General features: G+C 35.2%; 10 protein-coding genes and 1 pseudogene across 10 annotated transcripts; 10 read left to right on the top strand and 1 right to left on the bottom strand.

Moving 5' to 3' along the window:
• The first annotated feature begins 11,346 nt into the window (after positions 1-11,346).
• On the top strand, positions 11,347-12,285 carry LOC116900316 (olfactory receptor 1052-like). The gene has a single exon (XM_032902073.1). It carries the CDS (start codon positions 11,347-11,349, stop codon positions 12,283-12,285), a length of 939 nt encoding a protein of 312 aa, XP_032757964.1.
• Positions 12,286-17,584: 5,299 nt separating this feature from the next.
• Positions 17,585-18,404, top strand: LOC116900862 (annotated as a pseudogene).
• A 17,854-nt stretch (positions 18,405-36,258) lies between these two features.
• Positions 36,259-37,197, top strand: LOC116900603 (olfactory receptor 1052-like). The gene has a single exon (XM_032902319.1). The coding sequence runs from the start codon at positions 36,259-36,261 to the stop codon at positions 37,195-37,197; it is 939 nt and encodes a 312-aa protein (XP_032758210.1).
• Positions 37,198-46,660: 9,463 nt separating this feature from the next.
• On the top strand, positions 46,661-47,593 carry LOC116900315 (olfactory receptor 8I2). The gene has a single exon (XM_032902072.1). The coding sequence runs from the start codon at positions 46,661-46,663 to the stop codon at positions 47,591-47,593; it is 933 nt and encodes a 310-aa protein (XP_032757963.1).
• Positions 47,594-53,425: 5,832 nt separating this feature from the next.
• LOC116900314 (olfactory receptor 8H1-like) lies at positions 53,426-54,367 on the top strand. Its single transcript, XM_032902071.1, has one exon. The coding sequence runs from the start codon at positions 53,426-53,428 to the stop codon at positions 54,365-54,367; it is 942 nt and encodes a 313-aa protein (XP_032757962.1).
• Positions 54,368-57,960: 3,593 nt separating this feature from the next.
• Positions 57,961-58,951, bottom strand: LOC116900861 (olfactory receptor 1102-like). The gene is given in 2 exon segments (XM_032902548.1): positions 57,961-57,999; positions 58,001-58,951. Coding segments are annotated over 2 exon segments (990 nt in total).
• An 8,944-nt stretch (positions 58,952-67,895) lies between these two features.
• LOC116900313 (olfactory receptor 141-like) lies at positions 67,896-70,028 on the top strand. Its single transcript, XM_032902069.1, has 2 exons — positions 67,896-67,936; positions 69,077-70,028. Exon 2 carries the CDS (start codon positions 69,093-69,095, stop codon positions 70,026-70,028), a length of 936 nt encoding a protein of 311 aa, XP_032757960.1. The 5' UTR covers positions 67,896-67,936; positions 69,077-69,092.
• A 6,405-nt stretch (positions 70,029-76,433) lies between these two features.
• LOC116900312 (olfactory receptor 8H1-like) lies at positions 76,434-77,399 on the top strand. Its single transcript, XM_032902068.1, has one exon. It carries the CDS (start codon positions 76,434-76,436, stop codon positions 77,397-77,399), a length of 966 nt encoding a protein of 321 aa, XP_032757959.1.
• A 13,910-nt stretch (positions 77,400-91,309) lies between these two features.
• Positions 91,310-92,272, top strand: LOC116900311 (olfactory receptor 10AG1-like). The gene has a single exon (XM_032902067.1). The coding sequence runs from the start codon at positions 91,328-91,330 to the stop codon at positions 92,270-92,272; it is 945 nt and encodes a 314-aa protein (XP_032757958.1). The 5' UTR covers positions 91,310-91,327.
• A 16,645-nt stretch (positions 92,273-108,917) lies between these two features.
• LOC116900310 (olfactory receptor 8H1-like) lies at positions 108,918-109,862 on the top strand. Its single transcript, XM_032902066.1, has one exon. The coding sequence runs from the start codon at positions 108,918-108,920 to the stop codon at positions 109,860-109,862; it is 945 nt and encodes a 314-aa protein (XP_032757957.1).
• A 26,567-nt stretch (positions 109,863-136,429) lies between these two features.
• Positions 136,430-137,371, top strand: LOC116900309 (olfactory receptor 8H1-like). The gene has a single exon (XM_032902065.1). It carries the CDS (start codon positions 136,430-136,432, stop codon positions 137,369-137,371), a length of 942 nt encoding a protein of 313 aa, XP_032757956.1.
• The last annotated feature ends 6,808 nt before the right edge of the window (positions 137,372-144,179 follow it).

The following is a 144,179-nucleotide window of genomic DNA, read 5'->3' as shown; positions in this document are numbered from 1 at the left end:
TTTATATAAGTCCCTCCCTTTGAGTTCTGAGCATCTCTTACTTCTTAGGACTCTGGTACATTCTACAGTGTTACCTCACCTCCTACCTTCTGAGGTTGCCTGTTTCCTTCCTTTTTTGAGGGACTCTAAGTTCTTGTCATACAGATTTTTCATTTGTATCATTAGAATAACCCCAAGATATTTTATATTATTTGTGACTATTTTGAAGGGTGTTCTTTTCCTAATTTCTTGCTCGGACAGTTTATCATTCAAATAAAGAAAAGACACTGATATGTTTGACTTAATTTTATATCCAGCCACTTTGTTGAAGTTCTTTATCAGCTGTAGAAGTTCTCTGGTAGACTTTTTGAGCTTGCTTATATGCACTATCATATCATCTGCCAATAGCAGTACTCTGACATTTTCTTTGTCAATTTGTATCCCTTGATTTTATTTCTATTGTCTCATTCCTCTAGCTAGAACTTCTAGTACGATATTGAATAGATAAGGAGGGAGTGGGCATCCTTGTCTTGTCCCCAATTTTAATGGTATTGCTTCAAGTATCTGTGCATTTAATTTGATATCAGTGTATACTGCTTTTATTATGTTTAGATATGAGTATTGAATTCCTGATCTCTCTAACACTTTTATTTTATTTATTATTTTGATTTTACAAAATTTATTATGGTATAGTCAATAAATAGAACTACATTCTTAGGTAAGAAAGGCATTTGCTAAAACAACTTAATTTCCTTCTTTTCTTCCTTCCTTCCTTCTTCCCTGCCTTCTTTCCTTTCTTCCTGTTTCTTTTTTTCTAAATAATTCTATTTTTCTTGGAATATATATATATATATATATATATATATATATATATATTTCAAATGTTATCCCCTCTCCCTCCCCCTCCTTCTATGAGGATGCTCCCGTTCCCAACACCTCACTCCAAACTCAACACCCTGGGATTACCCTACATTGGAGAAACAAGCCTTCACATGACCAAGGGGTTTTTCTCCCATTGATGCTGGATATTGGATATTGTCATCCTCTGCCACATATGTGGCTGGAGTCATGGGTCCCTCCATGTGTACTCATTAATTGGTAATTAGTCCCAGGGAGTACTGATATGGTTTGGTTGGTTAATACTGTTTTTCATACTATGGTGTTTAAAACCCCATCTGCTCCTTCAGTCATCTCTTTATCTCCTCCATTGGAGTCCCCTTGTTCAGTGCAATGGATAGCAGCAAGCACCTTTGTCTGTGTCATTGCTTTTAATAGCTGAGTAGTACTCCATTGTGTGAATATAACAAAATTTCTGTATCCATTCCTCTTTTGAAGAACATCTGGGCTCTTTCCAGATTCTGGCTATTATAAATAAGGCTACTAGGAACGTAGTGGAATATATGTCCTTGTTATATGTTGGAGAACCTTTTGGTATATGCCCAGGAGTGGTGTAACTATATTCTACTCAGGTAATACTATGTTCAACTTTCTGAAGAAGTGGAAGATTGATTTCCAAAGTGGTTGTACCAGTTTGCAATCCCACCACAATGGAGCAGTGTTCCCCTTTTCTACTTCCTTGCCAGCATCTGCTGTAACATGAGTTTTTGATATTAGCCATTCTGACTTGTGTGAGGTGGAATCTCGGAGTTGTTTTGATTTACATTTCCTATATGTTGAACATTTCTTTAGGTGCTTCTCATCTATTCTCTATTCCTCAGCTCAGAATTCTTTGTTTAACTCTGTATCCCATATTTTAATAGGGTTATTTGAATTTCTAGAGTCTAACTTCTAGAGTTCTTTGTATATATTAGGTATTAGCCCTTTGTTGGATGTAGGGTTGCTAAAGATCTTTCCCAATCTGTTTGTCATCATTTTGTCTAGTTGACAGTATCCTTTGCCTTACAGAAACTTTGCAATTTTATGACGTTCTATTTGTTGATCCTTTATCTTAGAACATAAGCCATTGGTGTTCAGGAAAATTCCTCCTGTGCCTATGTGTTTGATGCTCTTCCTCAGTTTCTCTTCTATTAGTTTGAGTGTATCTGGTTTTATGTGGAAGTCTTCGAACCACTTGGACTTGAGCTTTCTACAATGAGGTGAGAATGGCTTAATTTGTAATCCTCTATATCCTGACCTCCAGTTGAACCAGCACCATTTGTTAAATACACTATCTTTTTTCAGTTGGATAGTTTTTGCTCCTTTTTCAAAGATCAAGTGACATAGGTGTGTGGGTTCATTTCTAGGTCTTCAATTCCTTTCTATTGATCTACCTGCCTGTCTCTGTACCAATACCATACAGTCATTATCATGACTTCTCTGTAATACAGTTTGAGGTCAGGGATGGTAATTCCCCTAGAAGTTCTTTAATTTTTGAGGATAGTTTTCACTATCCTGGGTTTTTTGCTTTTCAAAATGAATCTGCAAATTGGTCTTTATAATTCTATGAAGAATTGAGTTGGAATTTTGATTGGGGATTGCATTGATCTGTAGACTGCTTTTGGCAAGATGGTCATGTTTACTATATTAATCCTGCCAATCTCTGAGCATAGGAGTTCTTTCCACCTTCTGAGACCTTCAATTTCTTTCTTCAGAGACTTGAAGTTCTTGTCACACAGACCTTTTACTTGCTTGGTTAGTCACACACCCAAGGTATTTTATATTATTTCTGGCTATTTTGAAGGGTATCAGTTCCCTAATTTCTTTCCCAGTTTGTTTATCCTTTGAGTAGAAGATGGGTACTGATTTGTTTGAGTTAATTTTATATCCAAACACTTTGCTGAAGTTATTTATCAGCTGTAGGAATTCTCTGGTAGAAGTTTGGGGTTTCTTAAGTATACTATCATAGCTTCTCCAAATAGTGATATTTTGACTTCTTCCTTTTTGCTTTGTATCCCTTTGACCTCTTTTTTGTCTAATTGATCTGGATAGGACTTCCAGTACAATATTGAATAAATAGGGAGAGAATGGGCAGCCCTGTCTATTTCCTAAATTTAGTGGGATTGCTTCAAGTTTTTCTCCATTTAGCTTGATGTCGGCTACTGGCTTACTTTTACTATTTTTATGTTTGAATCCTTGTTCTTCCCAGGACTTTTATCATGCTGTATTTTGTCAAATGCTTTTTCAGGATCTAATGAGATGATCATATGACATTTTTCTTTGATTTTATTTAATAGCAGATTACATTAATGAATTTTCATATATTGGACCAACCTTGTTTCCCTGTGATGAATCCCATTATTTGTGGAGAATGACCGTTTTGATGTATTCTTGGATTTGGTTTGTGAATATTTTATTGAGTATTATAGCAGCAATATACATAAGGAAAATTGATCTGAAGTTCTCTTTGTTAAGTCTTTGAGTGACTTAGGTTTCAGAGAAATTGTGGCTTCATAGAATGCATCAGGTTGTATTCCTTCTGTTTCTATTTTATGGAATATTTTGAGTTTTGTTATTAGCTCTTCTTTGAAGCTCTGATAGCATTCTGTACTAAAACCATTTCCTCTGAACTCTTTTTTGGTTGGGAGGCTGTCATCCCTTCTATTTTCTTAGGGGATATGGGCCTGTTTATGTAGTTTACTTGGTCTTGATTTAAATTTGTTACAAGGTATCTGTCTAGAAAATTATTAATTTCATCTAGATTATCCATTTTTGTTGAGAATAGCCTTTTGTAGTAGGATCTAATTTTTTTTAATTTCCTCATTTTCTGTTGTTATGTCTCCCTTTCTTTCCTTTTTGATTTTGTTAATTTGAATACTGTGTCTTTGCCATTTCCCTAATTTGGCTAGGGGTTTATCTATCTTGTTGATTTTCTCAAAGAACCAGCTATTGGTTTTGTTGGATCTCTTTGTATCTTTTCTTTGTTTATATTTGGTTGATTTCAGTCCTGATTTTGACTATTTTCTGCTGTCTACTATTCATGTGTGCTTGCTTCATTTTGGTCTAGGCCTTTTCGTTGTGCTATTCAATGGCTAGTGTAGGATCTTTCCAATTTCTTTCACAGGTTACTTAGTGCAATTAATTTTTACCTTAACTCTTTGTTCATTGTATCCCATAAGTTCCAAATTAATAACTGTGTCATCATTTTCTTTGAATTTAAGGGAAGCTTCAATTTCACCCTCACCAGGCTATCCCATTGAATCAAGGGTTGTTCAGATTTCATAGGTATGGTTTTTCTGTTGTTTTGTTGTTATTGAAATCTAACCTTAGTCTGTGATCTGATAGGATTTTTTCACCCTTTTTATATCACTTGAGGTTTGTTTTCTAACTGATTATATGATCAGTTTTGAAGAAGGTACCATGAAATGATGAGAAGAAAGTTTATTCTTTCATTCTAGGGTGAAATATTCTATACATATCTGCTAATTCCATTTTGTTAATTACTTCTCTTCATTTCATTGTGTCTCTGTTTAGTTTCTGTTTCAATGACCAGCCCATTGGTGAAAGTGGGGTGTTAAAGTCTCCTACTATGATTATGTGACATTCAATGTGTGTTTTGAGCTTTAGTCAAGTCTCCTTTATGAATTCAGTTGCCCTTGCATTTGGGACACATATGTTCACAACAAAGACATTCTGACAGCAGACTTTTCTTTTGATGAATATGAACTTTTCTTCCCCATCTCAATTGATAACTTTTGGTTGAAAGTCTATTTTTATTGTATATTTGATATCATCTCCAGCTTGTATCTTAGGGACCATATGTGGAAGACCTTTTCTAGCCTTTACTCTGATAATTTGGTCTTTGTATTGAGTTATGTTTCATATGCCGGAAAATGCTGGATTTTTTTTTTGTGTATCCGATTGTGTTAAGCTTATGTGTTTTTATTTGAATTGACTCTGTTGATGCTGAGAGATCATGATGTGGGTAAGTATTAGTTCCTCTTAAGGAGGATTTTAGGTGGGTAATATTTGCATGTGATTCTCTCCTTTGGCCTTTGTTGTGATATAAAAGATTTTGTATTTTCTTTTGTACGAACACCTCCTTTTTGTTGGAGTTTTACTTTACAATCTTCTGTAGAACTTCAAGTTGGTAAATAGATAATTTTTTAAATTTGGTTTTGTTTCTATGTAATACCTTGTTTTTTCCATCCTGTGCTTTATTGAGGTTTGCTGATTCTAGTAGCCTAAAGCTGGTATTTTTGTTCTTTATGTCTGCATTATTCTGTCCAGGATTTTCTGGCTTTTTAGAGTGACTGTTGAAAAGTCTGGTGTAATTGTGATAGGTCTGCCTTGTTGCTGTTAATTGTACTTTTTCCTTTTAGCTTTTATATTCTTTTCTTTTATCTGTACATTTTGAGTTTTATTATTATGTGATGAGAGTGAATTTTTTTTCAGGTCCATTTTATTTGGCAAATCTAGGTATTCTTGTACCTTTAGGGTCAATCCTCTTTAGTTTGGGGAAGTTTTCTTCATGATTTAGTTGAGAGCTTTAGGTCCTTTACCTGAGACTCTTCCTTCTCATCAATTCCTAACATTCTTAGATTTTTCTTTTTTCCTTGTGTCATGTCTTTCCTGAATGTTTTTGGGCTAGGAGGTTTGTTTATTTTATTTTGTTTATGTGTTGACTGTTTGTTAATATCTTATAAAACTAAATTTACATATATTCTCTCTTCTATTTTTGTATTCTGTTTGTGTTTACATCTCTTATATCCTGAATTCCTTACTAAGTTTTCCCATCCAGGGTTGTCTCCATTTATGTTTTTCTTTTGTTTCTATTTTCACTTTAAGGTCTTGGACTACTTTGCTCAGTTCCTTTTTACTGTTTCTGTTTTCCAGTATTTAGGTATTTATTCTTTGCTTTTTAAGGTCTTCACATGTTTACCCCTGTGTTTTTCTGATATTTATTTAGTGAGTTATTTTATATCCTCCTTAAAGGGACTCACTTTCTTTTCTTCATGAGATAATATTTAGGTTAAACCTTGGATTTTCAGTATATTGGGTGTTCTCAGGCTTGCTGTGGTGAAAGTACTGGGTTATAATGGATGTCAAACGCTACATTGGCCTTGTTGCTTATATTCTTAGAAGTGCTTGTCATCACCATATCTCTGTTGTTAGCTGGCTCGGTTTTGTGTCTGGACCTTGCCTCCTGTGTGTCTGGGTTGTTGAAGATCTTCTGAGTCAGCCTTGTGGCTCTGGCTATAGCAGCCCTCCTGTGAGGCCTTCAGACCATAGGGTATTCAGAGAGGCAGCCAAGCTGTTGCTCTTAGTGCAGCAGAACTCCTGGGAGACCTTCAGACTCTTGAGCTTCTTGCCCTGTATGGGGCAAAACTCCTCAGACTGTTGGGTCCTCTGAGGAGCAGAGAAGCTGGAGATCTGCCCCAGAGGAAGACTCAGGCCAAAAGGAGAGTGGAGTTTGGTGTGGGGATATGGGCCTGAGGAGTGTGGGGTCTTAAGTTCACTGGGCTCCCAGGGGTTCCCAACTGCTACTTTGTTTGAGAAATGCTGGTGCCTGCATGCAGCAAAACTCCTGGGAGTCCTTCAGACTGTGGGAGTCTTTAGAGGAGACAAGCTGGTGATCCTCTCAGGTGGAAGGCCTAGTACACTAAATGAATTCTAAAACGCAACATTGTGAAGGATTTAGACTCAGGGTCTATAGAGGGCAGACAAGCTGGTAATCTGCCCTAGAGGAAGGTGCAAGGCTGGAAAGGGAGGAGGTCAGGTTGACTGGGGATGGCTGGGGAATGAAGGGTCACACGTGAGCTGGGCTCCTCAGGGCTGCAGTTATTTGGGAGGATCCCTTATCTTTTGCCCTGCATGCAGCAGAACCCCTGGAAGTCCTTCAGACTGGGGAATTTAGAGGACTAATCTTCCCAGGTAGAAGGCCTAAACACACTAAAATGAATTCTAAAACAGGGGCAAACATTCTGAAGGATTAGGGAAAGATTTGATAGAATGAGTCAGAGATAAGATATTACCAGTTTTTATTAGGAAAGGGAAGAGAGGTAACTTAGAAAGCAATGAGGGAGGGGAGTCAGTCAATTCAGTTCAGTTGAATCTTATTGACCTCAGAGCAGTTGAGATGAATTGAAATCAGTTCATTTAGGAGAGTTAAAGTAAGTTCAGTTTGGTTTGGAGAAATTCAATTAATGTAATTCAGAGCCAGTTTTTCCAAGCAGAGAGATTCAGTCAGAAGATGAGAGAAGCCAACTTGAATTAGTGAGCTTGGATAGCAATTTGGGCCAGAAAAGCTGAGTTGAAACAGCCAGCCAAAGTACAGAAAGAAGTAGAAAAGGTGAATTTATATAGCAGTAAGTCTCAGAAGCTGACATATTATATGTCTAGGTTAGTAGAAACCTCCAAGGACAAGCTTACAGACGATTACATTGTTTAGAGGCAAGAAGCTTCTAGGCCTTGGCCTAGGAATATTAAGTCTAAGTACTCTGGGTTCAGGCCAAGCCATGTATTCATAAAGCTTATGTAGAGCAATCTCTCATTCCTTCAACTGAGGAAATAAAAGTGACACTTGCAATTACAGAAGATAATTCTAAAGATTTTTTAATATACTTAATATATTACCTACTAAAAATATATAGCATTGCTCTGATAAACATTCATCAGATAAATTATTTACATAATTACTAAATTACATTTCATCAAACACAGAATGCCACATTTCCTAAAAGTGTTCTACATTTACTACGAGGGTTCTATAAGTAGATTAAGTAATCTGTTCTAACTCACAGTATTACCAAAGTCCATTGCCTAAAATTTGTCAGTGCTTTTTGTTGGTTTGTTTGTTTGTTTCTGGCTCAATTCATATAATAGATTTCTTAGATTACACAGTCATTTTCCTGTCTTGTATTTCCTATTGTCCATAGCTGGGGTTACATTATAAAATACTTCCCATTGTTAGCTTTTAATGTACGTAAGAGGACATTAATTCTTATTTGGTAAAAATGGCTATACATTTTTCATTCATACATATTCATTCAGATATATGAATATATATTATACATATATGAATAGAGAGAAAGAGAGAGAGAGTGAGAGAGAGAGAGGTACGTGAAGCACTATATTCAAATTCTGGATTAAGGTGATTGAAGATGAGAAATAAATACAAATTTGTGCATAGTAGGTACACGCTAGATAAGGAAACCATTAAGGCAACTAAATACCTGGCTATGCCTTTACTTGAAGTGATTTTTTTTTGTCATCCAATGAAGTCAAATATGAATGTACTTTATCCTGTCCTTCTATGCTGATGATAGCTCAGGGTTTTTTGGTATTTCTATTTGTATCTTAGGTTTATGATTACTTGTTTTGTTCAGAAACTATGTGTGCTTTTTTAAACTATATTATTGTTCATTACAAAACCTGGGAAAAGTAATATCTTGAGGGATCCATTAATTGCTAGAGATTTTCTTAAATCCCTAGAGAAATGCAAAGAAACTTAATAATGAGCATATTACAATTTGAGTCAGAAATTTACTCTAGGGATGAATCATTTTTAATCAAGGTTAATATATAACAGAATGTGTTATTTCAATCTGTCTTCTGACATGAATTTAATGTTTTATCTCATATTGACATTGCAAGGGCTTTATGCATTTTATTCTTTTATATGTACTGATAAGTTTCAATATCATCCCTTCTACATATCACTACTGTCATTTGCTGAATTTTTGCATCATTTTAAAAGTAAGAGACATTAGTATTTGCTTTTATTTATAGAATGTTATATACTGAATTATAGTAAAATCAAACAACAGGAGGTTGTAATGTTCCTAAATGTGTTGATGCATAATTATTATTTTATTAATAAGGAAAATTTTCTTATTTGGTAATTAAATACATAATTTTATGATTAAATTACTGATTTAGTGATTAAGAAAATATGTTCAAATTTTAAACTGATAAACTTTGCAACAAAAATAAAGAAATTAAGTTGTAAGTTACTCATATAACTTCTTGTACAGAGATTTTCCTTTTACTACCTAAATATTATTTTTGCCTTGCAACCTCCAGTGATAAGATAAAGGACAAATGCAATCTACAGTATTTTTTAATCTAAAACTACCATTTGAATATCACTATAATCTAGTCTTGGTATAATTATCTTGTGTGTCTTTTTCAAAAAAATTTACTGTGCTCACAGACAGTACATTTTCTGAGTATTATATATACTCTAAATTACAGTACTACACAATGAACAAATGATGAAGCCAGAGGTAGTAAGAGGCAGTTAAGTTCAATTGGTTCCTTCATTCTGGAAAAATTGATGAGAACTTTCTGGGTTGGTCTATATGACATAGTTTCAAAATATGGTGTGATTACTGTGCTTAAGTGACAACACTCTGTCATGACACTGTTTCTAAATAAGGAAGATAGAGATAATAACAAAGTGCCACAATATTTGAGTTCATTTTAAGGTAGTGCAAGGAAGTCACCCTACATATATTTCTGTGGATAAATGTGCAGAATATGATTTAGTGTCACATGGAATGCTCATTTCTTTCTCATATTGTACATGACAGTTAAAATAAGAATCTCAACTATGTCAGCTAACAAAATGAAATTTATTTCTTATAACACATGTCTAATATGCACTTCATAGTCTATAGATTTGCAATGTAAGTGTAAAATAAACTTAAATGTTTCACAGAAAGTACTGTATTTTTATGTAATAAAATTCTCCTTACTCTAGAAACTGGGTTGGTTTTCATAGCAAAGTCAATTTACTAATAATTATTGTAAGTGTTTAAATTCAAGAGTTAAAACACACGATATCAAGTACACTAAAAATATATCTATTGAAAGTAATCAGCAATTTGAGTGGTTTCAAAATACTTTATATTTCACATCATATACACCCTTTAAAAGCACTCCCTGAAATACCTTTCAAACTGTCTAAGCATTATTATAGCAATCTTTTGTTTCTAGGTACTTCAGTTTATAACAAGTAAACTCACATTCATGCATGCATGTCACTTGTATATACACTTAAATAAATCATTTAGATGGCTCAATAGTACAAGGCTTAAATATAATGAACAAAAACCATTATTCAATAGCCATAAAAACAAACAGACAAACAAACAAAACCACATGAACAGACATTTGCTTATACAGGTAGAATAGGTAATGATTTTGCTTATTCAAAAGACGAGAGAGAGAGAGAGAGAGAGAGAGAGAGAGAGAGAGAGAGAGCAAGCAAGAAATCTTAAACAGAAACTGAGAGAGACAATCAAGAGCTAGAGAGCGAGGAGAGCGAGAGCGAGAGAGAGAGAGAGAGTTGTACAAGGTCTTGGGCTTTTTTTAAAGTGCATCTCTGTGACCCTAACACTTCATGAGGGCACTCTATTTTGTAAAAGTAATTTTATTTCCCAGAAATGATTGTTTCCTAGGAGGCTTGTTACTGAATAAACTCATTCTTTCCACCATTTTCTGAACTTTGGATGGGTGGATCAACTTACCTGTTCTGGCCCAAACTCCTCTCTGAGCTGACCGATTCAAACTGGCTCTTTTAGGCCTCTGACTAAATTGCTATTTTTAGCATCAAACTAACTCTGGCTATCTGTTTTAATCTTCTGGCTTCTTATTTTCTACTTTGTTCTGTCTTCACCTGTGTCTATGTGTTCTCTTTCCAAACGGTCTCTATAAAAGTTTCTCAGTAAACTCTCTCTCTCTCTCTCTCTCTCTCTCTCTCTCTCTCTCTCTCTCTCTCTCTCTCTCTCTCTTTCTCTCTCTCTCCCTCTCTCAGTTCTGTTTTCAAGGGAATTGGAAAGATACCATCTCTGACTCATTCTGTCAAATTATTCTCTGATTTATCCCTTTCTCTGGTGCTCAACTAGATTTCACATTCAAACATGGCTGATTCTTTCCACAAACTAACTTCACCTTCATTGTTTATGATTAAAGGTGTATACTAAGGGAGTGTTCGTATTCCAGCTAGAGGGATTGAAGGTATCTTAATACAGCCTGGTCACACAGGCTTAGAAGTCTTTGCATGTGTTATCTTGCCGGGGTATAATATTGCTAGACTAAAATTCCTCAACAATATTTTATAAATTGTGGGTCTTTATATATTTCAAACCAGCTGCTTTAACATGATCAAAAAGTATTAAAAATACATCAATGTAAACATAGATTATATTTCCACCATCAGTTCTTATGATCTTATAAACTAGAATTATAAATATTATACTTAAACATAGCATTCTGCTAATAATTTAGCAGTTTTTTACTAATGGAACTTAATATTAAAAATCAAATGAACAGTGGTTTTAAAAAATCTGGACTTTTAATCTGTATGCTTATAAGCAGGACAATCAGGATAGAGAGTTTTATAGTTCACTAGTTGCTGATATTCTAATATTGCTACAGATTTATCTGAATCTCCTATCATTAGCAGGTACCAAGGCATACAATTACATGGCAAATGTCAACTTCACATTTGTTACTGAGTTTATCCTTTTGGGACTGACTGATCGTGGTGAAATCAAGGTGTTTCTCTTTATATTGTTCCTTTTGATCTATGTCATTTCCTTGGTGGGGAATCTGGGACTGTTTATGCTGATCCACATAACTCCCAAACTCCATACACCTATGTACCACTTCCTTCGCTCTCTGTCATTTGTTGATGCCTGTTATTCATCAGTATTTGCACCCACATTACTACTGAACTTCTTTGTTGAAAGAGAGAGAATCTCATTCTCTGCTTGCATCCTGCAATATTTCTTGTTTGCATCACTGCTTACTACAGAGGGCTTTCTCCTGGCCGCAATGGCTTTTGACCGTTACATGGCCATTGCAAACCCTCTAACTTACACAGTGGCTATGACAAAATTGATATGTGTTCTACTAGTGCTGGGTTCATGCTTAGGAGGGACTATCACATCATTAACACATACAATTGGCTTAATGAAGCTGTCCTTTTGTGGCCCTAATGTCATCAGTCATTTCTTCTGTGACCTTCCTCCCCTGTTGAAGCTGTCCTGTTCTGACACCTCCATGAATGAACTGCTGCTTTTGGTATTCTCTGGAGTCATTGCCATGACTACACTTTTGACTGTGGTTCTCTCTTATATCTTCATTGTTGCTGCTATTCTGAGGATCCGTTCAGCAGCAGGCAGACACAAAGCCTTCTCTACTTGTGCATCCCATCTTACAGCTGTCACTTTATTTTATGGTTCTATCAGCTTCAGTTACATTCAACCAACTTCTCAGTACTCCTTAGAGCAAGAGAAGGTGGTATCCATATTTTATACCCTGGTGATTCCTATGTTGAATCCACTGATTTACAGTTTAAGGAACAAAGACGTAAAAGATGCTGTGAAAAGAGTTATAGAGATCAAACATTCCCTGCATTAAAATATCACAGTGTGTTCCTGAGAATAGGACATGGGAAACTGATCCATGTAAGAATCCTTTTGATGATCAAATAAAGTTTCAAACAGGAACTATGGGTTTTGTTCACTTTCAGTACTGTTTGGTAATGATAAAAATATATATCAAAGAGCAATGTTTCATGATTACCGATAATGTATTGTATTTTCAATAAACCATATACTAAGACCTAAGTAAATTACTGAAACATTGGTAATATTTTATTCCTTTATGTGAAGTGAAGTTGTATATGAACATAGAGAGACATCTATACATTTATAAATAACCAATAAAATCAGAATAATTAATTTGAGAAAATGAACATGACTCTCTGCTTGTTCTTTCTTTGATGAATATAAACAAAGTATTCCTCAAAACAAAATTATCTGGGACTCTCATATTCAGCAAATGGATAAGCATGAGTTTACTTATTGGGGTAAATACACCTAATAGTTTAGATCTACTTTAGGCCCATTTTAAGAAATTTTGGCACTGAATCATGTAAATCTTTTTCTTATTCAATTTCAGATATATTCCACTTAAATGATTTTAAACAGCTATATAATTTTGATATCGCTAATGTACAAATCATTATTTAAAAAAATTAATGAGTCTGTGATAGCTATTCCTCATTGTTAACTTGATTGCATGTAGAATGAACTAAAATCCACAAATGGAGGACACACCTGTGTTCTGATCTTGAGGCTGCAAGACCAGTTTATGACCTTGAGCTTGACCTGAAGTTCTTGAGTCATAGTGGCTGTGAAATGTTAGGCCCAGGCAAGGTAGTTGATGCCTTTAGTTGGAAGAGACTGAGACAAGCTGATCTCTGAGTTCAAGGTCAGCCTGGGACAGAGCAAGTTTTAGATCCAGGTATGGTGGTACATACTTTTCACCAGAGCCACAGCTTCTGCTGGAGGCCTATATAAAGATATTAGAAGAAGGCAGATTCGCTCTTCTTCAACTGCTTGCACTTATTGCCAAAACCTCTGTAGGAAGCCACTCCTCCAGAAGATCTGCTTATGCTACTAGCCTGGTGGGACTGAGCAGCTACTAGATTCTTGGACTTCCCATTCACACCTGCCCACTGTTGCATTAGTTGGGGTACAGACTCTAAGTCATTAACAATAAGTTCCCTTAACATATAGAGGCATTCTGTAACTTCTCTGACTCTAGAAAACCCTAATACAAAGTTACTTGTGGTAAATGCAGCTATGTATGCAGGTATATCAGCAAATGCCATTGGATACCTTAGAACTAGAATTACCTTATAAAGCTTATGAATAAATACTAGTAGGAGGAACATAGCCAAGCAGGCCCACCTGTTATGCTGGCATATGTGCCACTGATATTTCCTCCTTGAGCCAACCTAGAATCTGACAGCACATGTAGAGACCTCTGATGCTGGATTAAGTGATGGAGCAAACCACTGATTAAAAGACAACTTCATATCTGGCTACTTGAGAGGCAATGATATGCTGGGAGTGGAGTATTAATGCTTGCCCAGTTCCTGTAAAACAGTTTGCTTTTGCCACTTGCCCAACTCCTGGAGACTGTGTTGTTGAATATGTGCCTTCTTATCCCCTGTCCCCAATGGTCTTGGGTTCACAAGTAACGAATATTTGTTTAAAGTCTTAGCAGAAATAATGAGAAAAATATGAAAATATACTTGGAATTATAAGATATCTTGCAGCACATGCTAGAAATAGTATAATGAACTAGTTACTGTTTCTTTTTATGACAATACACAAAATCAAAAGTTTAACTATCACTTCTTTCTTAGAAAGGGGAACAACATATTCATAAGAGGAGACATGGAGACAAAGTTTGGACCAGAGACTGAAGGAAAGGCCATTCAGAGACTGCTAAACCTGGGGAATCTAGACCATACACATACAGCCACCAAACCCAAGAAGTACAAAGAAGTGCATGCTGACAGGAGCCTAATGCACCTGTCTTCTGAATGGATCTGCCAGAACATGTCAAATACAGAGGGGGAATCTGATAGCCAACCTTTAAACTGAGAATAGGGTCCCTATTGGAAGAGTTAGAGAAAGGATTGAAGGAGCTGAAGGGCTTTGCAACACCATAAAAACAACAATAGCAACCAAAGCTCACAGGTACTGAACCACCATCCAAAGAAGACAGACCCATGGCTCCAGCCGCATATGTAACAGAGGATGGCCTTGTAGGGCACCAATGGGAGGAGAAGCCCTTGGTCCTGCCAAAGCTCAACCACCCCAGTGTAGGGGAATGTCAGGGCAGGGAGGTTGGAAGGAGTGTATGAATGGGTGCAGGATTACCCTCATAGAAGAAGGGGAAAGAGGGATGGGATAGGAGGATTATGAATGGGAAACTGGGAAAGGTGATTTGAAATGTAAATAAAAATATCTAAAAAAAAAGAAATAGAATCAATGAAAATGAAAGTTTAGTGTCAATGAATTGCAAAATTTCATTCTTCATCTTGTTTACAAAAGAATTACAGAATTGATTCTATGTTATCATATGTTCCTATAATTATATCTATTTTACTCCTTTTCCTTGGTTGTATATACACTCTGCACAAAAGCTACACTTTCTAAGAGTAGATAGCAAAAAAAAAAAAAAAAAGCACAAAATAACTCACACCAGTATTTATAATGGATTATTCTCAGCTTCTTAATAGGTTGGAAGTTTCAATATTTAAAGAAGCAGACACAGTAGAGTTTTCCATATTTTTTGATTTGTACACCAGTGAATTTAGTCAAATTTATATTAAGACAGTCTAAAAATTAAACACTACACTAAACACCAGTTATGCACACAAACAATTCTTCCTGTCATAATTTCTTTAACACTACAACAACCTGCAGTAGTTAGGCATGGCCTCCAGTCGAGGGATGGAGCCACTCATCCATCTCAAAGTTTTTAAAACCAGAAATGTTCCTGCGATCGAAAGACAGGGACAATAAATGGAGCAGATACTGAAGGAACACCCATCCTGGGACTGTCCCACCCGGGGATCCATCCTGCCATTATGTTCTTGACAGTGCTTTAAGTCCCTGAAGAAACAAAGAGAAACTTTTAGTATCTAGTACATTATAGTCTTTGAATACAAAGTTTACTCCAGGAATGGTTCCATTTTCTCCAAGGCAAATATATAACAAAATAAAATTATCCAAATTTGTCTCATAACACTATATTAATGATCACACTCACATTTTCATTTCAAGGATTCTGTGACTGTGATTTTCTTATATGTAAGGATAGATTTCAGTTTCAACCCTGCTATTTGAAATCTTTGTCATTTACTGAACTCAGGCATCATTTTAAATATAAGAACTTCTAATGTTCTGTTTAATTTTTGTTTGAGATAGTGTTAGAGAAGCAATGGGATACATAGTCACTAGGTCCTTACATGGGTTGAGATGTTGAATTGTTTTTTCTTCTTTTACTTGTAAGCTAAATTTATGTATTTGATTATTACATATACAATTCTTTAATTTAGATATAATTTTAAGAATTAAGATTATATGTTGAGATTTTAATCTGCTTGACTTATCAAATGGCAGAGGGAAGATAAATTTTAAATTACCATCTACTTCTTTGCTTTAAGTACATTTTTTCTCTTTCTTTATATAAACATCAAATATGTTTTACAGTTACAAACACACACACATATGCATGGACTCACACACATGAACTGCACACACAACACACACACACACACACACAAAACCCCTGATGTGTTAAATTACATCTAATGTGCATTAAGGTCAATTCATATCATTAAGTAACAATTACTGTTTGAATAGAAATAGTTACTGTTTATAATTACATTATAGTTCATTGTAATATAGATATGATATAATCTATTTTAATTGTTTAATCCTCTTAAATTGTGGCACTTGTCTGAGTTTTAATCATAAGTGACAGGAACTGCAACATGATTACAGCAGTGTTCAAAATTAATTGCACTTTACACGATGTTATCTAGTTAACTACAAGAAGGACTACTAAGGTCCAATGAAATTTACTGTGTCACTTATGAAATACACCCTCTGCTCTGATAGAAATTGGTGAGAGCAGCAGGGTTCAACTCCAGCTGTGAATGGTATTTTTGCATAATTCCCTTTTTTTTCGTTTTGTGGTTTCTAAATAAGCAAGATAAAAAAGATATAAATAAGTTAAACCAAAATTATATTTTGGAATTACTGGGACCCACTGTACTCAAAACATCACTTGCATTATAAATCCTGCAGAATAATTAATGGGAGACACTTGAATCAATTTTAAGACGTGTAAGGGAGCAATCTATACATGCTACTAGGGGATCAAAAGGATGGAATGTCATTTAGAATAATTATAATGGCACGTTCATTTGAATCTTCAAATTATACATAATACTTAAGACAATAATCTGCATTGTGGATACAGAAGTGTAAACAATCCAAAACAATCATCCAATCAACCAACCAAATCAAACCCAAGAATATTAAAAAGTATTCTTGATAATAAACAGCTAATATATTATTTTATTTTATATATCTTTGTATTTGTGAGGTATACAGGAAGAAAAATTAAGTTTCATAGAAACACTGAACTAATTGTTCAAAATGTATTTGTAAAAATAATTGAGGCTTTTCCTATTCTAAAAATTTGGTTGCACGATAAATAAAGTTTGTCAAAATTGTGTTCATATTTTAAGTATTTGAGTTAGTTTTAAATATTTATTTTGATATGAAAAATGAAAGTTCCTCGACACCATAATCCTGAGTCTGCGTGTAAGAATGATTGCATACATGCTGAGTTCTAGATGTCTGCCTTTGACATGGTTAAAAGGGAAACAAACAAGTTCAAGGGACTTTGTAAAAGACTTAATTATCATTCACAAGGCACACAAACACACAGATACACATATAGGCGTGCATGTGTGCACACCTGCATGTGCATATACATATATATGCAAACACATGTTATTTCACTCAGCTTCTATCTGGCTAAAATCTCTCACTTTTTAACATATAGTATGCTTTTGTGTATATTTTTGTTTAATGCTATTAATGTCTATTAAAATGATAAGGTGGGAATACTAAAATGGAGACCAAGATCACTTATTTGTTTTTTACACAAGGCACTAACTCTCCTTAGTGAGAACTTTTCCTTAGTTTTTCTGTGACCAAAAATTGCATTTTAAGTATATTTAGCTAAAACACCTGCATTTACTTTATCTAATAATGGTTATTAATAACAGAAAGCAAACTTACAGTTTATTAAGCACTATAAACTTTTAAACTTTATTTACATGGCAGATGTCAACATCACATTTGTTACTGATTTTATCTTTTTGGGACTGACAGATCATGATGAACCCAAGATATTTCTATTTATATTGTTTCTTTTGACCCATATGATTTCATCATTGCATAATATATGAATGTTCTTTTTTATTCACACAACACACAAACTCCACATACTTATGTACCACTTTCTTAGCTGTTTGCCATTTGTGAATGCTTACTGTTTTTCAGTATTTGCTCCCAAATGCTACTGAACTTTTTTCGTAAAAGAATGATTACCGCATCTTCTGCATTCACTCTGTAATAATTTCTGTTTTTATCACTGCTTACAAAAGAGGGACTTTGCTTGTTGCAATGGCTTCTAACCAGTGTTTAGCCATCGTGAATCCATTTCTCTATAGAGTGGCTATGGCTAAAATAATTTGGGTTGGGCTGGTATTAGATTCGTGCAAAGAAGGTGTAATCAATTCAGTACACATACAACTGGCTTTAATGAAGCTATTCTTCTGTGGGCCAAATATCATCAGGAAGCTCTGCGACATTTCTCTACTGTTGAAGCTGTACTGTTCACACTTCCATTAATTGTCGCTTTTGGTCTTCATGACCATAATTGTTATCATTACATTCTTGGCTGTGATGATCTCTTGCATCTTCATTGTTGCTGTTGTCCTGTGAATCCACTCAGCACCAGGTAGAAGCAAAGACTTCTCTCCATGTGCCTCCCATCTTACAGCTGTGACTTTGCTCTATGGCTCTATCAGCTTCAGTTGCATTCAACTAAAATTTTGCTACTCCTTAGAACAAGAGATGGCGGTGTCACTCTAGCAATTCCCATGTTGAACCCACTGATTTATAGCTTTAGGATCAAGGAAGCAAATGCACTCTAAAAAGGCTTGTGTTGATTTATAACAATGAGATATAAAAAACTGATTTAAATAAGCCTGCCCCACATGTGGCCCATACTTATACAGCCACCAAACTAGATAAGATGGATGAAGCAAAGAAGTGCAGGCCGACAGGAACCGGATGTAGATCTCTCTTGAGAGACACAGCCAGAATACAGCAAACACATAGGCAAATGCCAGCAGCAAACCACTGACCTGAGAACGGGACCCCCATTGAAGGAATCAGAGAAAGATCTGGAAGAGCTTGAAGGGGCTCGAGACCCCATATGAATAACAATGCCAATCAACCACAGCTTCCAGGGACTAAGCCACTACCCAAAGACTATACATGGACTGACTCTGGGCTCCAACCAAATAGGTAGCAATGAATAGCCTAGTAAGAGCACCAGTGGAAGGGGAAGCCCTTGGTCCTACGAAGACTGAACCCCCAGTAATTGTTGCGGGGAGTGTGTTAATGATGGAAGAATGGAGAGGGGAAGCCCATATAGAAGGGGAGGGGAAGGGTTTAGGGGGATGTTGGCCCAGAAACCGGGAAGGGGAATAACAATCGAAATGTAAATAAGAAATACTCAAGTTAATAAAGATGGAAAAAAAATAATGTTTATAAAAATTAGTAAGGCTAAAAATAACTTATTGTAGTGTTTCTATAAGTGTAATTCTATGTGCAAAATATATATTCAATAATATTATAGCATAAATGTATGGGTGGTATTTTGTTGTCTAACACTAAACTCTGACCTAGGATACTTGTCTGAAATAATTGGTAACCGTTTCATTCTCTCACATGAATTGAAATTCATATAAGTATGTATATTTCTGATATAGATGTACATATACAATCATGTGAATATTCAGACATATCAGTAATGATAGTATATGTGTCGGGGCCTTATCTCAGCTGGTGTATGCTGCCTGGTTGGTGATCCAGTGTCTGAGAGATCTCAAGAGTCTAGTTTTATTGAAACTACTGGTCATCCTACAGTGTTGCCCTTCTCAGCTTCCTCCAACTTTTCCCTATTTCAACAGAGGGGTCAGCAGCTTCTGTTTATTCGTTGGGTGCATTTATCTGCATTTGACTCTTTCAGCTGCTTGGTGCGTCTTTTTGAGGGCAGTTATGCTAGGTCCCTTTTTGTGAGTACCATATAGTCTCAGTAGTTGTGTCAGGTCTTGGGGCCTCCAGCAGAAAGATAGGGCACTGAGTGAGGGATGGGGTTGTTCTCCCACAGTCAAAAGTCTGACTAATAATTCTCCCTGTCTGAAGAAAATTCAGGGATGGAAATGGAGAGGAGCCTGAGGAAAAGAAGGCCATGTGAGAGGCCCAAAGTGGGATCCAGATCAAGAAAAACACTTTTTCAGTAGCTCTATCACCCCTAAAGAAATAGAAGCAGTCATTAAAAGTCTTCTTTTTTTTTTTCTTTTTTTTTTTTTTTATTATTAACTTGAGTCTTCTATATACATTTCGATTTATTCCTTTCCCGCTTTTCAGGGCAAACATCCCCTCCCCCCCCTTCCTTATGGGTGTTCCTCCAACCCTCCCCCATTGCTGCCCTCTCCCCAACAGTTCTAAGAGTAAAGATTCCAGGACTAGATGGGTTTAGTGAAAAATACTACCAGACTATTAAAGAATAGCTAATATCAATATCCCTCAAATTATTACAGAAAATAAAAACAAAAGGAAAATTACCAAACTCATTTTATGAAGCCACAATCACCCTGATACTTAAACCACCAAAAAGGAACAAAGAAGCAGAATTTCTATTTTTCTTGTGAACAGTGATACAAAAAACTTAATAAAATACTTGCAAACTGAGTCCAAGAACATGTCAAAAACATAATACATCAAAATCAAGTAGACTTCCTGCCAGGAATGAAGAGATGGTACAATGGAAATCCATCAATATAATCCACTATATGAACAGAGTGAAGAAAAAAAAGTACATGATCACCTCATTAGTTGCTGAAAAAGCCTTTGACAAAGTCTAACATCACTTCATGTTAAAAGCAATAGAAAGATCAGGGTTACAAGGCACATATCTAAACATAATCAAAGCAATACATAGCAAGTCAATAGCCAACATCAAATTAAATGGAGAGGAGCTTATAGCAATTCCACTAAAATCAGGGATAAAATTACCCATATACTATCTATTCAGTATACCACTTGAATTTCGAGCCAGACCGATAGGAAAACTAAAGAAAATCAAGTGGATACAATTTGGAAAGGAAGAACTCAAAGTATTACTATTTGTAGACAATATGATAGTATACACAAGCTACCATCAAATATTTACCATTGCACTCCTCTAGTTGAAAAATATCTTCAGCATAGTGGCTGTATACAAAATTAACTCAAATAAATCAGTAGCCCTGACAAAGGGCTAAAAAAGAAATTAGGGGAAACAAACCCTTTACAATAGCCACAAATAATATAAAATATCTTGGTGTGATGCTAACCAAGCAAGTGAAAGAACTATATGATCAGAACTTCAAGTCTCTGAAGAAAGAAATTGAAGAAGACCTCAGAAAATGAAAAAAATTTCCATGCTCATGGATCAGCAAGATTAAGATAGTGAAAATGTCCAACTTACCAAAAGCGATCTACATATTCTATGCCATCCCCATCAAAATTCCAAGTAAATTTTTTATAGATCTTGAAATAGCATTTCTTAATGTCGTATGAAAAAACAAAACAAAACAAAACAAAACCGTATACTCAAGACAATCCTGTACAATAAAAGAAATTCATTAAGAATTACCATCCTGACCTTATTCAGTACTACAGAGCAATAGTGATAAAAACTGCATGGAAATGGTATAGAAACAGACATGTTGATCAATAAAACCAAAGACACAGAAATAAACCCACCAAACTATGAACACTGAGTTTTCAATAAAGAAGCCAAAACCATACAATGAAAAACAGAAATCATCTTCAAAAAGTGGTGCTGGTATAACTGGATATCTAAATGCAAATGGATTTCATATTTATATCCCTGCACAAAAGTCAAGTTTGAATGTGTCAACGACATAAACATAAAACCAGATACATTAAATCTCATACAAGACAAACTGGAAAATAGTCTTGAATGCATTGGTATAGTATATAATTTCCTGAGTAGAACAGCAGCGCCTCAGGCTCAAAGATCAACAATTGATGAAACAACCTCATGAAGCTGACAGGCTTCTGTAAGGCAACAGACACTCTCAATCAGACAAACTAGCAGGGTAAAAACTGGGAGAGAATCTTCACTAACGCTAGATCTGACAGAGGACTAATATCCAAAATTTATAAAGAAGTGAAGATGATAGACACTAACAACCCAAATAATTCAAATTAAAAAGGATGTACAGCTTCCAGTTTTCATTTGCACCTTAGAAATGAACCTGTGCCATAGCTATCCACAACCCTACTTCACCCAGAGAGAGCACGTCTCCCAGGATTGATGACAAACCAAGACCACAGGCACATAGGCCCTCAGAGGGAAAAGTTCCTGATAAAAGTACAAGCTAACAACAGATAACCAGATAGTGAGAGGCAAGCACAAGAAACTAAGGAACAGAAAACAAGGCAACATGGCAACATCAGAACCCAGTTCTTCCAACACAGTAAGCCCTGGATATCACAGCAGATCTGAAAAACAAGATTGTGATTTAAAATCATATCTCATGATGATAATAGAGGACTTTAGGAAGGACATAGATAACTCCCTTAAAGAAATACAGGAGAACACAGGTAAAAAGGTAGAAGCCCTCAAAGAAGAAACACATAAGCACCTTAAAGCAATACAGGAAAACATAACCAAACAGGTGAAGGAATTGAAGAGAACTGTTCATGATCTAGAAATGGAAATAGAAAAAGTAAAGAAATCAGAAAGGAAGATAACCCTAGATATAGAAAACCTAGAAAAGAAATCAGGAGTCATACATGCAAACAACACCAATAGAATACAAGAGATAAAAGAGAGAATCTCAGGCATAGAAGATACCATAAAAACATTGACACAACAATCAAAGAAATTGCAAAATGCAAAAAACTCATAACCTAAAACATTTAGACAATCCACAATGAAAAGACCAAACCTAAGAATAATAGGCAATGAGGAGAGCAAATATTCCCAAGTAACAGGACTAGTAAACATCTTCAACAAAATTTTAAAAAAAGTTCCCTAACCTAAAGAAAGAGATGCCCATAAACAAAGAAGAAGCTTACGGGACTCCAAATAAATTGGAGCAGGAAGGAAATTCCTTCCACACATAATAATCAAAACACCAAGTATACAAAACATGAAAGAATATTAAAAACAATATGTGAACAAAGGTTATGAAACATATAAAGTCAGACCTATGAGAATTACACCAGAGTTCTCAACAGACTCTAAAAGTCAGAAGATCCTAGGCCGATATCATATGGATGCTAAGAGAACACAAATGCTAGCCCAGGCTACTATGTGGAGCGGTACTCTCAATTACTATAGCACAACTAAAATCTTTACAACAAAAAGAAGCAAATACAAGATTAGACAGCAGGAAACAATCAAAACCAGGGATGAAATCAAACAAACAAAACCAAAAGAAACAAACAGAGCTATTCAAAGAATCAACAAAAGCAGGAGCTGGTTCTTTGAGAAAGTCAACAAAATAGACAAACCCTTAGTCAAATTAACCAGAGGGTACATAAATAGCATCCAAATTAATAAAAATCAGAAATGAAAAGTGAGACATGACAACTGATACCAAAGAAATTTATAAAAAAAATTGAGATCCTATTACAAAAGCCTATAGTCAACAAAACTGGAATCTGGATGAAATGAATAATTTTCTAGACAGATACCATGTACCAAAGTTAAATCAGGATCAGATAAATGATCTAAACAGTCCCATATCCCCTAATGAAATAGAAGCAGTCATTGAAAGTCTCCTATCTAAAAAAAATTCCAGGACCAGATGGTTTTAGTGCAGATTTCTATCAGACCTTCAAAGAAGCTTCAATACTAATACTCTTCAAAATATTCCACAAAAGAGAAACAGAAGGAACACTACCTAATTCTTTTTATGAAGCCACAATTTTGGTGATACCAAAATAACACAAAGACCCAAGAAAGAAAAAGAACTTCAGATGAATTTCCCTTATGAATATTGATGCAAAAATACTCAATAAAATTCCAGGAACTAAATCCAAGAACACATCAAAACCACCATTTACCATGATCAAGCAGGCTTTATTTAAGGGATACAGATATTGTCCAATATAGGGAAATCCATCAAAGTAATCCATTATAGAAACAAACTCAAAGAAAAAAAAAACAATTGTTTTATAAACGATTAAAAAGTATTTAACAAAATTCAATACTCCTTCATGGAAGAAGTCTTAGAAAGAACAGAAATTCAATTCCCATATCTAAACATAGTAAAAGTAATATTCAGCTAACCAGGAGTCAACATCAAACTAAATGGAAAGAAACTTGAAGTAATCCCACTAAAATCAGGGACTAGACAAGGCTACCTTCCACTCCCTACTTATTCAATGTGGTACTTTAAACCAGAGCAATTAGGCAACAAAAGGAGGCCAGTGGGATACAAATTGGAAATGAAGAAGTCAAAACATCACTATTTGCGGATGATATTATAGAATACTTTAGTGACCCCAAAAATTCTACTGGAGAACTACTTCAGTTGCAAAATTTCAGCAAATTGATTGGATATAAAATTAACTCTAACAAAACGGTAACCTTCCTCCACTCAAAGGATTAACAGGTTGACAAAATATTAAGAAAGCAACACTATTCACAATAGTCAAAAATAATATAAAATATCTTGTTGTGACTCTAAACAAGCAAGTTAAAGATCTGTATGACAAGAACTTCAAGTCTCTGAAGAAAGAAACTGAAGATCTCAGAAGATGGGAAGATCTACCATGCTCATAGATTGGTATAATAAACATAGTAAAAATGACCATCTTACCCAAAACAATCTATAGATTCAATGCAATCTGCATCAAAATTCCAATTAACATCTTCACAGAAATAGAAAGAGTAATTCTCAAATGTATTTGGAACAACATAAAATCCAGAAGAGCAAAAGCCATTCTCAAGAAAAAAGTAACCTCTAGGGGAATCATCATCCCTGAGCTCAAACTATACTACAGCGAAATAGTGATAAAAACAACAAAAAAAACCACGCGGTATTAGTAGAGAGACAGGCAGGTAGATCAATGGAATAGAATTGAAAACCCAGGAAGGAACCGAAGTATCTATGGTCACTAAATCTTTGACAAAGAAACTAAAACCATCCAGTGGAAAAGAGACAATATGTTCAACAAATGCTGGCTTAAGTGGTGGTCAGCATGTATAAGAATGCAAATCGAACAATTGCTATCTCCTTATATAAGGATCAGGTCCATGTGAATCAAAGATCTCCAAATAAAACCAGACACACTGAATCTATTAGAAGAGTAATTATGGGAGACCTCACCGCCTGGTCAGGTGGGCACTCCTGAGGCTGCAGAGCGGAAGAGACCACCAACACTGCCCACCCCTGCCCACATCCCTAGCCCAAGAGGAAACTGTATAAGGCCTCTGGGTGCCTGTGGGGGAGGGCCCAGGAGCGGTAGGACCCCTGCCTAAGACACCACCGGAACCTGAAGGAAACAGACCGGATAAACAGTTCTCTACACCCAAATCCCGTGGGAGGGAGAACTAAACCTTCGGAGAGGCAGACACGTCTGCGAAACCAGAAGAGACTGCTCTCTGCACACATTACTGATTCCAGAGGAAAACATCAAACTCCATCTGGAACCCTGGTGCACGGAGGCTCCCAGAAGGGGCGGCGCAGATCTTTCTGGTTGCTGCCGCCGCAGAGAGCCCGTGGGCAGCACCCCGCGAGCGAACTTGAGCCTCGGGACCACAAGTAAGACCAACTTTTCTGCTGCAAGTGACCTGCCTGGTGAACTCAAGACACAGGCCCACAGGAACAGCTGAAGACCTGTATTGGGGAAAAACTACACGCACGAAAGCAGAACACTCTGTCCCCATAACTGGATGAAAGAAAACAGTAAAACAGGTCTACAGCACTCCTGACACACAGGCTTATAGGACAGTCAAGCCACTGTCAGAAATAGCAGAACAAAGTAACACTAGAGATAATCTGATGGCGAGAGGCAAGCACAGGAACCCAAGCAACAGAAACCAAGACTACATGACATCATCGGAGCCCAATTCTCCCACCAAAACAAACATGGAATATCCAAACACACCAGAAAAGCAAGATCTAGTTTCAAAATCATATTTGATCATGATGCTGGAGGACTTCAAGAAAGACGTGAAGAACTCCCTTAGAGAACAAGTAGAAGCCTACAGAGAGGAGTCACAAAAATCCCTGAAAGAATTCCAGGAAAACACAATCAAACAGTTGAAGGAATTAAAAATAGAAATAGAAGCAATCAAGAAAGAACACATGGAAATAACCCTGGATATAGAAAACCAAAAGAAGAGACAAGGAGCTGTAGATACAAGCTTCACCAACAGAATACAAGAGATGGAAGAGAGAATCTCAGGAGCAGAAGATTCCATAGAAATCATTGACTCAACTGTCAAAGATAATGTAAAGCGGAAAAAGCTACTGGTCCAAAACATACAGGAAATCCAGGACTCAATGAGAAGATCAAACCTAAGGATAATAGGTATAGAAGAGAGTGAAGACTCCCAGCTCAAAGGACCAGTAAATATCTTCAACAAAATCATAGAAGAAAACTTCCCAACCTAAAAAAAAGATACCCATAGGCATACAAGAAGCCTACAGAACTCCAAATAGATTGGACCAGAAAAGAAACACCTCCGTCACATAATAGTCAAAACACCAAACGCAAAAAAAAAAGAATATTAAAAGCAGTAAGGGAAAAAGGTCAAGTAACATATAAAGGCAGACCTATCAGAATCACACCAGACTTTTCGCCAGAAACTATGAAGGCCAGAAGATCCTGGACTGATGTCATACAGACCCTAAGAGAACACAAATGCCAGCCCAGGCTACTGTATCCTGCAAAACTCTCAATCAACATAGATGGAGAAACCAAGATATTCCATGACAAAACCAAATTTACACAATATCTTTCTACAAATCCAACACTACAAAGGATAATAAATGGTAAAGCCCAACATAAGGAGGCAAGCTATACCCTAGAAGAAGCAAGAAACTAATCGTCTTCGCAACAAAACAAAGAGAAGAAAAGCACACAAACATAACACATCCAAATATGAATATAACAGGAAGCAGTAATCACTATTCCTTAATATCTCTCAACATCAATGGCCTCAACTCCCCAATAAAAAGACATAGATTAACAAACTGGATACGCAACAAGGACCCTGCATTCTGCTGCCTACAGGAAACACACCTCAGAGACAAGGACAGACACTACCTCAGAGTGAAAGGCTGGAAAACAACTTTCCAAGCAAATGGTCAGAAGAAGCAAGCTGGAGTAGCAATTCTAATATCAAATAAAATCAATTTTCAACTAAAAGTCATCAAAAAAGATAAGGAAGGACACTTTATATTCATCAAAGGAAAAATCCACCAACATGAACTCTCAATCCTAAATATCTATTCCCCAAATACAAGGGCACCTACATACGTAAAAAAAACCTTACTAAAGCTCAAAACACACATTGCACCTCACACAATAATAGTAGGAGATTTCAACACACCACTCTCATCAATGGACAGATCATGGAAACAGAAATTAAACAGAGATGTAGACAGACTAAGAAAAGTCATGAGCCAAATGGACTTAACAGATATATAGAACATTCTATCCTAAAGCAAAAGGATATACCTTCTTCTCAGCTCCTCATGGTACTTTCTCCAAAATTGACCATATAATTGGTCAAAAAACGGGCCTCAACAGGTACAGAAAGATAGAAATAATCCCATGTGTGCTATCGGACCACCACGGCCTAAAACTGGTCTTCAATAACAATAAAGGAAGAATGCCCACATATACTTGGACATTGAACAGTGCTCTACTCAATGATAACCTGGTCAAGGAAGAAATAAAGAAAGAAATTAAAAACTTTTTAGAATTTAATGAAAATGAAGGTACAACATACCCAAACTTATGGGACACAATGAAAGCTGTGCTAAGAGGAAAACTCCTAGCGCTGAGTGCCTGCAGAAAGAAACAGGAAAGAGCATATGTCAGCAGCTTGACAGCACACCTAAAAGCTCTAGAACAAAAAGAAGCAAATACACCCAGGAGGAGTAGAACGCAGGAAATAATAAAACTCAGAGCTGAAATCAACCAAGTAGAAACAAAAAGGATCATAGAAAGAATCAACAGAACCAAATGTTGGTTCTTTGAGAAAAATCAACAAGATAGATAAACCCTTAGCCAGACTAACGAGAGGACACAGAGAGTGTGTCCAAATTAACAAAATCAGAAATGAAAAGGGAGACATAACTACAGAGTCAGAGGAAATTCAAAAAATCATCAGATCTTACTATAAAAACCTATATTCAACAAAACTTGAAAATCTTCAGGAAATGGACAATTTCCTAGACAGATACCAGGTACCGAAGTTAAATCAGGAACAGATAAACGAGGTAAACAACCCCATAACTCCTAAGGAAATAGAAGCAGTCATTAAAGGTCTCCCAACCAAAAAGAGCCCAGGTCCAGACGGGTTTAGTGCAGAATTCTATCAGAACTTCATAGAAGACCTCGTACCAATATTATCCAAACTATTCCACAAAATTGAAACAGATGGATCACTACCGAATACCTTCTACGAAGCCACAATTACTCTTATACCTAAACCACACAAAGACCCAACAAAGAAAGAGAACTTCAGACCAATTTCCCTTATGAACATCGACGAAAAAATACTCAACAAAATTCTGGCAAACCGAATCCAAGAGCACATCAAAACAATCATCCACCATGATCAAGTAGGCTTCATTCCAGGTATGCAGGGATGGTTTAATATACGGAAAACCATCAACGTGATCCATTATATAAACAAACTGATAGAACAAAACCACATGATCATTTCATTAGATGCTGAGAAAGCATTTGACAAAATTCAACAACCCTTCATGATAAAAGTCCTGGAAAGAATAGGAATTCAAGGCCCATACCTAAACATAGTAAAAGCCTTATACAGCAAACCAGTTGCTAACATTAAACTAAATGGAGAGAAACTTGAAGCAATCCCACTAAAATCAGGGACTAGACAAGGCTGCCCACTCTCTCCCTACTTATTCAATATAGTTCTTAAAGTTCTAGCCAGAGCAATTAGACAACAAAAGGAGGTCAAGGGGATACAGATCGGAAAAGAAGAAGTCAAAATATCACTATTTGCAGATGATATGATAGTATATTTAAGTGATCCCAAAAGTTCCACCAGAGAACTACTAAAGCTGATAAACAACTTCAGCAAAGTGGCTGGGTATAAAATTAACTCAAATAAATCAGTTGCCTTCCTCTATACAAAAGAGAAACAAGCCGAGAAAGAAATTAGGGAAACGACACCCTTCATAATAGACCCAAATAATATAAAGTACCTCGGTGTGACTTTAACCAAGCAAGTAAAAGATTTGTACAATAAGAACTTCAAGACACTGAAGAAAGAAATTGAAGAAGACCTCAGAATATGGAAAGATCTCCCATGCTCATGGATTGGCAGGATTAATATAGTAAAAATGGCCATTTTACCAAAAGCGATCTACAGATTCAATGCAATCCCCATCAAAATACCAATCCAATTCTTCAAAGAGTTAGACAGAAAAATTTGCAAATTCATCTGGAATAACAAAAAACCCAGGATAGCTAAAACTATCCTCAACAATAAAAGGACTTCAGGCGGAATCACTATCCCTGAACTCAAGCAGTATTACAGAGCAATAGTGATAAAAACTGCATGGTATTGTTACAGAGACAGACATATAGACCAATGGAATAGAATTGAAGACCCAGAAATGAACCCACACACCTATGGTCACTTGATTTTTGACAAAGGAGCCAAAACCATCCAATGGAAAAAAGATAGTATTTTCAGCAAATGGTGCTGGTTCAACTGGAGGTCAACATGTAGAAGAATGCAGATCGATCCATGCTTATCACCCTGTACAAAGCTTAAGTCCAAGTGGATCAAGGACCTCCACATCAAACCAGACACACTCAAACTAATAGAAGAAAAATTAGGGAAAAATCTGGAACACATGGGCACTGGAAAAAATTTCCTGAACAAAACACCAATGGCTTACGCTCTAAGATCAAGAATCGACAAATGGGATCTCATAAAACTGCAAAGCTTCAGTAAGGCAAAGGACACTGTGGTTAGGACAAAACAGCAACCAACAGATTGGGAAAAGATCTTTACCAATCCTACAACAGATAGAGGCCTTATATCCAAAATATACAAAGAACTCAAGAAGTTAGACCTCAGGGAAACAAATAACCCTATTAAAAAATGGGGTTCAGATCTAACAAAGAATTCACAGCTGAGGAATGCAGAATGGCTGAGAAACACCTAAAGAAATGTTCAACATCTTTAGTCATAAGGGAAATGCAAATCAAAACAACCCTGAGATTTCACCTCACACCAGTGAGAATGGCTAAGATCAAAAACTCAGGTAACAGCAGATGCTGGCAAGGATGTGGAGAAAGAGAACACTCCTCCATTGTTGGTGGGATTGCAGACTGGTACAACCATTCTGGAAATCAGTCTGGAGGTTCCTCAGAAAATTGGACATTGAACTGCCTGAGGATCCAGCTATACCTCTCTTGGGCATATACCCAAAAGATGCCCCAACATATAAAAAAGACACGTGCTCCACTATGTTCATCGCAGCCTTATTTATAATAGCCAGAAGCTGGAAAGAAAACCAGATGCCCTTCAACAGAGGAATGGATACAGAAAATGTGGTACATCTACACAATGGAACATTACTCAGCTATCAAAAACAACGACTTTATGAAATTCGTAGGCAAATGGTTGGAACTGGAAAATATCATCCTGAGTGAGCTAACCCAATCACAGAAAGACATACATGGTATGCACTCATTGATAAGTGGCTATTAGCCCAAATGCTTGAGTTACCCTAGATCCCTAGAACAAATGAAACTCAAGACAGATGAGCAAAATGTGAATGCTTCACTCCTTCTTTAAAAGAGGAACAAGAATACCCTTGGCAGGGAAGAGAGAGGCAAAGATTAAAACAGAGACTGAAGGAACACCCATTCAGAGCCTGCCCCACATGTGGCCCATACATATACAGCCACCCAATTAGACAAGATGGATGAAGCAAAGAAGTGCAGACCGACAGGAGCCGGACGTAGATCGCTCCTGAGAGACACAGCCAGAATACAGCAAATACAGAGGCGAATGCCAGCAGCAAACCACGGAACTGAGAATAGGACCCCCGTTGACGGAATCAGAGAAAGAACTGGAAGAGCTTGAAGGCTGAGACCCCATATGTACAATAATGCCAAGCAACCAGAGCTTCCAGGGACTAAGCCACTACCTAAAAACTATACATGGACTGACCCTGGACTCTGACCTCATAGGTAGCAATGAATATCCTAGTAAGAGCACCAGTGGAAGGGGAAGCCCTGGGTCCTGCTAAGACTGAACCCCCAGTGAACTAGACTGTGGGTGGGGAGGGCGGCAATGGGGGGAGGTTTGGGAGGGGAACACCCATAAGGAAGGGGGAGGGGGAAGGAGGATGTTTGCCCGGAAACCGGGAAAGGGAATCACAGTCGAAATGTATATAAGAAATACTCAAGTTAATAAAAAAAAAAAAAAGAAGAAGAAGAGTAATTATGAAAGATTCTGGAACATATTGGCACAGGTGAAAACTTCCTCAACAGAACACCAATGGCTAAGACTCTAAGATAAACTACCTCCAAATAGGATCTCTTAAAATTGCCAAAGCTTCTGTAAGAAAAAGGACACTGTAAATATAACAAAATGGAAACCTACAGAATCAGAAAAGATCTTTACCAATTCTTCATCTGATTAAGGGCTAATATCCAATATATACAAAAAACTCAAGAAGTTAGACTCCAGAGAATCAAATAACCATATTAAAAATGGAGTACAGAGATAAACAAAGAATTCTCAACTGGGGAATACCAAATGTCTGAGAAGCACCAAAGAAATGTTCAACACTCTTAGTCATCAGGAAAATGCAAATCAAAACGACCCTGAGATTCCTCCTCACTCTAGTCAGAATGGCTAACATCAAGAACTCAGGTAATAGCAGATGTTTGTGAGGATGTGGAGAAAGAAAAAAACTCCTCCATTGCTGGTGGGATTGCAAACTGGTACACCCTCTCTGGAAATCAGTCTCATGGTTCCTCAGAAAACTGGGCATTGTACTTTTACTACCTGAAGACTCAGCTGTACCAATCCTAGGTGTATACCAAAAGATGTTCCAACATATAACAAGAACACATGATCCACTGTGTTTATAGCAGCCTTGTATTTTAAGACAGAAGCTGGAAAAAAACCCAGATGTCTTTCAATAAAGAAATGGATACAGAAAATATGGTACATTTACCCAATTTAGTACTACTCATCTATCAAAAACAATGACTCATGAAATTTATAGGCAAATGGATAGAATTAGAAAATGTCATCCTGAGTGAGGTAACACAGATACAAAAGAACACACATGGTATGTACTCACTGATAAATGGATATTAGCCCTAAAGCTCGGATTACCCAAGATTAAATCCACAGACCACATGAAGCTTCAAAAGAAGAAAGATCAAAGTTTGGATGCTTCAATCCTACTTATAAGGAGGAACAAAATAATCATGGGAGGTAGAGGGCATCAGGGACTTGTGAGGAAGAGAGGAGTAGGAGAGAAAAAAGGGGGGCAGGATCTAGTATGGGAACAGACAAGATTGTTATACAGAGCGTTAGGAAATTCAACAGGGGTGTTTAGCAGTGGGGCAGGGGGAACTGGGGGATAACTACCAGAAAGTTCCAGATGCCAGGAACCCAAGAGACTCCCAGCACCCAACGTGGATGACACTAACTGAAATCCCCAACAAAGGGGAGAAAGAACCTGTAGAGACCATACTCAGAGGTTTGGCACTGCTCCCATTTGAGGAATGGGCCCACCCACACTTCTTAAAATTTTAACCCAGAATTGATCCTGTCTAAAGGAAATACACGGACAAAGAGTGGATCAGAATCTGAAGAAAAGGCTGTCCAGAGACTGCCCGACCTTGAGGGAACCCCAGTGGAACAACTGGGACACAAACCCACCCACAGAAATTTTGAACCAAAATTAATGGTGTCTAAAAGAAAAACAGGATGGGTGGTGGAACAGAAAGTAAAAGAGCCCATCAGTAACTGGCCTGACTTGAGTCTATCCCATGGGCAATCACCAGTTCCTGACTCTATTAATGTTACTCTACTACACTTTCAGATAGAAGTTTAGGCTTTTCTGTGAGAGGCTCTATCCAGCAGCTGACTCAGATACTCGCAGACACCCACATATAAGCAGTGGAGGGATTTTGGAAGAATGGGGGAAGGATTTCAGACCCCAATGAGGATAGGAACCCCTCAGGAAGACCAACAGTATCAACTAAGCTAGACCTTTGGGGCTTTCAGAGACTGAACCACCAATTAAAGAACATCCACAGACTGGCCCTAGGTCTCTGAACATATGCAGCATATGTGCAGTTTGGCCTCCATGTGGATCCAGAACAACTGAAATGTGGGTTATCCCTAAAGCTGTTGCGTACATGTGGGATATGTTCTTCCAGGTGAGCTGCCTTGTCTGGCCTCATTGGGAGTGGATACATCTAGCCTCACAAAGACTTAAAGTACCAGGGTCGGCAGATGTATCTAGCCTTGCAGAAACATGAATTACCAAGGTAGGGGGAATACTCTGGAAGCCCCCACTTGCTCAGAGGAGAAGGGGAGGGAGGAGTGGGAAGAATGGTGAGAGAGGTTAACTGGGAGGGTGCAGTGAGTGGGATAGAAAGTGAAAAATTAAAAAAGAAAAATATATGCAAGTGACCCCATTAGCCATATTACCAATACCAGCCATTATCTAGTGTACGGCAATATGCAGAGGAAGATAACTACACATATAGACTTCGAATTAAATCATCTTCAAGTTTGTATTTCCACTATATATATATATATTTATTACAAATAACAATATAGTTATAGAATGAGTTTTCAGTAGGTGATATATACTAAAATCATGTATAACACATATAAAAGGAATAGAAAATAAATATTCTTGTTTAGATAGAAAATTCATTTTCTTTCCACTATAGTACTTCATTTTGGAAGCACACCAAGGTCCTTAATTTCCTCAGGGCTAACTGTAGCATTTTTAATGAATCCCAGTGTTTACAGTACCCTGGAGATTCTATTCCCCCAAAGGCGAAAAGCCAAATATAAACTCAACAGTAAGGAAATTTAGACACAGACCAACTCTGATTCTTCGCATCAGGTAGGCATCCTGCTTGTATATTGCAGCACAGCATTTATTAATATAATTGCCTTCCCAAGTTTTCAAATTGATCAATGTCCCTAAGCAGTGAAATAATGTGATGCAAAGTGTTGTCATTCTGACCGTGCAATTCAGGAAACAGATTCAGATAAATATCTCGGTCTGTGTTCACTTCGATGGCACACTGTGAGTTTATTCTACATTTCCTCAGACAGCGACTATGCTTAATGGTGTATATCTTTATTATTTGAAAGTTGAAAAAAGAATTTAGTGGAAGATATATTTTCTAATCAAGAAGGATTCCTATTAACTACTTTTTTCTGAATTTGAATAAAGAAACAATAAAATAAAATTTAGATTCATTAGATCAACTAAGTATTAGACTGGGGTTTTCATTTATTGAAATATAACTTACTCTAAGCAAAAGAAAAGAAAAACCATAGTGCAAACAAAATAGGAATTTTGTAAATTAAATTATCCATTATGAAATCACTGAAATTGAACAAAACCAGAAAATATCACAAATTCAGTTTCCTTAAGATAAATCTCAATAAGGACAAATGCTGAAAACCATTAAACCAAAATTTATTTTAAAATACATTAATCTAAAATGTGATTGTGAAGTTATTCATCACACATTTATTTTGGATTTATTTTCAATAATTTAGTCTTAGACCAGGAATGTAAATGTTAAGTGTGACAGGTTTCAGGATGCTTCCAGGTAAATCTACAACTTCCCTTTGTTTGAACAGAAAGCTGCTTAGTTGTAAAAGATGCAGAGAGCTTTGGTAGAAATAATCCATCATTTTAGACTTGTGTTTTCAATAAAGTATAGAAAGTGAATACTAATTTGCAATATTTTACTAGTTATTTAATAGCTACAGAGAAATTTGAGCCTCTATTTAATCATCCTTTACTATAAAGGTCAGGGAAATGTCTTTCTCAGGGTAATTCAGGTACATTGATTGTGAAATATTATATTTATTGTTGTTCAGCTAAAATGAAGTTTTCTGTCAAACTTACGTGAAATATTCTCTAAATTTATCTTACTAAAACCTCTGCTAGGCCAGCATATTATATATTCCTAGAATTATTTCATTTAGAATATTTTGTAAACATTAATTTCTCACGTACTTTTGAAATGTTACAAAAAACAAGTGACATTGCATATTTGAGGCTATATTTTAAAATCAAATTAGCTTAATATTCTGTCTTTTGTGAACTGAAAGATGGATCTGAAAGTCATCAAGTACATCAAAAAGATACACATTCTTGCTTAAATATATTTGTAGCAATTATTTCAGAGATCAAAGGACAAAAGATAAAATCAGCACATTATAAAAATATCTGGTGCAGGCTAACCCACACTTAAAGAGTAAACACGGTAGCAAATCAGAGCATTTATGGTAAGTTCTATTTATTGCATGAAAGGTTAATTTTGTCCAGCACTGGAGCAAGATAATTTAAAGAGATAAAATTCATGGAAATTCCTTTTTATTTCATAGTGCTGATTCCCTGAATGTCATTTTCTTTTATTATATACTATAAATTGAATCACATTTTCTATATGTCTGTATATTTATGAAAATATACTTATGCTTACAATCTACTTAATATATTTATATTATGTTTTACTCTTTAACTTTTCTAAATATGATACTGAACATTTTAGATGATTTTTATATTTAATATTTTAAATTTTATAAATTAAAAGAAAGAAGCACAATTCCAGTCAAAAATACTATCTTAGTTACTTTTCTATTGCTGTGAGGAGACACCTGTCCAAGAGAACATTTTTTAAATTTTTTTTCATATATTATATGCAGATCATGGCTCTCTTCCTTCCATTTCTCCAAATTGTTAATTGACAAGAGAACTTTTGTTTATTTGAATGTTTTATTCTTCACAGTAAATGTCCACTACTGAAACGTGAAGTTCTTCTGATTTATTCCTATAATTTAGAATATTCTCTTATCAAGACCCACTGGCTTAACTTTCTACCAGGAAACAAATTAGACTTGATTATTACTGTGTCTAACAAAGAGTGTTGCAGTTTCTGCAAGAATTTTCATTCATATAAGACACAATCCTAATTCCTTGATGTGAGCCAAGAAAAAAGTTTTTAAGAGCCAACTTTTCACACTTGGGTAATTTAAATATAATTTGGATTGTTTTATTTAATGATGAAAGCTTTGCAGATTTAAAAGATGCTAATTGAATGATTTCATGTCTATAAACTGTAATCTTTGGACATTTTTTCCCTCTTGTTACAGATCTCTTATAAAGGAGTCACATTAATGGCTGACAGAAATTTGACTGTGATAACTGAGTTTATCCTACTGGGTCTGACTGAAGACCCTCTACTGAATACTGTACTCTCTGTGCTGTTTCTCTTAATTTATGTCATTACTGTAGCAGGAAATTTGTGGATTATTGTGATAATTTTAGCTACTGCCCAGCTTCATTCCCCCAAATACTTTTTTCTTAGTCATTTGGCTTTCTTGGACTTCTCCTATTCATCAGTCTTTCTTCCCAAAATGCTGATAAACTACTTGGTAGGGCAAAACAGCATCTCGTACCAAGGCTGTCTTCTACAGTATTCCTGTGTCAACATGTTCCTGACTGCAGAATGCTTCCTCTTGGCTGCAATGGCCTATGATAGGTATCTTGCCATCTGCAGTCCACTTCACTACAGAGGCCTTATGACTCCCACATTTTGCATCTACCTTGTATCAGCCTCTTATCTGATAGGGTGTGCCAACTCGCTTACCCACTTGAGGAGCCTTCTCAGTTTGACATTTTGTGGGCCCAATGTCATTGACCATTATTTCTGTGACATTCCATTGCTCTTTCAGCTCTCCTGCTCTGATACCCATGCCAGTGAGGTTTTATTCATTGTTCTTTCTGGTGCTACATCCATAACTACTTTTCTGATAGTAGTTAGTTCCTATCTGGGAATTCTTATCACTGTCCTAAAAACAAATTCTGCCAGGGGAAGTTATAAGGCCTTATCCACATGTGCCTCCCACCTAACTGTAGTAACTCTCTTCTATGGAACAGTGATATCTACTTACCTGGGAACCAGCTCAAGCTTTCCACAAGATACAGAAAAAATCTTATCTGTGTTTTACACACTTTTGCTGCCAGTACTGAATCTTTTGATATACAGTGTGAGAAACAAAGAGGCCAAAGAAGCCATGAGAAGGATGATTAAGAGAAAAATACTGGCTCAGTAAAATAGAGCTTATATGTTTAAGTCACATTTATTAATTCTATAGACTATTTGTTTAAATGCTTACAGTGTTTCAAGTAGGGGCAATCAAGGTATTTTAAAAGGTCTTTATGGTTAAACACACATTCATGTTGGATTTTTAATTTTAATGTTATTTACAATATTAGGTATTCACTATAATATTCATTATCACATATATGCCACAATATATTATATATAATATTAATCTATTGTACATAATATATAATATTAAGTGATTGCGATTTCTTACTACAACAGGACCTGTCATTTTCCTAGCTAGATACCTCAGTTTGAAAGTTCTTTTGAGGGCAGATTCAAACCACAAAAATTGCATTAATGTTACTGATGGAACAAAGGTGAGGGCTTAAGTATGTCAAAAGAATAATGATGGAATAGAAAGCTAAGTTTGTTAATATTCATTGGGATCACATAAAGGATCCACTTTCTCAACAGTTACAGACACAATTACATATGTCTGTATATGTAGTTTAATAGTAGAAGCGAAGACAGGGTAAATTTGCACAAAAAACAAATGATGTTTACTGAAAACTAAAAGCAGATAGGAAACATGCAGACTGTTTGATTCATGTTACAGTGAGTGAGCTTTTCTGTCTCGTTCTCTAAAAAGAGTAAAACGCCACATAGGAAGAATCATGGTCCATTCTCTTCTTTCTAGTGTGAAGATATCAAAAAGAGTGTATTATTGCCATGTCTGTTTTCACAGACTTCTGTCTTAGGTACAGATAAGGGTACTCTGACAGAAGTTTTTTGTGTTTTGTTTTTACTTTTGATTGCTGTTTGCCTTTGAGAATCTCATAAGTCTTTTTTTTTTAACTAATTTCATGTTTCTGATATGTATATTTCATTTTTGTAATGCTCAAATTATGATTCTGAAAAATATAATGTCCTTTATAAAAGATTATTTCCTGGTTGATGATCAACCACGTAGCATATACCAGCTGTTGTGAGGCCCCCAACAAATACACAATAGAGGATTGCCAGGTCTGGGTTCAATCAGAGAAGATGCACCTAACCTACAAGAGACTGGAGGTCCCAAGGAGTTTAAAGGTCTGGTGGAGTGGAGTGGGGACATCCTTGTGGAGACAGAGGTGTGAACAGGGAGAAGGTATGGGATGTGGACCAAGAGGGGAATAAAATCTGGAGTGTTAAAAAAAAGAACCAGAAAAAAAATTGTTTCCATTTTCAGTCACTGGCTATTTTAAAAGAGGATTTTCATAGCTCTTCAAGAACAGAGGGGAAAAGGAAAAATTAAATCACATACAAATTCATAATTAAGGAGTAAAAGTAATTGCAGAAGAAATATTGTATCTACATTTGTTTTTCTTTACTGCTCCCCAAACAAATTTATGGATGATACAACTCAGGTCAAAGGACCTACGCATAAACCACAAGTCATACATGACCTAGTTCTTAGAGATAGATACCAAAAACATGCTGCTTTATGCTTATAGTTGAGGTTACACCCAGACCACAGACCACATTAATAAATGTCACTTATTTATTGTATTCCCTCTACCATCTTTCATATAGAACTAATTGAAATATTTAGTCAACAATTTTTGTATTTTTCTCTTTTTAAGTTTTACATCTTTCCGTTGAATAGAATTACTGCAACACCAACACAAATAATTGAATATCCCAGAGTATACGGAAACTCACCAAACATCAGAACCTAAGAACTTCCTCAAAATAATGTAGTCTTCTGAAGTGCCATTTTATTTAAAAATCAAAATGATACTCAGAACCATGTGTTGCTTATATTCATATGTGATTTTTCTTAGCCTGTTTCAGAGTGCATTAAAATATTTACTTCTCATTGCTGTTCTGTCTAGACAAGGAAGCAAACACTAAACATGCTATCAGACATATTTTAATATTAGTAATGTGATTGCAAAATAAAAGTTGTGTTCATGTGTCGAGAATAATAAATCTAATTTCAAGTATTAGTGTACACAGATAAATAAACATCAATTTCCAATTATGCCTATGAAATTTCATTTTTCATACAGCGAAAAGTATAGACTTTTATGTAATATAAGTTAAAATCATCTTTATTTTATTGTTTCTACATATACCACAGTTTATTTCAGAATAGTTACATAGAAAACATTTGCATCAGATCTCACCAAAATGCATGTTTGTAAGTTTACCCTGTAATAAAATTTCAAAAACAAATTAAAATAGTTCTCAGGTTACCCAAAGAGCCTTCTGAATAACAGCTCATCATTACACATCTTAAGTTGACTTATGTATACACTCCATTTTAAATATTGAGTAGATAAGACTTTTAACCTACAAAATGATAATCAAATGATAATGAAAGTTTGTACATGATGGTATATCTCTCCTGGTTATTTTCTGTTAATGTGACATAGCCAGAGTCATGAGAGAGTAGCCTTCATTGAGAAAATGCCTCTAAAAGATTGTGGTATAGGCAAGCTTTTGGGGTATTTTCTTAATTTGTGATTGATAGGAGATGCCCCAGCCCATTATGGGCTGGGTATTTCCTAGGCTGGTGGTCTTAGTTTCTATAGAAACAGGGTGAATATTCAACGGTGAGCAAGCCAGTGAGCAGCATCACTCATGGCCTCTGCAGCAGCTCCTGACTCCAGATTCCTTCCCCAATTGTGTGCTGGTCCCGACTTCCTTTGATGATAAGTAATGATATGGAAATGTAAGCCCAACTAGCCCATTCTTCCCAGTGTTGCATTGATAAATGTATTTTATGAACAGAATAGTAACTCAAACTAAGATAATATTCTAAATTTTACATATATTTTTCCTGTGGATTTAGTTACTCAAGAGGACATATAACAGAATAAAATATTTAGAGAATGAAATTACATTCTGTTTGAGAAGGAAAGTATATCAGCTGAATTTTATAACAGATATCCATGCAAGGAAAGGTCAATACAGCTGGTCCTTCATATAGCTATTCCATGCCAACCTTCCAGAGATTGAAATCAAGAAAAAACAAAGTAAAAATAATAATAAATATACAAGTAAATTACAGGATAGCAAAAATAAACATATAATTAGGTTTGCTAAATTGCATGAAATATTAAGAGCAACAGAAAGTTGGGGGGGCATATTCTACAAACGTTATATAGAAGTATGGTACCACTACGTGAAGTCTCAAACACCATACATTTTAGAATCTATGATGTATCTTAGGATCCATCCCCTGTGAATAACAAAAGTTTTAGAGAAAATACTTATATATTTTCATTAAGCTTCCTTACCCATTAGAAATTCCAAGTTCTAGACCATTTTTAAGTTTATGTTTTAAAGTGGTGAGAACTGAGAACAGGACCCCCTTGGGGGGAATTAGAGGAAGTATTGAAAGAGTTGAAAGAGCTTGCAACCCCATTAAAACAACAAGGTCAACCAACCAGAGCTTCCAGGGACTAAAACACTACCGAAAGACTATACATGGACTGGCCCAGGGCACCAACTGCATATGTAGCAGAGGATACCCTTGTTGGGGCACCAGTGGAAGGGGAAGCCCTTGGTCCTGCCAAAGTTGAACCCCCAGTGCAGGGAATTATGGGGGGCTAATAAGGGGAATGTATGGGGGGAATACCTGTATGGGGGATGGGGAGGGGAGGAGATGGGGGCTTATGGACAGGAAACCGGGGAGGGGAATAACATTTGAAATGTAAGTAAAGAAATATATCTAATAAAAATTAAAAAAAAAAAAAAGAAGATACCGTTGCCCTTCCTTTGGAAAAAAATAAACACGTGGCGAAGTAATATTTTGTTCCTCAGTATAACTAATACATCAAAAAAAAAATGCCTGAGTAGGGCCACATTCACATTTTCTTTTCTTTTTTTTTCGGAGCTGGGGACCGAACCCAGGGCCTTGCGCTTGCTAGGCAAGCGCTCTACCACTGAGCTAAATCCCCAACCCATATTCACATTTTCACTGGACCTTTGGCTCTGTTACCTTGTCTCTTTCCTCTACAATGACAAAGTAACTTTGCTCAATGCCTGTAGAAAGGGAAGCCCTTGGTCCTGCCAAGGTTGGACCCCCCACCCCAGTGCAGGGGAAGTCGGGGGTTGGTTAAGGGAGGTGGATGTGGAAAACACCATGGGGGGGCTTGGGGGCTGACAGGAAAATAGGAAAAGGGAATAACATTTGAAATGTAAGTAAAGAAATATATCTAATAAAACCTGAAAAAAAAAAAAAAAAAATCTCCAACACACTTTTAATCTCAGGACTAAGGAAGCAGAGGCAGGCAGATTTCTGTGAGTTGAAGGTCAGCCTGGTCTACAAAATGAGTTCCAGGACAGCGGGAGCTGTTAAACAGAGAAAACCAAAAACCACAATTAAAAACCAAAACCCCCAAACAAACAAAAAGTCCAAAAAAAATCAACCACTTTCACAGGTATTCCCCATTATTACGTTTATGCATTCTGAAATAGTTCCATAAAAATTGTGTCATGGACAAAGTCAGCCTAAGCACATCTCTGTCTCTGAACATTCATTGGTGAGTCTCTCTCCCAGTTGCTCCTCGCATGGGTTCCTTGTTCATTATTCATCTTTCTCCTTTCTTTTGAAAACCACCGGATCAGAAAGTCATTAATCACTAAAAGATTTCTACTTTTGTTCTTTCAGCTCTGCATGACCCTTATATTTTGCCTTTACAGTTTTACTTCAGAGTCAAATTTCTAGGATACATGCTGTACCTTGCCTCACCTTTAATAAAGATTTCTCTAATTACTTATTTTTTTTCTTAAAATATCTAGCTTTTGTTATATCCTGTTATTGTGGATTTCATTTTATTTGATCACTTGATGTTTTTTCTCTCCTTTATAGTCATTGTTCTTAATGACAAACTTCAAAGATTTTTATTTCTCTAATAATATTCTTGGTAATGTTCCTCAAAATATTGGATTGCTTATAGCATTTCTTCAATCATATAAGTTTCTATTTTTAACAGTTTCATGCAAGTATATAATTCATCATAGTATTATTCAATATTCCATTACCTTCTTTTATTCTTTTTTTACCATTACTTATTCATGGTTTGATACAGTAGGAAATCATAGCTTAGGGTCTTGAACATTGCTTTTGTGTATTTAGCTTAGAAACAATAATTTTAAATCTGTACAATGCTTCACCTTATAATTGACAAAAACTGTAATTTTTCCTTGAATAATATAAATATTTCACCAAGGAAAGACACATTGGCAAAAAACTAATATATACCAATAGACATTACCCCAAATTCATGTTTTATAAAAATTATATTAACCAAGACACACTATTTTTGCATTACTTCATATTATATTATGTAAAAACTTAAAATTAACAAAAATTATGAATTTGTAAATACAAATAAGATAATTAAAGATAAAATATAAAGTCAGTAATTGAAATATTACAGTGTTGCTCAATCCTGGCTTTTAAATGCAACAGACAGACCAGTAATGCCACAATTTCATGCAGTAATAATGTCTTCATTGGAGACATTTCCTTGCAATTTAGGTATAGACCTTAGAGTATAATTAAACACAAACCTCAAGAGATCAAATATGGCAGCTGGAAAACTCCTTTATTAGGTGATTTTAAGATTTTGGAGAGGTCTGTGTTTCAGTGTCTGCATACCACAGATTGTTGGAGACAATCCTTTGTTGTGCAGCCTCTATAAATATGCTGGCAAGGGATCATTTTGAACACGGATACAGGATTGAGGGAAAATAGGAGTTCTAATATGCACAAAATAATTGACTTAGTTAATTTACCTATTCTTTCTAATTCATCATGGAAAGGTAAATTAACAGCTCTCAATATCATGATATATACAATGGTACACAATAGAGGAAAATAACTGTGTTAAGTAACACCATCAACAGCAAGACTGATAATCATGGATCCAATTCACTGTGTCAGTGAATCATGGTACTTTGAGCTTCAAAGGAGGTAAAAGCTATTATTATAGAGGTAAATGTAAGGTTGCAGAAAGAGAAATAGACTTTCTATGTAACTCTTGTAAGCATCATAATCTTTTCATAACTCATGAGCAATTTTCTGTAGATATATCTATAAAAATTTTGTCTATGATTTTCACACTAGATGTCCTTTTCCTTTTACAAATATGCATGTTTCCTAAGAAATTTTGTTCGTCACTTTATAGAATTATTAATTGGCTATTATCTCTATAAAGCCAACTGTTAAGCACAGCACTTGGATATTCTGAATAACTTCTCAAAGCTGGGAGTTTAATTGTAGAGTATTTGTCAGGCTCCTTCAGTCAGGCAATGCGGGTAGTTATGCTGTGGACTCTGAAATTAATTTTTGCTAAGAAGAAGAAATGACAGTGTGAAGGTCATTTTAATGTACTGGCATACAGGTTGCAAAGCAGTTGGGAGGCAGGCTTATGTAGAGGTCTCCTGGTGACAACAACCTAAATGTCAGCTTTGGAGATATTGAGGACAGAATAATTTCTATTTGCCTCTCCCGTGATTGAGACTTTTAGAGTATGGATATAGACTCTGAGATTTTTCATTGGACAAGGAAATCTACCCCCTGTACTCTGAGACATGAGGATTAACCCATCTTTAGATTAGAAGACTATATTTTTTTTGGGGGGGCGAGCAGGCCAGAACCAGAACTGGTTGACTTATACTGAAAGATGTGATTAGGTCACACAGTCAGAGGTGATCAGGTCCATGCAGCTGGAGGCAGAAACAACAGATTTCTGGCAGGTTTTATTTCCCAAGCATCCTTGTCCTGCAACTTCTTTTGGTGAATCAGTCCTCCATTTAGGGGAATGACTTAAGTCTGAGTCTCCTGTTATGTAAGTGTGTTGTAAATTTAGCATATTCTAATCAACCTTTCAGAGTCATTTTTATATAACTGATTTGGATATTACTTTACAGTAAAAATCTCTTAAGTAAACTTTTGCTTTTCTTGCTTTAGGCTTAATTTTGACAACATATAACATACTGTATGATGTCAGATAAAATCGCTCAAAAATCAGCTTTTCCCTGAAAAGATTACATTTGTACTGACAATGACTGACCATTAACTTGTATATCTTAATTATTTTTAACATGTTACAACAATTTGATATCTTTTGTAAGATTAGAGTTTTGAAATTTTATCCTTGTTATGTTTGATCTTTATAGAAAGTACTTGAATTTTATTTTATAGATATTTTAAAATATAATTGATTTTATAGATATTTTAAACTATTTTAAAGATATTTTAGTATCAAAATAAACTTTATACCAGTACACTGAGGCTGGGTACCTCGTTTATCTCATTCCTTTATAATATGCTTTTATTAAATATCATTTTATATGTGAGTAAATTTTACTAAATAGCTAAGTAATATCCCAAGCCCTCGTAATCTTCAGGAGAAATGATTTAATTAAAGGAGCTTCTTTTTAACCTGGGATCACCTGTCATGTTTTGATAATATATTCTAATTTTGACCAGATAGTGAACTTCAGGGTCACCACATATGTGCTTACCTTGAAGTCTACACAGAGTACACAGATGTTGGAGGTGATACTTTGGTTGTTTTCTGAGAATGTCCAAAGCCAGTGTTTGTTTAAACTCACTTAATTTGGTTATCTTGCTTTACAAATTATTTCTGAACAATGTATCCATTTTTAAATAGAATGATATTAAATAATGTGTTCACAGCTGTTAGTATGTGGTGGCAGAGAGATCTTTCCATAGATGAAAGCACTGGAGTTAGTTTTACCCTTCTTTGCCAGTTCAGTCCATTATATAACAATTGATGAGTAAATCATTACACATCTAGCATGACTGATTTCTTTCACCTTTCATCTCTTGACTGAGGCTATGGAATGTGAATGTAGAGATTTTTAAAGGTGGGTTAATAGAGTAAATTTTAGAGAATGTTTTGGCTGTTCAATCTAAACTTTGTGAAATGAATGATCTATTCTTGTCATGGTAGTCCCTGGCTCAGGTAGTAACTTAGGGAGTCCAGAAAGGTTTTTGTTGAGAAAAAAGGAAGGCAGTCTCTGCCACTAAGAATATTTTAAATTATTGTAATATAGAACTAAATTTTCTCTTTATGTAGCCTAACGTAATGAAGTATAATTTTGTATATAATTTTGTATATAAAGATAAAAATTTGATGTTAACAAAATGTGTATTGTTAACATTGTTTCTAATAAAAAATATTCAGTGACAAACAAGTAAATATACTGTCGTTGATCAATTTCTCTACAATAAATAAATAGGAATATTTGGGGGCATGAGGCACATTAAATGATCATTTGATTAAACAAGATTCAAGTACCTTTGGTATGATGTGTTGTATATAAAAACAGATTTGCTTCATATGTATGGTAGTTTCACTTTTTCTTATGTGTTTGTCAATGCATTGAAGACGTAAGGTCTCCCATTTTCATGAGACCACTTTCTAACTCTTTGGTTTAAATGTTTGTTTTCAGCATTTTCCTCACAGTGTTGGGAACCAATTTTGAACAATGAACTTATTTTCTGATTTCATGTGTGCTGTAATTGGATATTTTCTTGACCTCTACCTTCATAGTTGAAAGTATTGGAATTATGTTTTGAATGAAAATCTGCAGCAGGACTTAAATCATCAATGGACAAAAAGTACAAGTGACAGAAAATAGAGAAACATGAAGAATTTTTTATGTGAATACAATTTGAGCTACATGTTTATAGTTTTCCAATATAAAAAGTAACAGACATGTACTGATTCTGAGACTATATTGGATGTTGTCATTTTGTCTACAACTTAATTTAAGATTGTTATATGACACTATAATTAAATGAATTAGTTATAGTTTCTTTCTTCAAGTTTCTTTTCAGAAGCTTTATATTTCCTAAGGCTACAATACAATTGATTCCAATAAATAAATTCATAGGAATAAAATTTTGTCTCAGTAAGAGAGTTGGATAGAATATAGTGAAACTTAGCAGAAGTATCTTGTAATTATTCTGGACACTTTGTCTCGATATTTTGAAGCATTAAAATATTCTACATGAGAATTCATTGCAATATCCAATAGAATCTGTCATCTTCTTTAAAATAAGTCAGAAGCTGGAGATGTGGCTTAGAGGTTAAGTGAACCTAATGCTTCTTCAGAAGACCAGAGTTGTGGAACACCACACATATCAGGCAGCTCCTCAAAATATGAAAATTCAGCATCCAAATTTCCAACAACCCCTTCTAATATTTTCAAGGATTTTCATTCAGGTAAAACACAGATATGCACACAAGTAAAAAATTGTTAAGTAATTAAAATTAATAAGAACTTCATAACATCATCTTTGAGCATTTACTACCTATCCATTTTGCTGTCAATGCTGGAGGACAAGTAGTCACTGATTGTTGGATCTTTTCTCTTTAGTGTGCCTTTAATTTTTCTCACTGTTTATTCAAGTTTAAGTCAGTGATTACATCATAAAAATGACAGAGAATAATTTCACAAAAGTGACAGTCTTCATGCTCAGTGGATTTTCAGATCATCCAGAATTACAAGTCAGTCTGTTCTTAATATTCCTTTTCATCTATTTATTCACCGTGTGGGGCAACATTGGGTTGATCATGTTAATTAGAATTGACTCCCAGCTTCATACTCCTATGTACTTTTTCCTTAGCAATTTAGCATTCATTGACATATTTTATTCCTCCACTGTGACACCCAAGGCACTAGTTGATTTCCAGTCCACACAGAAATCAATATCGTTTGTAGGCTGCTTTGTTCAGATGTACTTCTTTGTCGGTTTAGTGTGTAGTGAGTGTTTCCTTCTGGGATCCATGGCTTATGATCGCTATGTAGCAATCTGCAATCCCTTACTATATTCTGTGATTATGTCCCAGAAGGTGTGCAACTGGCTGGCAGTAATACCGTACATGATAGGCTTCACAAATTCTCTGATATCCATCTGCGTGATAAGCAGTTTGCCTCTCTGTGATCCCTATATTAATCATTTCTTTTGTGACACCACAGCTCTTTTAGCCCTGTCCTGTGTAGATGCCTTCAACACAGAATTGGTGATCTTTGTTCTAGCTGGTTTCACACTCCTCAGTTCTCTTCTCATCATCACTTTCACTTACCTGACCATCATCTCAGCCATCCTTAAGATTCAGTCATCAGCTGGCAGGTGGAAGGCTTTTTCTACATGTGCCTCTCACCTCACAGGTGTCACTGTCTTCTATGGCTCCTTGATTTTCACCTATTTGCAACCTGATAACACATCATCCCTCACCCAAGCTCAGGTGGCATCTGTATTCTACACCATTGTCATTCCCATGCTGAACCCACTGATCTACAGTCTGAGAAACAAAGATGTGAAAAATGCTCTTCTGAGAGTCATTGACAGAAAACGCTTTTTGTAACAAACCATGTCACTGCAAGTTAAAAGAACTTGATAATTTCAAATAGTTGATTTAATAGGAAATAGAGTAACTTCAAAAAATAATACAAACTTATTGATACTATAGTATCTTAGAATTTGAAATGTGAACCAATATTTGTTTATGGGTTATACTAAATTATTAAAAGGTCATTTCAGTTCATAAATTGCTCATCTAATAAAAATATATAAGGCAATTAAAAAAATCTGTGCACATTTCAATGAGCATATCATAACACAAAGTATAAATATTCTTCTGTACAGATTCTTTTCTATAAGAATGATTTAGATAATTGTATATATGTACAACATTCATGTGTGCCTGGTGCACATGGACACCAGAAAAAGACATTATGTCTTCTGGCACTTGAGTTATAAATGGTTGTTGGCTACCACTTGGGTGCTAGAGCCAACTTGGTTTTGCAGGAGCAGGCTATTGACCCACTTAACCATAAGCGGTCCAGTTTTATGCCACTTAAATGTAAAACATGCTTTGAGATGTAAATTTACCGACTCATGCTCAGCTGTCTTGTAAGATTTCCACTTTATTGAATCTAGTGTAAAATACAATCAGTGTAATTTAATCTATATTTATTTTATATTTATTTGGTGTTAAAAAAGTAATGATTATAAATTTCTACAACATTTTTAAGTGGGTTAAAAATTTGTTTCTTCTATTGTTTTTCCTTTGTGAATGTTTAGGGTGAGGAAATGAGTGTGAAAGATTTATAGACACTGTTTATGACATTACCTAATTATATTCACCCGGTTTGTTTTTACCATCTCTTTACATTTTAAATAAACATCTCATGAAGAGAACCAGTCTTCGTTCTTTTATGTTTTTTGTTGTTTTATTGGTTATTTGATTTATTTACATTTCAAATGTTATCTTTCTGGTTTCCCCTTGGCAAACATCCTATGACATCCTCCCTCCTCCTGCTTCTATGAGAGTGTTCCCCCACCCCACCAACCCACCCACTTCTGCCTCACTGCCCTAGCATTCCCCTACACTGGGGCATCAAGACTTCACAGGACCAAAGACCTTTGATGGCATATAAGGCCATCCTCTGCTACATATGTAGCTGGAGCCAAGGGTCCCTCCATCTGTATTCTTTGGTTGGTGGTTTAGTCCCTGGGAGCTCTGGGGAGCCTGGTTGGTTGTTCTACCTATGGGGTTGCAGACCCTTTCAGTACCTCAATCCTCCCCTAACTGTCCATTGTGGTTCACATGCCCAGTTCAATGGTTGGCTGCAAGCATCCGCATCTGTACTGGTCAGGCTCTGGCAAGAGACAGCTATACCAGGCTCCAGTCTGCAAGCTCTTCTTAGTATCAGCAATAATGTCTGGGTTTGGTGGCAGCAAATGGGATGGATCCCCAGGTGGGTCGGTCTCTGGATGGCCTTTCCTCCAGTCTCTGCTCCTCTTGTTGTCCTTGTATTTTCTTTAGACAGGAGCAATTCTAAAATTTTTGAGATGAGTGGGTGGCCCCTATCCCTCAACTGGGGGCAATTTCTAAACTTCTGCATACTGTCTCTAAAGGTTCTCTCTCTTCTTTGTTGGACATTTCCGCTCATGTTATCCCCACTGGTTCCTGGGAGCCTCTTGCTTTCTTAGCACCTGGGACTTTCTGGTGGCTACTCCCTGTTCCACATCCCCCACTACGACACACCTCCCTTCAATTTCCTGACCCTCTGTACATGTCCTTAGTTTTAGAGGTCTTGAGTTCAATGTCCAGCAAACACAGCCATCTATAATGGTATGTGATGCCCTCTTCTGGCATGCAGAGGTACACGCTGCAAAGATGCTATCTCAATCTTCATTCTAATGAAAGAAGATGCAGGCATTCATGTGTGAATTCTTGCCTTATTCCATAAATAATTTCAAATATTAATACTAATTTTTATCAATAAAATTTCACATCTGATTGTCCTGCTTATGATTATTTGCTTCTTGTGATTGATATATAACTTGTATGTACCTAGCTGTGAAAATAACAGTGCTTTTATTCCTTTTCATGAGAGTGACAGGTTCCATTTGCCAAATAATATATAAACATCTATACATGCTACTTTAAGATATTTTCCTTCTTTAACCACACACACATACACACACACACACACACACACACACACACACACACACACGTGTAGAGTGTCTGTTTCTATTCTTCCATCAATTCTTTTGCTTTGCTGCTCCAGATTTTATGTTCTTTCTCATACTAGATGATAAAGGACATAATCTTTATACTGTATGTTCCACCATTAGAATGTTAGATATCTTCCAGGTGTTGGAAGGTGAGAAAAGGCACTAGATTTAAATGCATTGCATCACTCTTTAAAACACTGTCACTTTTCCAGTCAGTGTGCTAGATGATGAGTAATATCTTTTCAGTTTTTTTGGAGTTTGCATTCTTTTTCACCATCTTTAAAGTATATTTTTATGTAAAATAAAAGTAATATTTTAAAAATTTTCTACAATTCAAGAAAATAATTCATGCATTGCAGAAGAAATGAATATCAACAAAATAAAAAGAAATTAAGAGAAGATTCTTCTGATCACATACATTATGATAAATCTATGTACTTTACATATCTATATAATAATGTAACATAATTGCAAAATGTTGACTGTAGCTTGAGAACAAATTGAAATGATAAAAATTTAAGACTATTATAGTGATCCTAATTTAATTACTTTCTAATATATTAATAAATTTATATTTGACATTAGATTTAATCCATATTCATAAATATTCGATGCTACACAAAGTCTCACTACATTTTCTAATTTTTTTGTAATATTAAATATAAATTAAGGATATAATGTTGATTATAGTAAACAAAATTAGAAAAATATATGTGCTCAAGTAATTGTTATGTACACACAAAGGGAAGAAATTTGAGGAAAAATAAAATATTGGTAGCAAAATATCAGGAATAAGTTTTAATTTATTTTATTTACTTTTTGAAATCTGTTACACTTTAACCTTTTCTTTGATTAGCATATCTTCTTCTTTGAGATAAAATCCTTTTAAATACTGACACTAATGGAATTATTTTTTATCTTAATGAAATGAGCATTAAAATACCTAAATATGTTTCTGAACATTACCTTTTAGCCTAGGAAGTGACCTGATGCATTTTAATATAATAATAGGTCATTTCAAATCAAATAGTTATTTTTAATATGAAGCGTAATTAAAAAAAGACCCAGTGCCTGGTAAAGAATTCTCAGAGAACATGTCATTGCTCATTTGCCCTTGAACATTTGACCTTGAATGTGTGCCAAGTGTACTCTCCTGGAATCAGGTCCCTAAAGACAGGATCATCAGTGGTTGTATGTGAAACACGTGCTTCATCAGGATAAGAGGCAATGCACTATACTACATTGACAAACCTTAAATATTTGACATAGTTTGGGGACTGGATTTCTTATTAAAATTTTCATGTAACCTAGAAACAAACAAAATTTTGTGGTAGATTGTTTTCATTGAGAATTAAAATAAAATGGATGTACAAAAATCTAAAACTAACCACTCCAAGGAAAATAATGTTATAGAAATGTACAAGTTATCTAAAAGCTTTCATACTTTATACACTCGTAAAATTTACTGTTAGAACAATAATAAACTATATTTCTGGAAGAAGTATCCTCATAATCCTTGCCTCACAGTAAGTATGCTAAACATTATTTGGATTGTTTTATATCATTTTTTGTGTGTCTTAACATGAACAATGTCAATATTTACAGAAATAGAAATGAAACATTGCAAAAGTCAAGATCTACATTCAATATAAGTATATTGAAGCACTTTTTAAATTAGGTTTAATTTGGTCAAGTATTAAAATCTGTAATTCTAATTTACTACAATACAGTGACTAAAGATTTAAATTATATTGAGATTTAAGAGGAACTAAATATTATGTTGTCTATATTTTCTAGTATTTTTGATTAATTATATAACCTGACTTGATTCGTTGAAAATGCTGTAAATTCTGGAATTGAGAGTATGGGAAGAATCATAGTGCTTTAATTCTTCTTTTAGACACGTTTCCTTAACTTTACTTAGTTTCTTTTATTTTTCATTAAATACATAGGTCACTGAAATGCCTGTAGTATTATGTACTCATAAATAGTAAAGGTGTTCAAGAAGCAAAGAACTGAACAAAAAGCTTTCTTAATCTAATATTTTGTGGCATCATATTTGCACTCAAAAATGCTTAATACAAACTCTTAGCTTTACCTCCATATAAATTCTTATTAAAAATTTAAATAAGATGGTAAAGAAATAGCTCAGAGGGTAGGAGCACCGACTATTCTTTGAGAGGATATGTGTTTAATTCAGAGCACACATCTGGCAGCTCACCAGTGACTATTACTAAAATCCCCAGAAATATGACTCCCACTTCTATCTTAGCTTAAATACACTCTTCAAGTACATGATGGACAGATATACATTCAGTAAAAATATTCATAAACATAAAGCAAAAACAAATATTTCAGTTAATTTACTACATTGACAAACAAATAGTATGGCCTATGTTAAATGTCTATAAACTGACATTGTCCTTTGTAATTGATTTTATTTTAAAATTCACATTTCTCAGCTTTATAATGTGAAAATTAAGGTTCCCCCCTGTTTGCATGAAAGAATAATAATAATAATAATAATAATGATAATAATAATAATAATATAAATAGAACACCATTTATAAGTTATAAATTCACTAGGTAGAAGTTATTTTTGTAATATTTTCAATTTAATCCTAACTTTAAATCTACTTTTAATTCAAAGCAAGCAGAACAAGGATGATGAAGTGAAACGTCATATTTTATGATACCATGCCTTAAATGAATATTAAATATTCATTCTGAAACATTATAAAATAAAATTAGTGTTGATTACAAGAAATGCAAATCTTGTTTTTACTGTCCTCACATTGTAATGTGTATGACTATAAAACTAATGTTCTATTGTCTCATCTCAACACACATTGTAAAAATTTTGTGTACACAAAAGTCCTGATGCTTTTTAGGAATTTTAAGTAGCTGTGCACTCTTTGCCTTCCTTCATTTCCTTGGCAGGGATCATTTTAAGCTCACCAGTATTGAAAGACTGTAAGATTAAATCTTTGCCAATAGGAAAAAGATCAGAAACCCCTTGCCTTAGTGCACTTTCTGCTTTGAGGTGGTTTGTTCCTCCAAGCACAGTCTCTTGAATAGGAGAATAGTCCTGGCATGTTCAGAAAATTCATTTGGAGTAAAGTTACTTTCTTTGTGACCCTGAATGATTTTTTTAGCATTTGAAAATACTAATTCATATATGCAACAATACCTGATAAAGTATCTTTTATTTTCTATAAATTGTGCATTCCTTGGGAATAAAAGTCTAACTTCATGCTCCTTTGAGAAAACTATACAGGAAACACTAAAGAGGAAGCATTTATTTGAGCTCAGTTCTGAAAAGTGATTATTGGACATTTTTAGATTCTTCTTTTAAAATGGATGCATACCAGTATTACTGAGAGCCAAATATCTGATAATAATTGAGATGTTATTAAAGGGAATCATTCAGAATACTCCCATTGCAATTAAAACCATGAATTATGCCACCTTTTACTGTGTTCTAGTCAAATATGACTTTTTTACCTCTATCTACCCTCAATATTTATTGATCCTTATACTGAAAAGAAATATTAATACTAAGCCAACCAAACCAACAAACATACCAGCATGTATCTTCAAAGATTAGTCTTTTTATTAAAGTTAATAAAGTTGAGTATTTGATTTTTTTTCTGCTTTAGGGTTATTCACTATGAACTGTTTGAATATCACAAAAGAGTCTGACTTTATCCTTATGGGACTGACAGATTCCAAAGAGATACAGCTAGTCCTCTCTGTTCTGTTTCTGCTGATATACCTGGTCACTGTGCTGGGAAACACAGGCATGATGCTGATCATCCGTCTAGATGCTCGGCTTCACACTCCAATGTATTTCTTTTTAACTCATCTGTCATTCCTTGACCTCTGTTATTCAAGTGTCATCACACCTAAAACCTTTGAGAACCTCTTCACCTCCATCAAGAATATTTCCTTCATTGGTTGCTTTACCCAGCTGTACTTTTTTGTTCTGTTTGGTGGTGCTGAATGTTTTCTTCTCTCCTCTATGGCCTATGACCGCTATGTAGCTATATGCAGTCCTCTGCACTACCCAGTTGTTATGTCCAGAAGACGATGCCATGCCCTCCTCACTGGTTCCTACCTGATGGGAGCTCTAGATTCTTCTATCAATATGCTTTGTCTAAGCAGGGTGAATTTCTGTGGCTCTCATGTCATCAATCACTTTTTCTGTGACACACCAGCAATCTTAGCCCTGTCCTGCAGTGACACATATGTCATTGAACTCATAATAATCATTGTCTCTGGTTCAACTCTAATGGTGTCCCTACTCACCATATCAGTGTCTTATGCATCCATTCTCTCTAGCATCTTGAAAATCGGTTCTACTTCTGGAAAGCGAAAAGCCTTTTCCACTTGTGCCTCCCATCTTCTGTCAGTAACCATATTTTATAGTACTATGATCTTCACTTACTTAAAACCAAAGAGATCTTACTCCTTGGGAAAGGATCAAGTGGCTTCTGTTTTTTATACTATTGTGATCCCCATGCTGAATCCACTCATTTATAGTCTCAGAAACAAAGAAGTAAAAAATGCTGTCAGTAGGGCTATAAAGAAAAGGGAGAACTCCAGGCAGTAAAGATAGGAGTGGTACTCGTCACTTGGACTTTTTCTATTTTTCCAGTTAGATCTTTCCTTGATCTCTCTCTAAAACATATTGTATGTTTTATTTAACTCTGTGTGGAGCTGTTCTTTGCATATTATAACTTGATCTTAGGTCTTAAAATCCTATTGTATACATGATGTAATTTTAGAGAATTATAAAGAGCATAAAATTGTGTAATGAGAGTAAGGACCTTTAGTTTTAATATCAAGAAGGAATAGCAAATGTTTAAGTGGTCTTGTTTCTGAAACATGAAATATGAGTTTGTGACTCTAGATTTAGTACATTTTAGGTTTAGGTTATTAAGGTATTAATGTTTAAGGCTATTTCCTCGGGGATTAAAGGCTCAGCAACTAGTAACACACACTATGAAAGTAAAGGATTCGAGGTCAGTTTCCAGCACCAGCATCAGGTAGCACACAACCTAATTTCTTATAACTCCAGTTCCAGAGGAGCCAAGGCCCTCTTAGAGGCTCGTGATTTCACATGCATTTAGCTACACACACACACACACACACACACACACAGAGACACACACACACACACACAGAGAGACACACACCCACACACACATACACACAAACACACACACACTCACACAGACACAGACACACACACACACACACACACACACACACACACACACACACACACAGACACACACACACACACAGACACACACACACACGCAGACAAACACACACACATACACACACAGACACACACACACACACACACAGAAACTCAGACATGTAAATTAAGTTTTAAAGAGACTATTTCTTTACTTGTACAAGATACAGAAAAGTTTTAAGTTCATCTGATTAGGTAGTACGTGTTGGATGTAAGATGATAATAAGGAAACAGCATTGTCATTGTAGAGTTTATAATCCTACAATATTTTCAATGTGTTTTGCATTTGTTAAGGAAAATTTTCTGGTGTCTTACAAACTTATGATAATAGAAAGTGCATAAAGAACCAAAAATAAAAGTAAAATGCATTTTCAACTTACATTTTGCAAAGTATAATAAAATGTAAGAAATTATATATGGTAATTTTAGAACCAAAGTGGGATATATTAAACATCATTAAAGAGAAGGTGTTTTTAATTTTTGGCATTCCGTGCATGTTTTACTATATCACCTATAATATTATGTCTATATATGACTTTTAGAAAAAAATTGTTTTATTTGCTCTAAGCTGTTTTACAGCTTTCTTTTTACTTATTGATTGATTGATTATATTTAATCTATTGTTATAGTCCAGTAATTAACCCCCTCTGAGTTGTTTTCTTGATTTAATTCTGATCAAATCTTTCATTAAAAAATAAATTCATTATCATAAACATTGTTACTGATTCTGTTGCTGGTTTTGTATACTATTTATCTTTATCAGAAAAACAGGTTTTCTGATGGAGGCATGAGAATTTTTCTACAGAGTTAAAACTTTATTTTGTTAAGTATGTTGCCATTATCCAGTATAAACACAGTAAAGTGATCCCTTTTGGAAAAAGCTTCATTTCATAAAATGAAATAAAAATACATATCATTCTTAATACTTCTTTATGTAAACTAATTTTGGAATAAAAATAAATATAGGGTAGAGCGCTTGCCTAGGAAGCGCAAGGCCCTGAGTTCGATCCCCAGCTCCGAAAAAAAAAAAAAAAACCAAAAATAAATAAATAAATAAATAAATAAATAAATAAATAAATAAATATAGAAGTAAGGATGCCTCAGGTCCACTAGGGAGGGAGAAGAAAGCAACCACAAGGAGGGGGGGGCAGGGGAGGACAAAGAGATGGGGTGGGGAGAGAGGGCAGTATGATCTGGTATTAGGTGGCGGAGGGGGGTGTAGGATTGAAGCCCTGAGCGCAAGCACAAATAATGGAAACAGGCTACCTCAGGAGGAAGAGACTGGGATGACCCTCCAGAACATACCAGAGACCTGGGAAGTGAGAAACTCTCACAGTGGGTGGGGCTGGATGAAAGTCTCTGCAGTGTGAAGAGGGAACTTACTGAATCCACCTCCAGTGAAAAGACAGGGCATCAAGTGCTGGATGGGGTTGCTATCCTACAGCCAAAGCTCTGACCCATAATTCTTCCTGTCTGAAAGAACTTCAGGGATGGAAATGGAGAAGAACCTGAGGAAAAGAAGGTCCAGAGACAGGCCCAAAGTGGGATACATCTCAAGAGGAAGCCCTAAGACCCGACACCATTACTGAGCTTATGGGGCATTCACAAAAAGGACCTACCATTACAGCTCTCTAAAAATCCCAACAAGCAACTGATAGCATCAGATATGTGCACCCAACCAATGAACAGAAGCTGCTGACCCCTCTGGTTGAATTAAGGAAAATCTGGAGGAAGATAAGGAGGAGGGCCACCCTGTAGGATGACCAGCAGTCTCAATCAACATGGACCCCTGAGATCTCCTAGACATTGGTTCACCAACCAAGCAGCATACACCAGCTAAGATGAGGCCTCCAACACATACACAGCAGGGGACTCCTGGGTCTCGGTTCAATCAGAGAAGATGCATCTAACCCTCAAGAGACTGGAGGCCCCAGGAAGTTTAGAAGTCTAGTGGGGTGGGTGAGGTGGTAACATCCTAGTGGAGATAAGGGCAGGTTCCCGGGTGGAGGTAATGGGATGTGGAACTCTTGGGGCAGGGTGCATGAACCGGGAGGGGAATGAAATCTGGATTGTAAAAAAAAAAAAAAAAATATATATATATATATATATATATCTTATTTTTCTAATATAAAAGAAAGAAAAATATGTGTACTTGAATTAAGGTCAATATTTTCTTGATATTATAGAGCTTTTATTGGGTATGAATGTTTTATGAAATTATAACAAATGCAAGATCATACCTTACACCTGTAGTGGAATATAGGTTTCAGAAGTGATCAAGAACTTTGAGCATAAAACAAATTACTATTTCATTAAATCTGGCCAATTGTATAGACACAGAAACCAATTTAAGATGATACTTTTAATCTAAACTTCCATTTGTATGGCTAATGTATGGAAATATACCTATAACATTACCATATAGTCTCAGCACTAGTTTTGAAGTTTTCATTCCATCTATGTAATTTCATAGTTGAAAGGAAAGACTATAATAGAACAATTCTATGATTTAAAGTCAATAGTACCAAATAATGTACAAAGGAAGAGTGATATATATATAATATGTGTGTGTGTGTGTGTGTGTGTGTGTGTGTGTGTGTGTGTATAGTATGATGGTTCAGCAACATTTTAAGTTTATATTGTTTTCAAAACCTAATCCTTATGAAAAATAGCAAACTAAATATTCCTAACATAAATTATTTCTGACATCAACCAAAACAGAATAATTGGAAGAAAAACAATAGGATCATATATATGTATATATATCAATAATTAACTGGTATATATCATTAAACATAATGCAGACATATAAATCATATGTTCACATTCCTACACACCACATTCAACATTAATTGGTATTTTGGGAAATGTTAGCTATATACTGTTCACGATATTCATATATGATGTACATATAAGTTACTGTGAGTTTAAGGTTCACTCTAATCAGTTTTAAAAAGTGTTTCATTCATGAACCAATTTTCTCTTGAGTAACTTTCTCATTGCTTCTTTTACATCTTTGTTTCTCAAGCTGTAGATGATGGGATTTAGCATGGGAATTACAATGGTATAAAATGTTGACACCACCATGTCATGTTCAAGTGTGTAGTTGGAACTTGGTCTCACATACATGAAAAGGATTGTCCCATGAAAAATGGACACTCCTGTTAGGTGAGCTCCACATGTAGAAAATACTTTCTTCCGCCCTTCAGCTGAATTAATCTTCAGAATAGCCAACAAGATAAATCCGTAAGAGACCAGAACAATGAGGATAGTGATTAGTTCAATGGAGCCTGCACAGTAGAAGAGCAGAAGTTGATTTAAGTGGGTGTCAGAACAAGAAAGTGCAAGCAATGGAGGAATATCGCAAAAGACATGTCTAATTTCATTAGATCCACAGAAAGACAGGTTAAAAGTAGCCACTGTGTGTATTGTAGCATGTAAAATTCCACCAGTATAGGAAGCAATAATGAGTGGCACATAAACTTTTGGTGACATCTTTACTGCATACAGAAGTGGGCTGTAGATTGCCAAGTAGCGGTCATAAGCCATTGCTGCTAAAAGAAAGCATTCTGTTGTTCCAAATGTAACAAATAGAAGCATCTGTGTTGCACATCCAACAAGTGAAATGGATTTGTTTTTTGAAAGAAAATTGACCAACATTTTGGGAGTCAGTACTGTAGAAAAGCAGGCATCCAACAATGACAAAACAGTCAGAAAATAATACATGGGGTTGTGGAGTCGTAAATCCTCAATGACCAATACAACCAATCCCAGATTTCCAATCAAAGTTACAACATATATTGCAAGAAATAATATAAATAAAAATATGTTCATGTCAACATCATCTGTGAATCCCAGTAGCATAAAGACAGTGATTTCACTCACATTATTCACCTGGCTAATTTCTGCATTCATATCTGATGGAGTCATTGTATTGCTTGTTTTAGTTACATAATATGAAGACAACAGCCTGTCATCTTAAAATCAACTCAACTATATCCTCATCATATTTTGAAACATCATTATTATTGGTGAGACTGTCAGTAAAGTGAATCTGAGCAGATGCATTATTCTGTTTAAATAAATTGAAGAAAGATTATTTTTCAGTTGAATATATTTCAAAGGTTAAAAATAGCCAATGCAGTTATGTTAACTCCCAAGAGTTCAAACATAACTGTTCTCAGTTAACTAGAAGTGAGATAGTATATGTTCACATTTCCATAAGAAATTTGTGACATGCCTTGTCACGAAAGCATCTTCATACAGTTTTCAGACACTTATCCCTTCTCACAATCATAGAAGTCTCAGGGATGGATAAGTTGAATATTCTTTGGATTCTGTAAAAGAAACAGGTTTTTCTTAGCTGTGACTTATTTTTGTTCTTCTGCTTATTACATTTTTATTTTAAATGCAATCATCATCAATTGTTAATTTATCGATTCTTGATTTTTCACTCTCTTACATTTTTCTGGCTTTCAAGTTAACACTAGTGTGAGATTTATTAGACAATATGCTAATTATTAATAAGAAGTCATTAAAAGAATTTGGGTGGAAATTAATTTGCAGCCACATCACGAAAATTATATGGCTCTAATGGCATATCTCAAAATACTGTGAATAATCTGTTACTCGATGAATACCAAAAGATTTGCTTGCACATAGTGATTTCTTTCTATAAAAAGAAAAACAAAATATATGGTCCAAACTTTTTACTACCAAAATGTTCAATAATTATTCTATGCAAGAGTACATTTGTGAAATGAAGATAGTAGATGTTGTTTTTCCGACAAGATTTCCAAATCAAGAATAATAATACATGTCAATATTGTGATCAATCAATATTCACAAAGCCCAGATGCATTTACTCATGCAACTATACTGGCATAAAGAAGATATTCTGAAGAGATGTTTCTGTTTTTCAATCTATTATCAGTCTACTGAAAAGATGGATCTCAGTGAAAAGTGAATGTCGCTGGTGCTGGGAGAAGGAAAATTTACTAACCAGAGGGAAAACCTTTACCACAATTCTAGCAAGTCTTTGGTCCATGGAGCCCTGGCAATGGTGGATCCACACTCTACAGGGACATCATAGATGTGAGTGCTCTTCTGGTTCACCGTTTAACTTACATCAGGACTCTGAAGGTAGACAAAAGGGTGTTACAGAGGTTACAGGCTCTCTTCGCTCTTCTTCCCAATAGAGTCACATTCAGAGCACTTTTTTTTTACTCTTTACTATTAAAGCTATTCAGAATTGGTAGCTGAATTTTACTCTTCACTTATTGTAATAACAAAATTGGTAACACTAGTTCTGAAAAGGAAAATCAAGAAGTATGGTGGAGTGTTCAGCATTGAGAGACTGTTGTTCTTCTAGCAGCACTTGTACTAACCTACATTTATCAGAGGGAAATATCTGGTGTGTCATGAGTTCAATTCATTTCCATACAATACTGGACAACGTTTATTTTGTCATATGGAAGCTTCAAATGGAAAAGAAAACAGTTAATATAGCCATTGAAAATTATGCTTTGTTTCTAAAGAATGTTCTTTCTTTTAGTGGAAGATTTTTCTAATACACAGAATCAAAAGATTTGTAAGTATGGAATTAAAAATGAACAAATAAAACATTGTTTCTCCATAAACTTTGAGAATTCTTAACTTTAAAATGTAAACTAATTTTCGCTGTCATGGTAAATGAACATGATTCATGTGTTGTACACAAGCATATAGAGCAATGCAGAAATTTATGTTTAAATATATATATTATTTTGTTTATAAAGTTCATTTGTATATTTATTTTTATCTTTACTGTATGTATCTCTGTGAGCATGAACCACATGTGGATAGATAACCAGAGTAGCCAACATTGTATCTCTTGGAGCTAGAGTTATAAGTGGTTGTGAGATAACTGTATTGGGGCTATTGATTGGAGTTGAATCCTCTCAGTAAGTAATCTAAAGATGGAGTCATCTCAACATATACTGAAGGACTGATTCAAGATAGAATTTATATGGTTCAGCTAAATATGCACGTGTATTAAAGAAATATGGTAAAAATCATGCTTCTTATTAAAAATTACACTTGTTCATACTTTATCTTTAAAAATTGTAAAATATATGATATTTTTGTAAAACCTAGAATATAATATGAATTAGGTAAATTATAAACACAAGAAAATAAAAACTATGCATCTAATTTTTAAATATCCTTCAGTCGATCAGTGTCTAACTGGGTGGAAATCTTTATCAAATATTCTTGGATATGTTGATTGATATTCAGAGCAATATTTTCTAATATAGCAACAGACTTTAATTTTCTTAACTCTCAGAGAACTAATTATTTTGGAAAGTGTCTCACTGTAGCAACTATGTAATTCCCTGTGAGACACAGGAGGGAGCCAGGCCTTTCAAGGGTTCTCGAATACAAACAAAACAGTTTCCAGCAAATATTTTAGGAAGTTTGAACTAATTCTGTGTGCACATGAGCCTTTGAGTATGTGTGCATATGTGCGTGTTTGACATATTTGACATGGGAGTGAACAATGAAGATTTTGGAGTTTTTTTTTTCACAAAATGTAATAAATTGCAAAACACAAAACACCGGACATAAGCAAATATGGTATTCTTAGGCAGAGACCATGAGGGGAAAAGTCATGACAACTATTATATAATTAGCTATTGGTAAAGAAAAGACATGTAAAATACATTTTCTTATGTATACTTTAAATATAGAAAAAAACATGCTAAAGAAATGATTCAATATTATTTAGTTAATGAGAAAAATTTTACAAGTCTAGTCTAAAAACCTAATGTGGTCATACAGTTGACAGCAAAGTTAAGATTCATGCCCAGTTTTTCTGTAAACACACTTAGCCATATCATAACATGGAAATACTGCTTCTTTTTGTTTTTTTTTTTTTTTTTTTTTTTTTTTTTTCCGGGGCTGGGGACCGAACCCAGGACCTTGCGCTTCCTAGGCAAGCGCTCTACCACTGAGCCAAATCCCCAACCCCGAAATACTGCTTCTTTAGAAACAACATAAAATAAAATTTCTAATTTTCAAATTATTTCATACACTAGTCTTTGATTTCATTAATTTCCATGTAGGACAATAAATCCACACTATATAAAGCCTCAATAAGGAAATTTATAGTAAATGCCTAAATGATAAGTAACCAAAGACTAGTTTGTAGTTTTTCTAATATATAATATATATAAATGTATAAATAATATATATAATAAATATATAAATATATATAAATTTTGAATAGTTTGTTCTTCTTGTGCTATGCTTTCTAAAGTGTATTAAAGGAAATTCTTAACTTAGGTATGTGTGAGCAATATATGTGGGACATTCTACCTTTTTTTGTGGCGACATTCCTCAACACAGCCTTCTATTGATATTTCACTAATAGTACACAGACTTCTCATTTTAAACAAAAGGTTCAGTCTTCTAAATATTTCATGTGCATTGGGAAGGTTTTTTCTTACCTTTAGAAAATAAATTTTGGTCAATGGAGGAAAGGTATAAATATCACCTATTCCCTCCCTCCTTATACTAGACCCTTGAGCCCCTGAGAAGTCCTTAGAGACTCCTCAAGGTAGAACACACTGAAACTCATTAGGGAAAGCACAGTACCAGTGTGCCATTGTTTCCCCTACAGTAAGCAAGTGAATAATTTTCAAAAATGCAGTTTCATTATAAAATAAAACAAATGGTTATAAAAATAAAAATTAGACATTGCTACCAATTAACCCTCAATAAAAAAGCATACGCCAGTGCCTAAAAACAAATATAATGATAAAAGCATAATTCTAGTTCTAATTCTGTGTCATAGATTTAATAAATCCAAAAATCCAGCTTCCTCTATTAAAATATAATATTTATTACAAAGAATCCTGTAAGCATATACAAATAAAGATGTTATATAAACATAGCTTATTAGAGAATGTAAAATCTTTCAGTAAAGATTACTAAGTGTATAAATTTAAAAGCATTATGCTTTTAATTCATATGAGAGAAATGTAAACCAAGGGAAATGTTTCTAGAAGTACAAACGCAGCATCTATTTATGAGGTTGTTTGTTTTTCCCACCCTCTTTGCATAGTGTTATGTAAATCAGCCATCCTGATGGTATCTCTTGGCCAGATGATTGTCAGGCCTATTCGAATTAAGTCTTAGAGGGAACAATAACAGATACTGTTCTAATTTTTGAACTAGTTCACAATGTCATGTCTCAATTTACGGCGAAAGATAGTTTCTAATCTCTGATCCAGAGGAAATAACATTTTCTTAGAGTATCTCAATTTAGCACTCATAACCATTCTGAATGGCATGAAAAAGTACTGTTACTAAATAAATTTTATAAGAATCATGTAAAAAGAAGACATATACGGGGGAAAATTACTATTATCAAAAGTCATATTAATTAAAGGCTGATTTTCCAAACACAGAATTAGCATTTGAAACCCACCAGTAGCAAAATAAACTTCATAAATAAAATATGAATGGAGCCAACTATCCATTGACTGCCCCAACTTGGAATCCATCCCATGGGCAGGCACCAAACCCTGACCTTATCACTGATTCCTTGTTGTGCTTTCGGGAGCCTAGCATAGCTGTTCTCTGAGAGGATCTACCAGTAGCTAACTGAGACAGATGTAGATACTTACAGCCAACAGTCGGACTGAAGTTGGAGACCCCTATGGAAGTATTAGAGGAAAAATTGAAGGAGCAGAAGGGTACTGTAAACCCAAAGGAATAATAACAGTATCAACTAATCCATACCCCTCAGAGTTCCCAGAGATTAAGCCACCAACCAAAGAGAATAAATGGGGTGGTCCGTGGCCACTGGAATATATATAACAGAGGACTACATTGTCTAGCTCCAGCGAAAGGATGCTTCAAATTCTGTAGAAACTTGATGCCTAAGGAAGGAGGATGGTGGGGGGAGTGAAATGAGACTGAACAAGTATGTGGATGAGGGAGCACCCTTTCAGAGGCAAGGGGGTTTGGGAGAAGAACAGAACTCTGGGAGGGAGGACTGAAAAGGGGAGCAGCATTTGGAATAAAAGTAAATAAAAGAATTTAATAAAAATAAAGATCAAAAGGAAAATGCTAACCTTAGAGAAATAAAAAAAGAAACCCAAAAAACCAAATATATATATAAATAAACTTTCATTATGCCTGAGAAAATGACTTAGAGCATTGTATTCATACAGCCTGATCTTCTGGAGGGATCTTCTCAATTAAGGTTTTCTACTCTCAGATGATTATAGAATGTCCCAAGTTTACATAAAATCAATTACAAAAAACAAAACAAAATAAACTATAAAATAAAACTAGCCAAATACAGTTTACATCCACATAAATCATGGACTCAGTTACTACAGTACCTTTATTTCCATTTACTAAAAGCTGTAATGGGGACCTGGCTTAGTGTCTAAACACTTGCTGAGTACACATGATCCACTTCTGTGGGAGGACATACATGTGTATGAGGAAGCATGTAGGTGTGTCTGCAAGTATGACTAATACTTCAGATAAGTAGACAAAAAGTAGCATAATGCTTGACATATCACACTTAACAAAGCTTTAAGGATTGTTAGCTTGGTTTTGTCTACTCAATATTTCTAGCATTTTTATTTGTTATTTTTGTTTTATAAGACAGGCTTTTTTTGGTAGTCTCAGCTGTCATATAACTTTCTCTAACACCGAGGCTGGCCTTGAGCTCAGCAGAGATCTGCCTGCCTCTGTCTCTTATAAAGGTTATGCCATTACAGTCTGGGAACTAGAATTTTATTTGCCTTCTACTTGGATGGACAAATCCTCTGACATTCTCAAATTTTAGTTTTTGTTCATTTTTAAAATAGGAATTTTAATTCGGCAGAATGTAAAGGCTCCAAATGACTCTAATCATCTCAGCTAGATTTTGCAAGAAGTGTTGTGATTATATGTTAATATAGCTCATCGTAATCACTGACTTAGTGCAATGTAAAAAGCCTAGACAATGACCATGCAGCAGGAAACAAATTATGACTCATTATCAAAGCTCTGTTGTAAGATTTAATCTTTTATTTTAAGATTTCTTACTTCATATTAAAAATATTTATTTTCCTAATTCATCATTTTTGACAATTATTTTCTTTTTATGACCTATAACTTGTCTGCATGTGTTATATTGTTTGCCAGCCACTTATTTTTTTTCCATTGATAAATTATCACATTGATTACTGAAGTAGAATAAAATTAGAACTTCCCATGAGAATTTCCTGTGGGTTTCATGGCAAAGTCAGCAAATATAAACAATCTCAGAGAACCATGTTTGTCTGGTAATTAAACCTGTATTTGATCTTCCACAGGTAGGAAACATTTTTAAGCCAAGACTTAGAACATTTTAGAAAACCTAAAATTCAATATAAAATAGGCTATTGTGTACTTAGCAGTTTTATTATTAATATTGAGGATCAATGTGGTATAGAATCTATTGAAACAATGACTATAATGTATTTACTCCAATCTTGTTTATGCAGAATTCTGTCTTTATCAATGTGAGCACCAACCAGGAAACACACAAGGAAAATTTTAAATGTATCATTTATGCTTATAGTGGTAAATAGGATATGTGCTTTATTTTTAAGATGAAGCAGGATGCCATGTTGAAGCATAATTAGCGAGGAACTTCCCACAAAAGAGAAAACAGATTAACCAGAAGATATTTTGAGAGACATGTAACATGTAAACACTAGTATGTTTTTCCAGTTAGATACACAGTTTTGAAGTCACTCCTATTACTGCTGATTCATGCTGGTTTTGTTTGGTTTTTTGCTTGCTTGCTTTTCACCACAGTGGGTGATATTGAAAGTGTTCCATATGGAATAGCAGTTGTGGTCTTAGTTCAGACAATGAATAATTGTCAAAAGATCATGTAACACAGAGAGACATGAGGTACATCTTCAGGCTCTGCACTATGGACAAAATCAAAACAGAAACCCATTCCTGTCCACAGTGCTTAGAAATTCCTCTACTGTTTCCTCCTCTCTGCAAACTCTATGAGTTAACATCAAACATAAAATCCTGACGTTCTAGATGGATCTGCTCAAACTGTAGCAACACTAATCAAAATAATAGAAATGAAAATTTATGGAGACTTCTTTCTTAATTCAAATTAAGTTTATGTGGAATTTCATATTTATTCAACAAGTTTATTTTACATTATTTTCTTTGTAGATTATTGTTGTTTTCTATTAATTTCCCTGACATTTTTCTGTAGACAAACATGTGCATTAGTTATACATAGTTTCTTTCCTCCCTTGGGGTAAACTAGTGATATGAAATGTAAATAAAAGAATTGATCTGAAATCATAACAGTGATCATTAAAGTTCTTGGAGGAAATATTAGGTTGTGTGACAGGAGTTTGAATTTCATTTAAGTGTACTGTATATCTATACAGTAGAATAACCCAGGAACCACTATTAGAAGATTCTCATGTGAAATGAAAGTCTTAATATCATAGGACTCATCTAAATCTTTCATATCTGACAAGATGAGAACCACTATTATATAGAAAATCTTTTATATCAACTTGTGATAAATTTGTTATTTTACCATATGATGCAATTTTAAAAACTACTATTTTTTACATTATGGGGGAATAAAGCATGAAAAAAAAGTATTAGAGATCTCTTCATGGATAAGGCTGTTTCCCATGGCACATGCCAAACTGGGTTCAATTCCTAGGATGCAAGTGATGTACCCACTGACTTCTCTCTGCATGTACAGATACACACATAAGATAAATAAATGTTATTAGTATAAATATTACCAAATTATTACAGACACAACTCAGTAATGTTATGAAAGGATACATGCTGAATCTACTACAATATAAATATTTCCATTTGGGTAAAGATAAAAGGAGAGGTTGGCTAGAACAACTGCTAAATTGCAGAGCACTTGTTTAGGGTGTACAAAGCTATGCACTATGAAAAGAGTAAAAAAAAAAGAAATAAAAGCACACATGGTCAAAATGTTCTGGTCATAAACATTTTAAATATTCTGATATAATACAATTTTTGACCCAATATTTTAAAATAAAAAATTACAAAATAAGTTTAACTAGACATTAATCCTACAGCACAAACTTACATGTTAAAATAAATTATATTGTATATATATATATATATATATATGAATATTTAACTCTCTCCCTGGTTATATTCAGTCTTATTATATTGAAGAAAACTCTTCGGGATGAAATCCTAATAGCACATAGCTTTTTAAAAAAATTCTATGATGCTCAAGAAGTTTCAGATTCAAAATCAACTTTCATATCTGGAACTTGAAAAGTCATGTTTTATTTGTGAGTCATGATTTATTTGTGGTTATTTTTCTACATGTAAATCATAATCACTTTAAAATTTGGGTACTCTTCAACTTATTCAAACATAACTTGTTTCTTTTATTTTGTTTATGCAAAGTATAATACATAAAAGTATTGCTGATTTTCCCTATTTGCATTGTTTCACATTTAATTTATACTTGCTATAGAAATTCATGATTTATGAAATTGAAACATTTGAGCCTTTTTCTTCTTATCAATTCTATTTTTAACAGTAGGTATCCTTTTCTCCAAGTCACTACTTACATGAGATTTGTCACTTATTACATAGGTATATATCCATTAAATGTTTCTACTGTAGTTGCTCCAATGTGGTAAAGGCAAAGAGTGAGTAATGGAAGGAAAACTGGGAGGAAAAGGAAAGAAAAGAAGCAATATAAGGAAGGATAGACAAAGGAATTAGAGGAGGAGAATGAGAGAGAAAGTGAGGGAAGAACAGAAGAGAATAGAGATCAGTAATTTGTTTTTATCATAATTTCTGTTATATTTCTAAAAATGCAAACAATATTTTCCAGTTCTTTCAGGCAACCTGTAATTCTATTCCAGAGCTTGTTAATATGTGACTTCATTGTTTTTTTCACTAAATAACATCAAAAGCCTCTTCTGACATAGATGATGTCTATACTTTGAGATGGACCTTCGGAAAGTCTAACTTTTTGATTATCACTGATAACAGATAATGTGCCAAGGATTTAAGAGGTTTGATATATTGTCATGCAATCATCATGTTTCATTTTTTTCTTCAATTATTTATCAGCTTTTTAAATTTATCTATATAAACTACACGTATTTTGTTGTATTTTTAGGGGAATGCATCATGAATGGGGCTAGTCATGAATATGGAGATGAGAGGAAAACAAAATGTTTGATTCTTTTCTTGCAGCATGTGAATTTTCAGAAATTAAACCCAAGTTTTCAATTTGGCAGTAAGGACTTTATTCTGTGAGCTATCTCATCAGCTACCATGTTTATCAACCTAAAAGAGATAAAATTACTTTAAAATATTGTGTACAATATTGTAATGTACTATTTTTCTCTCTGCATGTTATATAACTAAAATAGCTACATTCTACAACAATGCTCTTAACATGTCTTTCTCAATGTTTATACTTATCTTTTAAAATCAATTTCACAATCTGTAGGAGAGAAGATTATAGAAAATCATTTTTCCAAATAGCTGAAAGACCAAGATAACTACTCTTAGATCCTGTGCACTGTTACTAATAGAAAGTTTGATTATCTGGAATGTTAGAGAAACTTTTATTGTTTCAATTTATTTCCTTGTTTACTTTGACAGTCTCATGTGCTTCAAACTGTTCTCATATTTCTGAGGATGGCTTTCAGGTTCCTACAGTCTTCTACCTCCCCAGCTTATACTACTACTTTTGGTTCTGAGCTTGGATTTTAATTCAATTTAAAAATGAAAATAAGTAATTGAATGCAGGGATGAACTGACTGTTACAGCTGATGGCTTTAAGCAGAACATGCATTCTCCAGCACATGAACACTTACCTTCCACTGAATTCTGTATTTGCACTTGGGCATTTATACCATTGTATCATAAATGAAAGGATGCAGGTCCTACTTTGACTCCAAGAATTTGTGCTATTTTCTTAATACTATGAATAGTTACCTTGTGAATGACTTTGAAATAATCTGTCCTAGAGTATAGCATGGAGAATGTCACGTATGTGTCTCTCTTCATTCTGAGGGGCCTCACAGACAACACTGAACTTCAGATCATTCTTTTTTTCCTATTTCTAATGATTTATCTTTTTACACTCATGGGAAACATAGGACTTATTGCAGTAGTCATTGGGAATCCTCAGCTCCACAACCCAATGTACTATTTTCTAGGTGTTTTATCATTCATAGACACTTGCTTTTCTACCATTATCACTCCCAAAATGTTAATAGATTTTATGTCAAAGAAGAAAGTCATTTCATTCCTTGAATGTACAACACAGATGTTCCTTGCTGTTAGCTGTGGAACAACAGAGTGTTTTCTCTTGGCTGCAATGGCTTATGACCGCTATGTAGCTATTTACAACCCACTTCTATATGCAGTGAGCATGTCACCCAGACTCTATGTGTCACTCATCATTGCCTCCAATGTTGGTGGAATTCTTCATGCATCTATCCATACAGCAGCTACTGCTAGTCTCTCCTTTTGTAACTCCAATGAAATTAAGCATTTTTTCTGTGATATTCCTCCTCTACTGGCTATTTCTTGCTCTGACACTAAAATGAATGAACTTCTGCTCTTTGTCTTTGTGAGCTCCATTGAGGTACTCACTATATTGATCATCATCATCTCTTACAGTTTCATCTTATTTGCCATTTTGAAGATGCATTCTGCTGAGGGGAGACAAAAAGTGTTCTCTACATGTGGTTCTCACCTCACTGGAGTGTCCATATATTATGGAACAATCTTCTTCATGTATATGAGACCAAGTTCCAGCTATGCCTTGGAACATGACATGATAGTGTCCACATTTTATGCCATTGTGATTCCCATGTTGAATCCTATCATCTATAGTCTTAGGAACAAAGAGGTAAAGGAGGCAATGAAAAGACTTTTAGGAAAAGAGTTTATGAACGTAAAATAAAACTTACTTTAACCACTCGATAAAACAAAGATTCAGTTTCAGTGTCTTCTTTTATTATTATTAATTTTTACAATTCAGATTTTATTCCCCACCCAGTCCACCTTCCAACTGTTCCATATCCCATACTTCCCCTACCATCTCAATGAGGATGTCCCCACTCCACCCATCCCACACACCCCACACACCCCACATACCCCACACGCCCCAACAGCCCTAACACCCCAGCAGAGCTCTAAATTCCCTGGGGCCTCCAGTCTCTTGAGGGTTAGGTGCATCTTCTCTGACTGCACCCAGACCTGGCAGTTTTCTGCTGTATGGGAATTGAGGTCCTCATATCAGCTGGTATATGCTGCCTGGTTGGTGATCCAGTGTTTGAGAAATCTCAGGGGTCCAGGTTAATTGAGACTGCTGGTCCTCCTACAAGGTTGTCCTCCAACTTCTCTTCTTCCAGCTTTTCCCTAATTCTATCACAGGGGTCCGCAGCTTCTATTCACTGGTTGGGTGTAAATAACTGCATCTGATTCTTTCAGTTGTTTGTTGAGTCTTTTTGAAGGCAGTCATGATAGGCCCCTCTTTTTGAGTGCTCCATAGCCTCAGTAGTAGTGTCAGGTCTTAGAACCTTTGCTTGAGCTGGATCCCCTTTTGGGCCTATCGCTGGATGTTCTTCCTTGCAGGTTCTTCTCCATTTCTATCCCTACAGTTTGTTCAGACAGGAACAATTATGTGTCAGAGTTTTGACTGTGGGATAGCAACCTCATCCCTCACTTGATACCCTGTCTTTCTGCTTGAGGTCAGCTCTACAAGTTCCCTCTACCCATTCTAAGGCATTTTGTCTAGGTTCCCTCTCTTTGAGTCCTTAGAGTCTCTCACATCAAAGGTAAAGCAAAACTTTTACTTTAACCCCTTTGTAAAAGATTTATTTTCCGTGTTTTCTTATCACTAATTATAATTTAAATTCCTTATTGAAGTTCAATTGAATTGTTTTTTATTCTGTTAAGATTTTAAAGACATAACATTCTGAATACACTAATATCAATAAAGCAGGCACAAAGGTCAACAAATAATAAATGAGACCTCATGAATCTAAAAAGGTTCTGTAAGGCAAAGAGCAACATGAATTGGGAGAAGCGGTATCCTACAGAGTGATAAAAGATTTTTACTAACTCCACATTCAATAAAATACTAATGTCCAAAATATTTGTAGATTTCAAGAAAGTAGATATAAAAACCAAATCCAACTTAAAAATGGGGTACATATATAAACAGAGAATTCTAAATAGAAGAAACTTAAATGGCCGAAAAATACTTAAAGAAATACTCAGTATCCTTCTTTAGTCATCAGAGAAATACAAATCCAAACCACTTTAAGATTCTATTTTACACCTTCCACAATGAGGATGATAAGTAATACAACCATACATTATGTAGAGAGACAGAGTCTAAATTGGAGATTTCAACTCAGATCCCTATCCTGGAGACTGGGGAACTCCACCAAAAGGGAATAGGAAAGATTTTACGGATCAAAGGGGATAAAGACCTCTAGTGGAACATGGCCCACTGTTTCTAGTAAGCAAGATTCACATAGTCTCAAAGAGGTTAAAGCAGAAAGGATCAGTTCTCATGGGTCTGTACCAGGTCCTCTGCATATATATTATTATTGTTAGTTTGGTGTTTTGTGAGACTTCTAACAATAGAAGCTGGTGTGTCTCTGGGTTTTTGGCCTGCTTGTAGGACACTTTCCCTCCTATTGGTTTGCTTTGTCCAGATTATGTATAAGTGCTTTTGCCTCATTTTATTAGGTCTTGTTTTGTTGTGTTTACTTATTGTTTCTTTGAGAACTCCTTTTTTCTCAATGTAAACAGAGGGGGGAAGGGATCTGGGAGAGGGTGGGAGGGAAGGTGAGCTCAGAGGATTGGTAGAAAAAGAAACTGTGGTTATTATATCTTGTATGAGAGAAGAATCTATTTTCAATAAAAATAAGTGTTCATCATAATTATCACTCAACCTATTTAATTTTACACGTGGAAAAAATCATCCAATAATTTTATCTTATACAGTTCATGTACTCATGTACATCCAGGCATACATATTCATTCATGCAGAACTAATATTATTTGCATTGATTTAATCTGCTTAAATTATGTAATATGCACTACAAACATGACTTAATCTGGTACAAAATATATGAAACTAAGGGCTTTGGAGATGTCCTCACAAGACAGGTATTGGTACATAAAATTCTAATGGTAAAATATTCAGTATTATGAAAATTATCAAGTGAGACCAAAATCTTTGCTTGTACACAAAATAATATGACTGGGAAAATGGATATTCCTGTTAATTGTATTAATCAGTTGAAGTATTTTGCCCAGTTTTATTAGGTTAGATATGAAAAATTTTATGATAGGAGTTGATTTCTTCTGAGAATTTTCTCCTTGATTTGCAAAGCCATATTATTCTCACTATATTCATATATTCTCATTTTATCATATTGCTTTTTAGAAGTCATATGATTCTGAACACCCTCAAATTCATAGGAAAAACAGAATGATTATACAAATATGAATGCATATGTATTATTTATACACATTTAAGTGCACACTGAGAACAACCCATTTACTGAAACTTTAAAGATGTATATAATCCTGTTTATCCATAAAATCTAAATTGTATAAAACTTGTACTTATAATATATACTACATCATCATATTTTATTCTGCCATACTAATCATATATAATCAAACTATAATAAATACATAAGAAACTAGTCTTGCTGTATTTTTTCTTAATCATGTTGCTCCATTTCCTGCTTCATTCTATCTATGAATTTCAAGTGGCTTAAGTACAGATCAAGATTCTGACACCTCTGATTAGATGCTCAAACTACTGAGTTTTATTATCACTGTGTTCATTTTGGAAAATGTATACTTTCATGGTTTACTGCATCATGCATTGCATTGACATGAGTAACATTGTTGAGCTAGACTCTGGCACAGGCCTCTAATTATCATCACTTAGGAGGCTGAGACAAAAGAATGAATAGTCTGAAGCCAATCTGGTCTGCACAGTTAGACATGTTTTATGAAAATAAATAAGGTAACATTCTTTAATTATGTACAAAAGTGTGATATTTACAAATGTGTGTACTTAATTTCACAACACACATACATTCAGAGAGAGAGAGAAATAAAGAATGGAAGGGTGAAGACAGAGACAGAGAGAGACAGAAACACAGAGAGAGGAAAAGAGTTCTATCATAAGAAGCAGCTCAAAAAGAACAACCTAAGTGTGGATGCTTCAGTCCTTCTTAGAAGGGAAACAAAAATATTAAAAGGAGAAAAAACAGAGACAAAGTTTGGAGCAGAGACTGAAGAAAACGTCATCCAGAGACTTCCCCACTTGGGGATTCAGCCTATATGCACATAGTCACTAAAACCAGAAAATATTGCTGATGACAAGAAGTGCATGCGGACAGGAGCCTGATACATCTGTCTCCTGAGAGGCTCTGCTAGAGCATGACAAATACAAAGGCTAATGCATACTGCCAACCATTGAACAGAGAACAGGATCCCCATTGGAGGAGTTAGAGAAAGAATTGAAGGAGCTGAAGTGGTTTAAAATCCCCAAAGAACAACCCAGCCAACCACTCAGCTCTGAGGGACTAAATCAACATCCAAAGAGTACACATAGACAGACCCATCGTTCCAGCTGCACATGTAGCACAGGATGCCCCTGTTGGGTATCAATGGGTGGAAAAGCCCTTTATGCCAAGGCTTGACGTCCCAGTATACTGGAATGTCAGGGAAGGAAAGCAGGAAGGGGTGGGTAGGGAAATACCCTCATTGAAGCTGGGGGAGTGGGGATAGGATAGGAGGTTTATAGATAGGAAACAAGGAAAAAGGATAATATTTGAAATATAAATAAAAATTATCCAATAATAATCATAATAATAAAAAGAAGCTGACTGGAAGCTACAGTACCTTCCCACTGAGATTCCTTCCATCTTTAGAAGATTCTCTAAAGAGTAGGATTCTATCCAGTTCACAACCTTAAGTTCTATTTTATTTTGACATATGACATAAGGTACATGCCACCATCCCTTTGGGTCCAAGCGAAAGAATGAGCTATTTCTACCTATTCAGAGATACTGATTTCATCATAAATCAAAAAAAGAAAACTCACAAGAATCTTTCACTTTGATGATACCTGTAACAATTTCTTTCTGAGAAAAAAAGTTAAACATTTTAAAATCATATTTACGCTTCCATTCTTGTTAAAGAACAAATTTGACTTTATTATGAATATGTGAAATTGACCTTATTTCACCTAGCTCTAGGATTATTTTTATATTCCGAACAGACTCCATTTTTATACCTTCGTAGTATGTTTTTAAATAAAAAAGCTAGCATTCACAGAAAAATGAAGCAAATTTTGTAGGTGTCATATTTTGCTAAAATGAGATAAAATCTAATAGGAAAACAGAACCTCAGTTATCCTTGTGGTACTACGAAAGGCTTAACATGTTGAGAATTTTCAGTGCACTCAGTGAAGACTGATACTTACCCAATGCAAATTACATGAAACTAAGTTCTTAGTAACATGTTCTCATAGGTCAGGCAATTGTAAATAAAATTCTAGTGGTAAAATATTTGGTATACAGCATAATAATTGTGAAAATATGCAAGAGATATCAAACTCTGCTCTTGTACACAAAATAATATGACTGAGAAAATTCATGTTTATGTTTAAAAAAACCTGGTAAGTTGAAATTTCTTGTACTGACTAATTTCAAGTTTATTAGAGCTTACTGCTTTATTGAATGCATTTTACTCAAAAAAGACTCACACTTTTCAATTTAAAATACCTCTCATGAAAAAAATTGCCATTTCATCCTTAATACTGTCACTGATAAAAGTATTATATATATGAATAATTGAATATATATGAATAATTTTTTTCTTTACCATAGCACAAAGAAATCATCTGATATGGACGTTGTTATACTTATAAGTATCTTCTATAAATACATAATTTTTGCAGTCTTAACTGTTTATTTAATATAGATATTAAGTGTAGTCATAAAAATAACACCATGAACATATTCATTGTTTTCATCAGGCTTCTTGGGAAAACCCAAAAGCTTTATTGAATTAGTCATTGAACTTTGGTTTTTGAAAGCATGCCAGATAATCTATTTGGAAAATTGGTCCCTGAGGAAGTCCACATATTGGTAACACCCATTTGTCCTTAGACAGTAGCAGAGATAAAAGTCCTGTAACTCCTCATAATTCGTCCATAGTAACTCTTTGACATGCTTTCGGATCATATCTGCTTGAGAAATTTTTCATTTTGTCAGTACTCAAGAATAATTTCTAGGGTGACATAAGTCTGAATTTAAAAAATGTATGGACAAATATACAAAGGTATTGATCAATACAATGTATTACAGTACAGAAATATTTGTGTCTTTAGTCATATTTCACATTTTTGTAATAAGAAAATTAGGAATTAGCCTAATTTTGGATACATGATATTGAAAAATTCATGTACTTTTATTTGTATTTTTTTCCATTTACAAGATCTGACCCACAGTAAGTATTTTTAAAACTGGCAAAGTTTGGATCTGTATAGATGATATATAGGCTTTATTTTAGAGACAAGTAAGTACTTAGAATTTGTGCCTTAACTAAGTAAATGTCAAGATTTGTGCAAACAACCACAAAACATTTAGAGTCTATGAGTGCTGAGTATAATTTTAGAATATGTTTTAGGTTTCATTGACAGGAAAATAATGCGCACAATCTCCACTAATGTTTATAGGTCATCAAGTGCCCTATTTAAATATATCAACACTAAACTCTATTTGTCATTAATTTATATCAAAAATTAATCAGCAAAAATAATCATGTAGTTATCTCTTATCATTATTCATAATATGTAAGAAATTAGGATTAGATGAGTAGGCATAGAGAGGACACAAATTCATATTCATGCTACTTTTAGCAAAACTATACAGAAAATTCCAAAGAGGCAACATTCACTTTAGCTCAGTTTTGACAAGTTATTTGATCTGTTTAGATTCTTCATTCTTCCATTCTTTAAAATGGATGCATGCCAGTGGTGCCGATACACAAATATCTGACACTAATTATGGAGCTAATAAAGGAAATTATTTATAATAGTATGATGGTAATTAAAATATGAATTATGCCACCTGTTAGCATATCCTAGTCAAATATGAGTTTTATCTCTATCTTTAATATTTATTCATCCTCATACTGTATCAATATTGAGCTAGCAAAATCAACAAACATACCAGCATGTACATTTAAATAAAAATCCTTTTCATAGTTAATCAAGCTGAGTATCACCTTTGATTTCTTTTCAGTTTTAGGGTTGTTCACTATGAACAACTGGAATTACACAAAAGAGTCTGACTTCATCCTCATGGGGCTGACAGATTCCAAAGAGTTACAGCTGGTTCTCTCTGTGCTGTTTCTGCTGATATACCTGGTCACTGTGCTGGGAAACACAGGCATGATGCTGATCATCCGTCTAGATGCTCGGCTTCACACTCCAATGTATTTCTTCCTCACACATCTGTCATTCCTTGACCTCTGTTACTCAACTGTCATCACACCTAAGACTCTACAGAATCTGCTGACTTCCAACAAAATCATTTCCTTTATTGGCTGTTTCACTCAGATGTATGGTTTTGTCCTCTTGGCTGCTGCTGAATGTTTCCTTCTTGCTTCAATGTCCTATGACAGATATGTGGCTATCTGCAACCCTTTACACTACCCAGTTATCATGTCCACAAGGTTCTGCAGTGCCCTTCTCACTGGTTCCTATATGATTGGAACTTTGGATGCCACTGTTAATATACTTTGTATGAACACCTTATATTTCTGCAGACCCAAGGTTATCCATCACTTTTTTTGTGACACGTCCCCAGTTTTAGTACTGTCTTGTAATGATACACATAACATTGAAATCATTATATTCATCTTTGCTGGTTCTACTCTAATGGTGTCTGTTACCACAATATCTGCATCCTATGTGTCCATTCTTTCTACTATTTTGAAGATCAATTCCACTTCAGGAAAGCACAAAGCCTTCTCTACTTGTGCCTCTCATCTCCTAGGAGTCACTGTGTTTTATGGTACTATGATTTTTACTTATTTGAAACCAAGTAATTCCTACTCCTTGGGAAAGGATCAAGTGGCTTCTGTTTTCTATACTATTGTGATTCCCATGCTGAACCCACTCATTTATAGTCTCAGAAACAAAGAAGTGAAAAATGCTTTCCATAGAATTATCAAAAAGCAGGAAGGGTCAGTGCTTAAATTCAGAGTGACACTAAGTAATTAAGCTATCGTTTTCTTTCATATATATATATATATATATTCATTCATTCATTCCTTTGTTTTCTTTCTGTAAATGCACCAGACAGCATGATTTCTATCTTTGTGGAGATCTCTTATACAAACACTACATTGGCCATTTACAGCAATGTAGTTTCTAAAATTTTGTAATTTCGGAAATCAGGAAACACCTTAGTTATGGTTTAAATAAGTATGTGTTATTTATAGCATGACGAAATAACTGACACAATACACTGTCTTCAGAATCATATGTAAATTAATGAGCAAAGTATGAAAAATTAATGATTCTCTGTTTATGCTTCATTTATTTAGATTTATAATATAAATAGTCACTCTATGAGCATGTGACGGAACAGTAAATTACGCTCAAATATAAGGATAGTAAACACAATATTATAAATTATAATTCAGATTTAATTTTTAATACTTTACACTCATGTCTTTTCTTTAAGAATGTCAAAACCAATTACTTCGTGAATTTCATAGGCAAATGGATGGAACTAGAAAATGTCATCCTGAGTGAGGTAACCCAATCACAAAAGACACCCATGGTATGTACTGACTAAAAAATGGATATTAACGCAAATGCTTGAATTTCTCAAGATACAATCCACAGACCACATGAAGTAAAAGAAGAAAGATGACCCAAGTGCAGATGCACTTCAGTCCTTCTTAAAAGGGGGAATAAAAAATATTCATAGGAGAAGATATGGAGACCAAGTTTAGAGCAGAGACTGAGGGAATGGTCATTCAGAGATTGCCAGAACTGGGAATACAGCATATATATATATATATATATATATATATATATATATATATATATATATATATATTTCAGCCACTAAACCTAGATAATATTGATGAAACTAAAATGTGCATGCTGACAAGAAACAGATATAGATGTCTCCCGAGAGGCACAGCTAGAGCATGTCAAATACAGAGGTGAATGCTAGCAGGAAACCACTGAACTGAGAACAAGATCCCTGTTGGAGGAATTAGGGAAAGGATTTAAAGAGCTGAAGAGGCTTTCAACCCCATAAGAACAACAATGCAAATCAACCACAGCTCCCAGACTAAACCACTACCCAAAGACTCTACATGAACTGACCCATGGCTCCAACTGCATATGTAGCAGAGGATGGCCTTGTTGGGCACCAAAGGAAGGAAAAGCCCTTTGGTCCTGCCAAGGATGGAGTCACAGTGTAGGTGAATGTCTGAGGGTGTTTGGAATGGGGGGTTGTGTGGGGAGGTGAACACCCTTTTAAAAGGACGGGAGGGAGAGAGGCTAGGGGGCTTATGGACAGGACTTGGAAAGGGAATAACATTGGAAATTTAAATAAAAAATATATCTAATAAAATTTAAAAATAAGAAAGAATTGTTTTGGGATTTTTTTATGGGGATTGCATTGATTCTGTAGATTGACTTTTGTAGGATGGCCATATTTACTATGTTAATTCTGCCAATCCATGAACAAAGGAGGTCTCTCTATTTTCTGAGATTTTCTTTGATATATTTTTTGAGATACCTGAAGTTATTGTCATGAATATCTTTCACTTGTTTGGTTAGAGTTACCCCAGGAAATTTCATATTATTTCCGTGGCTATTGTTAAGTTCTTTTACAAATAATTTTCCACTGAGCTCAGGAAAACACTAGAAGGTATATAACTGGCAATTCTCAAATACTGATTGTGTAATAAACATTATATTAATAAATTATCATGTTTTTTTTTTCTTTTGCACTTAAGTTGACTTTTTAAGTGGTGCTATCTAATTTCATTTCAGAGTCAATGTTGCTTGTCTCAAAGAATATGCCAAGGTCTCAAAGGATAATCTCATAACGCTCTGATAGGGATGTAAGAGAATAGGAAGTAGTCACATTGTATCTGTGTGGACCACTAGAACTTTAACTATTTCCAAATTATATTCTGGCTGTTTATACTATAAAACAAAGGTGCTTGTCACTGGAAGAAGAAACTGAAAGCTGGTTCATGGAAAGAGAGCTTATTGGGAACATGGATGACTGTATTAATTTCCTTAGTATGTTTCTTATTGGTCATATGAGTGTCCAAGTGCATGGTATTATATTCATCTGTTGATATCTGTAATTTTATTTGGAAGTCTCACTCAAAAGGATACTTTATTATCTCTATTATGACCTTCATCTGATTTGATACAGATATTCACCCAGTAGCTTTAGGCTGGCTGTTTTGAGAAAAGATCTCTCATTTGCCTATTATCTCTCTATCTAATCTATAGGTCATGTGTCGATTTATCTCTATCTTATATGTATCATCATCATCACCATCATCATCATCTATAACTGATATGTCTACCTATCCAGCTATTTTTTTAACATACTGATACTAGCTGTATACTAAATAAACTCACTCATTTCAAAAAAAAAATTACATCCATCATCGAACATTTTCTGGAATGTACAGCAAAATTTGGCATAAGATATTAAAGTGAATTAAGCTAACAAAAGTATATCTGCTAGGTTTTATGACAATTTGGAAGTTGTAAAGATTTAATTAATTCATTAATGAATTTATTTATTTATTCTTACATTCCACAATTTCTTTCCCTCCTGGTTTACCCTCCCTCCTACTATTCCACATCCCATATCTCTTTCTCGCACCCGCTGTCCGCACGAGGATGACCCCATTCTACCCACCCCACCTACCCCACCAGAGCTCTAAACTCTCTGGGGCCTCCAGTCTCTTGAGGTTTAGGTACATCTTCTCTGATGGAACCCAGACCTGGCAGTCCTCTGCTGTACATGTGTTGAGGTCCTCATATCAACTCGTATATGCTGCCTGGTTGGTGATCCAGGATCTGAGAGATCTCAGGGGTCCAGATTAATTGAGATGCCGATCCTCTTACAGGTTCACCCTCCTACTCACCTGCTTTCAGCTTTTCCCTATTTCAACAACAGAAGTCAGCAGCTTGTCTTCATTCGTTGGGTGCAAATATCTGCATCTACTCTTTCGGCTGCTTGTTGGGTCTTTCACCTAGATGGCAGTCATGATAGGTCCCTTTTTTGTGAGTGCTCCATAGCCTCGGTAATGGTGCCTGTGATTGAGCTGGATCCCACGTTGGGCCTGTCGTTGGACCTTCTTTCTTTCAGGCACTTCTCCATTTCCATACCTGCATTTCTTTCAGACAGGAACAATTATGGGTCTGAGCTTTGAATGTAGGATAGCAACCTCTTCCTTTACTTAATGTCCTGTCTTTCTGCTGGAGATGGGCTCTACAAGTTCCCTCTTCCCACTGAGATTTTTAAGGAATAGAAACACTGTAACAATCATACAGAACCATGTGCATGATATTCAAAATCAATGATGGTGGAAGCTTGTCTATGTAAGACATGTAGAAACAAAATCATGTCATTCCCTTTTTATTCCTTTGATACATTCTGCTTCATTTAAAACTCTTATATTGCCATTCCATTATGCAGAATGAAAATTTTTTGTGTATGAGAAAAAATCGGGCTACTAATCTTATATTGAAAGTGCACTTTAAAAGTATCTTTTATGCAAGAACACACTGTACATTTGAAAAACACTTAATTCTCAGATATATCAAGTATCTCTGGCATACTTTCTCACAGTCTTTTATCTTGCTACTGAAAGACCCTCAGACAGAGGAGACTCTCGCTCCAGTCCTGAGGACACCCACCACCCACGAACAAACGGGACTCCATCTTGATGTAAGAACAAGAGGTTTACCTTGGGATACCAGTGCACTGGGGCTCGACATGGTCCTCACGCAGGAGGGATGTGAAGAGCCTCGAACAACAGAAATGTACAGCTTAAGTAGTCATTTAAGATTACACAGTTTCATTAGCTCAGCTATTTCGGTGCCAAGGATAACTAGGCAGATGTTTCTCGTCCTGGAATTCCTGGGATAAGGCCATAACCACATCAATGCAGCTATTTCAGTACCAAGGACATCTGACTTGATATATGTTTTCTTATCCTGGGGTTCCCAGGACAAGGACCAAGGATATCTGTCTTGGCAGGTGTTTCTCTTCTGGAGTTCCTAGGAAAAGACTATAGCTATGTCAGCACAGCTGCATTCAGTACCAAGGACATCTCACTTCTATAGTGGTCAGTTAGCTTCCCAGAGATGTTTCCTGTCTTGTGATTGCCCTGCAGTAAATATGTTCTATACCATCTGTTCTTATGGTTCGGCAGCTTCCTAGAGAGTGGGTAGGGATGTGCTTTCTGTACTTTCTGGTCTATTGTCTAACATCTAGGGGCTAAGCAAGGGCCAGCTTAAAAGATTCTCATTCTTAAGAAATGGCTGCACTAATATCAAATGGGGATCTTTCATTACTTTAGGATTTTTAAATGGTTTAAAAGTAAATTCTCATTTAAAAAATTGACCTGCTATTTACGTTTATATTTTACAAAAGAAACACATGAAAGCAAATAATTGATGAGTAGATATTTTTATGTTGATCTCAAATATATGTATTGTGTAACTACAGTTCGAATTGGCTTCCTTCTTTTTAAACATACAGTTCACTTTCTAATTGTTTGTCTTCTCAAACTTGTTTTATTTTTACACACACAAATATATATATATATTTATATATATAATGTTTTATTCAACCCATTTTACCCAGTTTTATTCCTTTCTCTATCTTACTTGCTCCATCTCTCTGTCTCTCTGTCTCTGTCTCTGTCTCTGTCTCTCTCTTTCTGTCTGTCTGTCTGTCTCTCTCTTTCTCTCTCAATTTGGGTGTTATTCTAATATTTTCTTGGACCTATTTTGGTTTGTTAGGGTTGCTTATGGGAACATAAGTAAAATATTATGGGCAAGTCAGCAAAGGTTATATCAGTGAAAAGAGAATGACAAACTGCTCCTGGCAATCTTTTACTGATCAAAATGAGGAGTAGGGCTTCAGAGCCACCAGCTACATAAATGGCAGAAATTCGGAGTTCTAAGGAACTTCCTACATATATATGTATCTGCTTTGTTGTCTTTATGATCACAATACCCAGGTCTTGACTGCGATTTCAATGCTCCACAGAATGCAGAATTTTCCCTTATCTTCTTAGTATTGCCTTCCTTCTAATCTGTTTTCTGCATAGTTCCCTCTTTTTGGAGTGATTGACATGTATTTCATTTACATATGTCTGCAGTAGTCAATTATTCTAGGTGGTTTTACGACATATGAGCCTCTGACTTTGCAGTTTCCTATTGCAAAAGTGAGCTTCTTATTCAATCATTAAAGCAGTGTTAGCCTATGGATGTAGGCATATATATTTTAAGGCAGTGCGATATCATGTGCTGTCATCAATATGATGTCAGCATGTTCCTCTATTGGACTTGTGATCTTCCACACTGTACTCTTTTTACCAGAAGATATCAAATGTAATATGGGGATGGTTTGTTACTTCCCACTGTTCTAAAAGTAGACATATTTTGTCTAAAAGTTGAGTATTATAGAATACAAGGTCCACAACTTGCTGAGATTACTCATGAGATTTCTAACCATAGAAGCATGAATAGTCCCTTCAAGCTTTTTGTACACTAATGAATGGCAAGGAATAAACTTGTTCTGTAAGTTCAGCTTGATTTTCCTTTATCCTTTAGTTAAAATCCATACTAACTTCAACAATATTTTTTACTATCTAATTCAGGCTATCATATAATCCACAGCAGTAATAACAATATATACTATCATTTATGTTGGCTTATCTAAGCTATGTTTCTAAATTCCTGTCAAAATTAGTACTGGAATTATTTATTTTATTTTATTTTACTTGTTGTTGTTATCTATTAATTTATGTTGTCAGTTTACTTCTGGGTGGCAACTCTCCCGTCCTACCAGCCTGCCTACGTATAGTTTCTTCCCTCTTCTCCCCATTACTTCTCCTCTGATAAGGTGGGAATCCTTACCTACAGCCCCTAGTATCAACATACCCAGGCATATCAAGTCAATGAAGAACTAGGCACATTCTTTCCTACTAAGGCCAGACTAGGACCACAGTTAGAGGAATAATATCCACAGCAAGACAATATAGTCAAGGACAGCCCATACTCCAGTTGTTCAGGAATACACATGAAGACAAAGCTGAACATCTGTTACATATGTGCAGGGGGACATAGCTCTAGTTCATGTAAGCTTTTGGTTGGTGGTTCAATCTTTGAGAGCCCCCACCTTTCCAAGTTAGTTGACTCTCTTGGTATTCCTGTGGAAAATCTCTCCTCTCCAAGCCCTCAATTGTTCCTCCAACTGTTCCACATGACTCACAAGGCTCTGTCTAATGTTTGAATGTGGTTCTCTTCATTGGTTTTGGTCAGTTGCTGAGTGCTGCCTTTCAGAGGCAGTTAGGCCCCTGTGTGAGCATAACAGAGTACCATTGATAGTGTCAGAGATTAGTTTTTGCTCATGACATGGGTCTCAAAGTGGGGCAGTAAATGGTTGGCCATTCCCTCAAATCTGGTCTCTTTGTCCCTGAGCTTCTCATATGCATTTGGAGCATAGATATTCAGGACTGAATATATTTCAAAGCATTACCATTTTAGTTATATGTTTTTTCTTTCTTTATCTATCTATATATTTTTGATTTCTTCAATCTTCTAACCCTTTGTAACATGTGTTTTTATCTTGCAATTAACTATGTTTATTTCTAAGGTTTATTTCTACTATTTTCTTGAGTTACCAATGAAGGGCAACAAAAATCTAGTAACAAGACATCAAAACTGTATAAGTCTAAATTCTATTTAACAATGACACAGTCTCATTGTCTCTAAAATATAGCCAAAATGCCTTTTTTATAATATGATGTGTTTGCATTTTATATTTATAAATAAAAAATATTTGTGGCAGTCTGTCCTGTGGTCTCAGGATGTCTGCACTTCTCGGTGGTCAGCTTTCTTCCCCACTGGAATTGGGTACAGGGAACTGTGGGATGGTATCAGTTCACTTCCGGGTAGAGCCAGAAACAGGAAGTGCCCTGACCAGAGGACTTCTGCCTCTATGTATCCTGAATTCACCAGGCAGGTCACTTGGTAGCAGAAAAGTGGATCTTACCTCTGCTCTCAAGTGTGGCAGCACTTCTAGAGACTGTCTTCCAGCTCTAGGTATGGGCAGGAATTAAAGGGTCCCTGATTGCTTGTCTAGATCCTTGCACCCAGAGGGCACAGTTTGCAATATGCAATTCCCTCTTGTGTCTGGACTGTGGGTCTAGGATAGTCTCCTCTGACTTCATAGGAGTAAATAAACTTCTGAGAGTCCAGCACTCTCCCCCATGGGATTTGAATTCAGGGACCTTTTTGGATGGTTCAGTTCTGTCCTGGGTACAGAAAAGAACCACAGATATAAGTGGCTTTCTGTTCCTATGTCCCTCTGTCCAGAGGCAATGTGCAGTTTCTCCTTGGACCAGGGATGTGGACAGAGGTGTGGAGAGGTGGCAGTCTGTCTTGCAGTCTCAGGGGGTCTGCACTTCTTGGTGGTCAGCTCTCTTCCCCCCAAACTTTCTTTATAAGTCAAACATTACACTATAATGGATGGATGAAGCAAAGAAGCTCAGGCTGACAGGAACCAGATGTAGATCTCTCCTGAGAGACACAGCCAGGGTATGGCAAGTACATAGGCAAATGACAGCAGCAAACCTCTGAACTGAGAATGGGACACCTGTTAAAGGAATCAGAGAAAGACTGAAAGAGCTTGAAGGTGCTTGTGTCCCCATATGAACAACAATGCCAACCAACCAGTGTTTCCAGGGACTAAGCCACTACCCAAAGACTATACATGGACTGACCCTGGGCTGCAACTGCACAGGTAGCAATGAATAGCCTAGTAATGGCACCAGTGGATGGGGAAGCCCTTGGTCCTTCCAAGTCTGAACCCCCAGTGAAAAGGATTGTTGTGGGGAGGGTGGTAAGGGGAGGAGGATCGGGAGGGGAACACCCATATGGAAGGGAAGGGGGAGGGTTTAGGGGGATGTTTGCTTGAAACCCAGAAAGGTAATAACAATTGAAATGTAAATAAGAAATAATCGATTTAATAAAGATGAAGAAAAGGAAAAGAAATAAGAAAGTCAGATATAGTAAAATAATTATACACACCAGAGCCAACTAAAAAGTAGTCACATGCAAAGAAAATCTATACACCCATTGTCAAAAGTTATGGTTAGGAGAAAAAGAAAAAAAAACTATTTTTTACAATAGCTGCTGTGGGCTACTGAGATGTCTCCATCCCTTTCTTCTATATGCAGTCCCTTATTTCAGATGGTGAATTCCCTAGAGGGATGTGTCTGCTTTTTCCCAGGGTCCCAGATGCCACCCCTTTTTTATAAGAAGCTGCGGTGTGCTTCTGAGATGTCTCCATCCATACCTTCTGTGGGCAGTCCCTGTCTGTCCCCAACAAAATTCTTTTTTCTTCATTAATTACTTTCATTCTTCACTGTGCCCTTAACATCCTGTTCATACACCACTCCTTCTATTCCTACCCTCACAATCCCTCCTCCCATTATTCCTCTTTTTCTCCTCAAATAATGGGAAGCTCCCTTTGGGTACCAGCCTGACCTGGAACATCAAATTGCAGCAGAACTAAGTGCATCTTCTCTTTCTGAGACCCAACCAGTGAGTCGATGTAGGGGAGTGGTATCTAATTTCAGACAAAAGAGACAGAGAGCCTTCATAACAATTGTTAACAAATCCATAGGGGGACAGGCACTACATGATCTTTGGTTAGCATTTCAGTCTCTGTGGGCCTTCATAGGTTCAAGATAGTTAACTATGTAGATCTTCTTGTGGTTTTCCTGACCTCTGTCTCTGGCTTGCTATCTCTGGCTTACTCAATCCTATTCCCTACTCTTCCTCAAGACTCCACAAGATCCAACTGATGTTTGGTTGTAGGTCTCTGGATCTGTTTCCATTGCTGCTGGATCAATACTTTTAGGAGACAGATATGTTAGGCATGACAGTTATGTATCAGGGGTCGGCTCATCCCCATAGGATAGGTGTCAGTTTGGGCCAATCATTGGTTGTCCATTCAGACAGTCTCTGCTCCATGTTTATCCCTGTATCTTATAGGCTGGATGGATTTTGTATCAAAGCTCTTCTGAAAAAGTTGATGTTCCTTCTCTCCACTGGAAGTCCTGCTGGCTACAGAAATGGCCATTCTAGTCTCCATATACCCAAATGCTAGGATTCTCAACTATGTTAATCTCCCAGCCCTTATGAATTTTCCAGCTCATCCCAGATATATACTATCAGAAGGGCTAAGATCAAAAACTTAAGGGATAGTTCATGCTGAGAACATTGAGCAAGGTTAATGTTCCTTCATTGTTAATGGGAGTGCACACTTGTACAACCATTTGAGAAATCTACTTACTGATTTCTTAAAAAATGGAATAGATTCACCTCAAGACCCAGCTACACTACTCTGAGGCATATGGTCAAACATACAATTCACTTGGTTAACTATGTTCATAGCAGCTTTGTTTATTTATTCAGTTGTCTGTTTGTTTTATGTAAGTACACTGTATATTGTCATTGTCTTCAGATACACCAGGAGAGAGTATCAGATCTCATTATAGATGGTTGTGAACCATCATGTGGTTGCTGGGTATTTAACTCAGGACCTCTGGAAGAGCAGTCCGTAGTCTTAACTATTGAGCCATCTCTTCAGCCCAGCAGCTTTATTTGTAATAGGCAGACAGTGGAATCAGTCTAAATGCCCTTCTACCACCACCACCACCAACAAAAAGGTATAAAAGCATGTGCTACTTTTACACAATGGAGGGTTTCTTACTCAGCTATTAAAATGAACGTCATCATGAAAAATCTAGGAAAATGAATGGAAGAAGAAAAGAAATCATCCTGAATATGGTAACCCAGATCCAGAAAGACAATGATGGTATGTGCTCATAAGTTGATATTAACCATATTAGTCATAAGAATGCTACAATCCACAGACAAAAATTAGCTGAGTAACTGGGAAAGCTGAAAGGAGATTCATGAATATCATTTTGTTGAAGAAATAGAAGAGGTGGTGGTGTATAAATGTAAATGTTACTTTTACTTTTTTTTCTCAGAGTAAGTAATAAGTTGAGATTCCTATCCAAGCTGTACAAACATATGGCTTGGTCTGAGCCCAGAACATTTCCTTCTGTGTTCTAATTATCCTTGGTCCTAGGCACAGAAGCTTCTGTCCTTTATACAATCCGATATTCTATCAGCCTGGGTCTTGAAGGTTTCAACTCCAAGCCTGCATTTATTTACCTATGCCTAGAATGTTTCAGCCTCTGTGACATCCAGTTGAATATACTCCCTCTTTTTAGTTTCTTTTGAACTCCTGCTGTCTGACTTAATTCATCTGTTTAGGCTCAAATGCCTCTCAAAGATGACTGTTGCAAACTGGCTTCTCTTGGTCAGACTGAATTGCTCTGCTTGGAAAAACTGGCTTTGTACTCAGGAACAAACCTGCTCTGAACTTGCCTACTCTGCTCCTAAGTGAACAGAGCTCAACTGCACTCAACTGAACTGCATGCTGCCAACTAACTCCTGTCTATGGATTCGAACTGAACTCTCCCTCACTGCTCTTTAAGTGTCTCCTTTTTCTGGTCTATTCACATGTAAGTAGAAAATATCCTATATCTAACTCCTGTCAATTTTTTTGCTGATTTTTTTTCTGCCACTCCATTAGATGCCATTGGGACTAAGGTTGTGTACTGAGGACTTGTCTGTAGACCTGCCAGAGGAATCAAGTATGTGTAGTAAGGGTGTGTCTGTATTCTAGCCTCGGAGATTAAAGATGTTTGTCCTGCCTACAAGATGTAAAAGGATAAAAGTAAAAAAAAATGAGGCTATAGCCATGCAATAATTGGTCTAGCTTGAAACTCTTGCCATGAGTGGGAGTCTACTGCAGACACTGTTTATGATATTCTGATCTATTTGTAGACAGGAGTCTACCATAACGACCATCAGAGAGTCTCTAAAGATGAACTGATGGGAACATATGCAGAGATCCACAGGCAAACATTAGCCACAGCTTGGAAAAAAAGGATAGTAGAATCCAGAGGGGTTCAAGGACACAACCAAGAAAAAACATACAGGGTCAAGTAAGTTCATCACTTAGGGACTCACAGAGACTAAACTAACTGTGAGCATGCATAGGACTCTCCTACTGCTTCTGCATATATGTATTAGTTGTATGGCTTGGTATTCATGTAGACTCTTATCAGTGGTAGCTGACTCTGTCCCTGTTGCCTGATATAGGACATTTAACCCACACTGGACTCCCTCATGTAGCCTCAGTAGGAAAAGTTCTGTCTAGTCTTATTGAAACTTGGAATGTGTATTAGTCTGGGTTCTCTAGAGTCACAGAACTTATGGATAGTGTCTATATTGTATGGGTATTTGTTATAATGACTTACAGTCTATAATCTCACTGTCCAACAATGGTCAACTGTGAATTGGGAATTCAAGTATTTAGTAATTGCTCAGTCCCAGAAGGCTAGTAGATTCTAACAATCAGTGGCAAGAAAATGCAAGCAGGTGAAGAAGAATGAATCTCCCTTCTTCCAATTATACAGGTCTCCAGCAGTAGATGTGGCCTAGATTAAAGGTGTGTTCTACCATGCCAGAATGTGGGACTTGTTTTCCCAGAGGTTGACATTGAACTCAGAGATCTACTTGCCTTAGCATCCTGAGATTCATAGCCACTATGCCTCAAGATCTCCATGCCAAGATCCAGGTCAGAAAATTGTGTCAACCAGCCTCAAGATCTGGATCACAGGTAAGCCTCCCAATTCTGGATTAAAATTCACTCCAGATATAGTCAGGTTGACAACCCATTACAGTATTCCATGGCTAAACGATATTCATGGAATATCTCTGATATTCGGAACAGAAAGGGAGGAGGAGTAGCTAAGAATGATGATGGAAAAAGACTAGGAGAAAAGGACAAAGAAACTGAGCAGAATGCAAATTCATTGATTGATTGATTGACTGATTGATTGATTAAAATTTAAAACATGTATGTGCAAAGAATTAAGAAAATTAATACTAAGAAAATTGGCAAATAATTTTATAAGGACTACTAACAACTTTTCTGTTTAGATATAAAATACATTAAATTATTGATCGATTTTAAATAAATTTTAAATAAAACAGTGTGTTTCTTTTAATAAAAACAACAACCCATCTGCATTGCATAGCCTTGGATGTATGAAAGAAGATAAGATCATCAATATGTATTATGTCTGTGTTAGCACCAGTTTTCTTCTTAATCTCAGTTTAATTTACTGATAGATTGGTCCAGATATTTGGATACACAGGGAAAACTGTCAAACACAATCATACATGAACATACGCCCCTACACCCACAAACAAACACACACACACACGTATATTGTTGCAAATTTCTGATACTTCTTTCAATGTATTATTATTCTTAAAATAACAAACTGAAAATAAAACTCAGAATGTGATAAAGGAGTATTTATTTCAGTTTCATTTTATTTTTCTCATTTAATTTATATAATTTTTTGCTTAACTTCTTGAGTGGAAGAACAAAAATTTTCTTGAATTAGAATGTAGCATAGGGAAGGAATGTATTCCCAGGGTAGAGATCATTTCCTACATAATCAGCATTTGTGTTTGACAGTACATTAAATGCTTGAAAGTGGTTTGCTTGTTACAGATAAAATTATTTAAGCTTTAAAAACAAACTTACTTAACACACTCTTTTACAAATTAATAGAGATAAGATTAAGATTTAACTTGACATAAGCTCAAATTAAATTTGAATTATATAATATATATTTAGAACTTTTCTTTTTAAATATCCATTGAAAGTGAATTGAACAATTGAAAAGTCTTATATCTAGTGTTTTTCATTACAAATATTGTTTTTTTTCCTATGTCACACTTTATGACATAGATGAAAGAACAAAATGAAAACTATATTTTATATAAAAAGTCAATATATAAAAGAAAATATCCATATGGGCATTTTCAAATGTGTTAACTTGTATCAGCAAGTTTGGATGTTTCATTCATTAAAAGGTATTATTTTTCTTTTATCAAGACTTCATTTCAGCGACTCACATATTTATCTGCTTTATAGGAATAAGTTGGAGATCATAGACATTAAAATATATGAATGAGCATCATTAAAATATATCTGCAATATACTGCAGTCAAAGGTATAACTAGTGGTTAATAATTAAATCTGGTAAGTTAATATGAAAATATTACACAATTATTAGCATATGTTTGTTTTATTATTTTTGGCCAAAATAAAAACTTCTCTGAATTCATGTAATCATACCAGACTTTCAGCCTTTCTCTTCTGTTTTTATAAATTTAATGAGAAAATTATAAGCCCTGTGCACATTTTAATGTTAAATGCATTACTTAAAATCAGAGTAACTATAGGAAAGGAATCATTCAGTTAAAGGAAAGGACAGATAAATAAGTAAAAAGTAATAGAATAAAAATAAATGCCTGTATTTTTTAAAAAATGCTAGTGGCTAGTTTGAGAAGTAATTTTGTTTTCTAAACATTTTTATTAGACAGAAACATTAGCCATAGTGGCAGACATCTTAGATACACATAAGTAGAAGTATTCAATCTAAAGAACAGATTAATTATTAAAATATTGATAAGCAGTGAGTGCCTATGTGGTTTAAAAGTAGACCAGGGCCTTCTCTCAAACCCCACAAACTACACAACATTTATTGTCTTAGAAAATATATAGGACTATTTTTTATGCTTTTTTAAAAAAAGATCATTACTTTTTTAAAAAAATGGTGCATATACAAGGCATATCATTTTTCTCAAGAGCAATGGAAATGGTGAAAGGTTGTTATGATTACATTATACATAAAAACATAAATCCAAGGACAAGACAATTCTTTTTACTTTTCTTTGAATTGTTCCTACAGATGAAATTGCCAGAAATCAGGACAGAGGACAATGCTACCACTGTGACACAATTTCTCCTGCTGGGATTTTCAGACTTTCCCAACCTGCAAGGGTTTCTGTTTGGGATGTTTTCCATAATTTACATAATCATTTTGATTGGAAATAGTTTCATAATTGTCATAACTAGAATTGATCCTGCACTACAAAAGCCCATGTATTTTTTTCTGGCAAATTTTTCTTCTCTGGAAATCTGTTATGTATCAGTCACACTTCCTAGGATTCTGTTTAACATTGCCGCTCAAGACAGACACATTTCTGTCCTCAGCTGTGCCACACAAATGTGTTTCTTCCTTATGCTGGGAGCCACTGAGTGTTTCCTGCTGGCTGTGATGTCCTATGACCGCTATGTGGCCATCTGCAACCCTCTGCACTATCCTCTGGTCATGAACCCAACAAAGTGCACTCAGCTGGCAGCAGGCTCCTGGCTGGGAGGTATCCCTGTCCAGATAGGACAAACCTGTCAGATATTCTCTCTACATTTTTGCAATTCTAACATAATCAACCACTTCTTCTGTGACATACCTCCCATTCTCAAGCTGGCCTGTGGGGACACTTCTATTAATGAGCTGTCTGTCTATTTAGTGGCTATACTATTTGCTGCAGTCCCTTTTATGTTGATACTTGCTTCTTACAGCAAAATCATTGCCACCATTCTGAAGTTGCCAACAGCCACCGGACGGGCAAAAGCATTTTCAACATGTTCTTCCCATTTGCTTGTTGTGTTTTTGTTTTTTGGATCAGCTACTGTTACCTACTTGAGGCCTAAGTCCACCCATTCTCCAGGAACTGACAAATTGTTCTCTCTATTTTACACTATTGTGACTCCCATGTTAAATCCACTGATATACAGCCTTAGAAATAAGGAGGTGATCGCTGCACTGAGAAAGCTGCTACCTATAAAGTAGTGCTTGGAGCTCTGGAACAAAAGACAGAATGACTGCTTCTTACACAGGTACTGAAGAAATAGGTCATATTTTATTCATTTCACTGAAGTGTAATCAGTTTATCCTTCTAAAATGCTTCTGCTACTTTGAATAATAGCCTGAAACATATTCTCTTTTGAATCATATACATACTAATCTGTCCGTAGTCAATGAAATGTAATGAAAGAACAGTTTATCTTGATATGGATAAAATACATTTTGACCACAGTTTCTATAGGAAAATATATTTTGAGACTTGTGACATAAATTCACAGGTAGATATCTTAACAAGTTAACCAGTTATTCTTTCATTTAGCATTATACAAACTTAACAGAAGTACTTTAATATCAGTGTGTATTGAGTCAATTGCTGAATGAATTAATGAGATAGTTATAGTAATATATTGTCTCAGAGTCCTGTATATGTCACAACATAAATATGAAAGAAATATTTCTACATATTATTAATCTGTACATCATTCTGCCATAATATTGACTGTAATAAATCTGCTTAGGTGTTCCCAACTGCTTTTTTTCAGCACACAAGTTCCTTGATCATATATTTACTGCATGTAACTTCTATCAGTTGCTTCCAATATCCAGGCATTTCAAGAGATATTTTTTGACAAAGTTCATACTCTTGAATCTGATACACAAGTATATAAAATAATAAAACAAAGTGATAATGAGCAGTTGATAAGATGGTTCAAGGGATAAGAAAGCTTTCAATTCAATCATATAACCTCGGTTTTAAAACTGACCACCTATGTTAAAATACCATATATGTTCCTGTAGCCTCAATACTCCAGGATCAATATAGACCCATTGATGGATCTCCTCTGTGGCCAGTTTAGTTTCAGAAAAAAGAATAATGTTATCACACATACACACACACACACACACACACACACACACACACACACACACACACACACACACGGAGTATGAAGATGTATATGAAAGAAAAACTGATATGCTCCTTCGGCCATAGGAGCACAGGTGTGAACTTCCATATGCACGTGTTGTTCACCTCTTATATGAATGTGTACATATGTGTACACATGCACACACACAAACATACAGATTTACAAACACACAAAAAACATAATGTTTTAGGTTAGATTATTGGGAGAGTACATTTCTACATATCATGAGGCACCTGTGGACACAGGTTGGAGCTCTTGAACTCACCTATTAATATAAACACAGTAGAATTTGAGAACTAAATACCAAATTTTCATCTGAAATATACTGTCATATCAAACATCATTAAACAGTTTATGATGACTTAAAACAGAGCAAATGAAATGCATTGAAGTTATTTAGCCTGCCTTTATGGAACATTTTATAACCCATTAGAGTTTCTTAATGGTCTGAAGTCATTTGTATGGATATGTGAATAAAATTGTAGTTGTTAAATAAGTTAATTTTACTGGTGCATAAATGATAGTTCATGAATCATAATTAATTTTCATAATAATTAAACTAGGAATATTGAAGGGAATGCCAATAAGAATAGGCAATTACAAATAAGGACAGAAACTGAGACATAAGGAATTAAGTTACAGTTTTTGATTGGGCAATATGGTTAAAGGATGACTGGTAATTGTACTGAACTGACATTTTTTTCTTTTCCTTTTCCTTTTCTTTTTTTATTTTTTATTATTTTTGAAAAGAGTTAAGTCACTTTTTGCTCTTAAAAATGCAGAATTCTTAAATGCCAACTAACCAGAGCTTCCAGGGACTAAACTAGTACCGAAAGACTATACATGGACTGACTCAGGTCTCCAACTGCATATGTTGCAGAGAATAGCCTTGCTTGGACAACAGTGAAAGGGGAAGCCCTTGGTCCTGCCAAGGTTGGACCCCCAGTGTAGGGAAATATGGGGCGGGGCAATAAGGGGGATGTATAGCAGGAATACCCATATGGAGGACGGGGTGGGGAGCAAATGGGGACTTATGGACAAGAAACCAGGAAGGGGACTAACATGTGAAATGTAAGTAAAAAAAATATATCTAATAAAAACATTGAAAAATGCAGAATTCTTATAATACCACTGAGGATATAAATTGACCATGCATGTAGCTTCCAGAGAGAAGTGCTGCTCTTCTCACATCTCTTGTTTGATTCAAGGACACATGTACTTTCAACATGATTATCAATGGGATAGAGAAACATTGTGTGCTGTTGTCCAACAACTTTAACTTTAAAACTACAAAACTACGAAAGTCCACCCTAAATAAATGTAGTACTCAAAACCTCATTATTAAAAAAAACATAATCTAATAAGATTATGTGAAACTCATGAGTATATATTTCTACGACATTAATATGGCTTATAGTTATATGCATGAAAAAGTTCAACACTTTAGTATTAAAGAAAAACATATGATAATACGTTGTGGTGTCATTATTTCCCTCTTTTAGTGACTACATCAAAAATATGAAAGGCAGAGCAAGGAAAAACCTAAATTGAAAACCTGCCACCCATGCAGGTTGCCCACCATTACCTGTAATTAGAAACAAACAGCGCTTGCTGTTTCTGGCCTCTTATTACAATAACACTCTAGTGCACATAATCACACACAAACATACCAGCAAACACACATAATAATTTAAGAAGAGACTGGAGTTACTGGCAAGATGACTAAGCAGATAAAGATATTTGTTGTACAAGCTTTGTGATTTGAGTTCCTAGAACACATAAAAATGTAGAAGTAGAGATTCAAGTCCATAAAAATTTTCTCTGACTGCCATGTGAATGACACAAATATCATTCAAACATTAACAATGATGTAAATTTAAAAATGAGTGAAGATTAAATGTAATGGATGGGATTAGGGATAAATGAATTTTTGAGAATTTATGAAATATAAATTACAGTAGCTATTATATAAAAATGTGTGAGTTCCTCAAATTATGATAAGAAGAATATCATGTTTTATCAACTGTACCATTAATTATGTACCCTACTGGTAACAAGCCAATATTCTTATGTGATGCTTGAGCAGTGTTGTTCATGTTGATATAAATCATAACAGATAGGTATTTTATGAATCTAAGTGTCCTTTAGCACCTAAGTGGATAGAGAAAAACTTAGTCTAGGTGTAGTTTTTTAAAAAAAGAGTCTTGTCATATGTAGCAAAGGTAAAAATATGGAGGACATTGAATTAGGAGATACAATCTAGTTACAGATTGTGAAAACAACATGATCACCCTGAGTAGCAACATCCACAAAACAGAAAATTATAGTGGAATGACAGGTTCTGGGGTTGGGAGTGGCAATGCACTTCAAAGACTGGCTACAAACACTGAAGCAGAGGGATTTAGAGCTCAACAGGGCAAGTTACAGAAACAAAATAGATTTCCTTAAGTGTTAGAGTTCAAGTTTGATAAATATAAGTTTCTATAAATAGAAAAACTCATATGTATTTAGAAGGGGTTTTTCTTCCTTTTGATGTACATTGTACCATTTAGTTGATGCCAAGTTTATAAGCCATAAACTCAAATAAGGAAAATACATAATCTCACAATGTCAAATGAGAGGACTCACAGGAGAAACCAATCTGTGTAACTCTGACTTTTCTTACCTATCAATATTGCCTTCATGCTTTATTATCTAAAGTCTTTTTAACCTGTATTATTTCAGAGTGCTTTCTGGCTTACTAAGTAAGTATTATGTATAAAACTTCAAAAATTTAATGTGCTTGATGTTACACAATTTTATAATGCAATCAGCAAAGGTCATAGTATATAAACAATTTAAAAATCAAGTATTTTTGCTTATCATTATAAGAATATTCTGAAAGCCAGTCACCAGGAGCACTGACAAACCTGAGAGCAGAGGTAAGGCCAACTCTTCTGATCTAAGCAACCTGCATGGAGGTCTCAGGACAGACAAACCTAGGAGCTGTCATGGACAGGATTCTATGTTCTGTCTGTGAGATTTCTTACTGATTTGGTGTCCTTCATCAACTGATTTTTTTGTTGTAAACAAAAATTCTTTACTTTAATCCAGATACTTTTTTACTGGATGACAAAATGACAAGTGCCTTGTATGACAAATGATGTAAAATAATTTGCATCAAAGTGACTTCTTACACTGTTACTCAGAGATGAGTGAGTAAATTTTCCACTTCCAAATTACTTTTGTTTTTCTGGCTCTGGGAGTTGTACTCAAGGTTTGCACATAGTAGGCAATTGTTCTACCTGGAAGCCTTAGCCTAATACCTTAATTCTTTTTTTTTTTTTTTATTAACTTGAGTTTTTTTTATGTACATTTCGAGTGTTATTCCCTTTCCCGGTTTCCGGGCAAACATCCCCTTCCCTCCCCCCCTCCTTATGGGTGTTCCCCTCCCCACCCCCCCCCCCTTTCCCCCCCCCCCCCGACAGTCTAGTTCACTGTGGGTTCAGTCTTAGCAGGACCCAGGGCTTCCCCTTCCACTGGTGCCCTTACTAGGATATTCATTGCTACCTACGAGGTCAGAGTCCAGGGTCAGTCCATGTATAGTCTTTAGGTAGTGGCTTAGTCCCTGGAAGCTCTGGTTGCTTGGCATTGGTGTTCATATGGGGTCTTGAGCCCCTTCAAGCTCTTCGAGTTCTTTATCTGATTCCTTCAACGGGGTCCTGTTCTCAGTTCAGTGGTTTGCTGCTGGCATTCGCCTCTGTATTTGCTGTATTCTGGCTGTGTCTCTCAGGATCGACTAATTCTTTAATGAATTATTCAGTTTATATTTCAATCACTGCCCCACTTCTCTCATTCTGGACCTCACACTGTCCCTCCCTCCCCTCACTTGCCTTCTCTTAGAAGGTGGAGCCATGCCCTGTGTATTCAATAACCTTGGCGTTTAAAATCTACTGCAAGTCTAGGTACATACTCTCCCACTGAAAAAAGACAAGGCAGCCTGGTTAGGGAACTGGGATACATTGACAGGAATAGCTTTAGTGAAAGCCCGTGCTCCAATTGTTAGGGAACCACAAAAGGACACCACTGCACATCTGCTACATATATGTGTGATAATAGATAGAGCTCGTGTAGGCTCATTGCTTGGTGGTTGAGTTTCTGAAAGCCTTTAAGTATCCAAGTTAGCTGACTGTTGGTCTTCCTGTCGAGTTCTTATGCTTTTAGGGAACTCAATCCTTCTTTCAAATCTTCCTGATTTCCCTGATATCTGTCCAATATTTAGCTGCAAGCTTCCTCATTTGTTTCAGTCAGCTGCTGGGTGAAGCCTCTCAGAGAAGAGTTATGCTAGGCTCCTGTCTCGAAGTAACACAGAGTATCATTACCAGTGACAGGGATTGGTGCTTGCCCTTGGGAAGGGTTTCAAGTTGAGGCAGTTACTGGATGGCCATTACCTCAGGCTCCCATCCATTTTTGCAAGGGCACTTCTTATAAACAGGACAAATTTTGTTTTGAGAGTTTTGTGGATGGGTTAGTGTTCTTTTCCCTTCACGTGAGGAACTGTAAGAGGTGGCCACTTCAGTATCCATATGCCCACTACTAGGAGTCTCAGCTAGAATCACCTTTATAGATGCCTGGGAGGTCTAAGCCAGGTCTCTGCCCCATTCTAAAGATGCATCTTAAACCCCTCCACCCTCATGAATTGTAGATTCCTTTTCATTCTCCTGACCATCTGGCAGTCTCTTTTATCTCTCCTTAAACAATTCTGAATCCCCCTCGCATTCGAATTCCTATCCCCTCTCCCACTAAGTTCCCTCACTCCATCTGCCTTCTATGACTATTATATTCCCTCTTCCCAGTGAGTTTCAACCATCTTCCCTTGGGCCTGCCTTTTAATTTAGCCTATTTGTGTCTGTGGACTGTACCATGGGTTTCCAGTACATTTTGTCTACTATCTTTTTAAAAGTGAGCACATACCATGCCCGGTGTTTTGGGCCTGGATTTTCTCATTCAGGATGGTATTTTCTAGTTCTATCCATTTGCCTGCAAAATTCCAGATGGCTTTGTTTTTAATAGCTGATTAATATTCCATTTTGTAAACAAACTACATTGTCTCTACCCATTATTTAGTTGAGGGGCACCTGGATTGCTTTCAGTATCTGGATATTATGAGTAAAGTTCTTATGAATATAGTTGAGCAAGTGTTCTTATGGGATTTTGGAGCATCTTTTGGCTATATGCCAAGGAGTGTTATAGTTGGGTCTTTGGGTAGAGCTACACCCAATTTTCTCAGAAACTACTAAATTGATTTCTATACTGATTGCACAAGTTTTCACTGCTACCATATTCTTTGCATCGTGGAATATTCCTTGAAGTTTTAGATCTTAGCCCTTCTAATAAGTGTGTCTCAGTAAAGGTTTTACTGCTGTTAACAGACACCATGAGCAATTCAAGTCTTATAAAAGACAACATTTAATTGGGGCTGGCTTACAGCTTGAGATTTTCATTCCAGTATCATCAATATTGGAACATGGCAGCATCCAGGCAGGAATAGTGCAGTAGAAGCTGAAAGTTCTATATCTTCATTTGAAAGCTGCTAGTGGAAGACTGACTTCCAGGAAGCTAGGGTGAGGGTCTTAAGCCCATGCCCACAATGAAACACCTACTCCAACGAAGTCACACTTGCTAGTAGTGACACTCCCTGGACCAAGCATATACAAATCATCACAATGCGTAAGGGGGAATCTCACGCCATTTTGATTAGCATTTTCCTGATAACCAAGAGCTTTGAACATTTCTTTAAGTGTTTTTCAGACATAAGAAATTCCTCTCATGATAATTTTCTGTTTAGCTCTGTATCCCAATTTTTAATTGCTTTATTTGAGTTGTTAATGTCTAACTTTTTGAGTTCCTTATATATTTTGTATATTAGCCATCTCTCAGATGTAGTATTGATAAAGATCTTTCCTCAATTCATGGGCTGTTATTTTGACCTATTTACATTGTCCTTGAAACTTTTTAATGTCATGAAGTCCTGTTTCTCAGTTGTTGATCTTTGTGCATGAGCCATTGGTGTTCTGCTCAGGGGATTTCTCCTGTATCAATTAGTTCAAGACTATTTCCCACATCCTGTTCTATTAGATGAAATATATCTGGTTTTACATTGAAGTCTTTGATCCAATTGGACTTAAGTTTAGGTCAAAATAAATATGGGTCTATTTGCATTCTTATAAATACAGACTTCCAGTTAGATCAGCACTAGTTGAAAATGTTTTTTGCATGGTTTTTGTCTCCTTTGCTAAAAATCAAGTATCCATAGATATGTGAGTTTATTTATTTGATTTGATTCCATTATTCAACCTTTTTTTTTTAATGTCTCAATCAGGCAAAATTAATTCCATGTCTTTTTATGTCTATTGCTATGTAGTATATCCAGAAGTTCATTTATTATACAGAAATGTTTTAGCTATCCTGCCAGCATGCATGTCTTTCATGCTCCTTGGGGGCTGGAGCTCTGCCAGCATGCTGCTCAGAGAAGGCAGAAGAAATCTGTAATGGAAGTACTCAGTCCATATTTTCCCATAATGTGAAAAAAATTGTTGGGGTTTCAAGTGTCCTCTGTAAGTAGGCACTGCTGGCGTACCACTGGGAGTCAGAATTGGAATCCCAACTCATTCTGCTCCTCAGGGTGACCATGCATCAGGAAAAAAGAGGAAGGCAGGGTTAGAACCTGGTTTGACTCCAAATGATTGCCAAGAGTAATGATGAGGTGGAAGAGAGATTTAGGTATAGATCTTTACAAGAAGGTTTCCCTACAGTGTTGATCCTTGATCAAGAAAAGGTCCTTACTCATTAAAACTTTTATCTCATGGCAGATGTGAATGCCTATATCTTATTCAGGACAAAACAAAACTGAAATAGCATTTGCAGGAAGGAATGCCCAGGAAGGGAAGCTCATTGGCTGCACACTAGAGGGGCATAGCTAGATAACTCATTATCATGGAGAACCCCAGGTTATTATGCTATATGACTGATTGCCATAATTCTGAGTGGGGTCTTGTGATTGCATGTTCCCCAGCAAGTAGATATATGGAGAGTGGCTCCTTCATAGTATGAGCTCACTAAATCTTACCAGTTCTATCTCATGACATGGTACACTTACTCCACACTGTATTGGAAGTTTTGTTTTCCCATAAGAAGTTCATTCAAGCTCTGCAAATAATTGTGTTGTAATCTTGGTGGGAATTGGATTAAATCTGTAGAATTTTTTTTCCTATGATGGCCATCTTCACTATGTTAATCCTACCAACCCATCTGCATGGGAGATCTTTCTGATATCATCCTCATTTTTTCTTCAGGGATATAAAGGTCTTGTCATGCAGATTTTTCACTTTGTTAGAGTTAGGGCAATATATTTTATATTATTTTTGTCTATTATGAAGAATGTTGTTTCTTATTTTTTTCAGCCCATTTATCATTTGTATAGAAGGTGGCTACTGATCTTTTAAAGTAAATTTTAAATCCAGCCACTTTGCTGATGTTTATTGGCTGTAGGAGTTATTTCATAAAGTTTTGTGGATCATTTTTATATAATATTGTATCTTCCATGAATAGCAATGCTTTGACTTCTTCCGTTCTAATTTTTCCCCTTGATTTCTTTTAGTTTTCTTATATTATTGGTTGTGAATCTAACCTTTAATGGCTGAGCCATCTGTCCAGTCCTTCTTTTAGTTTTCTTATTGCTCTAACTACACCTTCATGTGCATAATGAAGAGATAAGTGAAAGTGGACAGCATTGCTTTGTCCCTGTTTTTAATGGCATTGCTTTAATTTTCTCTCCATTTAATTTAATTTTGGCTATTGGCTTGCTGATCATTGCCCTTTCTATATTTAGGTATATAATTTGTACTCCTTATCTTTCAAAGGTTTTAATATGAAGGGATGTTGGATTTTATCAAAGGCTTTTTCTACTGAGAAGATCATATACTAGCTTTTATTTTCCTTTAAGTTTGATCATTCGGGTGATCACATTGATGAGTATTTGTATATTGAACTACTCCTGCATCCCTGGAATGAACCCTATTTGATCATACTTAATGATGTGTTTTATGTGTTCTTGGATCTTGTTTGCAAGTATTTTATTGAGTAATTTTGCTTCAATGTTAATATGGGAGATTGTTTTGGATTTTTTCTTTCTTTGTTTAGTCCTTATGTGGCATAGGTATCAGAGTGACTGTGGCATCATAGAATGAGTTCAGCAATGCTCCTGTTTCTATTTTGTGAAATAGTTTGAGAAGGATTTTTATTTGTTCTTCTGTGAAAGTCTCATATAATTCTTTATTAAAACCATCTAGCATGGGTATTTTTTTGGTTGAGAAATTTCTACTGACTACTTTTTATTTCCTTAGGAGTTATAAGACAGGTTAATTTTTCAAACTGATCTTGGTTTAACTTCTAAATGGCATCTATGAAGACAATTACGCATTTCATATTCTAGATTTTTCAGTTTTGTGGAGTACAGGCTTTAAAAATAAGACACGATGTTTCTTTAGATTTTCTTAGTCTCTGTAGTTATGTTTCATGTGCATTTTTGAGTTTATTAATTTGGCTACTGTCTCTGTGCCTTTTAATTATTTTTGATAATGGTTTGTTCACTTTGTTGATTCTCTCAAGGAATCATTTCTGCGTTTTGGTGATTATTTGTTTCTATTTGGTTCATTTTAGTTCTGAGTTTGATTATTTCCTGCAATTTACTCTTCTTGAGTATGTTTGATTCTCTTTTGCTCTAAACATTTCAGTAATACTTTTAAATTATTAATATAAGAATTCTCTGATTTCTTTATGAAGGCACTTAATGTTATGACCTTTCTTCTTTTATTATGTCCCATAAGTTTAAGAATATTGTGTCTTCATTTTCATTGAATTCTAGAAAGTCTTTGATTTCTTTCTTTATTTCTTCTTTGACCCAGTGGTCACTAAGTAGAGAGTTGTTCACTTTCCATGGGTTTGTAGGATTTTTGTTGTTTCTGTTATTGAAGTTAATATTTAGTTTGAATGTGTGGTAGTATGATAATATGAATGTGTTTATTTTAGTCTTCTTCTATCTGTTCAGGAGTACTTTCTGACCTAGTACATGGTCAGTTTGGGAAGTTTCCATGAAGCATTGAGAAGAAAATATATTCTTTTCTGTTTGGGTGAAATATTCTATGATTATTTCTTAGGTTCATTTGAATCACAACTTCTGTTAGTTTTATTATTTCTCCATTTAGTGTCTGTTTGGATGGCATATCCATTGGTGACTGTGGAGTGTTAAAGTCTCCCACTAAGAATGTGTGGGGTTCAATGTGTGATTTAAGCTTTATTATTGTTTCTTTTTGAATGTGGATCCCCTTGTATTTGGGACATAGATGTTCACAATTGAATGTCATCTTAGTGGATTTTTTTTTTTTTTTTGGATTTTCTTTTTGAGTATGCACTGTCATTTTTTTAAAAAAACAACCCCATGCATTTTATTTGATAAACAAGAACTAAACTCATCCTCTATTTCATTCAGGACTATGGGACAGTTTAGATTGTTTATTTGAACCTAATTTAACTTTGGTATCTGGTACTTGTCTAAAAAATTATCCATTTCACCTAAATTTTCCAGTTTTGTTGAGTATAGGCTGGGCTTTGTAGTAGGATTTGAGGAATTTCCTCAGTTTCTGTTGAGACATCTCCATTTTTTTTTAATCATTATTTTTTTTTGTCTTTTTCCTTTTTTTCGGAGCTGGGGACCGAACCCAGGGCCTTGTGCTTGCTAGGGAAGCACTCTACCACTGAGTAAATCCCCAACCCGGACAGGGAATCTTTTATGATTATCACCTGTCAATAAAAAAAGCCAGCAACCAATGAGCAGATGCAATAAATAGGAGATAGGACAATGGCAGAAAAAGAAAGGATTCTTTGAAATATTGAGTGTAAAAAAAGTTAGAAGAGTAGGAGCAGTGACGAGAAAGAAGACAAAGCACAATGGATCCAGAACACAGATATAAACTAGTAGGTGGCAGAATTCAACATATAAATAATAGAGATCCTAAGGAGACATGGAAAAGACTGGAAGAAAGAAGGAGGTCAGAAAAGAAGAGGTAACTAACCAAAAGTTAGATATAGAATAATTTATATAGTTAAATAAGTTATGAGCTAGTCAGGGAAAGTTTGTTAAAGCTTATATTCTAATCATTCAAGAATAAATACTTAGTCTCAGAGTAGTTGATGTTGTCAACTAAGTAGTTGAGTGGTGCACACATGCACACACATGGATGAAATTCTCTTCTTTTAGATTTAATGGTGTGCAATTATTTATTTATAGTGTTTTCATGTGTGTAGTTAACCTAATTGGGTTGCTGTTTTCCTTCCAGTATCTTCTGCTGGGTTGGGTTAGTAGAAAGATATTGTTTAAATTTAGGTTTTTCATGGAATATCTTGGTGTCTAGATCTATGGTGATTGAGAGTTTTGCTGGGTATAGTAGTATCTATTTTCTTCTGTGGTCTCTTAGGGTCTACAAGGTATCTGTCCAGGAACTTCTAGTTTCAGATTGGGTGAATGTCAAGGCTGCTGGGCTTGCTTGGAACGCAGTAACCAGAGGAATGGGGGACGGAATCTCACCTGATTGTCTTGGGTATCAGAAGGATTCCTGAGAAGCAGGCTGAGCAGTAGCCTAGGGAATGGAATGCGGATCCAGTATTTCAGGAAAAGGTGTGTACAGGAAGACAGAGCACTGGTAATAAAAGTTGGAGCACATTATATCATTTATTCTATTACAAAAATATATCAGTTTCGAGGTCAGAAAAAATGACATAGAGATAATGAAAATGGTAGGAAAATAAACTCAAAACATCACATAACAAATATATTGCTCTAATAATTATCACAAAAGAGCAAATCTTAGTGATTATCGTCAAGTTACAATTTAAAGTCCTAAAATATATATCATGAGATTCCTATGATAAAGATTGAAGTGAACTTATGAGCATATGTATGTTTGATTACATTCTGCTCTCTACTCCTTTGAGTGTATTTGTTTCTTTTTGTTCTAGAACTTCCAGATATGCTGATAAGATTCTAACATATGCTCTTTCCAATTACTTCACAGTGGCACTCAGAGCTATGTGTTTTCCTTTTAGCACTGCTTTTATTGTGTCCGATAAGTTTGTATATGTTGTGATTTCATTTTCATTAAATTCTAAAAAAGTCTTTAATTTTTTTCTTTATTTCTTCCATGACCAAGTTAAAATTGAGTAGAGAATTGTTCAGCTTCCATTTGTATGTTTGTTTCCAGTTTGTTTTGCTGTTAGTGAAGACCAACTTTAGTCTGAAGTGATCCTATAGTATGCATGGGAATAATTCAATGTTCTTGTATCTGTTGAGACTTTTTTGTCTGTTCATATAATCCAATTTGGAGAAGGTGTCATGATGTGCTGAGTTGAAGGTATATTCTTTTGTTTTGTGGTAAAATGTTCTGTAGATATCTAGTAAAAACTATAATCAAATTGAGGACTGAAATCATTCAAGTAGAAATGAAGAGAAAAATACAAGAATCAACAAAACCAAGGTGTGGTTTTCCAATCAAATCAACAAGACAGATTAACACTTAACCAAAATAACTAGAGGGCACAGAGACAATATCCAAATTAACAAAATCAGAAATGAAAAGGGAGACATAACAGCAGAAATTTGAGAAATTTAAAAAATCATCAAATCCTACCTTAAAAGATGATACTCAATGAATCTGGAAAATTTAGACAGATACCAGGCACAACAGTTAAACCAGAATCATATAAATCATCTAAACAATCTCCATAACTCCTAATAAAATAGAAGGAGTCATTAAAAGTCTCTCAACCAAAAAACCCACAGGACCAGATGGTTTTAGTACAGAATTCTATCAGACCTTCAAAGAAGACTTAATACCAATACTTCACAAACTATTGCATAAAATATAAACATAAGGAACTTTACCCAATATGTTCTATGAATCCATAGTTACACTGATACCTAAACCACACAAAGACCCCAAAAGGAAAAATAGAATTTTACACCAATTTGTCTCATTAATATTTATGCAAAAAATACTCAATTACATTCTTGCAAACAGAATTATACCAGAGAACTGCTAGATAATGAATTTCAGCAAAGTGGCTGGATATAAAATTAACTCAAACAAATCAATAGCTTTCCTCTACTCAAAGGATAAACAGACTGAAAAAGAAATTAGGGAAATGCCACCTTTCACAATAGACACAAATAGTATAAAGTTTCTTTATGTGACTTTTACAAAGTAACTGAAAGAACTGTATGACAAGAAATTCCAGTTTCTAAAGAAAGAAATTGAAAAAAAAACATCAGCAGATGGAAAGAAATCCCATGCTTATGGATCTGAAGGATTAATATAGTAAAAATGGCCATTTTACCAAAAGCAATCTATAGATTCAATGCAATTCAAATCAAAATTCCAACTCAATTCTTCACAGAGATAGAGAGAACAATTCTTAAATTCATTTATAATAACTAAAAACAAAAACTCAGGATAGCAAAAACTATTCTCAACAATAAAAGAACCTGTGAGCAATCACAATTCCTGACCTCGAGCTGTACTGCCATGCGAGAGTGATAAAAATCACATGGTATTAGTATAGAGACAGGCAAGTAGATCAATGGAATAGAATGGAAGACCCAGAAATGAACCCATACATGTATGGCCACTTGATCTTTGAAAAAAGAAGCCAAAATTATCAAGTAGAAAAAGGACAGCATTTTCAATAAATGGTGCTAGTTCAACCTGCAGTGTGAATGTAGGAAAATGCACAATGATCCATTCTAATGTCCTTGTACAAAGCTGAAGTTCAAGTGGATCAAGAACTTCCACATAAAACCAGATATGCTAATCCAATAGAAGTGAATGTGGGAAAGATCCTTTAATACATTTGACGAGGTGAAAATTTCCTGAACAAAGCACCAATGGTTCATGCTCTAAGATTAACAATTGACAAAACGGACCTCATAAAATTGAAAAGATTCTGTAAGGCAAAGAGGTCACTGTCAACAGGACAAAATGGCAACTCACAGATTGAGAAAAGACCTTTACTTTCCCTACAATACCATAGAGGTCTAATATCCGATATACACAAAGAACTCAAAAAGTTAGACTCCATAATAAAACAAATAACCCTATTTAAAAATGGGTTTTTAGGGCTGGGGATTTAGCTCAGCGGTAGAGTGCTTACCTAGGAAGCGCAAGGCCCTGGGTTCGGTCCCCAGCTCAAAAAAAAAAAAAATGGGTTTTTAAATTCTTTCTCAGAACTAAGCAAAGATTTCTCAACTGAGGAATCTTGAATGGCTGAGAAACACCTAAAGGCATGTGCTAAATTCTTAGTGATCAGGGAAATAGAAGTCAAAAGAAACATGGGGTTCCACCTCAGCCAATCAGAATGGCTAAGATCAAAAACTGAGATGAAAGCAGATGCTGGAGAGGATGTAGAAGAAGAGGAATACTTCTCCATTGCTGATGGGACTGGAAGCTGTAAAACCACTTTGGAAGTCAACCTGGAAAAATGGAAAGAGTTCTACCTGAAGACCCAGCTATACCACTACTGGGCATATACACAACAGATGCACCAACATATAACAAGGACACAAGCACCATTATGTTTATACCAGCCTTATTTATAATAGTCAGGAACTAGAAACAACCCAAATGCCCCTCAATAATGAATACAGAAAATGTACATTTACACAATTGAGTACTACTCAGCTACTAGAAACAATGACCTCATGGAATTTTACAAGCAAATGGATGGAATTAGAAAAATCATCTTGAGTGAGGTAACCCATACACAAAAGAACACTCATGGTATGGCTAAAATCACTGATAAGTGGATTTTAGCCCAAAAGCTCAGAATGCACATGATACAACCTATAAAACATATGCAGCTTATGAAGAAGGAAGACCAATGGGCAGATGCTTCAATTCTATATAGAACAAGTATAACAATAACAGGAGCTAGAGGGAGGGAACTACCCAGAGTGGGAGAGAGAAGGGGGAGGAAAAATGGGGAGCAAGATCAGGTAAGGGAAGGGACAGGAGAGAAGTACAGAGGGTCAGGAAATTGATCAGAAGTATACAGTACTTGCTTTAAATCGTTAGTAATTAAAATTTTTGTCTCATTTGTCATACTTAAGGAACTGAAAAGAAAAATAGAAAATAAAAATTAAGACAAACTAAAAATGAAGTCTAAAATATGACAAAGCTGTGGCATGGTGATATTTTATTGTATTTTGTTGTTTATAATGTATGCCTCTTATTATGAAATCATTAATCTAAATTTCAAGAATATCTCACTGAAATCTTTGTAAGTAAAATCTTGACAATATAACTGATAAACAGGTATATGTGTGAATACCTCACTCATTTGAACTAATAAAAATGAGTGTATATATAGCTCTATATTACAAGTATGTCATTAGAAGGAAAGATTTGGTCATTCTTTTCACTGTGGGAGTTAGAAAAGAAATCCTTTAACTCAATTATCACTTGAACTTTGGTTCTCAAAAGCATGGCAGTGTTTTGTAGAAATTGGTCTCTAAGGATGACCACAGGTTAAATTGTGCTTAGCACCCTTTATAAATATGTTTAAATTATTAGGTGGAAAAAACAGACTACTTGGAAATAGAGAAGTTATTAGAACTCATTTGACTAATAGCTACTGTGGTACCTTGTACTCCAAGAAGATCCGAAAACCTTTTGGCTGACTTTTCTTATTTTCCCACTTAAAGAAAATTAATACAAAGATATTTGGAAATAACAAGGAAAACTATACCTCAGAAGAATTCAGATGCTTAAACCTATGTCTTCTTTTATATTTGAAAAAAATTCAAAGTTGTCAAAGTTTTATGCATGTGATATTAAAAGTTCTGTGATTGTTGCTTCCTTAAAACTTGGCTGACAGTAAGTATTCTGAAGGTCAGAAAGTCTTAGACCAGTTAAAATAACACAAGGCATTTATTCTAAGGCTGTTTATACACACTAATTTTGGGGCTTTGACAAAAACTGTCAGGATTTCTGACCAAAAGAAAGAAGTCTTAATGACAAGAGATTCTTAAAGTCATTATCATATTTTGAAAGTGCCATTTTAGAAGATCTTTGACTATGAATTGTTGGGGCATGAGAATATTTCTTTGTCATGAATAGGCATAATTTTTAATGGAGCCAATGAGACTTCTGTGAAAAATGAGATTTATTTTTTAATTAGAATAAATCATATTTGAAGAAAAAGAAAAAATGATACATTAAAATGATTTTCTAAATTTCATTTTGCATAGTAAGAGTATTAAGTTTCAAAAGCTACTTTAAAAGAGTAATACAGAATCATAAATATGCTCTGCAGTAATATTATGTACACATATAATCAGGAATTGAGTCCTCAATAGCAACTTAATATTTCTGTACCTTGTTTCTCTTTTAAATGTTATGGTAAGTTCTATTGAAAATATAAAGTAACCTATGATCATTATTACATAATAATCAAGTGTCATACTTGACATTAGATTTTAGTAACTCTGCAGAAGTAATATCTGCTTTATGAGAACCTAAATTAATTATGAAGGTGAGAAATATGCATAAAATATCTTATTGAGATTTACTTGACCTAAGTGTCATTTTAATTTCATTTTAGGGTAGTTCACAATGAATACCTGGAATTATACAAATAAACTTGATTTCATCCTCATGGGGCTGTCAGATTCCAAGGATGTTCAGCTGGTCCTCTCTGTGGTTTTTCTCCTGATATACCTGGTCACTGTACTGGGGAACATAGGTATGATACTAATCATCCGTCTAGATGTCCAGCTTCACACTCCAATGTATTTCTTTCTCACCCACCTATCATTCCTTGACCTCAGTTACTCAACTGTCATTACACCTAAAACTTTAGAAAACCTGATGACTTCCACTAAGAACATTTCCTTCATGGGCTGCTTCACCCAAATGTACTTTTTTGTTCTTTTGGCAGCTACTGAGTGTTTCCTTCTGTCCTCAATGGCTTATGATAGGTATGTAGCCATCTGTAGTCCTCTACATTATTCGGTCATTATGTCCAACAGATTCTGCAGTACCCTCCTTACTCTGTCATATGTGTTTGGAGCTGTAGATTCCACAGTCAATATGTTGTGCATGGGTACACTGGATTTCTGCAACTCCAATGTCATCCATGACTTTTTCTGTGACACATCCCCACTTATAGCCCTCTCATGCAGCAACACACGTGATATTGAATCTATTATATTCATCTTTGCTGGTTCCACTCTACTGTTGTCCCTTATCACAATATCTGCATCTTATGTGTCAATTTTCTCTACTATTTTGAAGATCAATTCCACCTCAGGAAAGCAAAAGGCCTTCTCAACTTGTGCTTCTCATATTCTGGCAGTTACCATATTTTATGGTACCATGATCTTCACTCATTTAAAATCAAATAAGTCTTTCTCCTTGGGAAAGGATCAAGTGGCTTCTGTTTTCTATACTATTGTGATTCCCATGCTGAACCCACTCATTTATAGTCTCAGAAACAAAGAAGTAAAATGTGCTATTGGTAGAATTATAAGGAAAGGAGAGAAAGTTCTGAACTACTAAGGTAACAATTATGGCAAAGGTTGATGTTCCTTTGTTTGTATTATACACTTGGCTTCTCTACCTTAAAAATAAGAAAACACTTGCATCTTCTTATATTTGGCAAGTCTTCATTACACAAAACAAAATTGAAATTATAAATGAATTTGTATAGTCCACATAATAAAATATCCATTTAATTATGATCAAAGTGACCACTATGTCAGTCAGGATCCTCTTATATTACAAAATAACAAAATTCACAGGGTTTTAATCTCCATTTCTCCATCAACAGAGAATATGTATTACAGAACAGTGTGATAAGATAATGTGTAAAACCATTTGAGAAAATAATAATAAATCTCATCAGTTAATATTGCAAAACTTACATTCTTGCCATATATTAATGCATATTGCTTTACGTGGAACAAACATTGCTTCTATATGAAGGATACTGATTGATTTTTTGGAAATTACTTTCAGTTATGCTAATTAATCAAACATAATTATCTGAAAAAATATTTAGTACTTCTTAAGTTTAAATTAAAACTAATTTATTAAAATAGAATTAAGTCATAGTCAAATATTTGCAACTAAAATAACATTTTAACATATATAGTTATTCTGTAATAATTATTGACATTCTAGATCATGGTCCTCATCAAATAATATGAATATATACACTTGTATGACAAAGACATAAAGTTCTTGCTAATGTCTCCATACTTTGCTTCATCTCTTTCATTCATTTATGTGATTGATGAACTATTGTAAGTCATATGCAATTTTATATGATTGTTTGTAATCTCTTAGGTAATTCACATTGTCAGTAAATATGTAATCAGTGTGCGATTCTCATCTTGCATTGTTCGAATATGATATATTCTAAATTTATCAAGTCAGAAATTTGATTAATCCAATATCCTTCTGTTTATAATATTGGTGTTTCATAAACCAAATCATTTTGATAAATAGCAAATGTTTCCTTGCTCATTGTCCTTGATCTGATTAAATTTTATTTATTTAAAAGAAAAAATTTGAGATTCGAGATCTGTGAAATGAAATTTAATAGATAAAATACAGTTTGTGAGATCACAAAATAGAACCAACAGTGGATATCTGTGCTGGGTCTGTCATTGAATGATCCTGGCAAACTCCAGGCATGAAGAAATGAATTGCCAAGAGAGTCCTAACCTTCACTGTTGAAGAATTTGCTTCTGATAAAGTCAGGAAAAGGAGATATAGTGCCCTAAATTTAATACACAATTGTAAACCTACAAAACTCCAATGTATTACCCAATCTAGCTATCATGACATAACTTTAATTGAAGACAATCAGATATATGTATATGTATATGCATGCTTTTGTGTGTGTGTGTGAAAGAAAAATTTTTAAATTGAAAAATCTGAAAATTGCAAAAATATAATACAATGATTGATATACCTTTTATTACATTTAGTTAAGAGATTTTTTTACATAAAATTGACATGGCATATATATTTGGTTACATGTAATAAATATTTTCTTACAGAGGAATAATAGTAATTGGAGGCTTCTCATTCTATATGAATACCCACATGTTAATGATTGGCTTAGATGATCACCAACAGGGAAGCAGAAATGCAATATAAGTGAGGTATAATTTATAGCTAAAAAATATTTAACCTAATTCATGGATACCCAGTGGTCTCTAGAGTTTCCCAATTAAGCACTGCAGATTATACATCACTTACTTTGAATCTTACTGTCATTTTTCCTTTATCACTAAATTATCCTCTCACTTGCAATTAATCCTTTCCTTTTCTTTTTCCTACCAAAGATTGTATTTTTATGCAGAATGAAACTTTATGTCCTCATGGTACTAGAATACAGCCACATTGGCCATGGTACTTGTCTTGTGTTACTAGAGAGAGCCACATTTCAATCCAATTTTCTTAATTCTAGAAATATGCTCAGAACTGAAAGAGAGCAGATGAGTTGAGTGCCCCATTACTTTCCCTTTCATAGCTCATCCATAGAACTTTTAAAGGCTTGGGGCAACTTCTGAAAATTGACAAAATGGAAAATGTCCAGAGTGTGGAAGTTAAATTGCTTTAAAGAGGTTCTATCTAAAGGGCTATGGTAACACTTTATAGATGGTAAAAGGCAGAACACATGTGATAGAGGTATAACCCAGAGATGTGTTATGAGAGTAGGTAGCATCTGCAACATAGAAAATGTGACACAATTACAACCACAACCAGTACAAATCCTAATCAATAAATAGTTAGGAAATAAGGCATGTTTACCATTACTGGGATAAGAAGACAAGCAAGAAATCATTTAAAGGTGCATTGACAGTCTTTAACCTATGTGTTTTGAAGACTGAAGATTATCCAGTTTCCTTTGTCTGTTATAAAATATAAAGCCATTAGTGTGGTGGAAGAGCTTTACATATTTTACATTGTTTGGCAGAAGTTCAGAATCAGCCAATGCATCTCACCTATTACATGCACGCAGAGAAATTAAAGAAATAAAGTCATTGAGAAAATTAGATTTTTTTTGGAATATTAAGAGACCTTTATTCATGAATGCAAAGTTTTTCCAGAAACAGGTGCAACTTATGCTACACATGAGCAACAGACTATTAATCAAAGATGAATATCAGAAATGCCATGCAGATATAGGTTACTAAAACTGTATGTTTAGATGTTTAAATTAAAATTTAATTTCTTTTTCATTGGATTTTTAAAATTTACATGTACAATTTTATCTCATTTCCAGGTTTTCCATCCATAAACAACCTATCCTAACCCACTACCCCATTTTTCAATAAGGGTGTTCCCCACCCAACCACGCATTCATTCCTCCTGTTTATGACATTCCCTACACTGGGTATGTGTGTGTCCAGCCTTGGTAGAACCAAGGGCTTATCTTCCCAATGGTGCCCCAAAAGGTCATCCTCTGCTACATACACAGCTGCAGCCATGTGTCTGTCCATGTGTACTCTTTAGATGATGGTTTATTCCATGGGAGTTATAGTTGGTTTGTATTGTGGTTCTTATGGGGTTACAAACCCCTTCAGCTCTTTCAATCCTTTCTCTAACTCCTCCAGTTGGGACCCTGCTCTCAGTTTCATGATTGGTTATAAGCATCAACCTCTGTATTTCTCATGTTATGGCAGAGCCTCTCTGGAGAGAGCTATATCAGACTCCTATCAGCTTGTACTTCTTGACATCAGCAATATTGTTGGTGGAGAGTGGCTCTATATATTGACTGGATCCACAAATGGGGCAGGCTCTGCGTGCCCATTGTTCAGTTTCTGCTCCAAATTTTCCCTCCATATGTCCTCCTATGAATATTAATATTTTTGTTCTCCCTTTTAAGAAAGTCTGAAGCATACACACTTTGGTTGTCCATCTTGAGCTTCATGTGGTTGGTGGATTTAATCTTGAGTAATCCAAGCTATTGGGCTGACATATATTTATGAAAGAGTGCATACCAAGTGTGTGTATATTTTTTATGCTTAGGTTACCTCACTAAGGATGGTATTTTGTAGTGCAATTCTTTTGCCTATGAATCTCATGAAGTCATTGTTTTAAATAACTGAGTAGTACTCCATTATGTAAATGTACCATATTTTCTGTATCCATTCCTCGGTTGAAGAACGTCTAGGTTCTTTCCAACTTCTGACTATTATAAATAAGGCTGCTGTCAACATAGTAGAACATGTGCCCTTGTTATACATCAGAGCATCTTTTGGGTGCATGCCCAGGAGACGGGAATCTGGGTCCTCTGGTTGTACCTATGTCAATTTTCTGAGAAATCTCCAGAATGATTTCTGGAGTGGTGTAAGAGCTTGCAATCCCACCAACAATGGAGGAGTGTTTCTCTTTCTCCACATCCTCACCAATATCTGTTGTTACCTTAGTTTTTGATCTTAGCCATTCTGACTGGTGTGAAGTGGAATTACAGGGTTGTTTAGATTTGCATTTCCCAGATGACTAAGGATGTTAAACATTTCTTTGGGTACTTCTCAGCCATTTGATATTCCTCATGTGAGAATTCTTTTTTTTTTAGCTCTGTATCCCATTTTTAATAAGATTATTTGATTCTCTATAGTCAAACTTATTCAGTTCTTTTACATATTGGATATAAGTCCTCTACTGATGTAGGACTAGGAAAGAATTTTTCACAATCTGTTGGTTGCTATTTTGTCCTAATGACATTGTCCATTGCCTTACATAAGTTTTGCAGTTTTATGAGGTCCCATTTGTTGATTCTTGGTCTTTGAGCACAAGCCATTGGTATTCTGTTCAGGAAATATTCCCTAGTGCCCATGTGTTTGAGGAACTTCTACACATTCTCTTCTATTAGTTTCAGTGGATTTTGATTTATGTTGAGGTCCTTGATCAAATTGGACTTGAGCTTTCTACAGGGCAATAAGAATGGATTGATTTGAATTCCTCCCCCTGCTGACCTCCCGTTGAACCAGCACCAGTTGTTGAAAATGCTATCTTTTTTCCACTGGATAGTTTTAGCTCCTTTATCAAAGATCAAGTGACCATATGTGTGTGGGTTCATTTCTGGGTTTTCAAGTCTATTCCATTGATCTATTTGCCTGTCTCTATACCAATACCATAGAGTTTTATCACTATTGCACTGTAATAAAGTTTGAGGTCATGGATGGGGATTCCCCAAGAAATTCTTTTATTGTTGAAGAAAATTTAGCTATCCTTGGTTTTTCATTATTCCAAAAGAATTTGCAAATTGCTCTTTATAAATACATGAAGAATTGAGTTGGAATTTTGATGAGGATTGCATTGAATATGTTCATTGCTTTTTGCAAAATAGCCATTTTTACAATATTAATCCTGCCAATCCATGAGCATGGGATATCTTTCCATCTTCTAAAATATTCAGTTTCTTTCTTCAGAGACTTGAAGTGCTTGCCATGCAATTACTTGGTTAGAATCACACTGATGTACTTTATTTTATTTGTGACTATTGTGAAGGGTGTCATTTCACTAATTTCTTTCTTTGACTGTTTATCTTTGAGTAAAGAAATGCTACTGATTCATTTTTTGTCAATTTTAAGCAACATTGCTGAAGTTGTTTATCAGGCTTAGGAGTTCTCTGGTGGAACTTTTGGGTCACATAACTATACTGTCATATCCTCTGCAAATATTTATTGTTTGACTTCTCCTTTTCCAATTTGAATTTTTCAACTCCTTTTGTTGACTGATTGCTCTGGCTAGGACTTCAAGTACTGTATTGATTATGTAGGGAGAGAGTGGGAAGCCTTGTTTCATCCCTGATTTTAGTGGGATTGCTTCTAGTTTTCCTCCATAGAGTTTAATGTTGGCTACTGGTTTGCTGTATATAGCTTTTATTATGCTTAGGAATGGCCCGTGAATATCTAATCTTTAACATGAAGGGGTGTCGAATTTTGTAAAATGCTTTCTCAGCATCTAATGAAATGATCATGTGTTTTATTTCTTTGAGTTTGTTTATATAATGTATTACACTGATGCATTTCCATATAGTGAACCATCCCTTCATCCTTTGGATGATCTAATTAATCATAATGAATGTTCATTTTGATGTGTTCTTAGATTATATTTGGAATAAATGTATTGAGTATTGTGGCATCAATATTCATAAGGGAAATTGGTCTGAAGTTCTCTTTCTTTGTTGGATCTTTGAGTGATGTAGGTATAAGCTTAATTGTGGCTTCATAGAATAAATTGAGTAGTGTTCCTTCTGTTTCTATTTGGTTGAATAGTTTTGACAGTATTAGTATTAGGTCTTCTTTGAAGATCTTATAGAATTCTGCACTAAACCCATCTAGTCCAGGTCTTTTTTTGGCTGGGAGAATTTTAATAATTGCTTCTATTTCTTTAGTAATGCTGGGACTGTTTAGATGGTTTATCTGATTCAGATTTAATTTTGGTACCTAGTATCTGCCTAGAAAAATTGTCCATTTCATCTAGATTTTCCAGGTTTTTTTTAATATAGGGTTTTGTAGTAAAATCTGAACATTTTTTGAATTTCCCCAGATTCTGTAGCTACATTTCCCTTTTCATTTCTGATTTTGTTAATTTGTATACTATCTTTGTGCCCTCTGGTTAGTCTAGCTAAGACTTTATCTATCTTACTGATTTTCTCAAAGAACCAGCTCTTGGTTCTTTGTATAGTTCTTTTTGTCTCTACTTGACTGATTAAATTTCATTAAATTCTAAAACATCTTTAACATGTTTCCTTCTTACTTACTTCACCAAATTTTAATGGAGTAGACTGTTGTTCAACTTCCATGTGTATGCGTGCTTTCGGTCGCTTTTATTGTTATTGAAGACTAGCCTTTATCTATGGTGATTTGAGAGGATGCATGGGATTATTTCTATCTTCTTGTATATTCTGAGGCCTGCTTTGTGACCAATTGTATAGTCATTTTTGGAGAAGGTACCGTGAGGTGAGGTCAAGAGAAGAAGATATATTCTTTTGTTTATTCTATAGATATTTGGTTTAATCTATTTGGTTCATATCTTCTGTTAGTTTCTCTGTGTCTTTGTTTAGTTTTTGTTTCCATGGTCTATCTATTGCTGAGAGTGGAGTGTTGAAGTCTCCCACGATTTTTATGTGAGGTGCAATGTGTGCTTTGAGCTTTAGTAAGGTTCCTTTTATGAACGTAGTAGGTGCCCTTGCATTGGGAACATGGATATTTAGGATTGAAAGCTCACCTTGGTGGATTTATCTGTTAATGTACGTGAAGTGTCCTTCCTTATCTTTTTTTAATAATTTGGTTTAAATTTATTTTATTTGCTATTAGAATGTCTACTCCAGCTAGTTTCTTGGGACAACATGTTTGGAAAGTTATTTTCTAGCCTTTTACTCTTGTCACTGTCATGTGTTTCCTGTATGCAATAAAATGCTGGGTCCTCTTTATGTTTCCAGTCTGTTAGTTTATGTCTTCTTATTGCGGAATTGAGTCCATTGATGTTTAGAGATATTAAGGAATAGTGATTGCTGGTTCCTCTTATTTTTGTTATTAGAGGTAGAATTATGTTTGTGTGTCTCTCTTCTTTTGGGTTTTTGCAAAAGATTACATTCTTGCTTCTATTACGGTATAATTTCCCTCCTTGTGTTGGAGTTTTTCCATCTATTTTCCTTTGTAGGACTGGATTTTTTAAAAGATATTTTGTAAATTTGGGTTTCTTATGGAATCTCTTATTTTCTTCATCTATGTTATTTGAGAGTTTTGCTGAATATAATAGCCTGGGTTGGCCATTGTGTTCTCTTAAGTTCTATATGACATCTGCCCAGGATCTCCTGGCTTTCCTAGACTCTGGTGAGAAGTCTGGTGTAATTCTAATAAGTCTGCCTTTACGTATTACTTTTCCTTTTTCCTTTACTGCTTTTAATATTTTTGTATCTTTTATGCATTTGATGTTTTGGTTATTATTTGACAGGTAGGAATTTATTTGGTCCAATCTATTTGGAATTCTTTGTGTTTCTTGTATGTGCATAGGCATCTCTTTCTTTAGGTTGGTGGAGTTTTCCTCTATAATTTTGTTGAAGATATTTACTGGTCCTTTAAGTTGGGGATCTCTGCTCTCTTCTATACTTATCTTCTCATTTTGTTCTGGGTTTCCTGGATGCTTTATGTTAGGAGCTTTTTACCTTTATGTTTTCTTTGATGGTTGTGTCAACGTTTTCTATGGTATCATCTGCCTCTGAGATTCTCTGTTGTCTCTTATATTCTATTGGTGATCCTTTTATCTATGACTCCTGATCTCTTTCCTAGGTTTTCTACTGCCACGGTTGTCTCCCTTTTTTATTTCATTATTGTTTTTATTTCCATTTTAGATCCTGGTTGGTTTTATTCAATTCCTTTATCTGTTTGATTGTGTTTTCTTGTAATTTTTAAAAAGAGTTTTTGTATTTCCTTTTCAAGGGCTTCAACTTATTTACCTGGGTTGTCCTCTAATTCTTTCAGGGGGTTATTTATCTCCTTCAAGTCCTTATGTTTACTTGTGTTGTCCTCTATTTCTTTTAGGAGTTCCTTATGTCCTTCTTCAAGTTTTCTATCATCATCATCATCATCATCATCATCATCATCATCATCATCATCATCATCATCATCATCATCATGAGATGTTATTTTAAATCCAAATATTCCAGTGTGTTGGTATATCCAGTATTTCCTTTGGTGGGAGAACTGGGCTCTCCTGATGCAAAGTATTCTGGTTTCTGTTGCTTAGGTTCCTGTGCTTGCATCTTGTCATCTGGTTGTCTCTGGTGTTTTCTGGTCTTGCTAACTCCGACAGTGGCTTGAACCTCCTGGAAGCCTCTGTGTCAGCACTTATGGACATATTCTTTCTCCCAAAGGGATCTGGGTACAGAGAGCTCTGTTACAGGTTCTTCTCCAGGCATACACAGAAACTGGAAGGATCCTGTCCCAGACTGCTTTTTGATTTCTATATCCTGAGTCCTCTAGGCAGGTCCCTTGGAGCAGAAGAGGTGGATTTACCTCTACTCTCAGATTTGTCAGTGCTGAAAATTAGTTTTCATTGAAAAATTTATTTGTGTAATATATTCTGATCAAGGGTTCTCTTCCACATAATTTTACCAGATCTACTTTACTACTCACAGAACTCCAAGCATTTATTTCTCTCCTTAAAAAAAATAAACAAGAAATCAAAAGCTAGCAACCAAGAATAAAAAAATCATGATAATAACAAAAATATATCCACTGAGAAAAAAGAACACAACTTAGAAAACACAAAATCATAAACCATGATTTGCAAGCAAAAGAGTAGTGAGACAAACAATGCCCTAAGAAAGTGGCATGAGAAAAAATATCTACAAAAATAACGTTGAATTCCTTTTTTGCTGACCATCTAGTAGGTATGGCAAACTCTAAAGTGTTTTCTAAATCTATCTCAATTCAAGATAGATTCCTGTTTAAGGATAGAACATGTCAACTTCCCCTTTCACTTGTGGGCTTCTGATTTGGATTTGTGAAGGCCCTGATCATGCCTCTCTTAAGTCAGTTGTAACAGTCAGTCTGTGTCTAGAAGTCAATGTTTCTTTGGTGTCATAAATCCACACTGTCTCTTCTGTCTCCTCTTTCTTAGAACACCCTGAGTCCTGGGGGAGGGATTCAATGAGGGTGTTGCATTTTGCTTTGAATGTTCCATTGTCTCCCATTCTCTTCACATTGCACAGATGTGACTTTCTGTGCTAGTTGCTATCTCTAACAAGAGAAACTTTCTCTGAAGTTTACTGCATGAGAAACTTATCTGTTTTTAGCAGAATATCATTAGGAATTATTTAATTGCTTCAATCCTGTTGCAATAAAAAATAGCATGTGGTCTTCCATTAGGTCAGCATTTCTCAAACTGTGATGATCAACTCCATTGAGGATGAACAACCATTTCACAGAAGTTCCTTATCAAATATCCAATAAATATCAAATATCCAATATCAAATAAAGATTTAAATTATAGTTCATAACAGAAGCAAAATTACAGTTATGAAGTAGACACAATTTTTTTGTGGTTTGTGGCCACTACAACATGAAGAACTGTATTAAAGTGTTAGAATATTAGGAAGATTGATGACCACTATCCTAGGCCTGTGACCTCTCTATTTTCTGTTCCATGCAAACTCGAGTAGTGTCAGACATGGGTTCTATCCAATGGAGTGGATGTTGAGTCCAATAATAGAGTGGTTTTTTTACTCCCACTGTTTACACATTGTGCCACTATAATAACACTGTGTTAGATACAGAGATTACCTTTGTAGATCACAAGATTTGCAGTTGAGTTGTTGGTTATCTTTCTCAACAGGTACCATGTGGAGTACCTTCTAGTACTATAAATACTAGTCAATAAGAGTAAATGCTGGGGTTATGTACCATCTATATATCTCCATGCTGAGTGAGACATTTAGATGTTATCTTCAGCAGTAAGGACTTACCATCAAATCATGAAGAGCAAACAATAGTGTTGGAAACTGTCTAGATTGTTTAGAGATTTCCATATCCCGTTTTTGTCCAATGAATCAGCTAGCTACAGCTCATTTCTGGCACAGGATATTTCATTTCATGTCAAAGAAATCTACTTGGACCATCATCTTCCCCATTACAGGGGAACTCCATTGAGATTTATACGTGTATTAATTTTAAGAATGTTCTACAATTTTAAGTTTATGTATGACCCCCAAAAGGCCCTTAATAGGTGATACCCTGCCCCACTTATTTCTTTGTTCTGGGTAATACATAATAGATATTCATACATTATTACACATGTGGAGATAGAGTTTGGTCAGAAACATTTTTTGGAATTGTTGTTTTTTTCCCAGTGAATATTCATGGATTATTTACCAAATCCGATGCCATAGGTATCTAAGCTTATGTCTGGATGTTTAGTGTGATTGCACTGTATCATGTGCCAATTTTCATGCCAATGCAATGCATATTTTTATTAGATATATATAGTATCACTTGAATTAAAGAACTGGAAGAGCTCCAGAACTGAAATAACCTCATGGTCCATCTTCCTTTTTATGAATAGGTAGTGTTCTTCCCTCTCTGTACTGATTTGTTTTTGTTTAAGGTCTATTCTGTTAGATACTAAAATGTCTCTGCTATTTTGCTTCTTTCACCTATTTACTTGAGAGAACTTTTACATTATTTTATGCTGAAGTTATATGTATCTTGATGTTAAGGTGTGTACCTTGAATGGAGTAGAAGAATTGATCATGCTTTCAAATCAAATTTCTTAGTCTGAATCTTTTTATTATAGGAATTTTGATCATTAATATTGAGAGTTATCAATAAGCAGTTTTTGTTTATTCCTATTTTGGGGAAATGTGTGCTTTCCCCTCTTTGATTTGATGTTTTTAAAGTATTTGTTCTCTCTCTCTCTCTCTCTCTCTCTCTCTCTCTCTCTGTGTGTGTGTGTGTGTGTGTGTGTGTGTGTGTGTGTGTGTGTGTGTGTGTGGTGGTTCTTTGGTTTTGGGTTCTGGGTTAATCTCACCAGTTTGATGTTTTCTTATTAGAGATTTCTATAGAATGGAGTATTTTTAGATACTGTATATATTTGATTTTCTTGTGGAATGTCTTTCTTACCCTTTTTATTTAGGTTGAAAATCTTGTTGCATATTGTAGTCTGTGATTCCATCAGTTGTGTGTTAGAATCTGTAAAGTATCTTTCCTGGCCCTGCTGTCCTTTAGAGTCTCCACTGAGGAAACATATGTTATTTGAATAGATCTGTCTTTATATATTGTTTGATCTTTCTCACTGTAAAAGTAATTTTTATTCACTTAACATAATTTTTTTATTAACTTGAGTCTTTCTTATTTACATTTCAAATGTTATTCCCTTTCCCGGTTTCCGGGCAAACATCCCCCTAATTCCCCCCTCCCCTTCTTTATGGTTGTTCCCCTCCCCACCCTCCCTTAACATAATTTTTTATATTAGAGGCTTACTGCTACATAACTTCGCCCTTTCTATTTCATTCTCAATTCTAGCTGACTGTTTCAATTCAAATCTTCTGGCTCAGACTCCTCTCCAAGCTGACTGATTCAATCTGGTATCTCTCAGTAGCTAACTTAATTATTAGCTTCAAATTATCATTATTACTTGATATTTTTAACTTACATTTCTAATGTTACTCCCTTTCCCAGTTTCCAAGAAACACCCCCATCCCATCCCCCACCCCTTCTACAAGTGTGTTCCCCCTCCTAAAATGCCCCCTTCCTGTGCCTTAACATTATTCTACACTGGGCAGAGTCCAGACTTAGCAGGACCAAGGGTTCTCCTCCCATTGGTGCCCAACAAGGTCATCCTCTGCTACATATGCAGTTAAGCCATGTGTCTGACCATGTATAGTCTTTGGGTAATGGTTTAGGCCCTGGGATCTCTGGTTGGTTGGTATTATTGCTCTTATGGGGTTGCAAGCCCCTTCAGCTCCTGCAATCCTTTCTCTAATTCATCCAATGAGGATCCTGTTTTCAGTTCAATAGTTTGCTGTTAGCATTTGCCTCTCTATTTGTCATGCTTTGGCTGAGCCTCTCAGGAGACAGCTATATCAGGCTCTTATGCCTCCTTCTTATTCTCTGGCTTCAGCTGGTTCTGCTGACCTTCACTGAAATGCACGAGCTCATAAACAAACTCAATTGCTCCCCAGAACACTCACTACACTGATTCCCAACTGGCTGACCAAAACTGACTGAACTTATTTTATTTTCCCTGTGCTGTTCTTCAATAGTTTTCCTCCTAGGAGTTGTACATATTCTATCTCAGATACATTATCTCAAATATTTCTCTGACTAGTCACTTTGCAGGTAAATTAGATGTAACTGATTGGTATTAAAAGTATTTACTAAAGGATTACTGATAGAGGAACTAAAGGTGTGTAATAAGGGTCTGTCTGCATTTCAGCCAAATCATGCAGACCTAAGGTCTCTGGTTGTGATGAGAGCAGCTGTGTTTCTGAATTAATATAAAGGACAAGATAAAAACTATAAAATAGGTGGTATGGATGTTAAGGACACAATAATGTAAAGGACATTAAGGGGGATATGAATTAGTCCATCAATATAATACATGATCATATGTGCACATGCACAAGCTTGCTCTCTCTCCCTCTCTCTCTCTCTCTCACACACACACACACACAGAAAATGCTAGGATGAAATTAAGAAGATTGTTAAAGATCCAAAAGTACAAGTGAAATTATTAAAGAAAAACAAAACAAATTAAATACTGCAAAAATTTAAAAAATAAAATCTAGGACCTCAAACAGAAAAATAAGAAAAAACAACAATACAGGAATCAAAGACTACATAGAAGAAATGGGTATCTTAGTAAAAAATAAAAGTAAAGTCTAACAATTTCCAGTCACCAACCATCCTACAGAGGTAGGAGTTTGCCCAACTGGATTCCAGTCTTAATTTGGTCCAATAATTCCTCACCAAGATATTGTGGAATGGTAATGCATATCCTCTAATGTTGAAATTATGTGATCTGCTTTTTTATTTTTATTTTTCAATGGGATTATAGATAAGAGATTGCATGAATCTTAGAAGAGACTGTGAATTTTGGACTGGTGTGAGTGTGTGTGTGTGTGTGTGTGTGTGTGTGTGTGTGTGTGTGTGTCTGTGTCTGTGTGTGTGTGTGTTTGAAGAATATTTATTTTAGCCTTACTCCATCAAAGAACCAACATTAAACCAGTAGATGTAAGAACAACAAGAACTCTTTGACTGGTTTCTGCAATACTTTAGTTAGAATATACTCCTGGCTGGTCTAGGCTGCACTCTATACATGGACAATAAGAACGAAAAAAAAGATAGGAAGTATAGGGGGGAATGGGAAAGAGAGGAAAGGTACATTGAAGCTAAAGAAAGAAAAGAAAAATAAAACTGAAGGAAGTGAAGATGTTCTGTGGATACCTAGGAGGTCCACTTGGTTTATGTCATCAGTTAGCAACAGCATTTATATGTTCAGTTTTTGTCTGATGTCCTGTCTATTGGTAATAGTAGAATATTTTAATTACATTTAATAAATAAATATATATATATTAATCTCTTTAGAAATTTTAAAATTTAAAGATAATTTTACTGTTTTACCTATGATTTAAAGAAATTGTGAATATAAATTAGAAAATTATTGGATTCCAGTATGAGTACTTAAAATATTTAATAAAAACTCTCACAACTTCATTTGCCACTTAATCTAATTACTTTTCCAAATTCTTTCATTCCTGTCCAATTTAATGACCATCTTGACACTTCAGTAGGATTTTTCACTTTTTTATTATTTTTATTTTATTTATATTTACATATAATATTTTATTTACATTTCAAATATTATCCTCTTTTTTTGTTTCCCATCCATAAAACCCTATCCCATCCCCCCTCCACCTGCTTCTATAAGAGTGTTCTCCCACCCAACCACCCACCCACTCTTTCCCGCCTCCCTGCCCTGATATTCCTGTACGATGTTGCACCAAACATTGGCAGGACCAAGGGCTTCTCCTCGCATTGATGCCTAAAAAGGCCATCCTCTGTTAAATATGCAGCTGGAGCCATAGTCTGTCCATTTCTATTCTTAGGATGGTGGTTTAGTCCCTGGGAGTTCAGATTGGAATTGTTCTTATGGGGTTGCAAATCTCTTCAGCTCCTTCAATCCTTTCTATTACTCCTTCATTGTGGACCTCATTCTCAGTTCAATGTTTGGCTGTGCGCATCTGCCTCTGTATTTGTCATAATCTGGAAGAACCTCTCAGGAGTCAGTTGTATCAGGTTGCTGTCAGCATGTACTTCTTCGCATCAACAATTTTGTCTGTGTTTTGTGGCTGTATATGGGATGCAAAATCTTGTGGGGAAGTCTCTGGATGGTCTTTTCTTCAGTCTCTGCTCTAAACTTTGTATTCACATTTTCTCTTATGATGATTTTCATTACCCCTTCTAAGAAGGACTAAAGTATCTGCACTTTGGTCTTCCTTCTTCTTGAGCTCCATGTGGTCTGTAGATTTTATCTTGGGTGATCTGAGCTTTTGGGCTAACATCCACTTATCAGTGAGTGCATAGCATACCATGTTTTTGTTTTTGTTTTTGTTTTTGACTAGGTTACCTCACTCAGGATGATACTTTCTAGTTCCATCCATTTGCCTAAGAATTTCATGAAGTCATTGTTTTTACTCGCTGAGTAGTACTTCATTGTGTGAATGTACCACATTTTCTGCATCCATCCCTGTTTTGAGGGACATCTGAATTTTTTCCACCTTCAGGCTATCATAAATAAGGTTGCTATTAATGTAATTGAGCATGTGTCCTTGTTATATGTTGGAGTATCTTTTGGGTATATGCCCAGGAGTAGTATAGCTGGGTCCTCAGATAGTACTATATCCAATTTTCTGAGAAACCTGCAGAGTGATCTCTAGACTGGTTGAACCAGCTTGCATAAAGCCAGTAATTACAAATAATTTGAATGTTTAAATATTAAATGTCTTAAAGTCAAGAAAAAAATCTTAGAAAAATGACAAAGGGACAATGGATATATTTTTCTTTCATCATGATTAGTAAGGACAAACTTCATTTAATCAAAATTTCTGCATTTGATCCAACTCTGACTTTACTATTTAAGATGATATAAACAAAATATATCACTTTGATTCCGTGAGTTCCATAATTTAGCCAAGTTATACATGTCTTCTCAGACTAGAAATTACATATAGAATAAAAAAAACATGAGGTAATTAAGAAATGTGTAGTTATTCCATTTTATATATTTTTTCTCCTCTCAAAAATATTGAACTTTGGACTTTTAAATGTTGTTGAAATTAATTGAATATAGGGACTTTTGAAGTTGAACTACATGTATTTTGCTTCATGCTATGCCTATATATGACCACCCTCCTCCCAGTAGACTCATGTATTTAAACAAGCCTACAGGGGCGAGTCTGTGGAATGTAATGATTTGAATATGATTAGCCTATGGGCAGTGATACTATTAAGTGGTGTAGACTTGTTGGGATAGATGTGACATTATTAGAAAAAGTGTGTCGCTGTGTAGTTTGATTTTGAGGGCTCCTAGTGTTCAAGCTCTGCCCAGTACAGAAGAGACCTTCTGCTGGCTGGTTGCACAAACGAGTCTCTCTTGGCTGTTTTTGGATCATGATGTAGAAATTCTCCAGTACCATATCTGCCTGGATGCTGATATGTTTCTCATTATGGGGATAATAGACTGAACCTCTAAACCTGTATGACAGGCCAAATTATATGTTGTTCTTTATAAGTGTTGTCTGGAACATGCTGTCTCTTCAAAGCAATGGAAATCATAAATAAGACACTATATATCTGGTTTGGTCATAATCTTGATTCCAGGTGCTGCTATCTGCTGTTGTTTTTCTTTGGTAGCTATTTAATTCCTTGGATTTTGTCTTACTTTCTGGTTCTTAGAATAGTGTGGTAGTTGTGGGGTGCTTGGTATAGAAGGCATCTGAGATGCTACCAGTTATGGCCACAGATGATCCTGAATGGAAAATACTACTAGGTATTGGCAACTGTCACTGTGTAATGGGAAAGGCTATAAGGGATGCTGGCTGAAAGCATCAACAAGAGACAGAAAACTAGATGTGATACTTGTATTTATGTGATTAATGAAAAAGGGGACAGATAACAAATATATTCCACAACAGACAGTCTACTAAAGTTCTGAGAATAAGACTGGGAAATGGAAGTTAAGGGTGGGAGTGAAAATGAATGTGATCTACCTTATCGCCTGGCCAGCTAAGCAAGCAGGTTCCTAGGGATGATCTGCTGGAGTTGGCAGTAAGGACAAAATGATAGAACTGTGACAAAAGGTTGTAAGAAAAAATAATTTTGGTTTGTGCTATGTAGTTACACTAACCAAGATGATGGTAAATTCACATAACATTTGCCCTACTTATGGTATCAATAATAAAGATGATGGTCATGTCACAAGGTTATGTCTATCTTGATGAGGTCAGCTAGTCAACATGTCAAGAAGTCATATGATTGTTTTATCCTTCTTGATATTTCCCCACAGAGTAAAGTCATCCCATCCCCAATTGAGACATTCCAGAGTCCATTACAGAGGACAATTTGATAACTTAATGTTATACGCTTTTTATTGAAATGGAGGGTGCTTATCAGCCAGATTACCATCTGAGAGAGTTTATGGATGTGGGTTTAGAAGTTTGAGCTGGTAAAATCTGAACTGCAGAAATGGAGACATAAAAGGAAGGACATGAAATAAGAAAAGCAGTGACTTAAAACGTGCAGCTTCAGAGTTTCTTGCTATTTTATCTATTGACTATGTTGAAGAAAAGTTTCAAAGTAGAAAGTACTTAATATATATATGAGGTATGATTGTTGTTTATTTGATATTGGAACCAGATTTTAAGAGAAAGCTTTATAAAAGTTGCAGGTCTGAAGTTGAAACATAAATTTAAAATCCATGTACACATCATGCAATTGCTACTTGAGTTAATTTCTGTTTGATGATGCTTTACAAATATATTTCAGTTTTAGAAGTTTTAAATTTTATGTCTAAACTTTTGTAACAATTACTAATTGAGTTACTTAAATATCATCAATATGATTTTGTGAACTATTAAATTTAATAACTTTTGCTGTTGGTGAAAAGTAAAACTTAATTAACCTTTCCTGAATGCTTTCTTAGTATTTATGGCCAAGTGTACTAATTCTACTTTAGTGGTTAATTACTTAACAATTTTTCATAAATGTAAAGCTGATAGTTGAACTAGTCTTCGAAATGTTTATAATATTCACCCTCTTTTAAAATTCGTATTGGAATTGTACCATATCAATAATATTAAACAGAATTATGACTTATTTTTTATTTATTAATCGTTTTATCTGTTTATATTTCAAATTATATCCCCCTTCCTGGTTTCCCATTTCCAACACCCCCATCCCATCCTCCTTCCCCATTGTCTCTATGAGGATGATCCTCTACCACTCACCCACTTCTGACCCACCACTCTAGCATCCCTTCTGCTGGGACATCAAGTTTTCACAGCACAAGCGCCTCCTCTCAAATTGATACCAAATAAGGCCATCCACAGCTGTATATATAGTTGGAGTCATGGATTCTTCCATGATACTCTTTTTGTTGGTGGTTGAGTCTCTGGGAGTTCAGGGTGGTCAACTTAGTTTATATTGTCTTCCTATGTGGTTGAAATGCCCTTCAGCTCCTTCAGTCTTTCCCCCTCCTCTTCCCTTTGGATTCCTGAACTTAGTCTGATGGTTGGCTGTAAATATCTGCATTTGTATTATTCATATGCTGGCAGAGCCTCTCAAGAGAGAGCTATACTAGACTCCTATTACCAAAAGCTTCATTTTACCAGCAATATTGTTGGGGTTTGGTGTCTGCAGATGGAATAGATCCATTGGTGGGGCTGTCTCTGATAGGCCTTTCCTTCACTCTCTGTTCCATTTTTTTTTTTTTTTTTTGTGTTCCTATGAAATGGAACAATTCTGGGTTAAAGATTTTGAGATGAGTGGGTAGCCCCATTCCTCAACTGGGAGCTGTGTCTATCTACTGTAGATGGTTTCTTCATTTTCTACCTCCCCTTTGTTGGGTATTTTGCCTAATATTATCCTGGTAGCCTCTGCCTTCTATGGAGTCTGGGACTTTCAATGGCGACTCCCAGTCCACATCCCTACTGCTACATGTTTCTATTCAATTAATTCCCTGTACCTCTGTTCCTTTCTCTTGTACCTTCCCATCTCTAATCCTTCCCCTCATTTTCTCTTTCCCTTCTCTCTTCCTCTGAGGTCCCTCCCTCCCTCCCTCTACCTTCTCTGATTATTTTGTTTACCCTTCTATATAGGATTGAAACATTCACACTTTGCTTTTCCTTATTCTTAAGCTCCATATAGTTTGTGGGTTGTAACATGGATATCTTGAGCTTTTGGGCTAATGTTCTCATCTCAGTGAGTGTGTGTTCTTTTGTGTTTGGGTTACTTCACTCAGGGTTCCATCCACTTGCCTGTGAATTTCATGACATCATTGTTTGTAATAGTTGAGTAGTACTCAATTGTGTAAATGTACCACAGTTTCTACCATTGAAGGACATTGTTTCCAGCTTCTGGCTGTTAAAATAAGGCTTCTATGAACATAATAGTGTATGTGTCCTTGTTATATGTAGGAGCATCTTTTGGGTATCTGACCAGTAGTGGTAGAGCTGGATTTTTAGGAATAACTATTTCCAGTTTTCTGAGGAAGCAGCAGATTGTTTTCCAAAGTGGTTATATGAGCCTGCAATTTCACCAGAAATGGAGGAGTATTCTTTTTTACCCTCATTCTTTCGAGCATCTGCTGTCACCTGAGTTTTCGACCTTAGCCATTATGATTGATGTGAAATGAAATCTCAGGGTCCTTTGGAATTGCATTTTCCTGAAGACTAAGGATTTTGCACATTTCTTTAGGTGCTTCTTTGCTATTTAAGATTCCTTATATGCGAATCCTTTATTTAGCTCTGTACCCCACTTTCAATAGGGTTATTTGGTTCTCTAGAGTCTAACATCCTGAATTCATTGAATATTTTGGATATTAGCCCTGTATTTTATGTAGGGTTGGTAAAAACTTTTTCCCAATCTGTAAGTTAAAGTTTTCTCCTACTAACAATTTCCTTTGCCTTACAGAAGCTTTTCAATGTTATGAGGTCCCATTTGCAAAGTTATGATATTGGAGCCTGAGCCATTGGTGTTCTGTTAAGAAAAATGTCCTTTGTGTTAATGTGTTTGAGGCTCTTTCCCTCTTTCTTTTCTATTAGATTCAATGTTCTAATAGATAAACAAAACCAGTATATCTGGTTTTATGTGGAGGTCCTCAATCCAGTTGGAATTAAACATTGTACAAGGAGAAAAATAAGGATCACTTTGATTCTTCTTGCAAACCACCAGTTGAAATAGAACCTACCAAACTTAAATAATGATCAAATAAACATCTAAACAGTCCCATAATCCCTAGGGAAATAAAAGCAGTCATTCAAAGTCCCCCTGCCAACCCCTGAAAAAAAAACAAAAACAGAACCAAAACAAAGCAAAAAACAAAACAAACAAACAAAACAAAAACAAAAACAAAACAAAAACAGGGCCAGAGAGTTTTAGTGCAGAATTCTATAAGACCTTCAAAGAAGACCTAATAAGAATAGTTCTCAAACTATTCCACACAATAGAAACAGAAGGAACATTACTTAATTTATTCTATGAAGCTGCATTAATGCTGATAACTAAACCACACAGAGACCCAACAAGAAAGAGAAGTTCAGACCAATTTCCCTTATGAATATCACTGCACAAACATTCAACAACATTCTTGGAAACCGAATTCAAAAACACATCAAAAATGTCATACTCAATGATTAAGTAGACTTCATCCCAGGAATGGAGGGATGGTTCAATGGTTCAATCATCAATTATCGTAATCTACTATATAAACAAACTTAAAGGAAAGAAAAACACATGGTCATCTCATTAGATGCTGGAAAAGCTATGGACAAAATACTACATCTCCTCATGACAAAAGTCTTGGAAATATCAGTAATTTAAGGCCCATACCTAGATATAATAAAAGCAATGTACAGCAATCCAATAATGAATAGAAACTTGAAGCAATCCCAATGAATCAGACACAAGGCTGTCCACTCTTTGAAAACAAAAGGAGTTTCAAAGGGATATAAATTGAAGTGATTCTTCTTCATATATATATATATATATATATATTCAGAACTCTATAATTATTATTTGTTGTGGCATTAATTAATTAATTTTTTACACTCCAGATTTTATTCCGCTCCTGGTCCATCCCCCAAATGTTCCATACCTCCTTTATGCCCCTCTCCCCCGACCGCAATCTCTACAACCATACCCACCCCATCAGACCTCTAATCTTCCTGGGGCCTCCAGTCACTTTAGGGTTAAATGTAACTTTTCCGACTGAACCCGGACCCAGGTGTCCTCTTCTGTATATGTGTTAGAGGCCTCATCTCAACTGGTATATGCTGCCTGGTTGGTTTATTCAGTGTATGAGAGATTTCCGGAGTCCAGGTAAATTGAGCCTGCTGGTCCTCCTACAGGGTTGCCCTCCTCAGGTTTCTCTAGCTTTTTTCAAATTCAACCAGAGGGGTCACCAGCTTCTGTTCATTGGTTGGGTGCACATATCTTCATCTGACTCTTTCAGTTGCTTGTTGGTTCTTTTGGAGGACAGTCATGATAGTTTCCTTTTTGTGAGCATCCCATAGCATCAGGAATGGTGTCAGGTCTTGGGGCATCTCCTTCACCTAGATCCCACTTTGGGCCTGTTGTTTGATCTTCTTTTCCTCAGGCTTTTCTCAATTTCCATCCCTGCATTTCTTTCAGATGGGAAGAATTATGGGCAGAGTTTCGACTATGGAATAGCAACCATCTCTCACTGGATGTCCTGTCTTTCTGCTGGTGGTAGGTTCAATAAGTTCTCTCTATGCACTGTAGGGAATTTCATCTAGGTTCCTCTCCTTTGATTACTGAAGGTCCCTCACTTGCCAGGTCTCTGGTACATTCTAGAGTATCCTTCCAACCTCCTTCCTCTCAAGGTCACCTTTTCCTATTCTTTCTGCTAGTCCTTAGGGCTTCAGTCATTTTCTCCCATCCACTACCCGATCATGCTCCCCTCTCCCCATACCTTGATCCCCTTTTCCTCCCTTGTCTCTTCCCTTTTGTGGTTGCTTTCTTCTTCCTCCCAAGTGGGATCGAGGCATCCTTACTTGGGACCTTCACCTTGTTAAACATTTTGAGTTTGGGCTGTGTCTTAGGTATTCTGTATTTTTTATGTGTGTGGCTAATATCCACTTATTAGTCAGAACATACTGTCCATGTCCTTTTTGGCCTGAGTCACCTCACTCAGGCTGATATGTTCTTTTTTCATTCATTTGCCTGCAAAAGTCAGCATGTCTTCATCTTAATAGGTGAGTAGTATTCCACTGTGTAAATGAAACACATTTTCTGTATCCATTCTTCTGTCATGGAACATCTCAGTTGTTTCCAGCTTCTGGATATCCCAAATAAGGCTGCTATGAACATAGTGGAATATAAGCCTCTGTGGCACGGCAGAACACCTTTTGGGTATATTCCCAAGATTTTTACTGCTGGGTCCTTTTGGTTTTTCTTTGTTTTGTTTTGGTTTTGGTTTCTGAACTTCACTTACTTTATATATTTATTTGTTTAGTCTACAAATTCTATCAATTTCCATAGATTTTGTACTTTTTATTGCTACCAAATGTGTGTGAATTCTACCTCAGCTACCATCGCCACAGCAGAATTGATATCTGCTGGTGAATGTGTGGTATATTCCATCTTTGCAGCCAAAGTGGGAATGCCACAGAAAGTAGAGTATGTATAGGCTGCTTGATTCTTCAGTTCTTGTCCCTGTACCCCAAACCCTTTCTTCTCCATATTTGCTTTATGCTCAACAGTATTTGATGACAGGTTCTAGAGACATGATTAGTCCTTACTACCATCTGTAAAAATAATAAATATTTTTATAATTATTTGTTTGTTTAGGTGTTTGGTTGGGCTTTTAGAATCAGTGAATTAGGTGAAGGGGCACTAAGAAGGGGGGTTCTTGAGGGGAAACCAAGAAGGGAAATAGCACTTGAAATGAAAATAAATAACCAATTAAAGCACAATAATTAACTGTAAAGGTAACTATTCTCATGTTTGACTGAGCTATTAAGAAAAAAAAATATGCTTCACTGAAACTCCAGCAGATGAAGTAATCTGCTTTGGGTACCAGCTGAAACCTTTCATACTTCAGAGGGGGGAAGCCTATCTATGTTCAAGGAAGGAGATTTAGGAACTTCACTGGATTGGAAGTAGCAGGAACAGGACAAGAGTTCTAGGAAAATCTGTTTTTTTTGAACTACTCCAAATGTTGCTTTGATGCAATGTTACACATTTTGGCAAACACACTCTCATTCATTGTTATGTGATGCTGGCTTTAGGAGCATGTCTCTTAAGCACTGCATGGTTCTCTGTACCAAATTGATCAATCAATCAAAGCAAAACAATAACAAAACATTTGATTATATTTAATTATGTACTCTTTTATGTTTATTAAAGCTTTGCATACATCTGTACCACCTTATAAGAGATGACAAAAGGTTTCTCTTAAGTTGAGTTACCAAAATGTTGCTAATATGCATATTCTTCCTTTTCCCACCCTTTCTCCTTTCCTCTCCCCTGTTTCATATCCTATGACAAGATAGAAGAAAAAAGATAGAGGATAGAGAGAGATAGAGATCCCTGAAACTGATCTCTTTTCCTTTGTTTCTTCTTCATTGCAATTGCTACCACACCATGACTAAACCCCTCTAAACGACCAAGAACAAACAATAATACATATTTCGGTTCTAGAATTTAAAAACACTCTAAAAATTTCCCAAAAGTCACACAATGGCAGAAACTATCTGCAGCTGGCAAAACCATGCCTTTCCTAGAGTACAAGGCAAATCAGAGTCAGCTATTCCAAAGCAGCCACATGTTCCCCAACCTGGCATTAAACAAAAACATATTCTTAAAATATTTCTGTGTGTTTAGAAGAAACCAAAATTCCATGCTAACTACAAGTTACATATGGTTGCCATCCTCTACATGGTCTCTTGGATTTGAAATTCTGTCCTCAGAAACAATATTGTTCTTAACCACTGAGCATCTCTCCATCCCTGGTGTTCCTATTTTTATATTTCTGATTATAAATATGAATTTAAAATTTGTAAATAATATACACATTGAATTTTTGGTCTACCTTTGCTCCTAAATTTCTTATACTTAATCATGTAATCTTTCTGTATATGCTCTGAATATATGACTGTTATAGCCAGATCATATTGAACAGACAACTTCTTATGCCATTCCTTATTTCAATCTCTTACATTTTTTGCCAAGTTTTTGGAGTGTTTTGTGAGACCCAAATGTTGTTATTATAGATGTCTAGTCTGGGGCTGATCACTCAACAGTCACTTACTCGTGGTAATTCTACCAGATAGGATTCTCACCATTAAGTGTAAAAGAATTTGCTCTGACCAAGCCTCAAAAGCATAACTAACCATATTCACTGTACAATTTATAAAGTTTAATCCTACATAATATAAAACTATATGTCATTTTGGGAACACAATGACAAGATTTTTCCTGAAAAATTTGGTAAATCTAACATATTTTACGTTCCTTTGGTAAGTATTAGTTCTACATATAGATAAATAAGTAGCTTTCCTTCAAACTACTAACACATCCAAATATGTAGGAAATCCAATTTAAATCTACATTAAGAATCATTCTTCTTGTGTCATATTGGCTGGTATCAAAAAATTAACATGCTGGTGAATGGAAAAAATAGGGCCCTTATGTACAACAAGTTGTTATGTCAATTAGTTCAGATATGATGGGATGTGACATATAGTTTCCTCAGTAAAAAATAAAGACAATTACCCCATTATCAACTTTACTACTGTATACACACAGAAAGGCTACAAACATTATACCATAGAGAGAGTGGTAAACATTTGTGCTAATCAAATAGTGATGTCATGAACCTAATTTCAGTGTCTACCTATAGATGAGGGAGTAAAGTAAATCTGGCACATTTTGCACTTTACTAATTAGATACCAGGTGGGCCAAAACTTTTGGAGATGGGTGATTATCACATAAAGTGAATCCAATATAAAATATCACATCTTTCTATCAGAAACTGAATGTAGAATGAATATAATTTGGAGTCTATTTTTGGTTGTGAGTCTACTGTTTTAATGGCTTCAGTAGAGCAGTTAGAAAAAAGACTGAAGGAGCTGAAGAGGTTTGCAACCCTATAGGTAGAACCACCATGTCAACCTACCAGAACCACCAGAACTGGCTCCAGTAGCATATGTAGCAGAAGATGGCAATGTCTGACATCAATAGGAGGAGAAGCCCTTGGTCCTGTGAAGGCTCCTTTCCCCAGCGTAGAGGAATGCCAGGGTGTTTAGGTGGGAGTAGGCGAGTGGGAGCATCTTCATAAACTAGGGAAGCAGATGTGGGAGAGGGGTAAAAAGGGAAAACATTTGAAATGTAAATATGTAAAATTTCCAATTAAATAAATACATAAATAAATAATTTAAAAATAGTTTTAATGGAACTATGATCAAGTAGGAAGATGACTACTAAGACAGAAAAAGGAGTGCTAACATGGTCAAAATACTTTATACACATGGATGAAAATGTCTCATAATGGTTATTATTATATACATTAAATATATACTAATAAAATTATGTAAAGTAAATAAAATAAAATAACAATAAAACAGTAGAAAAATTCAGGACGGGAGAAAGTCAGAGAGAAAAAGGAAAGGGAGTAAGATGAAGTATATGAAAGAGAGAGAGAGAGAGAGAGAGAGAGAGAGAGAAAGAGGGAAAGAATAAAGCTGTAAATGCAAACTTTAAAACATGGCAAGTTAATAAAAGATGTGAAGTAGTGTTTAAACATAAATGTCTGTACAGTTTTGGTTTACAGCTTTAACACCACACTGTTTTTGTTTGTTTGTTTGTTTGTTTGTTTTTTTAATTCAGGACAGCAGGGATTTTATTGAATCTCCACATTCTCCTATTGAGATCTGTTTACTTTTCCCCTCCCATTTTGTAAGACACCATCACAATGATGTCTTGCTCATTATACCCAACAGTTGCATAATCCAAATGACATTGCTATCAACAGCAAAATGATGCGAGATCGATGAGAGACAAAGACATTGCAAACAGTTTTTGTTATCCTTCCCTTGTTTTCTTTGTAGGTTGGGTTTCCTAAGAAAAGAGATGGAGAGATACTGATTTCTCCTTTGTAGGTAGGGCTTCTCAGAAAGCTGAGTCAGACAGGAATTGGTGAGAAGTTCCTTTAAAAACTGCTGTCTGTGAACATCACACTGTTCAATGCTGCATAGGAATTTTGAAAATTTCTACTGCTTATCAATATTGACAAACTGTAAGGAAACTAATAGGGTTATTGATAACGTAGCAAATATATCACAGAAAAATTCCTATCATTCCATAGGAGATAAAATATAACTACTAGATCACTGTAATATGCAAATTATAAATAATTAAATTATTCAGCAATCCAGTCAATTTAATACAGATAGTATATATAAATATGTTCACATATTTTTTATTTGGTAAACCAGAAAAAATGTTAATTTCCTGGCTTAATTTGATCTTGAACTTTGCTGTTGAAAGTATGCCAAGTAATTGTGCTTGGAAATTGACTCCTGCAGATGACATCATATTGCGTGGTTCTCAATGTCCTTACAGGAGGAACCTTGGAAGAATAAAGCAAGGAGGGAAGGCATGAACTGACATGTTTATGCGACAATAGTTTCTGGAATCTTTGGCGCCAAAATGTCATTTGACTGAAACCTGCATAAAATTCGTATGGTGATTAAATTTATTTCTCAAGTAAAAATAATGAATTCACAAAAATTCAACAATAAATGTGTAAAGAAAAAGGGCTCTAGCAACAGATTTTCATATCCTTAAGGAGATTTCTTATATTATTTTTAGAAAAATTGAGGGTTGAAAAATTTTAGGAATAAATTTTTAAAAGTGATTTTTGTTTGCTTCTTCTGAACTCTGGAGCACAGTAAGTATTCTTAAAATTTGAAGGAAAATATAGGTCCTATTAAAGAGTATCTGTGAACCCATATTATTTCATAATTTTACAAGTAATTCAGAATTTTTCTTACAGGGATTATGAAATGAGATTATAAAATAAATCAAAGTAATTTGAGATTATAATTTTAGAAGACATTGATTTTCAATTTTCAGGAAGTATAAACGTCTTGTCACACTTCAAGGTTATTAATCTTGGAAAAACGTATTATATTGTCAAACCATGAAAAATTTATTTGTAATCACAATCAATTGAAATTAAAGAATAAGTAATTGAAGGTAAACTTATTTTCAAGTTTTGTTTACATATAGATAAATACATTTCTGAAATTCAGGCTAAATATGGTTTTTATCTTCTTATTTTAGAACTGTTCACTATGAATGCCTGGAATCATACAAATGAAACTGAATTCATCCTTATGGGACTGACCGATTCCAAGGAGGTCCAGCTGGTCCTCTCTGTGCTGTTTCTCCTGATATACATGCTCACTGTGTTAGGGAACATAGGCATGATATTGATCATTCGTCTAGATGTTCAACTTCACACTCCCATGTACTTTTTTCTCACCCACTTGTCTTTCCTTGACCTCAGTTATTCAACTGTCATCACCCCTAAAACCTTGCAGAACCTGTTGACCTCCATAAAGAATATTTCCTTCATGGGATGCTTCACCCAATTGTATTTCTTTGTCCTCTTGGCAGCAACTGAATGTTTTATACTCTCCTCAATGGCCTATGACCGCTATGTAGCTATCTGCAACCCTCTACACTACCCAGCTATTATGTCCCCAAGGCGCTGCCATGCTCTCATCACTGTGTCCTACATGATTGGAGCTTTGGATTCCTCTGTCACTGTATTTTGCTTAAGCACACTGGATTTTTGCAATTCCAAGGTAATTCATCATTTCTTTTGTGACACATTCCCCATTTTAGCTCTGTCCTGCAGTGATACCTATGGTGCAGAAGCTACTATATTCTATTTAGCTGGTTCAACTTTATTGTTGTCCCTCATCATAATATCCTCGTCCTATGTGTCTGTTCTCTCTACAATTTTGAAGATAAATTCCTCTTCAGGTAAGCACAAAGCATTCTCCACTTGTGCCTCGCATCTCCTAGGAGTCACTGTGTTTTATGGTACTATGATCTTTACTTATTTAAAACCAAGTAAGTCCTACTCTTTGGGAAAGGATCAAGTAGCTTCTGTTTTTTATACTGTTGTGATCCCCATGCTGAACCCACTTATTTATAGTCTCAGAAACAAAGAAGTGAAAAGTGCTGCCGTAAGAGTTTTGAAGAAGAGAGAGTACACCCAGAAATAAAAATAATATTGTTGCTAAATATTTAAATTCTTTTTTCTATTTAGTGTTTCTTCTGATTCTCTTTTGTCACAAAAGTGACAGACTTGTTTCTCCTTTTTACTTGTGTGAAGATTCCCTTACAAAAATGTAGTTTGGGCATATTTCAGAATGGGACTTTAAAAGTCTATGTCATAATTGGAAATTAAGACATGCACTTTAAATTCTTCCTTTAAATACTTGTGTTCATCAGGACAAATAGCAAGTAATATCAAACATACCTGTGTGTAATTCTTAAGCTAATATAGAATTTAATATACTACAAAATGCCATTTATTCATGTTAGGACACATAATTGTGTCACATTAACATTTCTAAATCACCTTTTTTTAAATATGAAATAATCCTATCTGTAGCAAGTGGATAAAATATAAATGTCAATTTGGTCCTTTCACAAAGTAAATAATAAGTCCTTGTAAATGTGATAACAAAATTGATATAACATATTGAAGAAATTCAAAGTCTCTGTTGATTATAATTTAAATATATTGCAAAATATTTATGCATAATATGCTTATAGGGTATTCACAAATACTTAACTATTGTTAGTTAATTTAATCACAATTAAATAGCTTGAAAGAAATAAATCAATAGTTCTGAAATTCAAACTTCTGTTAAATTAGTGAATAAAACTAAATTATAGGGAAATGGGATATTTTAATATTAGTGACAATATGGAAAATAATTAAAGTCATTAAAGAAAAGAAATTCGTTATTAATATCTGTGTCATGTTCTTCTCAACAGTTTCATTGTACATCTGAAATTGTGTGAGGAAAGCACTATGTGCATGTTTCTCCTACATTTTCTTTTGCAACTTTCTTCACTTACTTAAAAGTCTAAAAGTTAACCATATTTGCCACTAGAAGTTGTGAGTTGAATGTATTCTCATATTGTGGATAAGACTTTACTTCTTATGTTTCATTGTATTAGAGCTCATATCTTATCAACACATCAAGGTAGAAGTCTGAATGCTAGAATAACTCCTATTTGTACCTGTTAAACTTATAACAGATCATTTCAGATAGAGCAAGTAGTGTTTTTCTGTATGTAGCTGCACTGTCTTTATCTTGCAATTTGCATTTGTAAAATGATCAAAATAAGTTTATAAATTAAAAAAATTGACAGATTTAAGTGCATTATAAAAACTAAATGCTCTAAGGCATAATATTAACAATGAATTCATGTTCTCTTGCACATCAAATAAAGTAATAAATTTATTTCATTTGTCTACTCATATGAATATATTATATAATTTGTTTAATGTATCTTTCTTTTATTTAAACTTTAGTTTTAAAAATGTAGTTCTAGAGCTGGAGAGATGGCTCAGTGGTTAAGAGCATTGCCCACTCTTCCGAAGGACACAAGTTTAATTCATAGCACATCACATGGCCACTCAAAACTGTGACTCATGTTCCAGGTGACCTGACACTGTCACACACTAAATAAAAATAAAATTTAAATTTAAAAATGAGGACTAATGAAAATGTAATTCCAATCTTTAAGCATTTAACTATTTTGTTTATCTCTTGTCATTATATAACTATGAATTATGCATTTATATATCTTTTCTTAAATGTATATTATTACTTTAAATCTATACTCATTATCATATATACCTATGTATATATATAATATGTATATTTATATTATATATAGTATGTTTTATTATAGTATTATAATAGTATTATAGTATTATTTATATTATATATATAGTATGTTTATTTTTACAAACTTACATTCTCCAGTTTATTCAAATATTGAAGATATATTTCTTTAGTTTAATTTTTTAAAGAGTGGCATACTAACATACCACCAGTCCAGAAAATATTTTTTTTCTCCAAGGACTGCACTGTCTGCATTCGATATTTTGTTATTCTTATTAGTTTAAATTTGTGTTTAGTAATAACAGCTACTAAATATTTATAACTGACATTTGTATATTTTATTTATTTATAATTTTGAATATGACACATATTTCATTCATATTCAGATAATTTTATCATTTTTATTTACTATGAATTCTTTTTTGGAATAAAATATTATTAATATACTGTGCATGCAGATCTAACTTGATGTTTTGTAGTGTAACATGTTTAGAGGAATGTGACTACATTACAGCATTCAACTTTAAAATAACTTCTCCCGATCTTATTCATGCATTCAGTTTATATTTTTACACTTAAAATAGTGCTGCTCTTAGATTTGGCCAGAGAAATCTCTGTCCTCAGTGGGACAACAGTTAATGCAGAGAGTAAGTAACTGCAGCATGCTCCTCCCTAAAGTGCACATCTACATTCTGTACAGCTTACTGAGATTGCAATGGTTTTCCCCACTGCCCCTTGTAATTTCCTCCTCTTTCTCCAATCCCTGCTTGGACCACTTTCCTACTAGTGTCCAGTCCCTGTGTGTATATGTGTTTGTATGTTTACAGGTTTTCCACAAGTTGCCACAGCTACTATGTGCTCATGACTGTGACACCCACAACACAACCAAACATATGTTTTATATTACTCTTCTAAATCCCATAGCTGCCTGTCTCCTACCTGGGCCATGTAGCAAGTGATATTGATGACTCGGTATTCAGACATCACTCTTAAATCTTTATAGTTTAGAATTTTTGCATTTACTGTCACCTACTGGAATAAGAAGTCCTTTGATAAAAGCTGAAAGTGGCACTAAAATATGTGGGTAATCATACAAATCTAGAAGGCAGTGTCCTGTCATATTTTAATTTATGAATTTACCTTACATGAGTCTATATGTATTACTATGGCTAGAAAAATTACACTGTATATGTAGCAAAAGTATTAAAAATTTGTAACTTTGTGACCCCTATTTTTAATAGTATTATTGGTGAATATGAAACAGATGTGCAGCTTGGCCTTCATGTGGGTCCCCTAAATTGCGCTTAGTCCTGATATGACCTGATATGCTAGGCAAGTTGGTACTCAGGTGGAGTAGTGGGGCTCTGTAATCTGGATGTAATGTGAACAAATAAATTAATGGGAAAAAAGACTGCTACAAATAATTTCACACCAGAGCTCATAGTATCCTCAGTATCTTCTCAGGTGATCCACTGCAAATTTAAGTGATGGATGTCCTGGGATAGCTGATTTGAAATATTAATCTTTAAAGAACACATAATGTTAACTTTAATAAATGGAAGAGATGAGACCATAAAGAATGAACAATTATAAGTGTTGCTATATCTTGCTTCTTTTCTAATAAAGAGATATGGCATGATTTCATTAATAAATAAAACTATATACCATTCAATCTTAAAGTAGACAGTTGAGCTAGACACCTCAACTTTATAATAAATGTTTGGAGCATTTATATAATATGATTGCATAAGAAAATCTATACTATACTTTATGTAGTTTACATGTCCTATTTAATTTAATCAGTATATCATTACATATTATGATTTCCATGGATAATATTCTTAAATATCTTAGTCAATTCAGCAGAAATATGATCACATAGTAAACTGAGGTAACAACAAACATTTTCTCTTGATTTTAGTCAAATTATATTTCATAAGAAGTTTAAAGCACAGAAGTATGTAGAAACTATAACTATAGCTTTGGGTCATAAAATGTTTTAAAATATAGATTGAATTGAGTCCACAAATTAAGTCATATTATTTAAATAATCAAATTACATATTTTTATGATGGCTCATGGTCTGAAAAGCTGGGATTCAAGTTATTTATTCCAATATTCAGCTATAAAACCACCTCTACAATGCCCTTTTCCCATATTTATGTTACATTTTCATATAACATATAGTTTCATTTTCTTATTTTTAAGTAGGGATTTCCACAGAGGGTCTTGGACATATATGGAAGATTCTCTGCCTTTGACTTAATTTATTTGTTTATTTATTTATTTATTTATTTATTTATTTATTTATTTATTTAACTTATTTTTTTATACACTCCAGATTTTATTCCTCTCCCGGTCAACCCTCCAATTGTTCCATATCCCATAGCTACCTCTTGACACCTGTCTCCACAGGATGTCCTCAACACACCCACCACACCGATCCTCTAAACTTCTTGGCTTCCAAGTCTCTAGAGTGTTAGGTGCATCTTCTCTTACTGAACTTAGACCTTGGTGTCCTCCGCTGTGTATCTGTTGGGGGCCTCATATCAGCTGGTTTATGCTCCTTGGTTGGTGATACAGTGTCTGAGAGATCTTAGGAGTCTAGGTTAATTGCTGGTCCTTCTACAGGGTCTCAACTTCCTCTTCAGTTTCCCTAATTCAACAACAGGTGTCAGAAGTTTCTGTTCATTGGTTGGTTGCAACTACACACTTCTGACTCTTTAAGTTGCTTGTTGAGTGTTTCGGAGAGCAGTAATGTTAGGACAGCCTTATCATGCAGTTAGTGAGCACTCCAAAGTCTCAGTAATGATGACATATCCTGGGGACTCCCTTTGAGTAGGATCACCTTTGGGCCTGTTGCTGGACCATCTTTTCCTCAGGCTCTTCTCCATTTCCATTCCTAAAGTTCTTTCAGATAGTTACAATTATAGGTCAGAATTTTGACAACAACCCCATCACTCACTTGATAACCTGCCTTTCCGCTGGAGGTGGGCTCAACAAGTTCCTTCTCCCCACTATAGGGTATTTCTTCTAGAACACCTCCCTTTGAATCCTGAGTGTCTCTCACTTCCCAGATATCTGGTACATTCTGGAGGGTCCTCCCAACCTATTTCTTCCCAGTGTAGCTTGTTTCCTTTCTTTCTGCTGGCCCTAAACTGGTCCTTTTTTGCCACTCAATACCAGATCATGTTTCCCTCTCTACTCCACCCCGCCTTATCCACGGTCCCTCCCTCCCTCCCACCTTGTGATTTCCTTCGTCTCCCTCCCAAGTGGACTTGAGGTGTCCTCACTTGGGCCCTTCAGCTGTCCACCTTTTTGAGTTCTATGGACTGTATCTTGGGTATTCTGTACTTTTTTTTAATCTCTTTTTGGCTAATATCCACTTATTAGTGAGTATATACCATGAATGTTCCTTTGGGTGTTACTTCCCTCACTCAGGATGATATTTTCTAGTTTCATCCATTTGCCTGCAAAAGTCAGGATGTCCTTGTTCTTAATAGCTGAGTAGTATTCCAAGTTTATTTATATAATGGAATACTATTCAGTTATTTTTCTTTTATTTTGAGCCAAATCATGATTAATTGCCACAGGTTCACTTGAAATTTCATTTTCATCATCTTAACAACTAGAGAATCTTTAATTATAGGCCTAAAGTTAGAGACTTAACATTTACTTGTATTTCTTTTTCTATTTGAAATGTATGAATATTTTGCCTAGATGTATGTCTGTACTATACATGCCTGGAACTGAAGGAGATTAGAAGAGGGAATCAGATAACTGTAATTTGGCATTAGAGATGATTGTAGGCTGCCATGTATGTACTTGGAGTTATTTTAGTTTTCAAGAAATGCAGCACTTAACTGCAGAGCTATTTCTTACCCCCCCAAAAAAAACCCTTAAAGCAGCCATTCCTTTATATCATGTGTTGCTTCCACTGACTAATTAAGATCTCCAATATTTTCTATAACATTGCCTGGAGAATGAATGATGCAATTGGTAGAGGGAAAATTCTGTCCTCATTATTTACTCATAATAAACTTAAAATATGAGACTATAGAACCATGAAAGTTATATTTTTATATTGAATCTTTTTAAAAGGGTAGTAATGGGGCTAGCCATTCTAGCAGTTGCCTTTAATCTTATCACTCAGGAATCCAAGGTAAAAGTAGGCAGACTTCTGTGAGGTTGAAGCCAGACTACTCTACAAAGCAAGTTCTAGGAGATCTGAGGCTATTATGTGCAGATATATATTTGGGGATGTGGGGAACAAAACAAATGAAAAAGACACAAAATGTATACTGAACAAATCAATGTTGTGTACTCTTTTGTTTTCTGTATAAAATGGTGATACTACAGGTATTTATTGAAAAGTCTATGAGACTTAAATAAAATTGTATATGCAAGTGAATGTGCTCACTATCTATTATACCACAAATAAGTATGCATTATTTATTGCAAAGAAGGAATATTTCTTCCACATACATGAGATTTTGAGTTATTTGAAAATAAAATTGCAAAGATAATTTCAATTGGAAAAACCTCCAATATTATATTTGGCATGATATAAGTACTTACATTTTTCCTTGCTATTGATGAAGAATGGAACAGGAAAGTGCTTGTGATTAGGCTAACAATTATAATCACATTATGGTTAGCCGAAGATGGGAGCATTACAAAGTTCATATGCTCAGATTCTCCCATGCCTTTTTTATAGGAACACTTTTCTTGAGGAGAAACAATAATTTTATGGAAACTCAGAGGAAACCTTTTCAGGGATTAGAAAAGAATATTTCCTTATGACCATCCTTAGCTCAGTATTTAGTTATATCAAAGTAATATTTCTACTTCCTGTTTTATTTTGATAGGGAAGGATATTTTTACTTTTACAGCTTTATGGGAGACAAAATTTCTATTTCTATACATGTGTATGAACAATTTTTAGTAAGTGAGCATTTGAGCATACTAGACATTTCTCAAACTTTTATCAGGTCAATTAATCTAAGAGCATGTGAATATGTTAAGATCACTGTACAAAAGCAAGATGCAAATAAAATGTATACTGAGATTCAGTGTTATTTATTGAGAATAAACTTTAACCAGGAAATGAAACGTCAAAAACATGTGGGAAGGATGAAGGCCAATACAATTGTTTGCTTTTGTGTGT

Source organism: Rattus rattus, chromosome 5 (genome assembly GCF_011064425.1).
Source record: "Rattus rattus isolate New Zealand chromosome 5, Rrattus_CSIRO_v1, whole genome shotgun sequence".
In the NCBI taxonomy this organism is placed as follows: domain Eukaryota; kingdom Metazoa; phylum Chordata; class Mammalia; order Rodentia; family Muridae; genus Rattus; species Rattus rattus.
Note: the sequence above shows the minus strand (reverse complement) of the source record. Positions and strands in the feature narration are given on the sequence as shown.

What these genes read in the sequence shown, in the direction of transcription:
- LOC116900316 (XM_032902073.1), top strand. Translation starts at nt 11,347, where the DNA reads ATGGCAAATGTCAACTTCACATTTGTTACTGAGTTTATCCTTTTGGGA.
- LOC116900603 (XM_032902319.1), top strand. Translation starts at nt 36,259, where the DNA reads ATGGCTGACAGAAATTTGACTGTGATAACTGAGTTTATCCTACTGGGT.
- LOC116900315 (XM_032902072.1), top strand. Translation starts at nt 46,661, where the DNA reads ATGACAGAGAATAATTTCACAAAAGTGACAGTCTTCATGCTCAGTGGA.
- LOC116900314 (XM_032902071.1), top strand. Translation starts at nt 53,426, where the DNA reads ATGAACTGTTTGAATATCACAAAAGAGTCTGACTTTATCCTTATGGGA.
- LOC116900313 (XM_032902069.1), top strand. Translation starts at nt 69,093, where the DNA reads ATGGAGAATGTCACGTATGTGTCTCTCTTCATTCTGAGGGGCCTCACA.
- LOC116900312 (XM_032902068.1), top strand. Translation starts at nt 76,434, where the DNA reads ATGAACAACTGGAATTACACAAAAGAGTCTGACTTCATCCTCATGGGG.
- LOC116900311 (XM_032902067.1), top strand. Translation starts at nt 91,328, where the DNA reads ATGAAATTGCCAGAAATCAGGACAGAGGACAATGCTACCACTGTGACA.
- LOC116900310 (XM_032902066.1), top strand. Translation starts at nt 108,918, where the DNA reads ATGAATACCTGGAATTATACAAATAAACTTGATTTCATCCTCATGGGG.
- LOC116900309 (XM_032902065.1), top strand. Translation starts at nt 136,430, where the DNA reads ATGAATGCCTGGAATCATACAAATGAAACTGAATTCATCCTTATGGGA.